Source organism: Dermacentor albipictus, unplaced genomic scaffold (genome assembly GCF_038994185.2).
Source record: "Dermacentor albipictus isolate Rhodes 1998 colony unplaced genomic scaffold, USDA_Dalb.pri_finalv2 scaffold_11, whole genome shotgun sequence".
Taxonomy (NCBI): domain Eukaryota; kingdom Metazoa; phylum Arthropoda; class Arachnida; order Ixodida; family Ixodidae; genus Dermacentor; species Dermacentor albipictus.
In genome coordinates, this window is record NW_027225565.1 from 1,572,903 (window position 1) to 1,716,640 (window position 143,738).

The 143,738-nt window shown below is 46.2% G+C and overlaps 1 protein-coding gene and 1 long non-coding RNA gene across 2 annotated transcripts; one reads left to right on the top strand and one right to left on the bottom strand.

Annotated features, from left to right (window-relative positions):
- The first annotated feature begins 42,524 nt into the window (after positions 1-42,524).
- LOC139051397 (uncharacterized) lies at positions 42,525-108,673 on the top strand. Its single transcript, XM_070528413.1, has 2 exons — positions 42,525-42,817; positions 108,417-108,673. Exons 1-2 carry the CDS (start codon positions 42,538-42,540, stop codon positions 108,536-108,538), a joined length of 402 nt encoding a protein of 133 aa, XP_070384514.1. The 5' UTR covers positions 42,525-42,537; the 3' UTR covers positions 108,539-108,673.
- LOC139051317 (uncharacterized) lies at positions 46,892-53,418 on the bottom strand. The gene is made up of 3 exons (XR_011509326.1): positions 53,277-53,418; positions 52,048-52,160; positions 46,892-47,588 (listed from the first exon to the last, which is right to left on the bottom strand). It is a non-coding gene; the product is annotated as an uncharacterized lncRNA (long non-coding RNA).
- Positions 108,674-143,738: the final 35,065 nt, after the last annotated feature.

Sequence of the window (143,738 nt, forward strand, 5' to 3'; positions counted from 1 at the left end):
GGCCTCAGTTCTCGTTAATGTCACTACCGTCCGTTTATTATTTTCTTTCTCTCTCTATCATAGAGAAATACAGATTTTTGTTACTACCTCAGGATTAGATGGAAATGTGGCATTACGCAAGTGGGTGGTTTAACACCAATGCTAAATTTTTAAGGAATATGAAATCCGACCGCCGTTTAGAAAGCACCAAGAAACTGCCAAAACAGAGATTGTGTGGCCGAGTATGACCCTGTTGTACGACATTTTACTCTATTTTCACATCGGGCTTTAACAAATCACGCATTTGCACAGCACTATGCGCTGATGGTGCTCTACAAAAAATAAAGAATTAAATACTTAACTGTAATAATTTTGGTACTAAGCATTTAGAACAATGCGTCAAAACATAGGAACCGATTATGGGATTGTATACAAGCCATAGTAAGGCGTTACAAAAGGCGTAACATAAGACAGACGCAAGCATGCTTAGAATATTTCTATTGATCCAGACGAATATGCTTGCTGTATATTACATCATGTAAACTGATGCATAACTATCCACATATCTTACAGCGCGTGGTATTGGACAATATACAGCTCGCTGTCTGAACATTTTTGTCATCGCTGTGCCGTCAGTATAAACTTTCGCGCACCTGGCGTCAGTCGGTGCCTCAGCGTACTCGCCATGGTGTGACGTGGTTTATGAGAAACATCGTTGAGGCGCGGCCTTGGCATTCCGTGAACGCAGAGCGTCGTAGTTGTATGAACGTGTTAGCAATATGAATATATATATATATATATATAAATATATATATATATATATATATATATACTGTTGTCGCTGTTGTTGTTTACCGAATTACCGCAAGCGATCAGAACGCGAACTCGCAAAGAGGGGCAGTCTGCATTGTACAACTCAGCTTGGGCGACCTTCGAGCCGTCGTTCCGAGAAAAAGAAATCGCGACTTCAGCTCGCAAGGCGACTGTGTCAAACATCTTTGGTTACCAGCGCGACCATCTACATCAAGAGTACTCGTAAAAAAAGAAACAGAAAAGATTGACATTGCCACAAAGGACACTGCTGACGACGCCGGGAGGGCTCGAACCTCCAACCTTTCGGTTAACCGCCGAACGCGCTAGCCGATTGCGCCACGGAGGCAGACGCTCAAGGTCGGACATGAATCATACTCAAACAAAGCGCAAGACTGACATTTAGAGAGCGACGTGCGCTTTGTTTTTGCAGTTGCGCCTTCGTTCTTTGGTTCCCATTGATTAAACGTGACATATCCGCTCTCTCCGCCCTCGACATGCATTGGCGCAGGAGGAGACCTAGAGGAACATCCAGGTGGCAAGCACGTCAAGGAGGATAGGAGTGGGGGGGGGGGGGGGGAGAAAGAACCAAGCCCTCCCGTAACTGGATCCGTAGGATGTATACCGTGACGACAGCTAAAGCTACTGCCTGCATACATGACGTGGGAAGTAACGACTCGCTTGTTTTTCCAACGACATTTTTCAATGTCTTGAACAGTTTCTTTTTAATTTGAAAGCATGCCCTTAGCCATAATACAAAAGATGTTAAAGATACACCAAGAGATTCGACACCTGCAAGAAATCGAGGAGTGAACGATGATGTAGTCCATGGATCCAACCTTCAAGGTCGTGTCGGTGGCCAGGCCGAAGGCCTGGTGCCCGGATGTGGTGGAGACGGCTTAGATGAAGTCCTGGCCACGTTCATAATAGGTGCGTCACTGTCACATTTCGGATTTCTGTGTTGCAAAATGGGCACGATCAGCAGTATGGAACATGGTACTGTTGTGGCCAGAGAGCGGTCACAGACGGGGTGAGCGCGACCCCGACACATAGCCTCCTTAACGTAACCTCCTCTCGGCGGGTTAACCCACCAGGGAGGTCTGGCCCACACGGACGTATGAGAGCTCGTGTGGTACGTCGGAGGTTTTCCTTTTCCCGGATCAGTCATCCACAGCTGTCTTCAGGAAAACGTGTAAGTCGGTATGTTGTAATCTGTGGGTGGGTTGCCATATCTGCTTCAAGGAGACCCGGCAGGGCTGCTCGAGGCATCCACTGGACGCGTATGAGGATATCCGTAGTGGCAGCAAGACGGTGAATGCTATCTGAGAATAGAGTGGACCGAGATACCCAACGTATGTCGTCGATGGATTGAGTAGAGTCTGTGCGAATGATCAGTTTAGAGTATCGAGCATCTTGAACAGTAGGTAGCAACGCGGCCAAACCGTCTTGTATGGCAGCTTGCTCGGCAAGGTAGGATGGTGGTGCAGGATTGGCAACATACGAGCACGTCTGGCCTGCCTCCGGTATCAATGCACACACGAGAGCTGTGTGAATCATGGTGCCATTAACACTGGCGTCAGTGTATGCTACAAGAGTCGCATCGTCTTGATTGTCATCTTCGCGATGAAGGCGGGAAACATGGGCATTCGCCTGACGAGGAACCGGGCTATACAGACGACCAAGAGGCTTATTGCCAATTAATTGTACCCTTTTCCACGGAGCTACATCGGGTCCCGTAGATGCTGCATTGTCTATTTCGTGTCCCATGTACCGGGCCAGTGAAGCAGCCGAGCAATAAATATGATCGCTTTAGGGCGCGCACGCATCGACGTTGGTGTAAGAGTTCGTCAATAGTGCTGAGTTGGGACTTGGCCTGTAGGGTTGGCAACGGTGTGAGACGTGGTAGTCCCGTTATGGCCCGCATGGCTTTGTTATTATTTGCCTCAAGGCGAGCCCATTGTGCTTTCGTGAGATGATCAAACTGGGCTCTGTAGACGAGTCGTGGTTGCAATACAGAACGGACAAGAAGGCGAGCCATGTTTCTGCTCACTCCGCCACATTTCTTCGCAATCCGACGTATCAAATGTGTCGTTTCTGCGGCCTGTTGCTTTGCATTCTTGAACCATGGTCCCGCAGATCCGGAGGAATTCATTTCAAGGCCGAGTAGACGGAGAGTTAAAGCTTCGTGTAATGGCTGCTGATCCAGAGTTAACTGAAGAGGCCGGAGTGCCAGTGGACGGCGCCCATACTTGTTCGCTACTGACATGTACGTCGTCTTGTCCTTTGGAAATGTCAAGGCCTATCTGAGCACACCAGTTGTGCTTCATGTTTAGGGCCTCTTGGAGCACTTGTTCTTGGTGGCAGAGTTCAGGATTAACTGACCAGACAGTGATGTCATCTGCGTACATTATGTCCTGTGCGTTATATATCGTGGCTGGCTTCCAAGCTAGTGGAAAGAGAGCAATATTGAAAAGGACTGGTGCAAGCAGAGATCCTCGTGGGACACCCCGATGTGCGACGAACTGACCTGCTGCTTGCCAAGCCAGGCGAATGGAGAAGATGCGAGCGCACAGGAAGGCTTCGACGAATCTGCAGACACGGCCTGGGAACTGAAGCCAATGGAGAATTCCGACAATTGCTTCGGGACTCATATGGTCGTAAGCTTTACGAATATCCATTACCAGAATCGTGCGAATTCTTCGGGAGCTGCCTCCGATAAGAACCATAGAAGATAGGTACGCAAGGCCATACTCTGCGCCTAAATGAGCACGGAACACGATTTGGCCTGGATGATACCATGAGTACCGCTCGATACACCATGTAATACGTGTCGCGAGCATACGCTCGATCAGCTTGCCTAACGTTGAGGTTAGTGCTATTGGGCGCATATGAGCGATATTATCTTGAGGTTTTCCAGGTTTGGGAACAGGGACAATTTCTGCATGTCGCCAAGAATCGGGAATAACTCCTGTAGCCCAAACTTCGTTTATGTCCCTCAACAGCACTTCGAGAACCTTGCCTTCCGTGTTTTGATAAAGTTCATACGGTATGCCATCTGGTCCTGGTGCCTTGCATGGCTTTGAGAGGTCTATTGCCGCTAAAAATTCCGCCATAGTGAAGGCAGCTTTTTATACCCTCGATGTCGGAGAGCGTAGGCGGCGTGCCTGCGTCCGCGGGAAGGCAGTTTTCAACAACGAAGGGAGGCGGTGCTGCGTCCAAAGCCGGAAAAATGTGTGGGCGACAGTTGCTGCGAATACTGCTGGTGTCTGGCCCGATGCTAACAGGGCGCAGGCTGCGGGCTCTGGAGGGCGCCGACCACGTTCCATTACTCGGAAAGTGCGCCAAATGGAGGCATTGGACGACGAAGGTCCGAGAGAAGAGCACCAGTCCATCCAGCGGCCACGTTCTAAGCGGTGTTCATGGCGCCGGGCTACTGCAGTAAGGCGTTGGGCCTCTAAGCGAAGGGTATTTTATGCAGGGCCACGTTCTGATGCAAGTTCTGCTTGGCGGCGCGACGCCCAGAGGCGCAGAAGTTGCAAATCAGGAGCGGTTCGTGATTCATCAACCCACGACGTACGTGTCGCTTCAACTAATGCCGCCTTAAGACGATAGGATGGGTCCAGCATGAAATTGGATACATTGCATTCTGATACTGCCCTGTGTCGATCCCAGTCCACCACTCGACATAGTCGGCGGAGGAGGCCTGTTCCGCCCGAAGATAAGCCAAGATGAATCGGATGATGGTCGCTACCCCAGCCGTCGGGTTCACATGAGCATGAGACGGTTGTCCTTCCTAGCCACCAAGATAAGTCCGGTGAGTGTGGCGGCGCCCGAGGGTGGTCACGCCGATGAGTAGGCATTGACACATCATTAAGCAGAGTGAATTGGGCGTCCATAAATGTGTCCACCACACATGTACCACGCGCACTGTAAATAGCGTATCCCTATGTTATGTGGGGCGTGTTAAAATCTCCTGCGACCATAATGGGGCAACCAGAATATTTTTGTCGTAGGTGCGCCAGCCAGCCGAGACACAACCGAGCCGTACGACCGCTGTAGGGGCGGGCATAGTACGAAACGATGACAACGTTTGTACGTTGGAGACGAACCAATAAGGCTACGACTTCTTGCCATGGAGTACACCACCGTGAAATATCAACGCGAGTCTGATGGAGAGTGCAGCTTACATACGCTGCACCCTTTCCTGGAGGGACAACGGGCGTAGCACTCCTACGATCCAACATTGAAGGCGATGAGTATGCCACAAATCCTGGAATGGGTGGCAATCTGTTGGATTCTTGAAGCAGTAGAGCCCAAACACGCAGCTTCCCATATCTGAGACGCTGACGCAGTTCTCCGACCTTCCCCGCGATGCCGCGGCTGTTCCACTGTAAGATGCCTTCTGGCACACTTAAAGACGTAGCAGCCATCAGAGATTAAGATTGGCCAGTAGAACCGAGGTGAGATGCTGAAGCTGTTGCGCAACGAAGCGCAGGAGTTCTTGGGGTGAAAAAGCTTTCGACACAGATGCCGGGTTAGCGATATGAGCAGGACTAGTCGTCGACGGCGAATGCGATGGCCGCTCTCCGTCATAACGAAGCGGGAGCACTGTACGGCATTCCTTGAGACGTTGGATTTCCTCTTGCATGTTGGCCAGGCGAGCGTCGATTTCGAACTCTTCGTCTGCGAAAGGAAGCGGCGTGTCTTCTATTGGGGTTGATGCCGCTGCGGTCGTGAAGTGGATGACCTAACAGCTGCGCTATAGGTACGAGTGGCAGCATCACTTGTCGCTGTACATGCTATTGTCATCTGCCTAGCGTCCTCTTCTAGCGAGGCCAGAACGGCGTGACAGTTGTACACAGGGACTTCTTTCATTGATGGATCTCGAGTGGTCCTTGCTGGCTGTCGAGAATGGCGTTGTCGGGCCTTCTTAGTGGCCTTTAACTTCCTAGGACACGTCGTGGAAGTGATGTCATGATCGTTTGTTTGGCATAGGTGGCATCTAAAAGATGCTGATCATAGAGTTTCATATTAGTATACCTAGAGGCAAATCTGGCGCTGCGATCGTTCAACCATCATGGGAATGATGGGAAGTACAGGCTTCGGATTGGCATTCTATTGACTGGCGAACTAGTCTACAAGTATTTTTTTTGGCAGTTTTGGTTTCGCTCCAAACGCAATTGCTATAACCTGCAGTGGGACAGTGCAGTGCAAAGCTCTCTGCCTTTGTTATGTTGCTCGGCGTGGCGATAGCGCGCTGGGCCAGCGACTGGGACGATGCTTGTGTCGCAGCGTGGCGTCGAAGCCGTGACGAGAAAGGTGCGGCATCGTAAACGTTGAAATAACATGTTTTGAGTATTTGGACCTTGGTTTGTTAAGTGTGTTAGGTTGGCACTGTAGCGTTACGTGCTTTGTGAAACTTCAGAATAGAACAAAGAAGGCACTACTGATATAAGACATACACAGTTGTACTTCTAGTGGCTTGAAAATCAAATTTTATTGAGGGCTTCATTATGCATTGCTCGTTTACGTGCTCATTGAAATGCGTGGTTTAGGACTTTGAGAACACAAACTTACTTGTGGTAGGAAAGGTAGCTGCTTCCTAGCTGTAGTATAGTGTCGCACAATGGGTACCCGCAAAGCCACGCTGTAACGCTTCGGAAGCGGTACGCCAATATAAAATATGATGAAGCATACTCGTAGGAGGCCACTAGCGTCCTAGCTAGCACTGTAGCAGATGTGCTTAAAAGTACTTGAAGACGTTCAGCAATCGCGACAGCCGAAGCAACCTTTCGAAAGAGCGAGAGAGTTCGCAAGTGCCTGTCGTCTGCGAGAAAAGCCTCACGTTTGCAGCGAGCAGGCGTCGTAGCAGACGACACTTGTAGCATTCCTCTCAAGGCTCAACGCTTTGTCACAATACAGCATTTTTATTTCCAGAAATACTTGATGAGTATTTTTATATAAGTACTTGCACGGTTGTTTTACTGCTGCACAAATTAATAAATAATTATTCTTTGACGTTAAACTGGGAACAGAATCGCACAAGTATGCATACCCTGGTGTGTCCTGGTGACAAACCATAGCGAACCATGCTTCCATCTCAAAGTCATACAAAGGTTATGTAGCGTGTTGTACATTACATAACATACTGCAGAAATAGAATGAGATTTTACGCGATAATATTTGAGTATAGCTTTGTTTACTGCGCCAGAAGCAAACGCCACTAGTCTAAAGACCTAACTCAATCCGAAGCCTGTACTTCCCATCATTCCCATGTAGGTTGAGGCCACGCTCATGAGAACCCCCGTAGACACTAGCGCCACATTTCCCTCTAGGGTATCTATTTAGAAACTCTATGATGCTGATGGTTGAGGCTCCATGGTGTTGTCTCTGGGTGGGTAGGGGCAGGATGATTTCATGTGTCCCTGTCCAAAGCGAGAGTAGCAGTACACAGTGGAAGGCTTGAACGAACGCGGGCGCAGTACGAAGCCGTAATACAGGATACGTTAAGGTGGGGAATTAGGACCTTGAAGCGTGATTAGGCACGTACGACCGCTGCCTAGGTAGCGAAAAGCCACGACCTTGTGTGTCAGGCACGATAGTTCCAGCTGGAGCCTCTCGGGTTCTTCGTCAAGGTTAACATGATTAACCACGTAACGTCTTATACCGGTACCACTGGAGAGGTACGCCTGGACTGGAAGGACACATTCTTCCGAGACTTGTACTTGTTGCCGTTCTTCGAGTTTATAAACTAGTGCCATAGCAGACACCCATACTGAGACCGTATTAGGGGTATGTGTAGAGCAAAACCTTGAAATCGGGAAGTGTCGAGGCAGGCGTCCAGGGCCGCTTGAATGATACTGTTTTGCAGAGTGGACATGTCATATCTATCTCGAAGCTCCGGACGTGCCTGTCGGTCATGGGGGCAGGCCTTGTGATGAGCGAAGACTTTTCGGGGCTGCTGGAGCTACATTTTGATCCGATAGAAGGCCAGTAGCTTCCTTTGTTCTCTTGGCCGAGGTGTGCGCCACGACAGCAGGGCTGTTCTGATCCATGTTGGTGGTATCCATACTCAGGGTACCGCCTTCGCACGTTGCACTTGTCCCCACGAAGGAGACGCTCCTGACTTGGATGGCAGTTGCATCGGTAACGTTCCGCTATTTCGACGCAGCGGACAGCAGCTTGGATGCTCCGCGCCGACGCGGCGAGGGCCACGGGGGCACTCGCACTCGCGAAGCCGCGCAAGAACTCGAGTTGGACGACGCAGCAGGAGGGTGTAGATGACGACGGACCTTGTAGATAACCCGCCGTGGTTGCTCAGTGGCTATGGTGTTGGGCTGCTGAGCACGAGGTCGCCGGATCGAATCTCGGCCATGGCTGCCGCATTTCGATAGGGACGAAATGCGAAAACACCCGTGTACTTAGACTTAGGTGCACGTTAAAGAACCCCAGGTGGTCAAAATTTCCGGAGTCCTCCACTACGGCGTGCCTCATATTCAGAAAGTGGTTTTGGCACGTAAAACCCCATAATTTAATTATTTTTTAACCTAGTAGATAGGCGCCAGTAGTAATTTCGAACCGCCAAAGCGGTCAATAAGCAACAGAGTTCCAGTAGCGGGTAAAAAAAACCAGCAAGCGGGACAAAAATCCGGAGCTACGGAAAAACACGTCCGAGCGGAACGAGAGCTAGAAACGCCCCCCGAACAATTTTATTATTCCACGTTCCCACGTCACCTCGCTGCCATTACCACCAAGACCGCAGGAGGACGAAATGCGATCGAGGGAAATTAAAAAAGCGCCAAGAAAAAACATGCCCTGGAAGGACGTGCCGCAGTGTCTGCTTCCTATCGCCACCGAAGCAAACGTCACGCGTGCACGCTACAGCAGACAGTTGGTTGAGGTCACACAATTACAGATACATTTACAAATAGAACACCTCATTCGAACGAAACTTTACATTCTTTAATCTTTTTCCGGAAACAGAGTGTTGGACCTGAAGCTTTATAAAACATTCGCTGAGGAAAAGTTATATTGCAGGAGATTTCGCCCGAAATATCATCGGGAAAAAGCGCCGGAGTAAACTAGTAAAGTGTTTCCTTTGAGAGCGCCGCATGCCTGTAGAAGTTGCTCACAAAACGCAATCAGGATGCGTTGCTGACGACAAGGCTACGAAAATTAACTAAGTGGCGTAATGAACACTCCCGCTCGAAGCGTATTTGCGTAGCAATCTACAGAAATAAAGAAGTCGTTAGTTGCAAGTTACTAACAGGTCACATATTTGTATGTGACAATCAGAATGGCCAGCATCACTGAAATTACATATTTGTCTTTAAAAGAAAAGGAAATTCAAATAGCATGTATTATAGGTAGGGGTAGGTGGCGATTCCAATTACTCGGTAAAATCAGAAACACGCTCTCCAGAAAAAAAAGAAAGAAATTGCGGTTGGAATTTATTCGAAAGACTACCAATCCCTCAACTATGATCATATGACCATGCGCTATGTACATCTGCGGGAAAAAGTGCGAGGCGCTGAAGCGTTCGTTGTGATAACAAAGTAATCGCGCTACCTTCTGGTCAACTCAGTTGTCTGAATGTTAAGGGAGCTGATGAAAACGTTACACACGAAGCGATCTTCAGCACGTTAGAGGCAGTAGGACTTGACGGCATGATCTACTTCTGGAATATTAGCTGCCTACAAAGGAGATCCTTTTTCACACTTACTGAGGATGGCGTAACCTCCCAGCATTACGTTAACCATGGGGTCCCCCAGGTTTGAGTACAGAGGCCAACGCTCTCCAATTTAACACTCGTTGGACTCACCGCCAATCTTCCATCCACCGTACCACCCTCCATCTATGCATACGACATCTGTAATTGGACGTCGGGTGTGACGCGACTTGAGCATCGGCGCCGCTTCAGAAGGCAGGCAATTTACCCCATCATCGGGCCTTCGAAATTAAGGACTTCAAATATCATGTGAACTGAAAGTGTGCAGTGCACAGGCGCCATTCACCAGGAAACCAATGTCTTTATAAGTGATACCCGTCGGCGGACCGCTGATCTCGGACAGAACAAGTCACAGATTTTTGGGGGTCGTCATTGGCATGAATATCTCCTGGACCCCTCACGTGAACTATGTGAGAAAATACCTGACAGTAATTTGGCATATGTTACTGTCAGGGTTTACATGTATTACTGTCGGCAGCCAAATACCTAGTCATGGAACCTCTTTACTTCCACAACGAGAGCATGTGCCTCCTTATCGATCTGGGATTAGTTGCCTTCTGGAGAGGACAAAGTCGTTAAATTAGAAAACTGCAGCAAAACCCATCTCACGATGACTGTCGACAGCAATGCGTTAGCATTGAATCAATATAGCAACACAACGTATTGCCACCATCAAAACCACTTATGTATGAGCCGTGCACTGCAGTGGGACTTCTTTTATGCGAAGCATATTACGAGGGCTCAACCCAGCTCCTCAGGCGCGGCGGTGACCATGAAATCACGTGACACCGTGACGTCACGACAGAGGAGAACCGGCGCTCCAACTCCCGCCGTCGCTCGCGGCGTCGCGCCCCGCATCGGACGCGGTGCGCGTCGAGCAACGCAGCGTTCGGCGCGACAACGAAATGTGCGCCTGAGCAAGCGCCGCACGCCTGAGCCGACGCCGACGACACCGGCTTTTCTGCGACACGAGCTCCTTAACGCTGTCGCGTTAAAATAAAGGCTAGTATGCTTCGCATCCTGGGCTTAACCTTAGCTAAGCCACAGCCATTTTTTTCACGCTTCCATAAGATCACTCGGCGCCATCTAGCGCCACAGCCGCTAAGCCTGCGTGTGAACGCTGAACTGCGTGGCGTACCGGTGTGCGGAAACGCTGAGAAAAGCGCAATGCAGCAACTGGGCTCTGGTATTGTGCTTCTTTCTGTCTGAACATGCTGGCCATATAATGACATTGTCGCGAAGTCCACGCATGGCATCGGAGAAAAGAGGTGTGGCTCGCCGGTGCCTCGAACGCTGAGTATTGTTCCCTCGCTCGCTGCACACTCAGTGGCATATACTCACGTAATTGAAGCATGGCACATAGCCATATGCGTTCATCGTTCATCAGGCCCGGGAGGGCCCGCCCCCCCCCCCTCTGAAGTCATGTGGCATAACCCCCCCCCCCCCACGCCACCACTCCTCACACATTCCTAAAGCGCCGCCAGATCAATGTTGAGACTTGGCAGCTGTTCATCGGTCAGCATTATGCTGCCTTTTTCATTCCTTTTAGATTGCGGTAGCTATCGGCATCACTTGTAATGTGAAGGACAGTTTTCTCATAGATTCCGCACCCGCGCGATTAACTCGAGATCCGTTCAGTTTTCACCATCTATTCAACCGTCATGCACATAGCTGTTGCTTTTGTTAGTTCAACCTTCTTTGTTTAGGCTGATCCTGGGACCAGGAGAGGGGATGCGGCTGTTACTCAGCTGGCCTATACTCTCATGGAACGAGTAGCGGCCGGAGAAAACGCCAATTACGTTTAACTTTTGCCTTTGCTTCATTATTTCCTTGAATTACGGCTCGCCATGACGCTGGCAGATGCCCGGAACCATATACACGTGATATGGGTTAGATAAGGTGGGAAATAAAATAATGTGAAAGAGCGTCCATCATGAAACCCTGCAATAACCCTTAAACCCATAAGCAAGATGACTGTCACCCGTTACCTCGTCTGTTTTTCCCTAATTGTATAGCACTTTTCGTGCAAAATTGGCAACTGGAAACAAAAATCGCAATGTGAGAAATTAAGCGATCTACTAAGGGAGAGAGCCAAGGCAACAACCAAACTGCAAGCAAAAGCGAATAATAAAAAAGTTAACCGTTCTTTATGTGAATATTTATGGATCAAAATCTTTTTATTTAAAAAGGAAGTAGAGAAAATGCCGCCGGAAGTGAAGAGCAATTACTTGTTTTGAATGACGCTTCTACAGTTATAGGTCTTACCGCCTCACGTAGCCCCTTTTCTGCTGCAGTTATGTGGGTGTTTTCCTAACCTTTCGCGGTGAGCGCAGTACGTCTAGAATTGCAGAGTCCTGCGCTCTACGCGGTTTTATGGGACTGGCGGCCGCACAGCGTTACGCGATTCGCGGAACTATCATACGTGATCCACAAGGCGAAAATAACTGATACGTACACTCTAAACGCAAATGAGCTGAAAAGGGCATATTAAGGGATGTCATCTCCCTTGAGACTACGTGCCTGAAAACCGTGCTCCCTTACAGTGGTGCAGAAATGTTCAGCGTCCTCCATTTCGCTCCCTCGCAAAATGGGGATGAAAGCAGGAGAAAGAACCTCAATTCTACATCCTTATTAAGAGGGAGTTTCGAAGATAGAGGCCTCCCTTTAGCGTAAACGGAGTTCTCTGTTTCTTATTTTATGCGTTATTTTATTTTAGTACACACATCTGTGAGAAGGAGACGAGAAAGGAGAGATATATTGTCCATGTGGTTGCTTTTCTTTCTTTTAATTCTGCAAATTTATACATTTCCAGAGTGCAAGCCAGCTTATTTAGGGCGATATAAAAGACGATTTGTTCCTCTCGTTGATCACAATGTCCTGTCGCGTTGCCAGAACCACCGGTCGGCACCTGACGACCTGACTTGGGAAGCGCGACCATGCAAAACTTCGACGGCTTCGGCCGTAGAATGTCGTCGCTTCTGTTTGTTTTCCCATCAACTAAAAGTGAAACTGAAGGCAAAGCCCTTGAAGCGCCACTGTCGTCGGCGCCGGCACCTGTTTTGCTCTTCGTAGTTCTGCGCGTGTGTCTATGTGCGTTCTTACGAGAGAATTACGGCGGCCGTCGGGGAGTGTTGAGTGTAATATGTGGAACCTCACAAGAATACCTGCCCCCTGCGAAGCACGGCGGTGATCGGCCACCGCGTAGCCATCGCCTTGTGAAGTATGTACTACGCAATACACTTTTGTGGTTCGCGCGGCCATGCTCGGGCATTCCCTACTACGCCACGATATGAAAGCGGCTATTGAAACCTCGCCCACAGTCCTCACAAAATCGGAGCGCGTACGGTGTGGACTGCTCTCGAAACGGCGCGTTTCGGATCACCGCTTGCCCAGTTGCCTCATGTTTCACGCGGCCTTATATATTCAGCTGCGGTGGTGAGTACCGCGCGGACCCATTGCGTAATGCACATAATGCTCACACCTTTTATGTTGCGGTGTTGAGACCCGTCGGTCCGTTGAAGAAAACTCAAGGAGCTAGTGCCGCACGAAAAAGAGACATTGCTTTGTTTCTTTCAATTTCTCCCGTTTTACATGCCGGAACCACGATCTGATTACGAGGCACGCCGCATGAAGTTGGGGACTTCGGATTAATATTGATCTCCTGGGGTTCTTTACCGTGCACAGCCACGGCACGCGGGCGTTCTTGCACGCCACCGCATCGAAGTGCGGCCGCCGTGGCCAGGATTTGATCCTGCGACCTCGTGCTTAATACTAAGCACAACGCCAAGGACACATAGCAACCACGGCGGGTCAAATAGTGTTGTATTTTCGTCATAAGGTGTGTTTGATAACCATTCCCTAAGTGTCGATATAGGTTGTGACAGCGATTTGTGTTACAGCAACATTATTTCTAAGGCGGTAAATTACTGTTATGCAGCATGAACAATGCAAACAGCCAGCCTATTTCTGTGTTAAATGGAGGCATGCAGTGTGTGCATGCAATTATGTTCATTTTATCAGTCTTGTGAAATCAGCTTAAAACTGCATGCATGCATTTTCACTGAGAAATCTGTACCAGCACTTCCTTGTACCAAATTGTCTATGCACAGAAGTTTGTGCATTAGAAATAAATTTCAGGCAGTTACAGCATACAATTTCTTTTTCTTAATTAATAAAGGGAAAATCGGACATCCACCCTTTCATAGCAATTGCTACAAAGGAAGCCCATACGGGTTCCTCGAAAGAAAAGCCTCAGAGTTGAAGAAAAATTCGTCCTGGTCCGAGACTCGAACCCGGGACCACCGCCTTTCCGGGGCAGCCGCTCTACCATCTGAGCTAACCAGGCGGCTAGCAGATGGCGGGGCGAAGTTGAATTTGTCGACAACACACGAAGCAAAGGCAAGTGTTTGACGTAGTAGTTCAGCAGAACTAAAGTCTGCAGAACATGTCTAAAGTGAGCTCCATCATCAGGGCAGTTAGGGCTCCCAAAAACACAAGTGCCAAAAATCTGGAGGCTCTTGGTATTCACAACACATATGAAGAACATGCCACAGCAGAGGTCACGCCTCAGACAGAACGTCTGAATTCGACAAAACAAGAACAGGCCCTATTGCAAAAGCTGGGATATCCCCTGAGAGCGCAGTATGGCTGGGAAAAAAAAGTTTCGCTACCCAGACAAACAAGAGAGAAAATTCTAGTTTCGCCAATCCCAAAGAATATGAGCACGGAACACCACCAAAGCAGGAAAGCCCAATCAAAGGCTTTACTAAAGAAGTATGAAAGAAATCCAGACATATACTACACAAATGCGTGTAGAGTGGCAGCAGACAAATTCACAATAGTGGCCTTCAATCGGTTCACAGTGATAACAACCTCCATTCGTAACCCTTCAACCTGTACCATGGATGCAGCAGCCATAGCACTGGCCTTTCGAGGTGCAGACAGAGAGACAGACAAAGAACTTTAATGACAAGGTCCTGAGAAGCTTTGCCCTAGGGCAGAGCTGCGGGCTGCTCCCACGTGGGGACTGTTAGGCCGAGCCTAACTGCCGCATCGTGGGCTCTCTGGACAGGCTAAGTTTGACGTGCATATTCTGAACGTTAAGAGACAGGAAGATAGCGGTATGGATTCGAGAGAAAACGAGGACAGCCGATATTCTAATTGTCATTAAGTAAAATAAGTGGAGCTGGGCAGGTCATGTAGTGGGTAGCCTAAGTTTGACGTGCATATTCTGAGCTCCGGATGGCAGAGCTCCCCCCCCAAAAAAACAATCTGCATTGGCTATGGTGTACCTCTAAGGCAGCATGCTGTTCGTTAATGACGGGTACCGTCCCACGCAAAACTCACAGAATTGCACCAGGTGGTAATTTAGTGCCCGGTGCATTCTGGACTCGAGGGAAATGAGAGGGCAGACCGACTTCTCGGGCAATAAACATCCAAGCACTAGTCGGTCCTTTCAAGGAACCCCCCTTTAACCCACGTGACACCTTCGAAAACCAGGAAAAAGAGAGACAAAAATACAGGCGTCCGCACCCCAACCTTATGGGAGAACAGGCCAGGGATTAGTGCTGTGTACAGACTAACACATATCTACGCCTACAAATACTCAGTAAGATACACTCTGCATTCTATGAAAGTATGTGTTCTTGGTGCGGTGAGCTGCCAACTCTTGCCCACGTAACATGAATGTATAAACTACAGTCTCCAAATTCCAATTCGCCCCTTACGACGCAAGTGCCAAGTAATAGACAATGGAATGTTTGGCTTGCTAGTGAAGATGCAGAGAGCCAGAGAGCTCTTCTTGATCAAGCCTAGCAAACCACAGAGACCAGTGGAGCCCTGGGCTGAGGGACGCACCGACCGCCCAAACCACTAAGAGAAATAAAGTTTATACTGCTACTACTTGCCCTTAGTGCTATCAGCCATCAAGTTTACGTGCAATTACATATGAGCCACATGTCACTTGATTCACTCAGTTTCCATCCAGAAAATGCACTCTTTGTTGGAGGGCATGCATGATTGATTGTTTATGTGCAACATTTTTTTGCCACAGAAGGGCATGTAATATGGAAACCGACGTAAACATTTATACACTCTGCAGCAACTTGTTCTGAATTGAACTTTTAAAAATAAAGAGCAGTTTCAATAAATGACAACATGAGTTTGTTTTTTTATCTAGCTAAGTAGTGTGCTACCGTCTGGGTTTTTTTTATTCCACGTGGTAGAGGTGTGTGGCTGTCATTGTATCGCTTTTAAGCTTCTGCAATAAGTGTGCTTCTGGCACCTGCGACAAATTCTCTAAGCAAGTATGTTTCAGGTAATTGTGAATTCTATTCAAACGTGACACACATAGTGCTGTATTTGTCTTGGAAAATTTATTCAGGCAAACAGCTTTTATAGCTTCAGTAAATTATTCATTGTGGCAAATTCAGCTGACCCTTTTCAAGACTAACCATTAATTTTACAGCAGTGGCTTTGTATAATTCTAGTATTCAGTGTGTATACTGCTTCTTTTCAGGTATGTTAACATCATACAAGTCTGCATTCCTAAGAACTTAAACAGCCAGAGGCCACATTGCAAAGACGGGGATCTGAGTATCAAGAAAAAAAAATCGATAATGAAGGTAGCAATAAGTACTCACAAGCAAATGTTTTTGTCAGAGGGATGCAAGAATAATACAGCCCATGCAGGGGCTGCATGAAAGCCAGATAATAGCCACAAAAAACAAAGCCTACTCATATGTCACAGCCATTTTAATCAAAAATACATTTAACTCCAGTGCACGCATAATGAAGCCTTGCTACTTATGTCAATTTACTAGCATTACCACCCAGTACTGCTGTGCTCCTGAATGGTGGCTCACGTTTGCAGGCAGCAATAGGTGCAGCGACATCCATCATTCGTGCATCACTCATTTTGGACAATACACACCTTGCTGCAAGGAAATGGAGCCACAGTATAGCTTTCTAATAATTCTTGGCAATTAGTTTGAGAGAGGCATTTCCAACCACACCAGACTAGACCGGCATTGCCTTGCAGCATGCTCGACACCGAGAAGGTAACTTCTTGCCCCCAAACCCAAAATTTCTGTTTACCTGGCGTAAGATGATGTGCAGACAATCCTCACCTGCCCCCTGCCTTCCTTGCCCCCCCCCCCCCCAACACATGCACAAAAATATTCCTGGCTACGGCACTGGTCCTTGTTACAAGAAATAGAAGTACAGATCCTTGCTCTCATTGTTCGCCAATCTGGAACACGATAAAATTGGCTAGGCAAAGTAAAGAAGACACCAATGTCAACCTTCCAGCTGATATGAAGGATTGCTTCAAAATATGGAGGGGCATGTACCGAAGTAGCCAGTAATGCTGTTTGGTCTGCACTCCAGCCACGTATTATTTATCAGGCTCAGTTTTACTGGCTCTCACCGAAGCAGAAGGACCAGATTGAGATCATTATTCAGAATGGGATGAGGGCAATAGCTGCTCTCCCTCTGTTCACTCAAGAACATGCCCAGGTGAACACCAAGGCAGCGTTGCTGATTCAATGGGAATGAGCATGTGAATTAAAGAGGTTGCATATTGCACTCACTTCTGATTGCTTGAGTGCAAGAACAGACTTAAGGCTATGGCACGGCTGTACACTGATGTTCCTTTGGACCAATTTATTTTGTACAGACGCTGCTATTACAGGAGATGGAAGCATAGTATGAGTACTACCATCTTTATAAAAATAAAAAATATACAATGGATGTCTGCAACTCTACTTGAGCTTCATACCATACATGAAAAGAGTCTGCAGAGCAGGGCTGGTACGCGATAGTCACACATGACACCAATGAGGCAGCCTCATTTTTATCAAACATCGCCCAAATACAGACACACACCAATTCCTTGAGTGTCATTTAAAGGCTGAAGCAAGACAGTAAAGCAATATAGTTTTGTCAGAGGATACACAAGCTTCACAACTACTCACTTTTAATGCTTGCTTACACTAGCTACAGGGACACATCTCTGGCCTTTTCAATGCCATGGCAGATAACAAAGCACACAACAACATCAACGACATGTATCTACCTGCACCTCTTGTGCCAGGCTCACTTACCGTCTTTCTACCCCGGAAAGTTTGCTCTGATGCGACACATGCTTTTACACTCAAATTCGACAGCCTTTGCTGCATCACTTTTGCCAGCACTGTCAAGGACACAGTATTCTTAACTGCCATTTATCATCAGGAAATACGTAATTTTAATAATGTGAGAGCAGGCATTTTGACTCACTTATTATGAATGGAAATAAATGTCACTGCTGCCTGAATGAAGAGATTAATTTTCTGCAGTTGTAGAGATTCAGTGTAGCTTCATGCAATACTGTTTCACAGCAAGTTTGTACAAAGGATCATTACAGGCAGAGAATTATACGCTTAATTGTGCTTTTCACTTGCTCTGAATGTGACCTTAAACAAAGCATTGTGTGTAAAAAGGGCAAATGTTCTTTGAAATGGAGCATCTATCAGCAAGTAGAATTTTGCCTTTTGAGACTTCTTAGCATCCATGGTGGAGAGATTAAATTGCCAGTGTATCTCTATAAGTCATGCCTCTAAAGATGCACTTGGCGTTTAGGAAGGTAAATTTTTTTGACCAGGGAGGGACATACAGAAAAAACTTTAGTGAGAGAAGCATGTGCAAGGTTGCCAGCCTGGACTCGGGCCACCCGGGCATTATGTGCGGTGAGGCATAGCCTTTCCACCGCTGCCCGGGCCCACTGGATAGCCCATAGTTGGTTGTGTAGTTCCGAGCCAGTCGGAGCGCTTAGCCGTCGCTCCTCGAGAAGGCCTGGTTCTATCTTGTCCTCTACATATACTGATCTGATCTGTGTGCACTTCCATAAGATGTGTGCCATGTCTGCGTGTTCGTGCTTGCAGAGCTTGCAGCTCGTGTCTGAGTATTGTGTTGAATTTAATCTGTTTAAATGTACTGGGTTTTGGAACGTTCTGATTTGCAACCTTCTCCAATCTGTTTCTTGAGACCTGTCGAGTTGTTTGCGGTGTTGTGGGTATGTTTCTCTTTGTTTCGTATAGTGTGTCAGTATGTCGTGGTACCTGACCAGTCTGTCCCTGTTGTCTCGTATTGCTACTTTGTTGTCGTCGCCTCCCCGCAGTCCTTCCTCTTCCCCTGGGGGCTGCGGGGTGTTGGGCTGTAACTGTCCGAGCTGTAGTGAGTTAGTTCTCGCGTGGCTCGATGGGCCTTCTCGTGAGAATGGGAGGGCTATTCATGGTTACTTCTCCCTTATGTGCCGGGATCCATTTGAGGTATTTGGGTCATGTCAGAGAAACACAAATGTATTGTTTCAAAATGGTACAGTGTTACTCTGCTGTTAGAAAGGTGATTCAGAAGAGCTCTCTAACTCCATTGACTAAATTTTCAGAGGTGATTGCAGTGGGTGATTTCCCTGTTACTCTGGTATTACTAGTCTGGTGCTTACGGTCGGTGATATACAGAGCATACCAGTCTTGGAGCTCAACTTTCAAGAGCCAAGAGGCATGTCATGGGTGATCAAATCATGCATTTTCTCAGTCAGATGGAATTGTCACATTAAAACTGTGTACAAGCATTTCATCATCAGTACAGCTCTGAAAAGGTGGTAGTTTTGTGTAGTATAGCCTCCAGAATGCCTGACCAGTGCCGTTCTTTGTTGAGCCGACCATTCAGGCCTCCCCACTAGCTAAATTGTGGACACCACAGGTAGTATCTCCTCCATGCTGGGTTACGAGTTTATTAGGCTTTTTTTTAACAATTAATTTATTCTTTATTTTTGCTGTCATTTTGATGGCCTGTCTATGCTTCTTGTTTTCAAAGGCTATATCATTTTCATTATTGTGGCCTTGAATGTTTAAAACTGTAATATCCCATATAATCCACCGCGATTACTCGTAAGAGAGAAATCAATATAGAACAAACAGTAGATGTGGGCAAATGTATATGCATTAATTGACTTGAACATTCACCTGCGAAGGCCTAAAGTCAGGTTGCTCAATGGATCGAATAATCTCAGTTGGAGAGCAGCACTGAGTGTGTTGATATGCCTCTCACTCATCCAGTATACGTAAATGCATGCCTAACCAAGACACTTTCAGACTTTAGTAAAATAATTAAGTTAATATGTTGTGTAACGCTGTTCAGTTGAGACTGTGAATGGAACTGTTATTAAAATGAGCAAGCTAGAGACAACTATTGCAGTGTTTAATGCAGTGTTTATAATTCGTGGTAAGTGCAGCATGATATTGCAAAAGAACATAAATAATGCTCATCTCAATGTTTCTATCTAAGCCTTTCATTTATCTCTTTGTCTCTTTGAAATTAAGCAGCAGGGCATAACACAAGCATTGCTGCTTACGTTTATAATGGAGACATCAGTGGGTTTCATACAGAGCCAACTCCTGTCCCTTATGCACATATGTTTTGCACATATGCAATATGTACGGTACTGTACATATATGCCGCGCGCATCATTCGTCTACACGCTAATAGGAAGTTCGTTTATAGTTGTGTGCGAGAAAAATACTAAACATCATTTCATCGGCATGTCGTCGGCGAGCAATATATATCTCATGAGAGCCTCTCAACTGTACGTGCCAATTCGACCGAGTCATACATACATACGGCGCGATTCGGCATACACGAACCTATATTCAGGGCCAGTATATCACATATGGATTCCTTTCTCGGGGTTACCATTGTTATTATTACCTACCGTGCATATAAACGACCTATCGGTGATAGCGTGCGCGCAGCACCGTAAGGACGGCACCTCGATCCGGCCTGCCTGCTCTATCGTCGACGACGTCGCAGGAAAAAAAAGAAATATATATATATATATATATATTGGCTTTAAGCATAACCGTCGGAATAAAGTGATCGCAATCGCACCTACTGCGTAACACAATAAGAAAAACAAAGCGAAGGCCAATTAACAGAGCTGCGATACGGAAGCGGCCGACGTTTCACGTACCGTCAACACGCTAACTGAATTGTTGACAAAACATGATTTTACGACTAGCGCTGGCCACACAGGAAGCGTTGTCGGCCGCATATGCCAAACTCGGTCCGAAGACGCTCGGGGCGGGCAAGCAATTACTCGGGCCCGGGCCGGGCTTGGACCTAGGAGCGTCTAGCCGGGGAACATTTACTGGCGACAGCCGGGAAGTCAGCGAGTCGCTGAAAGTTCTTGCGCGAGCGGAACGCAAGCGAAATTCGAATATGTTCATTTCGACTACATATTTACAATATCCACCGTCTACAATCGGGCAGCGCGAAGCATTGGGCCTCGCAACAGCTACGCAGTTAATCTAAGAACCCTCGCGCTAATCACAGGTCATATATCGAACCCCGCGTCGTAATAATGGGCTATTTTCCCATGCCCTTCACCTGCGGGCTTCCCTCACGCAGCGAGCATACCATCCAAAAGTCAATCTATTATTGCCCGGCCGGCATCACGCACGGCGGACGTGAGGCGGCACACAACGACGGAAGCTTTGCCCAAGCCGGATTAGCAAACGGCGAGAAACTGCCGTATTGCAATAAGTCGTGGTTATCAGCGCGTGAAATGACAAGGAATAGCTCGATCATAACCTCGCTTATCCATACCGGCCTAGTCGCTGCGGTCGTGGATATGACACATAGCGTTACAGAAAGGTGTTCACAAAGCATTAACAGCCCTGCTCGTGTATTTAATAAAATTTTCTACTCATCGGACCTTTGCGCTAGCTGTTACCAAAACTAAGATAAATCCTAAGCAATTCGCCCGCCTTGCAGTCTTGCTGACATAATGTGACTGGTGAAACTTATTCTAATGCATGCACATAAATCGTATTCACATGTGCATATGTTGATTGTTTACTTCAGCATGAAAAAAAAAGGATGCTCCCTCTGTATAATTTCACATAATTACATTTTCCTTCCTTTCTTTCCTTTTCTTTTACTGTTGTGGTGGGTTGAGTACAATGTACAAACAAAATATTTATGTCACATTTGCACTACTCCATCACTTAGGAACAGCAAATCAGGACAGATATACCAATTTTCTTATTATTTTTTAAATTTGTATTCATTATGAGACAGATCACACTTAGCTTGCTTGCTTTTTAACAAGCTCTTGGTCAACGACGACACGTATGTTTGGGACTCTGAAGTAAACTGTGCAGTGCATCTGTCTCGGCATTCTTTGGAATGACAAGCCAAAGCTTCATCTTCTGCAAGTGTGGAAACTGACAGTTTATGCAACCACACACCCATAACACTTCTACAAACCTGTCATTCTTATACACAAATGGTTGAAGTGTGATGTCAAAATATATGTCACTTTCATCACTCATTGATTCATGCGCGACATCTCTTGTACTAATCAAGACTTGGCTAAACGATACCATCTCAAATAAAATTTTTCTTTCCACATCTGCTTACAATACTTTTTGTTGTGAATGATGCAACTGCATAGAAGGTGGCATGCTCAGAGCTTTAAAAAAATAATTTCTTGCCGTTCCAACTGGCGTTCGTTCATTCGTAGAGCACATTTTCATTTCACTTCAATGCTCAAGCAGAATGTTATCATAAGCACATACTACTGTCCTCCAGATGTAAATTAAGCATCTTCAAGCGAGTTTCAAAACATTCTAAATGAAGTGCATATGCTATTTTGGCCTTCTACTCTGATTATTTATGGCAATTTTAATTTCTCCGTTATTAACTGGACAACAGAATCTGTCGCAGCTGCTCATGCTCAATAGCACGTTTTCCTTCATTCCTGTCTACACTTCCCATTACCTCAACTCATTACTCTCCCAACCTGTTCATCATGTACATTGGCCAATATTCTAGATCTCATCAGAGGTAGACAAATTAACATTCAAATATGCAAAGCCATCAAAATCGCGCTGGGCCTACCATCTACGGCTTCGACTACGAGACTTCTCAAGATGGGCGTACACAACCCTTGGCAAGAATTAGCAAGCTCATAAAGCCAGTCAGTTAGAATGACTAAACCTCACGCCCACCGGGAGATGAGTGCTGCAACGGCCGAGCTGCGGTGAAACCTTTATAAGCCACCATGGACCGAAAAGGAAGAATTCCTCCAAACATCCGCAAATCCCTGCGCAAAGCACCAATCACACGCAACATGCACCTCACGTACAACAAGACAAGTAGACAAACCCGAGTGGATGCCCTACGGCAAAGACACAAGCAAGATCCGGACGCCAGATACGTCGACGCAGCCAAATACCCGCAATGAAATGCTTACGCCCTGAACGTCGTAGATTCTCAGGGTAGAGAGCTAGCGTCTGCCGCAGTCCATGCACAAAACCCTGAGACTGCAGAAGAGACTGCAATCACCCTAGCAACTACCACGTGCAAGGACGCAGCTATCGTTTTTTCTGATTCTGAAGCAGCTGTCAGGAACTACGCTAAGGGTCACGTGTCGACAGAAGCACTAAAGATATTGAAGCACAACAGCACTCTGATCGCCTACACCTGCGTGACCTGGGTTCCTGGGCATGACGGGCTGGAGGGGAACGAAGCAGCACATGCCGCGGCCTGAGGCCACACCTGCTGGCCCAACCCTTCCTACTCTCAAGATGCCCGGTCTGCGTCAGCAGGAGCAGAGACCGAACCCGTCACCTACTTAGCGATCCTTGAACATCACAGGGTGGAATGCAGGGTGTAGCCACCACCTCACCCAAACCTCACCAAAGAAGAAAGTACCACACTCGGAAGACTACAGAGTAACACTTACACCCACGGAATACTCATGCACAGACTATACCCAATGCTACAAGGATACCAGTGCCCAATGTGCGACTTACCAGACACCTTGGCGCACCTGATTCTCAAGTGTCCATGGCATCTAAATACAGATGCATCGCCTTCACCGAAAGAATATAACGCCAGACAAGAAAGTGAAGACCTCATTGAAACGTGGGAGGCCAAGCTCGTCTCCGAGGGCCTGGAACAACAATGACACCTCGTCGCCAGGGCCAAGGAGGCAGCAAAGGCCAGAGGGTTCCTGGAATGAGGAGACCTCCCACCGAGAGTAGAACTGGGATTTAACCCGGATACTGTTTCAAAAATAAATGTTTATTTCTCCTCCTCATCTCGACGAGCGATCCTCTAATCTGTTCCGGCATTACTCACCTGCACAGGCTGTCTGATCATGTAGTTATAGTAGGTCTGCTTAACTTATCTTTAACAAAAAAGAAAACATGGCATGGCAAAGATGCATATTATGTGACTAAGAATGCCAGATGCTACTAAAATCCACACGTCAGCAAGTTTACAGCTATGATTTATTATGAATAACAGTGATTATGGCACGTAATAAACCCCTATTCACAGCCTGACATAATCCTAATTCTGGTGGTGACGCAGTTCCCGAGTTATAGTGTGTGCAGTCATTAAATGACATGTTTTGTTGAGTGTCCACCTGCGAAGAGATCACTGCATGCCCTGACTTCTCCATGCAATCTGACATGTCTCAAATTGTTATTAATGAGTCGGGCATTTTTACCTTACTAAACAGATAAAAAAATTCATCTACATCAGGTCACAGCAAATTTAATAACAAGCTACTCAAGAATGTGTCACAGTGTCTCGACATACCCCCCTGGGTCCATTCCTAAGACTAGTGAGTGGCTAAAGTCATCCCATTCTATAAATCCAGCGAGTGTTTCTCACCCCTTAACTACCAATGAAGATCAACCAGCCCAATTTGCAAACTTATGGAACACATTATTATTTCACAAGTCATCGACTATTTCGAAGATCCCAGTTGAACATGCAACTACCAGCACAGGTTTTCATTTACATTACGACTTAACATCAAACCACCACATTTACTCCATCTTTGCAGCAGTTGGTCACTCTCTTGGCATCATCAAATGAAACCTAAAGCACGCTCTTGTCAACATACATAAACTTGCTTACACTACACTAATCCACACAAAGCTCAAATACGCATCCCTAATATAGTACTCTGGCAGGTATACATTGTTGACGAGATTGCATTTGTTCGAAACTGGGCTGCTCACCTTCATATTTTCGAACTATTCATCTTACACTTGCGTGTCGTCATTAAAAGTACGTACCGATTTACAAGCCCTATCCCTTCGCCACAAATCAGTGCGTCTTTGCCTGCTTGACAAACTTTATAATCATACTTCCCTTCACAATCATTTCTTTCGGTCACCACCTGTCGTCTTTTCATGCCGGGATCACCACCTCAAATTCAAGTGCTCACCATGTCACATGTTACAATATGCATGCTCTTTTACACCCTGCATCGTCACTGAATGGAACTGCTTTCCCTCTGATATTGCCACAGAATCTTACACTAAAATTTTACGACGTGCTACGCACTGTTAATTAGTTGCCTTTCTTATTACATTCTTGTTTAGTTATTTTTGTGAGTTACTAATAAATACCTGTATTAATACAGCAGTTCATGTGGGCATGCATATTTTCAACATTTGATTGTGCTGTGTGCATAACTTTCGTTTTGCAATTCTTATGATTTCTTACACTCTGTTTCTTAGTAGCTAAGAAATGTTAGCATACTTTTGTTCTGTACTTTGTCCTAGTATTTATTGTAACTATTACTTTGTAATCTCATTTATGTTTGTACTCCTCCCTCCCTTGTTATGTAATGTGCTCAACTGAATGCCTTAAGGGCACCATTGAGCACTGAAGCATTGCTACTTTGATGTAGCAGTGTTGTGAGGCATTTTGCCACCCCAGGTAAAGTTAACTACTGCTCTCCTCTCCACTCTAGTACCAAATTCAGGCGCATCATACAAATAATTTTAAGGCACATTGTAAGGCATTGGCAACTAGTATGGCAAGAAAGTTGGTGCATGGGTTTCCAGGCATCACGTCATTGTTATTTCAAAAGTCATTCATCCATAGTGCATTTGAAATTGGATATTTTACGGAATCCAACATTGTCCTTTGCCCATTGGTGAAATGTAGATGTTAAAGTGGGGTGAGGAACGACTAGGTGCGATGCGCCCATCTAGAGCTGCCAAACCTAAGTGGCCACCTGTTTCGCCTACAATACAAAATACCTCTGCTTGGTTGTGTTGCTGGTCAGATATATACATACAAAATAACAGAAGGTGCTGCTGTGCCAATATATTCACAAAAGTCTTACATGATTTTACAGGTGCCATCTATTAGCATTAAAACATGGCCTGCACAACAAGCACAGTATCTTCAGTGGAAATTGTAGTGTTATATCTTGCATACAGAAATGTAGAAACGTGTAAACAAGGCACCGTGCTGAAATTTGTCTTGTGAATTCCTACTGTGCCAACTGTGCAGATTGATGACGTATAGTTCGATGTGGGAGTTGGCCCAATCCACATGTACACAAAGGAAAATGATTCACCTCTTAAATATGTGAAATGACGCCTAGGTAGGCACAATAAATTTTCAGCTCTGTATGCTTCAGTGTTATGCTATAAGAAAACGTTTTTTTTAGTGTGTTGCTGATTCACAATTATATACCAACTATGCATGTAGAAGAAGAATCTGCAATCTTTTAGGCTGTGTGTTAAAATAACATGTATACAAACCAAGGGAAAACATTGGGAAGGCGGGAGACGGAAATTCAAGAGGATGAGCAAAACGAGAACATGGTGAAAGCAGGAGCCAACATTTCAACAAGTGGGCTTGTCTTCTACAAGACGACATATGCTTTCCTCATCACAGTTACAGATATTAAGAATTAGTTCGGTTGATGCCCAGCCTGATACTGCGTAATTATACTGACATATATGCACACAATTGTTTGTCCTTTTTCTGTGGATTGCATTTCACCTACTAACAACTGAAAGATATCAGTCAATGCGAGATGAAAATAGTGTTGTACAGGCGCTCCCAGAATAATTCGGAACGCCACACATGCGGCCGCTCGCCGGCGGAGCGCACCCGTGGAAGAAGTAGTACCATGGTCTGCGCGTGCGCGGTCTCCCTAGCAAGCAAGGTTGGCTCCCTAGTGCATCTAGTTTGTGTTGCCTTGCTCCAGAGCGGTAGCCCTAGGTGCCTCTTAACGTTTTGTCAAGGGGGGCTGGGCCGGTGGTGTCTGTGACAAGCAGTGTCTGCGCATGCACTCGAGTTGGAGCGTGAGCGCTCGTGTCTGCATGTTCGCGTGCTTGGCCCTTTTTGTTTCATTTTTCGTGTGGGCTGTATTTGTCATTCGCTAAAAATATTTATGGTAGGTTACCGTGACTGGCGCTGCCAAAGGGCGGCGCTTTCGTCTGATGCAACCGTGATGATATCGGCGGCTCGATTGATAAAGGGATACGAGCATATTTAAACAACGACAGTTACGCGAATTCCGCCCTGTTCCAATCGAGGCAACATGCCGAAAAGAGTGCCGATGAATGTGCGGAGAAATATAGTTAAGCTCAGTTCCCAAGGTATACCTCAACGTGAGATATGCCGCCTCACAGGAAAGTCTATAAGTGCGGTCATCCGAATAATCCAAGCCTACAGGGATGAAGATGGCCGACTCAAAGATGCAGCACGATGGGGACGACACCGATGCACATCGGAAGAGTCCGATCTTCTTATTGTTGCTGCAGCCGTTGCTGATCCTTTCCAGAGCGCCCGCCAGATCAAGACAGCCCTCAACCTGCAAGCCAGTGAGGAAACAATTAGAAGGCGCATGCGAGAGGCTGGTCTTCGTGGATTTGTCGCGGCACAAAAGCCACACCTTACGGAGCACCAAAAACGCCAGCGCCTTGAGTTTTGCAGGGCATATGAGCGCTGGACGACTGAAGAATGGAAGGAAGTAATATTTTCAGATGAATCGACATTTTCATCTAGATAGGACCAAGAGCGCCGCGTATGGAGACGATATAACTGCTGGTATTTTCATTTTCTTTCTGATCTTTTAAGCACAAATTCTTCGGACGCGCAAAAGGTATTTCATCTGAAAACACCATTATCTATTCCCTTCTTTTCGTGCAGATACAAGCCTGGGTATGTTTGGGGAGCAATTAGCAAAGAGGGCCTCGGTCCGCTAATCCGACTGTCCCGATCGTTCATAGCTGAAGCTTACTGTGACATTATGGACTACCACATATTGCCATACGCGCTGGACGGGCGATTTAAAGATGGCTGCTACTTCTTCCAGCAAGACCTGAGCCCGGTGCACACCGCCAGAGCTGTGGCAAAACTTCTTCAAGAACGTGGGGTTCGTGTTCTTGACTGGCCTCCGAAAGGTGCAGACTTCAATGTTATGGATAACGTGGGGGGCATGATGAAAGAAAGCTTATCCAAGCTGAATCTGGGAGGGGCCAGTGCCGACGAGCTCTGGCTCGCCATAACGCGCGAGTGGAAGCGCCTTGGTGAGAGAAGGGACTTCGTCGATGCGCTCTACGAGTCAATTGCAAGCTGCGCTTCGCGTGGACGGCGCATTCGGGAGATATTGATAGCCGAACACGCCAATCGCTTTAGACGAAACAGTTACGTTTCCATTCTTTTTTTTTACTGTGGAAAAAATAAACCCCGTGTTCTTCCCACTATTTAGATTTACTATGTTCTTCTTACTGCTTTTCTGCATTCAGCTCACACAGCCTACCCTGGATTATCATTGTACATTTCCTCTGAGCAAAAAAAAATTAAAAAAATTAGTATCTTCGCCAACAAACGCCGACTCGCGATCAATACGTAAGGATACTCGCTACCAGTAGTCAAGATTCAGTGATTTATTGGCGCACAATATATACGAACCACGTAACGGGGTGCGTCAATAAATGAGCAGGGTCGTGAAGAGTTCATTAGAGTGACCTTTGCATGAAGTGACTAAATTGGCCTTGATTGACATAAATTGGCCTTGATGAATGTGCCGCGTTATATCATTTTGTGAACTCTTTTATTGCCACTATCGCAGACACACCCGTTAAGAGGGGTCATGTAATAGTGGAAGTTGTCCTCGTATTGCGAAGCTAGTAGTAACACGGGTAGGGAGATATTTTACTAAGAGCTAATACTTCGCAGGACAGGCTAACACGGTGGAAAAATAAGGCAGCGTTGCCGTTGTAGCCAAGCCGCCCCACTAGCACGTAATCACTCAAAGCATTGCTATCTCCCAGACGGGATGCAGACCGTGGCGAGAATGCGCTGCAAGGAATGCAGGTGCCTTTATTTGTAGATAACGGTGCATGCATGCTGTGTTACAGACATTCATTCGCCCAGCCCCCATTGCACAACGCTAAAGGGCACCTAGCGCTACCTTCTTGGAGCAAGGCAACGCCAATCTAGATGCACTAGGGAGCGAAACTTGCTCGCTAGGGAGACCGCGCATGCGCAAATCTTGCCTGTATTTATCCGCCGGCGCGCTCCGCCGACGAGCAGCTGCGCGTCCAGCGTTCCGAATTATTCTGGGAGCACCTGTACTTTGCGGAAGGTATATATATATATATATATATATATATATATATATATATATATATATATATATATAGCACCAGTGATTATGTTACGACCTTTGACAAGTCATGTGACGCGCTTGACACACCATGCTCACTCTAGGTTGTTGTGCTTTAAGTGGCAAATGTTTTTTTGGGCACAGGTTTGACCAATAAAGAGTTAATGCTTTGAAGTGATGTTGCCAGTGCGTTGTTCTACACTGTCACGACAACGCGACAATGCTCTGAAGTATATTTATTGATTTGACAGCAAGAATTCCATAGACATTCTCTGTGGCATGAAGGAAGGAGATGCATGCGGATTCTGCGACCCGTCTAACGACCTCTCCATCGTCACCGCCTCAACTCTTTCACCTAGATGATGCCACCCTCCTTTTAACAAGAAAGGAGCACCTCCGGCGCCGCACACGTGCTCTCATACCTCCGTGTGCGGTAAACCTTCCCCGCGGTCTTACCCGTGCAGAGGAAGTTGCGCTTCGGAGGATTCGGGTCGGGGTTGCCCTCACTCCTGCCGTGACTAGGAAGTGGCCGCACTTTCGCCCGCTATATCCTCGTCCTGAGTGTCCGCTCTGCAAGTCGCCAAATGTTGAAGCCGACATCCACCACCTGCTGTGGGTTTGCCCTGCACTGAAACCGACGAGGCTCCGGCACCTCGCAGCAGCGGGACTCTCGCCGCATAATCTGAGCCATTACACTGCTTGGACGCAGGGACCGCATTATCGATCCCTCTTGGACTTCATTAGGTCAGCAAATCTATTTTCATTCATTTAATCATCCTTATTCACCCCCATCCCATACCCTTGTATGCCCTGAGGCCTTTATCCTCGCATTAAAAAAAAAGGAGATGCAGATTTGAATCATTATCATAATTATATATACATATTACTACTGTATTAACCATTAATATATGTCGTTGTACTGTGCGGTAGTACAATACATAGTATACCGATCAGCACAGTCAGTCCTCAAAGTTACCCGGGCCTGGAGAGAGTCCGTCCTCTCTTCCATTTTCTGAGCAACGGCTCGGCCCCGCCTTTGCAGGTCAACTGTAACACTGCGGCAACCATTCGACAAGCACTAAAGGTGATTTTATTTCCAGTAGTGCCTTGTGAGGGGAAATTCCAACTATCCAATTTTTGGAATAATGACTTAAATAAATAACAACTCGGTTTACAACCTCTGTGTGAGCAGCGTGATCATGAATGCCTTAAATTGTTGCATAATCTAATTAACACCCCACGCTACTCATTAAAGAACAACTATCTGTGTCCTGATAAATTGAAACCTACTAGGAATAGCCACAAACTTAGCCTTTCACCATTTCAACCGCATATTAACCTATTTAAGTATAGCTTCTTTCCTCATACAATTGAAAAATGGAACTTAATTACTCCCAAGTGAAACTTGGTCAATGCCTTTAGAGAAATTTTTGTTAAGTTAACTTGATTCATGCTGTGTTTTTTATATTGATTGTATCTTTTATTTTAAAGGTATCATGTTTCTTAAGTTGCTAAAGTTGATTTATGCAGAAGAATGTTTTGTTATATGCAGTGTACAAACCCACTCCTGTGATAGCCCAATTGGGCTGCAGTATGTGAAAATAAAAATAAATAAATGAATAAGTGATTAATCAGCTGATAGGGAATGAGCAAAAACAGGGCAACAGCTATATTGTCCTACTTCTGCATGCATTTCCCCAAGGCATTGCACATCACCACCCTTAATTGCTCGACTAATTAAGATTCTTGACACAGCTAGCATACTGTTTCATGAGTCAGTTGTGTGTGAACCTACCTGTTCGTGAATTATTGAAGGTTCACCTTCGTTTCTTAGTTTACAAATTAATTTTAATTCGTTTATTTTTGCATTACGAGTACAGTGCGCTACCATGCATGCATGTATTTTGTACACTTTTGCAGTAAGCCGGTGTGAAACCATGAAGTATATTCTTGTGGTGCCCTGTGGTTTTGGGTCCTTTCGGCTCCTCTTACCACAGGTACCACTAGCCGTTACCACCAGTGGTGCGGCCGTTATGTCGATACCGCCGAAGTGCTTTATTGAGCGATATGTGTGAACATGACACGTGCGGCTTGCCCGTAAATCCGTGGGCGTGCCGCGTCAACAGAAACACGCCGCTTTTCTTTTTCTGGTGAAAATGGGGCACACCGTCGAATAAACAAAGCTTTTCACAACACGTTTACAAACGGACAAACACGAAAGAATCACCAATCTGACTCATCATTGACATGTCTAATTGACCAACGATTTGGCGGCTGTCCATTGTATTTGTTAAGTTGTTAATTATGCTGTTTCTCACTGGTCACCCAAGCGAGACTGTACTAGTAATCATGCAAGCCGTTCGTTTTCTTGCATTTCGTGACTCGTCCGGCTCCTTTTGCTGACGAGAAGCAGCCTAATACTCGCTCCATCCCCAGCAGCAATACTCTAGAGAACGAAATATTGTCCCTCTATTTAAACCCCATTCAACCAGGTTCAGTGCCCTGAATATTGAGCCACAATATGTAAGGAATATCGTTTAAAGGCCGCAGGCCAGCTGACAATGGACATAAATCGGAGGGGCCAAAGAAACTAGACTAAAACATTGTTTGCCGTGAGTATTTTCTAAACAGCATGTGCCTTATATCTTAAATAAATAAATAAATATAAAGAAATCTAGACTGAAATAAATAAATATAAAGAAATCTAGACGGACATATGTTAGAACTTTGTTTCGTTCCGTCCATATTTAAGCTCTTCTAGGTGGCGCCACAACAGCTCATCGAAATGCACCCGGCGCGAATTCGAATCCACGGCGTGATTTGAGCGCGGGAAGCTGCTGTGTGCCGCTATGCCGGGGTAGGCTAGACAGCTCAAAATTTTCTGTTTGTACTTACGAGGCAGCAGTATTTGAGAGAAAATAATAATACTTTGATGCTCTTCTCACGCCTACAAGCGAGGGCAGCGTGATTAACAACACAGCGTAATGCGCAACGGTGAACGCCAACGAACTCCACCACCAACTTGGACGAAGCATTTTGGTAAGCTTATATTTTATTTCTTGTTTGCAAAGTTTGTCGCAGGCAAACAATTTTTTTCTTTATTTCTAAAAGGATCGCATTTGACTTCGCTATCGTGAGTCTCGCGTCGTGAACAACGCCTTCTGCGATATCCAGAACGTATTCATGTACGTGCTCAGTGCGCATGCATGATGTGACGATACTACTGATATGGAATAAGCAGAACTGTGTAACCTCTATGTCGTACAGGGGGGAAAAGGCGCGAAGATAATATTTCAGTTAAATAAAAACGACACGTCTCGTTTTTACTCGTCCTTTTGTTTTAGTTACTGTATATTTTGTTAATGTATCGTCATATGGTTTACCAGCCATGCCCGGACTTGGTGCTCTCGTGCTCGCGTTCAAATGTCCTTGTTTGCTGAGGGGGCACTGTGAGGAGCGCCAGACCTTACGCCAGACAGGGCACGATTCCCCCGGTTATTCAGTCCCTGGCCAAAAACTTATTTCTGGTATAGGAAAAATTTTCACAGCTCTTCACTATACCCACCGTGGTTGATTATAGTGGCTGTGGTGCTGGGCTGCTAAGCGCGAGGTCGTAAGATCGAATCCCGGCCACGGCGGCCGCATTTTGATGGGGCCGGAATGCGGAAAGACCCGTATACTTTGATTTAGGTGCACGTTAAAGAACCCGAGGTGGTCAAAATTATTTCGGATTATTTCCCCCCACTATGGCGTGCCTCATAATCAGATCGTGGTTTTAAAAGGTAAAACTCCATGATTTATTTTGTTTACATCCGCACTATGTGTCTTGATATGTTCTCCCTTGTTTAAGCGTGTTGGTACAAGCCTTTACCTTAGCTTTAGCTTTAAGATTTGATCATGTTCTCTCGGTACGTAATGCATTTATATACAACAACCGCAGATAGAAGCTGCGACTGTTTGAGATCGTAGCGCCTTTCCTCTAAGTTGTAGTGATTAGATGTCATTGGAAATGGCTAAGGTTGGAAATGCTTTTTTTCATCCTTCACATTCTAGAATACAAATTTATACTAGGGTAATTAAAACTTGCAAAATACAGTGTGAAACTTAATACTAAACTTTATTTATTCAAAGAAAGTAAATGATAATTTCAATATCCCTCTATAATAGCATCATCATGCACTGTGGACACTGAACCGGTTCGAAGGCACAAATTGACTGAATGGATTCTTGTCTTGCTTTAGCATAACTCAGTTTCAGCATGAAAGAAAATGTACAGGTGACAGGAGGATGAGCGCTAACTTTCAACTGGTGTTATTCCATGACCCTACTGCACATTATATGCGCCACTCATAGCACACATAAGAAAAAAATTGAAACAACAACCTTACTAGAAGCATATGGCTGCAGTTCATTGAAAATGTGCCGACCAACTTAGAAAGTAAAGTTCCTTGTCTGATAAAGATAGGAGGGTGTACTCACGCACATCCTAATGTATTTGGCAATGGCATTAGCGTCAATAATCTCGCGCATCACTTGAGTGCGACTGCATCCTATGATGACACATTCTTTAAAAAAACTAGTTTGCATCCACAAGTCTTGCAATGCATGGCAAGGGACCTACTTCGTTAACTTTTATGAAGGTTGTAACTATGCTTGCCCAAGCAATCATTGATACCCCTTCCCGTCTGTCTAATGTAGATGCCTTGCACGACAAGGGAAACTTGTATACCACAGCTCAAGTGCAATCAGCATGCCCGTTCATGTCTTTTTTCCAACCAGTGTGTCAAAACTTGTGTAAAATATTGGCAAACATGCAATGACCAGTACGTCACTTGACATTTATTCTACGATACTCTGCTATCTCAACAACTGCAGGTTGCCAAGAATTCAAAATTACCAGAGGACACTACTCGAATGGTGTTCACTGTACCTTGATGAGTGTTGTTCATGGCAGCCCCTGCAAGTATTTCTCGTTCAGCGTGCACGAACATGTTTCATTAGCTAAATTTTTAAATTTACCTAATCGATGAGAAGCGAAAAAGTTTTGGATGGTGGTTACAAATGGCCGGTAACAGCATTTAAAACAGCCTAGGATTTGTGAAGACTTCCTTTAACGAGAAAAAGCCCGTGAAATAACTAAAAGGTGCAAATAAACTGTCCTGACCATGACGTCGCTTCAGCGCACCAAATATTGCATCAAACTCTCCGCAAACTTTGCCAAATAGGGGCACTGGGAATGAGCAGCTGCAGTTTTTTCTCGACATGTCAGTAGTTTTTGGCGTGCAAGTACAGTCCCTACCAAGCACGAAGTAGCGCAATCGTGGTAACCGTTCACTTTGTGAACCTTTACAAGACTGTGCCCCAGGTTTGCACATTGGTAATATATGCAGTATGCTGATGGCAATGTTTCCGTCTGAGACTACTTACATTACTGATGCGGGGCGCATTGTCACGTGAATTACTAAAGAAAAATTTGCGTGTTTTGTATTTTTTTTGTCGGAAAAAAAAAGACCACACTTGACCTAGGTCATTGTAACACTGTTATCGGTCATTTCTCGGCGTATTCCACAATCTTTGCATTGGCACCGTGTTAGATAAGTAAGAAAATAAACATTCGTTACAATTACATATTAATTGCTTGTTCACCATGGGAAAAAAAAGAAACTTCAGTAGCACTAACATAAGCCTATCAAAATAGAGGGGGCGATGTTCAGGGAAAGCACTCATTTATTTTTTTCTTGGCCACAGTTAGTTGTCACATCCAGTATGTAATTTAACGGTGGTTTTCGAGAAACATGTACAGGTTTCCTTCTTAGCTACATGCTAAAGTAGGGTGGGTGAAAATTTTTCCTGTCGTGAATTTTACTTGCCTTGCATGCTTCCGCAGAACTGATCTGCCATAATAAAATAGTGCTCTGTAAAGTAAACTAAGCAACACCTTTTCTTCATATGCCTGTATTTCACTCATTGACCTTTACCAAGCTACTCATGTAAACATGTATTTACTGCTCCAAAACGGGCAATTCATGCTCCAGTGTGTCAAATTTGCTGCTCTCAGAGCTGCTCCAAAACTTCTTTGACTGCTTCCATCCCTGCATGAGTGGCCCATATAATGTTTAATGAAATTATGACTGGCATCCCAGAAACTTCAACATGTTAGCATCCGTCTGCCAGAGTGCCTGCATCTCAACATTTTGGTTATAACTGATCACTTTATTTGCTGCAGGACTGAAGCTGCCTCGATATCTACAATACATTGGATACTACGTGCAGGATAATGAATGGCTACCTAAACGCTGCTTGAAGCGGCAAGCTCTACAGTATCACTTATGTTCCTTTCCATGGGTTGGCAAGAGGAACCGTGGCACGCAGCTCCACAGGCACCTGTGCTCTTCACTACCTTCGGAGAAGATGCATTGGTATTCTGTACATATATTTGACTGTGGGTTCCAGCTGCATCTCTTGCACTGTCATTTGATGTGCAGGCAGAGGAGTTGCCTATTGGGCGCAAGTGTTGGTTAAAGATACGAAAAGGAACGTGCTTCTTTGAACACTGATGACCCTGTCCTCCACTTATTTCTTCTCATTTTCTTGTTACCTTATTTTTGCTGGTTATATAAAGGTCGCAGGCAATTAAACCAAGAAAAGCATTGGTGTAATTAGCTGTGGTTAAAATTGAAATGTAGAAAATATTGAGAGAAAGTAATGAAAGCAGACGAAAAGACCTTGTCTCTGGTGGTGGCTGAACCCAGAACCTTTGCAGTACACACGTGATGCGCTACCAATTGTGCTAACTTGGGTATTTATGTGTGGTATACTTGGCCCTGGGAGTGTTAGCCAGCGCCATTTAGAGCCGTGGTGGGAAGATGTGGAACATCCTTTTTTGCATGATGGTGTCGTGTAACACCTGAACTGAAGTGATCAGGCATGTGGTTAATAAACCCATGCATGCTACCTTGAGGCATCAAGGCTATGAGGTTTCAGACCCCCGCAAGAATGAATGAGAAGGAAAATGGGTTTCATTTTTTAAAAATCACGTCCATATAAAGCCAACAGACTTTTCTTTGATAAAGGTGATTATTCTGCCATTTCACAGGAATTATTCGCTCATTTATCTGTTTTTGATTATCTTTGTGAGAATTTTGATGTTGTACGAATGTAGTCTCTTTTTAAAACAAGTTACAGAGCTGACGGAAAAGTATGTACCGAGTGTCCATTCAGTTGGGCTGAAAAACTAAGAAACCATGGGTGAAGCCTAGTATCCTGAGGTTAATAAGGAAAAGAAGAGTATATAACGCATTCAAAAGAACACAAAGCAGTTATCAGTTTAAGAAGCAGGTCAAAGTAACTAATGAATACAAAACTAAAGTTCACATTGGAAAGGGTCAGTATTCAATCAACTTAATGATAATATGAAAACAAATCCAAAGCTTTTTTTTGGAAATACGTAAAAGGATGCGGATCTGACTCAACGGGAGTAAATGAAATTGTTCACCATCATAAGGTCCTATCCGACGATACAGCTAAGGTAGCTTGCTTTAATGATTTTTTTATTCTGCATTGCTTGCCCGAAACAACCTTTGGAAAATTTCTTGTGAGAGCTGAGCCATTAATGCAACCTGTCGAATTCAGTGTTGGTGGTATCGAATCATTGTTACAAAGTATAGATGAAACTAATGCCCCCAGCCCAGATGGTATTTCTCCCCGCATATTGAAGTGCTGTACCTGGCCAATCGCATCTTACCTCTACCTAATCTACACTAGATCTCTTTCTACTGGAGTGCTGCCGGATGATTGGAAAATGGCACATGTAGTTACGGTTCATAAGGGTGGTCCAAAAAAATATGTAAACAATTATAGGCCTATCTCTTAAACATCCATTTCCTGTAAAATAATAGAGCATATTTTGTACAAAGAAATAATGTTACATTTATTACAACATAGATTATTACTTGATAATCAACATGGTTTCCGCAAGGGATTGTCCTGTACAACACAGCTAATTGAATTCTATCACGACTCAGTGGCTCAGGTGGATGAGAACCGGCAAAGTCATTGTGTCTTCTTAGATTTTCGAAAGGCGATTGTCATGGTTTGTCAGTCATTGCTCCTTCAAAAACTTTATGAGGCAAATGTTAAGGAGTGTGTAACTGTATTGCCAATTACTTGTCGCAGCATCGGCAATGCATAATACTGAACGGGTGCTACTCCTCCTTGTGTCGAGGTCACATCGAGAGTTCCTCAAGGGTCTTTTTTTAGGGCCGCTTTTGTTCTTAGTTTATATTAACAATATTCCTGCCGGGATATCTTGGCGTTTACGCTGGTTTGCCGACGACTGTATAGTGTATAGAAACATAAGAAATAAACAGGACTTCATCGATGTGCAGGTTGATCTTACTAACATTCTCTTATGGTGTGAGAATTGAAAATCTAACTAAATAAAAAAAATGTGTTCATCTGTTTTTCGCGAAAAAAAGAAAATTATAGAAACGCGTTATTTTTTGAACACTGATATTATTGACCAGCAATATATGTATAAATATTTGGGTGTGATGTTTTCAAGTGATTGTTCTTGGAACGCACATGCGAGTAATGTAGTTGCAAATGCTGCCAGTGCGCTAAATTTTATTCAGCGAAATTTAAAATCTTCAACTTTTGCCCTAAAGAATATTGCTTATATTTCATGCGTTCGTCCGATCTTGGAGTATGCGTGTTGTGTTTGGGACCCTCATCAGAAAACCTTGATCGACCAAACCGAGAGAATACAAAACAGAGCGGGAAGGTTCGTTCGTGGGTGATACAAGCGGGAGGACAGCTGCACTGCAATGAAAAGTGAGCTCGGATGGAAAGCGCTCTCGTCTCGCCGATGGAAACTGCGACTAAAATTGCTATTTAGCATATATAATAACAAAACCGGAAATAATAGAGACACTTATTTTAAACCACCGCAGCATGTATCTAAGAGAACAGATCACGACTTTAAAATTCGAGAATACCAAACTAGAGCGAACCTTTATGCTATCATTTTTTGCCCAAACTGCAACGGAGTGGAATCGATTATCTTGTGACCAAGTGTGCTGTGCGAATGAAGATGTGTTTTTTTCGAAGTTCTAACCCCCCTGCTTGCACGCCCCCGGGCAGTGCAGGATAAATAATAAAGGCACTGAAGCCAAGAAAAGCATAGGGGTAACAAACAGTGGTTGAAACTGAATAGTTGAATTCGCTCTGCGGCCATCTATCAAATTTCACCGCAATGCATTATCGTAACTCAATGGGCAGCCCGTTTAAAAATTATAATTCAGAAGACTGCCGGAATTTCGACAAATGATCAGTTAGCAAGAATGAGAGTGCACGCCTTTCTAATATTCTGCGTATATATTTATGGCTCTTATTCGTATTTTCTGCTGTGTTATATCAGTGTATCAACGTTTCGCACGCTGCGTCGACAGCCCTGAACCACATGAGCAAGTGTGTTCGAGGGCCCCTACTGCACTACAGTTGTCGCAGACGCACGCACGCACGCACGCACGCACGCACGCACACACACACACACGCACGCACACACGCGCGCACACACGCACACACACACATACACGCACACACATACACACGCACACACACACACGCACACGCACGCACACAAACACACACACACACACACACACACGCACGCACACGCACACACAGACACACACAAAAATAAGAAGTACTGTTTTGACCATTTCGAGTAAAATTTCAAATTTACGACAGTTGATCTTGCTATGTAAGTCTTCTCTTTTGCATGCTGTCAAATGGATGCTTGCTCAGCCATTGATGAATTTAAAATTATTTCAAGACGATTTCTATATAAATTTTAGTATATGACGTCCGTCTTCATTTTTTTTATTCGCCGAATATTTCCTTGCCTTCTTTCTTTTTATGTAATCTAGCAAAATGACAAGTTTAGCCTTGTTAGAGCCGGCTGTCCTAAATTCCCAAATACATCACTCATCAAGATTAACAAAAAGACAGAAAGCAAGAAGAAATCAACCAGCACTAACGCATACACGCACTTAGACACAAGCGCGCAGTTTGTGTTTCTATGAGAACACGTATATGAGCACACTGTATATGGGCACGAGCACCGAAACCATGGTACAGAAGGTGAGACAGCGCACCTATAGTCACACAGGAGAAAGGAGTCCACACAGGAACTTTAGGTATGCATATAAGTATAGAACATCCATTTTTGCGCATCTACCCCATCTCAGAAAGGACAACACAGTCGTCACATCAATACGTTAATCAAGAAGTACAATGCAGAACAGACAAAAACACGTAATGCCACTCATAGGTAATCCATCAGGCTAATGTCCAATAGAAACATCGCGAACGGTGGTCAGGGTGCGCCTCTGCCTATCAGGGCATTATTACGATCGAAGAACTTTGCTGTCAAAAGAAGTTAATACTGAATGAATTATATGTTAATATGATTAATTCAAGCGTCTGGGTTATCACAGAAGCCACAATGTGGGTACATTCTTCTTTTGATGCGACACAAGGACTGAGAAGTGTGAGTTGTATACGTGTAGGAGGACAGAGGAACGTGCCGAACGTTCGGTTCACTGGGAGAAAAACAAGAGAAGCTACAAGAGGCTGCGCGCTGTGTCGAAAAGTACACCAGAGAGAGGGGACTGGTATGTTCCACAGAAAAATCCTAATTACTGAGAGTAGGTAGACACCCCAGCCAAGCAACGCTGGAAGTAACGCTTGATGGCCTGGAAAAGAATATGATCAGAATCCTGGGCATGTGGCTACAGGGCAGCAGAAAATGCAGCCACACCATCAGCCTGCTGAGCAAAGTGACGGAGCAGGTGGGCCGGATGATCAACAGGGTCTCCCAAAAAAGATACGGCATGAAAGAGGAAGACACACTCAAACTCGTCGGCAGCCTGGTCGTCAGCCGAGTCATCTACTCGCTACCGTACCACGCGATGACCAAAGGAGAGAGGGAACAGGTGGATACGATAATCAGGAAAGCATACAAGACGGCTCTCCATCTGCCAAAAAACACTTCAAACGAAAAACTGCTCCAACTGGGCATCAGCAACACTTTCAGCGAACTGGCGGAAGCCCTGCTTGAAACGCAAAAAGCCAGACTAAAAAGCACCCCTGCAGGGAGAGCGCTCCTTACTAGGCTGGGACGGGACACGAGTGGACACGTAGATAGATACGCAGACGTGCCAGACTGCTCAAGAAAAACAATAAGCGTTAGGCCAGTATCTAAGAACATGGACCCTAACCACCACGAGAGCAGAAGGCAGGCGCGAGCCGAATGCGTGGAAAAGACACTCGCGCTACTAGAGAACACAGTGTACACGGATGCTGCCACGTACCCGCGAGAAGGGAAGCACACGGCCACGGCGGTGGTGGTGGACGGTGACGGGAATCTGATCACATGTGCGACGGCAAAGGTAGCCGACACTGCGGAGGCCGAAGAAATTGCCGTGGCGCTGGCGGCAGTAGAAAGATATAGGACAGGCAGGCCTCTAAACATCTTAACAGACTCGAAGGAAGCGTGCAGAAATTACACGAGGGGCAGGATTAGCAAAGCCGCCCTCAGAATTCTTGGCGGAGCCTACTTCGCCGAGGGGAACATTACGCACAAGTTAATCTGGATTCCGGCCCACGCAGGCATAGAGGGTAACGGAAGGGCAGACAGCCTAGCTCGAGAGACCACGTTCCGAGCAGAGCAGTCGCGCGCCCCGGAGTATCACCCACACGCTTGTGAGGGAGGATACACAGAAATCTTAAACTTATACAGAGGGACGAGAGCCAAATATCCCCCACCGCACAAAGCTCTAACGCAGGAGGAAGCAACGAGTTGGCGCAGATTGCAGACAAACTCCTTCCCAAATTTATACATCCTAAACAAAATGTACCCAACACAATACAGAGACACCTGCACATGGTGCTGGGCCACACCCACGCTATACCATGTCACATGGGAATGTAAACACAATAAATCATTCCACCAACACAATAACCCGAGTGCGCAGCAGTGGGAGAGTCGGCTTATCAGCTGCGAGCTCACGGCCCAAAGGGCCTTAGTGCAGCACGCTAGTGAGGTAGCTAGGCTCAGCGGAGCCCTGGAATAGGGGCCCACCCTTGCTGGAAGAGGCTCCAAGTCGCCGGCGCCCAAGACGACCGAGACCTCGAGACGCTAAATCCTTGAAGGAACCAAAATAAAGTTTCTCTCTCTCTCTAGCTCGGTGAAAGCGGCAGTAAAGGGTCTACTGTGTAAAGGAGTAACGAGGTTGCCTGTTCATCGTATGTTCACCGATAAACATTCTTGGCGACTGATGTAGTAAATGTGGCTGGTGACAAGGTACTTAATGCGTGCGTCACAGTAGCTAGTCACTCTCTTCATTTCCTGCGATACCCACGTGGCTTAGTAGTAACTGAAAACAGACCTCATAGCAACTGTGTAAGCAATGACAAATGCTTTCATATTTGCGTAGATGGTGGAAGCATCTACAAGAAAATGAAATTCCCTTATCACTTCTAGGGTTTCTTTAAACTCAGAATGAACCATTCACTGTCGACTGTGGTCCCTCTCGGTGGTAGACATTGTGGCTCTATGTATAATTCCGAACAACTCTGATATTGTAGACAATATCCGTGACTTCTGTCTTTGATATGCAAGGATATGGAAATCCGCACTTGGGTCGTTGTTTCGTTGCTTTCCTGTCAGAACAAAACGTCTTCTACTCGTTTCATCTGAATCTCGGCTAAAGCCCCGCAGTGGGCATGAGCCATCAGTAAAGGGAAAGCAAACACACAAATATGGGCTTTCCACCGTTGTTTCGTCGCACATATAAGCGATTGAAGAGAACATTCCACACCACCGCTTCTTTCATGCGAAAGCATTAAAAACAGCAATAAAGATTATCACGGTGGCAGGAAAAATCACCAACGTGAACTAAATAAAGAATAATTAAAGTGTATTAGGGTGGAGTAAGGTAGAGTAAGGTGGTTCATGATTGTATTGCGCTTAGTGTTACATAAGGAACAAGACGCGGACGTACGTAGCGCATATTAGGAAAATAAAAAAAAATATTATTATATTTGGAGTACATCGGGCTGATACATCCCTTGCGCTACGTACGTCCGCGTCTTGTCCCTTAGGTTCGTCAGTGAACGTCCACCAACGAGCCCCGTTCATTGCTTTAGAATAAGGTGGCTTAACGTGGATAAACGTGGATTGAGGTGGATTAAGGTGGATTGAGGTGAATTAAAGTTGGTAAAAATTAGAGTAAGCTGTAATAAGGTAGATATTTATTCTTAAGTAACTCAGAGAATTCATAATGAATTCGCATTCAAATCACGTAGGGATAATTAAGTGACTGTCAAGTTTTGTTCTACAGCCCGCTTCTTGGCCGATCCGTACTTGTTGTGGGTGCTTCCCAATGTCTGGGATAGTCATCATTACCATCGTCCGCATTGGCATCGCCGTTCGCAACGGAACAGGCTGCAGTCTGTCTGCGACACCAGGCTTGGCATGCCGCCGCCTTACGATAGCGTTGACACTGCGAGCACGGGATACGCGTCCTTGAGGCGAACACGTCGGCGACGATTGATCTTCACCCTGCCAGAGGACAACACCGCAGAACCTTGGAGCGAGCCCACGGCGCGGCATGGCCAGCCCAGCAGTGACCCACTGTTCACCGCCGCCGAAGTCGCCAGCGACAGCGGGAAACGCAGCGGCGCTAACGCGACGTACCTGGCCGAAATGGCGTCGGCGGCCGGCATGAAGCGCCAGCGCATCCCTGAAGACTACCGTGAGTGAGAGAGAAACGTTGACATAAGCTGCTTCCGAAGTCTGCCTCCCCGGTGTACTGCCTTCTCTGCAGGAGGCAGTACGCCGCTTAATACACGAGAACACTTGAAAAGGACACTGACGAAGAATATTAGGCTAATCTGTAGTATAGTAGGCTTCTGAAGTAGGAAAGCGGCTTCTCGCACCGTGAGAAGACGCTTGGAAAACCAAAAAAGAAGCAAAAAAGAAAAAAAGAAGGAGAGATCTAGGAGTGGCGATGCCGGCATAAAGTCCACACCAGAGATAACCATGACATCATTAATTTCGACAACATCTAGTTGAGTTTATGTAATTATTTATCATTAAAGACCGACATTGCAATTTAAAAAAAAATGAAAGAAGTCGCAGTTTAAGGCTTTCCCTGAAAGGCAAAGCCTTGATTGAAATGGCAACTTATTAGAAAGCTATACAAAGCATACCCTTTTCCGCAAGCAGGATAGCCGAAAGTGGACGTGGAGGAGCCCGAAAGGCGATACTAGTAATGAAATAGACTTCATACTCTGTGCTAACCCTGGCATCATACAAGATGTGGACGTGCTCGGCAAGGTGCGCTGCAGTGACCATAGGATGGTAAGAACTCGAATTAGCCTGGACTTGAGGAGGGAACGGAAGAACCTGGTACATAAGAAGGCGATCAGTGAGTTAGCGGTAAGAGGGAAAGTAGGGAAGTCCCGGAGCAAGCTGTAGAACAGATATTCGGCTTTAATTCAGGAAAAGTACCTTACTGTCGAAGCAATGAATGACAATCTCATGGGCATCATTAAGGAGTGTGCAATACAAGTTGGTGGCGACTTCGTTAGACAGGATACCATTAAGCTATCGCAGGAGACGAAAGATCTGAATAAGAAACGCCAATGTGCGAAAGCCTCTAACCCTACAGCTAGAATAGAACTTGCAGAACATTCCAAGTTAATCAACAAGCGTAAGACAGCTGACATAAGGAAGTTTATTATGGATAGAATTGAACGTGCTCTCAGGAACGGAGGAAGCCTAAAAGCAGTGAAGAAGAAACTAGGAATAGGCAGGAATCAGATGTATCCCTTAAAAGACAAAGCCGGCAATATAATTACTGGTATGGGTGTGAATGTTCAAGTGGCTGAGCAGTTCTATAGAGATTTATACAGTACCAGTGGCACTCACGACGATATTGGAAGAGAGAATAGTCTAGAGGAATTTGAAATCCCACAAGTAACGTCAGAAGAAGTAAAGAAAGCCTTGGGAGCTATGCAAAGGGGGAAGGCAGCTGGGTAGGATCAGGTAACAGGATATTTGTTGAAGGATGGTGGGCATATTGTTCTAGAAAAACTGGCCACCCTGTATATGCAATGCCTCATGACCTCGAGCGTACCGGAAACTTGAAAGAACGCCAACATAATCTTAATCCTTTACAAAGGAGACGCCAAAGACTTGAAAAATTATAGACCGATCAGCTTACTGTCCGCTGCCTACAAAGTATTTACTAAGGTAATCTCAAATAGAATCAGGGACACCTTAGACTTCTGTCAACCAAACGACAAGGCAGGATTCCGTAAAGACTACTCAACAATAGACCATGTTCACACTATCAATCAGGTGATAGAGAAATGTGCGGAATATAACCAACCCTTATAATAGCTTTCATTGATTACGAGAAAGTGTTTGATTCAGACGAAAGCTCAGCAGTCGTCGATGCATTACTGAATAAGGGTGTAGATGAACCATATGTAAAAATACTGGAAGATATCTATAGCGGCTCCACAGTCCCCGTAGTCCTCCATGAAGAAGCAACAAAATCCCAATAAAGAAAGGCGTCAGGCAGAGTGATACGATCTCTCCAATGCTATTCACAGCGTGTTTACACGAGGTATTCAGAGACCTGGATTGGGAAGAATCGGGGATAATAGTTAATGGAGAATACCTTAGTAACTTGCGATTCGCTGATGATATTGCCTTCCTTAGTAACTCAGAGGACCAATTGCAATGAATGCTCACTGACCTGGAGAGACAAAGCAGAAGGGTGGCTCTAAAAATTATTCTGCAGAAAACTAAAGTAATGTTTAACAATCTCGGAAGAGAACAGCAGTTTACGTATAGGTAACGAGACACTGTAAGTGGTATAAGGGGATACATCTACTTAGGGCAAGTAGCGGTGGCGTAGCCAGAAATTTTGATAGGGGGGGGGGGGGGAGGGCTCACGTTAGAGCTTGACCTCTTCACACAATTTGTCGAGGGATAAAATACATGAATAATAACTGCGTTGCAATTGCCCAAGATGCTGCAAACACATTCATGAACGCTACGCACTGTCAAGACAAGTAACATATGTATTTTTTCATAAAAGAATGTACCCTTATGTCCTAAAAATTGTGCCAAAAATAACTGATATCAATCCTTCCATGTTTTTGTCTATTTATTAAGAAAAAGAATATCGCACGAACTTTAGAACTATATCAGTGCGAAACCAGCAAAGCAGTGCATGCCGCTGATATGATAAATGTAAAGGCCGTGAAATAAACAAGTTGAGGACAAATATGTTAATGATACTTTGTCATTCGAAAGCCTTGTTTACATTTTTGTACATATGCAACGGCCAGGGAAAAATCTCAGTGAGGCTGTCTTTCATTCCAATGTACTGCGCAAGAGCAGCTGTCATCGGCTGCATAGTGTAATTGCACCGAAATCGTAGTGGCAACAGAGATCACATATAAGAAGCCGCAGTTCTGCAAAATATACATTAGAAATTCGAAGTACAATGGAATACACAAATGCCAAGATAAATATTGCTAAAAAGCAAAAAAAGTGTCTCTGGAAACAAAGTTCACTGAATGTATCCACAAACCTCACAACAAGATATTTAAATATACGTAAGTAACCAATAAATCAACGTATCTAAGAAAAAGTGACAATATACAGGGTGTTCCAGCTAATTTTAGCCAGAGTTTAAAAATATGCCGATACACTCTAGGACGGCGTGACCAAAGGCATGTTGCTCAGTTTTGTACGTAGTGCGTCACGCCATATTTTGTATTTTGCTTTATTAGATATTTAGTCAAGATTGATAAGCCAACTTCTGAAGTAACGAAGTTAGGAAAGAAAGTCCATTTAGAAAATTGCAGAGCGGTTTGCAAAGCGTCCGAATAAACAGTTTCTGTCTTTCTGTATATATATACATATTACGTATTAGTGTATTTGAGCTTACTGATGATGCCCGCGAACTACAAAACTAGTGACATGCCCGCTTGCGCGTGGTGATTTCACTGCTCCCCAACGTTCATCGCACATACAGCCATAGGCGCGCTACGACTTAAAAGGTGACAGGGCAACCACGTAGGCGTTGGCTGTGCTGTTTACGCCAGCGATGTGCTCCCCTCACAAAATTTGTTATAGCGATAAGCAGACGCAGCGGTTATCGCTTGTGCTGCCGGAAGCAACAGGCCCGTCATTTCGCGATAGCTGTAAGCAAATTGAACATCCCTGAATAAAAAACTCAGTTTTCAGAAGGCTGCAAATGGTGGAATAAGAGTAGCGTTAATGACCAGACACAGCCTTTCACCTAATTTACGTTTATTTTTCATGCGCTTTCACAGCAAGCACTCGAGCAGGTCACCTTCTGCAGCGATACAACACTAGGACCTTCTGAGAGCGCTTGCTGTCGCTGCCTTGAGCACCGTCGGTGAAATGCTGTGGCAGACTTCAGTTATCTTCTCCTGTAAGGCTTCTGGAGTCGTAGTTTCCGTCGTGTATACGTGATCCTTAATATAGCCCCAGAAGAAAAAGTCAAGAGGGTTGAGGCCGGATGACATTGCCGGCCACAGCACAGGCCCGTTTGTCCCTAACCATTGCCCTGGGAAAGTATCATCAAGGATTGCTCGTGCTTGAATGTCGTGCTTGACTGGCCCCCTCGTGCTGACACCACATTGCGTCAAGCTGGGCTGGTGGCATGTTGCAGCGGAAGTCTTCAACCTGCCCTTTGAGGAACTGACATACCTCTTGCCGGTCAGAGTGATGGTAAAAACATTGGGCCAATGACTGTGCTGTCATATATTCCGCACCACACTGTAAAATAATTTACACCCCTAAGGGTTTTTTTCGGTGTCTATAACTAACCCCCTAGCACCCTTGAAAAAGCTGGGTTTTATAGGGAATTACACCCTTATGATGGTTATTCTATATTCCAATAACACCCTATCCCTTGAGGGTGTTTTGAACAACATATTACCCTTCGACCCATGGGGTGTAAGGGTGTGATCAGGAATATATTACCCCTTCACCTATCGGGTGTAATGAGCAATATAATAGCCCTTGAAGTACGGCATGTGGAAGCGGGTACATATGCACTTCATTGTTTGTTTCTAAGTCTACAGTTAGGCTAGCACACAGAAATGTTATGTATGGTGTGCATACAATAGGTAATGTGTTTACAAACGCACTGCATAGCAACTTTGAGAGAAAACACATTATCACTTGTGAGTGTTCTGCGTGAAATGGCCCCATTTATCACAGATACAGAGTGACTGCATGGAGGGTCATTTATTCTAGCCTCCTGTACAATATTTTGAGCTTGCACTATGCCTTGTGGTGACAAGTCTTGCGGCCGTTCTACATTGAAGAACAGTCTCATTCAAACCAAAGTTCCAGGGCACAGGCGAGGATGATGATGCCTTTTTGTAGCTCCATTCCGATGTCCTAAGGCGAGCCATCATAGATGAAGCCATTTCTTCATTGATCACTGTAGCCATCTGCTTCTTTTCTACCTGCAAAATGATTTGTGGCAATTTAATGTCAGGAAAAGTACACGAAACATGACTAGCAACGCTTCCCTGCATCATTCACTTTAATATTTCAAGATCACATGAAGAGCAGGTTAAAGAAAACAAGCACAGATAGTGCTTACTTCCAGGAAATCGTTATTTCGAAAGAATAAGGCATTTAATCTGCCACATCATGAATGTAGGAGAGACAGGCTACACAACTATATGAGGGCAATTCAGAAATTATTGCCTCCAAGCCCACTACTTTGCCAATATTACAGCAAACATTTTGAACTTTTTATCATTGATGCACTTATGCTTAAGCTATCGAATGTCACTTGCCTCGCCTTCATATCTCTTCTCGTTCCAGAATAATCGAGCAATTCATGGCATCCAGTGGTGACGTCCAGTTGAAACAACAGGCTGTAATTGAATTTCTGACTGTGGAAGGTTGTGCGCATATCAACATTCATGGCCATTTGACTGCAGTTTACAGGAATGCCTGTGTTGACGTCAGCACTGTGCAGAGGTGGGCAAGGACTGTGAAAGACCAAAATCCTACCACATCAAATCTCCAGGATCAGCACGGAAACGGATGACCCACAATGGCTTCTGATGAGGGTCATGAACATCAGCAGATGAGTTGACTCGGTGCAATCGCAGGATCAAGCAACACCAGATTGCAACACTCACCATTTCCATTGCCTCAGCGAAACACATCATTAAAGACCTGCGTTACAAGAAGACCTGCGCTTGTTGGGTGTCACGGTAACTGACGACTGACATGAAAAAGTCGAAGCATAGCCAACAAGTTCAATTCTTGTAACCCAGGAGGTTTTTAATTATGTGGTTCACTGAACCAATGGAAATAGCGAGTGTTGCTGCAATCTGGTGTTGCTTGATCCTACGATTCACTCGATTCAACTCGTCTGCCTGATGTTGATGATCCTCATAAGAAGCCATTGTGGGCTGTCCAGTTCGGTGCTGATCCTGGACATTTGATGCGGCTGGATTTTGATGTTTCTCAGTACTTGCCCACCTACGCACAGTGCTGATTTCAACACAGGCATCCCCGTAAACTGCTTTCAGATGGCAATGAATGTTGAAGGGCGCAGAACCATCCGCAGTGAGAAATTCAATTACAGCCCACTGTTTCAACCGGACATCACCACTGGATGCCATGCATTGCTCGATTACTTTGGAACGTGAAGAGATAGGAAGATAGGGCAAGTGACATTCTATAGCTTAAACATCAGTGCATTAATGATAAAGAGTCAAAATGCTTTCAGTACTACTGGTAAAGTAGTGGGTTGTGCATCAGTGCACAACGCACTTTTGTGCCTCAGTGCATAAAAGTACATTTTGTTAAAAAAGTAAGTGGAACAACAATGCATTTTTCCGGCAAGTTTGATGGTGCATATCTCCAAACTGATGCCATTCTGGAAATCAATTCCAAGTAGATACACCTTGTAATCTCACTGGCTATGATTCGTAAATTACAATATGTGCCCCAGATATGTGGTGGCGCTGGCAAATACTCCCAGCGTTCTACTAGGAAGCATAAATACCCAAGAAAGTGATGGGGAAACGGCGCCCGCAGTAGCTCAATTGGTAAAGCATCTAACGCGTAATGCAAAGACGTGGGTTCGTTCCCCACCTGCAGCAAGCTGTTTTTTCATCCACTTTCATTTCCATTAATTTATCATGTCTTTATTTCACTTGTTAATCACAAGTAATTTACCCTAACTTGTCCTTGGTGTCAGTGTTTGCTGGCTTCTTAGGATATGATTAATAAACATCGGGTTTCTTGGTTAAGCCCCTTTCTTTTCGGTTATATTAGCTATAATGTAATTAATTCGAAAGATAATAATTTTTTTTAATTAGTTTAATATGTTTCAATTTCTTGTGCTAGATATATCTGCGTGTTTGAATATTCCTGCTCAAGGACTAGAATTATGCTATATGCAACAGGACTATATTTAAAAATTCCGCAAGACTGAAAATCATCACCCTGCATAAAAACAGTGTGAATTTAAAAACAAGCTTCAGTGAACCTTATTGAATCAGCAAATGGCCAGTGTAACTAGTCTGATCATCATGGAAATCTTTTGTAGCTTATAAGCATAGTGAATTTCAATTCCACATTTAGGAGTGCAAATTTTTCTAGAAGTCAGCTTTTTCTTTTTAACAGCTAGCATCCCTGCCAGTTTGCTTAAACATAATGTTGCATGACTTCAACAGTACTGCACAATCACTTTTTTCTGCTCACAGTGTCGAGTGATGTGTCTTTAGCAGCTGAGATAATTAATGTTCATGCAGATAAACATCAGAAAACATTGCAATAACTGCCAAGAAAATGCAATCATGCGTTTTGTTTACAAAAGAGCATGTGCTCTACCTTCTGCCAGGTTTGTTTTCCGTGTCAGGCTAGAACGGAACTTGCACAAGAGGCAGCTTTTGCATCCGTGAAGATATTTTATGAGGTTATGGTGGTGTCGAAACATGACATCAACCATAACACTTTAAACTATTTTATGAAACAGGTATTTGTACAAAGATAGGAAAGGCACCAATTTTGAATTTATCACATTTGGTTTAGAGTACCATAGTTTAAATGGCTCAACTAGTACAGGTACGCAAACGGGCTAGTTGGTATTGGTCGATGACGTTAGACAATGTGAACTCGACAAAGGATGGAGAAAGAGGCGATAGCATTTGTTCCATTTCTCGCCACTTTTGACGTCCCTTGTACAAGTCTGCGCTGTCTGTCGAACATCATGGATCAACTAGTACAGCCTGAAAAAAATATGTCATGAAAGAAAACTTGACTTTCAACCTCGACAATTCTGCCTGTTAGGTATTATGGTTTCTTTAGAACTTATTTCTTTATACAAAGTCAGACCCATCAAGTAAAGCTTGCTGAGAAAGAAATGAAGAACAACGTCAACACCTCTCAAGGCACATGCATCAAAGGAGTCAGAGCATCATACACATTACCTTTAGGTGCAAGAGTATTCTCTTTCTTAGGCAAACTGCATTTCTAGTTTCTTAAAGCCTATATATTTATTTGCCACAGCTATGGGAAAATCACAAGGTGGAAAAGATGTGTTGGTGCAATTTCAACTATTATGTACGACAGCAAAAGGTAAAGCACAGGAAGTCTCACTGCTCCTCTGTCTAAATGACATTCAGTTTCATTTGTCATGTCCACTCCTACCCTTATGGCAGCAGAAACAGGAAGACAGCAGCGTGGTTCAGAAAGTAGATGAAGGAGCTGATATCCTAGCTGACATAAAGAGTAAAAAAAGGGAGCTGGTCAGGCCATGTAGTGCAGATGTGAGACATCATTAACTAGTGCGAAAAAGACAACGGACGACAGCTAGAAGCACACAGGACAGAACTCTAGGCTTCAACTGAAATTTTGGCTACACAGAAACATAGGATTCAGGGGATGCGACCTCAACGCATGGAAGCAACATTTATCTTTCCTTTTCCCTGCCTGACACAGGAGGTATTGGAGCCAATCGATGGGAAGGTTCATTTCGAGATACGAACACTCTTTTTTGGCGAGAGCCAGGGAAGTGGTGCTTACACACCTATCACCCGCTTTTCGATGCAAAGTGCTTCGAATATTTTGATGTCGACCTGCACCTAGAGCCGCCTGGGCAGATGAGTGCTTTGAAACTGCTCAGTGCATGAGCACTTACAGCAATGATTGGCCAGATGGCCACCAGCCATGACAGCTGCCCTATCTTTGTTCCCCCAAGCGGTCGTTTAAACGCCGACCTGTTTGGCTTGAGGACACATAGGGCAGCTTTGAGTGCCTTGGTGGCTGGTGGCCACATGGCCAATCATCGCCATACGTGCTCATGCACCGAGCAGTTTCAAAGCAATCGTGTGCTCAAGCAACTCCAGAAGCAGGTACATAGGGAAATATATGAACCACTTTGCATCAAAAAAGTGGGGAATAGGTGTGTAAGCACCCGTCTCTGGCTCTTACCAAGAATGTTCGTAAGTGAAATTAACCTGTTCATAAATTTGTTCCGATAGCTCCTGTGTTGTTTCTGTCCGTCGACATTCTGTGCATTCCATGTTTCTGTGTAGCAAAAATTTCAGTTGAAGTCTAGACTTCTTTCTTATGTGCCTCTTGATGTTGTCTTTTTCACGCTAGTTATTGATGTCTCAAGTCTGCAATGAGCACCAACTAGCCCAAGTGCCTTCTTCAACCATGTAATGCATAGGGCAGATAACCGGTGGCACATTCGAGTTACAGAATGGATGCCAAGAGAAGAGAAGGGTAGTCAAGGACGGTAGAGAAGTAGACTACGATGAAGTCAAAAAATTTTGCAGGCTTCACTTCGAATCAGCTAGCGCAAGACAGGGGTAATTGGAGCTCACTGGGGGAGGTCTTCATCCGCCGGTGAAAAAAACATGTAGGCCAATTGTGATGAAAAAAGTATACCTGTCGGGTCAGACGTCTTCACTGTCTTTTCAGCAACGTGTAGGCCCAAGACAGCCAGTCGGTTCCCATGCAATTGCTTCATGCTGACTGCAATTGCTTCATGCTGACTGCAACTGCATGGGCACAAGAAAACAACCCACCATTAATACCATTCGAGATTGACGACTCAATAAAAGAACCTCTCAAAACTGCAAATACAATTAAGCATTTACCAGCTTAATAAATACATATATAAAGGCCAAGAATAGTTACAATAACCATACACTTTATAACTAGACATTAAAATAAGGTAGTGAAGCGTACAATAACCGTAGGACGCTAAGTGCAATTCATTTCAGAAATACTGTTGACAACTGACAGGACGCCTTAGGCAGGGTTCAGTCACACAACAAGAAAACAAATAGTAGTAATAATAAGCACGCCTGCGTGAAACCAAGAAACGAGTACAAGAACGAGAAAAAAATTTATTAGGCTCGGTGTGCTTATTTATACAAAAAGATAAATTTACAAACAAATAGCGCAAGCACGCATTCATCCGCAACAGCACGACAGCTTCTATAACAAACGAGCACAACTTAAAGCGATTGATAAGTACATAGCCGGGACGGTCGTGGTTCTTTTGTTTTGCATTAGTTCTAGTCATGAAACCACAAGCATTGCAGGCTGCCTGCGCCATTACCTACCACGGCACCTCCGACAAAAAAAAATAAATAATAACAATTGAGTGAAAGTACACAAGCGACATTTAATACGATTGTCACACTGCACACTTTTGGCCACGATCGATCCTGACTGGAATCGAATTTCTGGACGCGTTTGGCCTCGTTGCACAATCGGTGGACGGGAGCCAATCGCGGTCGAAAATTTCGATCCAGAACGCGCTCAATCGTGCTCGAAAGTGGCCGTGTGACACCGGTATAAATCTGCGCCCATCTTTGACAACAGAAAGAACCAATTAGTCAAACCAAAGTATTATTTCCCTGCCTGCGCCGAATACTGACGCGTAGCAGTACTTAATTCTCTACAACTCTAGTTGAGGACACGTGAACAATGAAACATTCATTTTTTTTTTCTTTTTCACATTCGGTGCCCATAGGCTACGCCTGGAGTACATATACTACACTCGCATCCAACACATCTTGCGCTGTCCTTTAAATAAATTACGCGAAAATTACTACCACAATGACGCACCATAAAAAACGCGACGCTGAACGTGGCTACGTACGTACCTTTTATATGAGCAGTTCATGCGCCTTGCAAAAGGCCCTCGGTTTGAAGGCGGAGCGCTGTCACGATCTGTACTCTGGGCACGCCGTTTCGTTTACGTAGTGGATGGACCATGTTGACGATGCATTCCGCCGAAAAACAAAATGTCCACTTCATCACTGTTCAGGCTGAATGGAAGATGTTTTCTCCTTCGCCACGAATGACGGCCGTCGTAGGCGTAGTAAACACACTGTCACAAAGAAACACCGATGTCGTAGGCCGCTGGTGCCCTTCTTTCTCACGCATAATCGCGTCGCCTTCATTCCGGACGCTCACTTCGCGTCGATGAGTACAAAAGTACACGAAAACAACGAGGTGGTACAACCTAAACGCAGCAAAAAACAATCTAATTACTCACAACTTCAAGAATGTCACGGAGAACACACACATGTGCTCCCGGCGGCCCGCCGCGAGACGCAGGAAATGACGTAGCGGCGATAGCGGCGACACCCGTCGGGGGAAGTTATTTCAATTTCGGTTTCGTTTTCAAGGCATAAAAACAAATATTCTTTTAAACTATGTGTGTGTATTACTTTCAAAGCTATTTATTTTACGCTACCTCTAAGCCATTTTCTGTGTTTACGGGTAGTTTCACTGGAAATTTATTTCCAGAAACATGGGCTGATATCAAATCAAATGGGCCAAAGGTGGGCTGGTAACTGCGTGTAAGTGAATTTATTTGTCGATGCTTTCTTTTTTGTTTGTTTGCTTGGACGTTCATTTGTAAAGAGACGTGGCCCTTCCTGATTGTATAAGATACAGAGGTACTTGCGAGTCTGTCTTTTCTTTTATGCACAGAGAAACAGAGAGAGAAAAAAAGCTTTAATTGGCATTCTCAAGAAGTTCACAATGCTCATATTTCTGAACTGGAGTGCTCACTCAAATTTTAAATAGCTTGGATTAACGGCAGATATAAAAGTACTTGCATAATAGCTTTCTAAACGTATAGGCGACACCACGAAATTTCACATGTGCAGAATTACACGAAAACCATAAGTTTCCAAGTACGAAAAGTCTTTCTTTGCCTGCTGTCGTGAAAGTGCAACCGAAGCGAATCCAGATCTCGGGGATTTTTTTTCTTTGTTTTTATGAGCGGGTGAGCGAGTGGGGCCTATGACCGCTCAAAAGAAAGAACAAATATAACAACGATTCCCCTCTGGTGGACAGCACCGTGAGTTGTCGTTGTCATAATCTGATGTCGGTCTTTGTCTTACTGCAGTTGCTTATAATAGCAGTTTGACGGGTAATGAGGAAGATATATTCAAAATCGAGGTATTTTGTGCATGCGGTAGACAAGTCATTTTCGACCCAACTACGCTCGCACTCATACTACCACGAGCAGAGCAATTTAGTATTGTTCCCATTCAATAGCTGTGCCTATACCATCTCCGAACCCCTTTGCTCGGCGAGGGTGCAGCTGTGGTAAAGGCTATTGAATGACAACAACAATTTCCTGGCAAAGTGTGGGAACTGTGATGACATTTCGTCTGGGTGTTGGCTTTAAGCATTCTCTTGTCTCCCCTTAGTACGATACTGTCTCTCCTCTGCGCTGTTGCATGTGAGTACAAAAAAGTAAGTGCTGCACCTTCTGCACTACTTTTGCGGTGGGTGGGGGTGGGCAGAAGGGGGCTAACGCGTAATTAGTCTTCCAGAGGGCATTGTGTCGATGGCCAGGGTGTTTCAGTGGGCATTGTGGCGGCCAAAGAGGTCCAAAGAGTATTGTAGCGATGCCCACGAAGTTCTCGCTAAAAGGACTCGCACACGCCTTCCCCGCGTCCCTCTCATGTTCATTATGCACGCCCTCAAACCACCCACCGACGCGGCTGGCAAGCTAGTGACAGCAGCAGCAGCAGAATTGGAAAATGTGAGGGAGGAGGCATAGAAAGCTTCGCTTTAAAATCTGGCAGAGCGCCCCTGTGCACGCTGTAACCTGCAATCTAGAGCTCTGGTGTTTTGACAAAATTCAATTTCATTCTGCAAAGTATTTCTTTCCCGTATTCAGCATGTGCACCTGTCCTACCCGTCTCGCGAGGGGAGACGGGCGAGTCTCGCGCAGGTCTACATATGCCAAGACATCGCGAACGTACTTGGCAGGTGGGCAGTAGCGCGCACACTTGAAAAATGCCTCACCACTGTTCCGTGAACAAAGATTGGTCTGCAAATGCCCCGCCAATTTCTGGAATCTCGTTATATCTACAATGATTGGCTTGATATCCTATTCATGCATGCAATAATACTGTCTCCAATTTGGGAGGGGAAATATTTCAGTAAATACCGTCGTTAGTCGGTGTTGTAAATACTTTATGCATCGCAAGTTGTACGTTGGTTCTCTATACTTTCTAAGATTATTCTCCCTTTCTTTTTGAGCACTCCGTTCAGGCAGCTGTTTGTAAGCAAGAAGAACGTTCCTTTACTATACAACTACAAACTTAATAGTTTCTTTTTGTACAGCCAGCTTCGTAAATTGACGCAGACGCGAAGCCATGAGCGTTTTGCACGGCTCTTTCTGCAGATGCTGCTTGAGCAAAGCATTGTGGTGGGTGAGAAGGCTCAAGTTTGCCAACGAACCTACCTTGTTTATAAACTTGAGAGAAGCAGAACGAATTGGGGTTATTGATTCGGCGAAAGAAGGTCAGGTGGGGTCAAAGCTTCTCGAATCGGCGTATCTTTTGTCCGCGTATGGTTCGTCGCACCCTTTTCTGCCTGTTTTGTCATGCTTGAAAGAAACCTAGACGACCGCACTGCTTTAGAGCAATTGTGGCGCGTCCAGCTGCATGCTGTCACGTGGCCTATTCATTTTGCTAGATTCCTGGCGTCCCAAAAGCAAGAGCTGCACTAGTTCTGCCTTGCTGAAAACATTTTGAACATTTTTCTTTTGGTTAAGTATTCAATACTAGAAAAAGTAGGTGCGCGCTTTTGGATTCCGCGGAATTTGTGCGTGACGACATTTAGGAACTGTGTGCTACCTAGAACACTGTGACATAACAGATAGTATGCTTCAGCAACAGGTTTTTCCCAGGACATATTTAAAATGGCTTATCAAAACAGACAGTGAAACGGAGGGGGACTCTCTTCAGGAGTTTTGTCGGCTTTGAAAGCCCGACATGTCTCGGGGGGGACGGGCTTGGGGTAAGGCAGGGCCCATTTCTGGATCCGCCACTGGTTTTTAGTGCAGTGGGACACGCCGTCTCTTCGTGCAATTGTATGTTTGTGAATGTGATAAAAACAAACAAAAACACCCTTGCACCCACCCCAAATATTCTTAGTCAGTGCACCCTTTCGGTGGGTAAAAGGGTGTTATGGCATCTAGAACTGCCCTATGCTTCGCAAAAAGTCATGATGATGGGATGTTTCTTGAATGAAAACACCCTTCAAGGGTGTTATGATTCGCAATTCTCACCATCAAGGGTGTAAATTATTTTACTGTGCAAACGTTAAAAAGCCACTGGTGTTGGTGCACGATAGTCTGTTTATCGCTGTCTGGAATTACCACCTACCACCAGAACCACGTCCATCAGTCGCTTTACACAGCACAGGAGATAACGGTTGCTAGCTTAAATCGAGCAGCCAACGCTTGCGTCGCTGCTCTGTCGCTTTTTAATTAGCAGCTAGTGCACCTATGGCTGCTTGTGCGGGGAAAGCTTGGGAGCAGTGCAAACACGACACGCAAGCGAGCATGTCACGTTATGTTTTCTCGTATTTCGCGGGAATCCGCAGTGAGCTGAAGAACACTAATAATTAATAGATAGAAAGACAGAAACTGTTTATTAGGACGCTTTGCAAAGTGCTCTGAAACTTTCTAATTGGAACTTTTTCCTAGCTTCGTTCCTTCATAAGGTAATTAATCTTGGCTAATTATCTAAACAAAGAAAATAGAAAAATAGAGACACAATGCATACAAAAGTGAGCAACATGCATTTGGTCGCGTCGTCTTAGAGTGCATCGGCATATCTTTAAACTCTGGCTAAAGTTAGCTAAAGCACCCTGTGTAATGCCTCAAATAAGGCACATAAACATGTTGCATAATCACAGATTCACATATCACAGAATCTTAAGGCCCGCACCATCCCCCCTCCCTCAACTCCCCCAATTCATCGCGCGCGACGGAAGGCGGCGCGCTTCCTTCCCGCTTTTCTCCGTTGCGCACACAAGACTGGCCCACCATCGTCGGCTCCTCCCTCCACCCCCACCCCCCGCTACGCTTTCCTTCACACATACAGCATGTGGCGCGCGCTGACGATGTTATCACCCTTGTACTTCATACGGAACATGACGGCGACGACAGGAATGCGCCTTGAGTGTTTACCTAATTTCTATCGCAATAATATAGTAAGAGTATGTGGCAAAGTGAAGAGTCCCGTGACCCATTACTTTCACCGAACTATCAGCATGCGACAATTCGCTGCGCGGCAATAATGTCTTTTTGTGTAGGTGGGGGGGGGGGAGGCACCGAAATGTAGAATCGTAAAGGAAAGCATCTTGGCCACAATCGAATGCCTACTTGGGGCACCTAAGGTAGCTATCTAAGGAATATCCAAGAAAACGTGAGACGATTGGCCCACAGAGAACCATATGCATGCTGCTCGTTATCCTACACTGGCGAGATAAGACTTTCCGTAGACGTTGCGATAACATCGAAACGATGGTGATGCCCTCAAGCGAACGCGTTGCAATCTGTCCAGTCCTCACAATGGTGACGGCGAGCGACCATTGCTTCTTTTTCTCGTCTGCTAGCCAGAAAGCGTCCAAAACTCTCCGAGGCCAAAATCTGCTCGGCCAGAGAAAAACGAACGCGCACCGCAGTGCGCCGTGCGCTTGTCAGGGCAACACATGAAAAACGCATGACTTCTGGCTGGCTCCGGTAGCCCGAGGGTAGCGAGAACAGAAAATTGGAGAGGCTCAATGTATCCTCGCGAATAAAATTCAAAGTAGAAAAAATAAATAAGAAAGCAGTTACCTTCGCTGGCTTTAGTGTCTTGACATGCATGGATGCTTTGGCGCAGGTGCAAGGGATGTTGATATTGTTTTCTGTGACATGACGGCAAATATGAACCATCACAACGCTTCGTCTCATCGGATCTCGCTGCGTGCTTTGCCAACTTGTGTGATAGTGTATTGATTTGGCTTGTTTCGTTGTATGGTCCGATGTACGACTTGCAGTAAATGCAGTAAATGCAGCTTTGGCATCAAACGTTAATACGCGCAAACAACCCACAAAGATCCGGAAATGAAAATGTAAAGCACGACTTTGGAAATGTCAATGCACCTTTCGCATCAAAAAATCACGTGATTTTTATACCTCGAAAGTTTCTTAAATGAAATCCATGCGCTCCGTAGATTCTGCGGCCTCTGCGAGATGCCGCGGCGGGCCCGCTCGCCATCAAAGCGGCCTTGAAACTTTGTGCTCCGACGGGCACCTTTGCGTTATGTGACTCCAGGTGCATGGGCGTCGCCAAGAAATCTAGCCCGAGTTCACAACCTTCGCGCCGAAATGTATTTTCGGGCGCGAAATATACATACTACAGAAAATCCAGAATGATTTTCGGTGCCATGGGTTGTTTTGGTTGGCGGTGCATCACAGCACGAAAAAAATTGGGGGGGGGAGGGGCTGAAGCCCCATAAGACCTCCCCTTCCCCCCTCGCAACGTCCATGGCAAGTAGTGACTGCGGATCCGGATCATGAGACTGAAATAATCAGAATAAGAATGGGCTGGGGTGCGTTTGGCAGGCATTCTCAGCTCATGAACAGCAGGTTGTCATTATCCCCCAAGAGAAAAGTGTATAACAGCTGTGTCTTACCAGTACTGACGTACGGGACAGAAACATGGAGGCTTACGAAAAGTGTTCCACTTAAATTGAGGACGACGCAACGAGCTATGGAAAAAAGAATAATGGGTGTAACGTTAAGGGATAAGAAAAGAGCAGGTTGGGTGAGGGAACAAAGGCGAGTTAACGACATCTTAGTTGAAACCAAGAAAAAGAAATGGCCATGGGCCGGACATGTAATGGGGAGGGAAGATAACCGATGGTCATTAAAGGTTACGGACTGGATTCCAAGAGAAGGGTAGCGTAGCAGGGGGCGGCATAAAGTTAGGTGGGTGGATGAGATTAAGAAGTTCGCAGGGACAACATGGCCACTATTAGCACATGACTGGGTTAGTTGAAGTATGGGAGAGGCCTTTGCCCTGCAGTGGGCGTAGACAGGCTGATGATGATGATGATGACGACGACGACGACGATGATGATGATGATACAAAGCAATGTTAGAAGTTTTATCGGCAGTATGAATTACAGTAAACATTCTCTCGCTAAATAAATTAAGAAGCATGGTGCCATGTGCGCACAAGCAAACATAAACACATATGATTCAACGACCGCGGACACTCGCAGTCAAAACGCTGGCGAGATCAAGAGTGGCAACAGCTGCTAGAAAATTCCACTTCATGCTGCCTTTGGCTTCAGTGCGAACTAGGCATGCGAGAGCACAGCACACTCGAATTCATCAGCCACCAGCCTCCTAACCCACCGCATATTACTTCCAAGACACTACGCGTGCAGCTGAGGCCGGAGTATAGAAGCGAAACTCCAATAGAAGCGCATACGTCCTGCAATGGCGACTTGATGATGATGATGATTTATTGGCATCCCCCTTGAACCGGGGCGGTGACAAATTGTCACCCAGCCTACTTAATTTAATCAGGTGTGCTATACACGTTTCTCATTCTAGCATTTTATTGCAATAGCAATATATGTACACTCCAGACGCATTTGTGCCGTCGCCGCTGCCGTGACATTCTGTATAGAGTCCAAGGGCGATAATACCGTCTCCGCGCGTCGCATGCTGTATGTGCGAGTGGAAGCGCACGCGGGAAGCTGATGATCGCGGCTGAATCTGGCGCTTGCGAAGAAGAAAGCGGAGAGCGATCGCGTTGTCTTTTTTTTTTTATTAATTCGAAAGCATGTCCTTAGGCATAATACAAAAGATGCTAAAAATACACGAACAGATTCGACTCGTGCAAAAAATTTAGGAGTGAACGATGATGGGGTCCATGAATCCAACGTTCAAGGTCGGGTGGGCGGCCAGGCCGAAGGCCTGTTGCCCGGAGTTGGCGGAGACGGCTTAGATGAAGTCCTGGGCACGTCCATAATAGGTGTGTCACTGTCACATTTTGGATTCCTGTGTTGCGAAATGGACACGTTGAGCCGTAAGGACCATGGTACTGTTGTGGCCAGAGAGCGATCACAGACGGGGTGAGCGCGACCACGACACCTAGCCTCCTTAACGTAACCTCCTCTCGGCGGGTTAACCCACCAGGGAGGTCTGACCTACACGGAGGTGTGAGAGCTCGCGTGGTACGTCGGAGGCTTTCCTTTTCTCCGATCAGTCATCCACAGGCGTCTTCAGGAGAATGTGGAAGTGGGTATGTTGTAATCTGTGGTTGGGTTGCCATATTTGCTTCAAGGAGACCCGGCAGGGCTGCTCGAGGCACCCACTGGACGCGTATGAGGATATTCGTAGTGGCAGCAAGACGGTGAATGCTATCTGAGAATAGAGTGGACCGAGACACCCTACGTATGTCGTGGATGGCTTGAGTCGAGTCTGTGCGAATGATGAGTTGAGAGTATCGAGCATCTTGAACAGTAGGTAGCAACGCGGCCAAGCCGTCTCGTATGGCAGCAAGCTCGGCAAGGTAGGCCGGTGGTGCAGGATCGGCAACATACGAGCACGTTTGGCCTGCCTCAGGTATCAATGGACACACGAGAGCTGTGTGAATCATGGTGCCATTAACACTGGCATCAGTGTATTCTACAAGAGTCGCCTCGCTTTGATTGCCATCGGCGCGATGAAGGCGGGAATCATAGGCATTCTCCTGACGAGGAACCGGGCTATACAGACGACCAAGAGGCTTATTGTCACTTAATTGTACCCTTTTCCACGGAGCTACATCGGGTCTCGTAGATGCTGGATTGTCTATTTCGTGTCCCATGTACCGGGCCAGTGAAGCAGCCGAGCCGAAATATGATGGCTTTAGGGCACGCGCGCATCGACGTTGGTGTACGAGTTCGTCAATAGTGTTGAGTTGGGACTCGGCCTGTAGGGTCGGCAACGGAGTGAGACGTGTTGTCCCGTTATGGCCCGCATAGCTTCGTTCTTAATGGCCTCAAGGCGAGCCCATTGTGCCTTCGTGAGATGATGAAACTGGGCTCTGTAGACGAGTCGTGGTTGCAACACAGAACGGACAAGAAGGCGAGCCATGTTGGTGCTCGCTCCGCCAGATTTCTTCGCAATCCGACGTATCAACTGTATTGTTGCTGCGGCCTGCTGCTTTGCATTCTTGACCCATGGTCCCGTAGATCCGGAGGAATGCATTTCAAGGCCGAGTACACGGAGACTTGAAGCCTCGTGCAAGGGTTGCTGATCCAGAGTTAACTGAAGAGGCCGGAGTGCCAGTAGACGGCGCCCATACTTGTTCGCTACTGACATGTACGTCGTCTTGTTCTTGGAAATGTCAAGGCCTATCTGAGCACACCAGTTGTGCGTCATGTTTAGGGCCTCTTGGAGCGCTTGTTCTTGTTGGCAGATTTCAGGATCAACTGACCAGACAGTGATGTCATCTGCGTACATTATGTACTGTGCGTTATGTATCGTGGCTAGCTTCCAGGCTAGTGGAAGGAGAGCAATATTAAATAGGACTGGTGCGAGCACAGATCCTTGTGGGACACCCCGATGTGCGATGAACTGCCCTGCTGCTTGGCCAGCCAGGCGAATGGAGAAGGTGCGAGCGCACAGGAAGGCTTCGACGAATGTGCAGACACGGCTAGGGAACTGAAGCCAATGGAGAATTTCGACAATTGCTTCGTGACTCACATGATCGAACGCTTTACGAATATCCATTGCCAGAATCGTGCGAATTCTTCGGGAGCGGCCTCCGATGAGAACCATAGAAGATAGGTGCGCAAGGCCATCCTCTGCACCTAGATGAGCATGGAAACCGATTTGGCCAGGATGATACCATGAGTACCGCTCGAGCCACCATGTAGTACGCATCACGAGCATACGCTCCATCAGCTTGCCTAACGTTGAGGTTAGTGCTATTGGGCACATATGAGCGATATTATCTTGAGGTTTTCCGGGTTTGGGAATGGGGACCATTTCTGCATGCCGCCAAGAATCGGGAATGACTTCTGTAGCCCAAGCTTCGTTTATGGCCCCCAACAGCACTTCGAAAACCTTGCCTTCCGTGTTTTTATAGAGTTCTTACGGTATGACATCCGGTCCTGGTGCCTTGCATGGCTTCGACAGGTCGATTGCCCCAAAAATTTCCGCCATAGTGAAAGCAGCTTGTATACCATCGATGTCAGAAAGCGTAGGCGGCGTGCCTGCGTCCGCGGGGAGGAAGTTTTGAACAACGAAGGGAGGCGGTGCTGTGTCCAAAGCCGGAAAAAAGGTGTGGGCGACAGTTTCTGCGAATACTGCTGGTGTCTGGCCCGATGCTAACAGGGCGCAGGCTGCGGGCTCTGGAGGGCGCCGTTCACGTTCCATTACTGGGAAGGTGCGCCAAATGGAGGCATTGGACGATGAAGGTCCGAGAGAAGAGCACCAGTTCATCCAGCGGCCACGTTCTAAGCGGTGTTTATGGCGCCGAGCTACTGCAGTAAGGCGTTGGGCCTCTAAGCGAAGGGTATTTGGTGCAGGGTCACGTTCTGATGCAAGTTCTGCTTGGCGGCGGGACGCCCAGAGACGCAGAAGTTGCAAATCAGGAGCGGTTCGCGATTCATCAACCCACGACGTACGTGTCGCCTCAACTAATGCCGCCTTAAGACAAAGGGACGGGTCCACCATGAAGTTGGATACATTGCTTTCTGATACCGCCCTGTATCGATGCCAGTCCACCACTCGACATAGTCGGCGGAGGTGGCCTGTTCCGCCCGAAGGTAAGCCAAGGTGAATCGGATGATAGTCGCTACCCCAGCAGTCGGGTTCACATGACTACGAGACAGTAGTCCTTCCAAGCCACCAAGATAAGTCCGGTGAGTGTGGCGGCACGCGAGGGTGGTCTCGCCGACGAGTAGGCACTGGCTCGTCGGCGAGTGAATTGTAAGTAGAGTGAATTGGGCGTCCATGTATGTGTCCTGCACACATGTACCACGCGCACTGGAAATAGCGTATCCCCATTTATTTATTTATTTTTATTTATTTGAGTACCCTAAGGGCCCGTTAGGGAATTACATAGGGGGGGACGAAAAAGTTCAAGCATGATTGAAATCTGTACAATGTAAATATATGAAGGCATTAGGAACCATAAAAAACATCTAGCAGAAACAAACAAAAAAAGAAAGAAAGCAAGAAAATGGTAACGAAATTTATTCAATGTTTAGTAGCGTGAAACACGCATAAGAACCTAAAATGGGATGCGAACAATCAGTACCCATCAGAACACGAGGTTAAGGATAAACATTTAGGTAAACAGCCTACACAGACACATATCTGATGAAACGGAATGAATTTTACACAATGCCTAGCACTTGAAAACACTGTTTATATAAATATTCAAGAAAACGTGGGTTCTGACAGGTTGACACACTCTAAAAAGGTTAGCAGTGCTGCATGAAATGATGATGATTCCGTAAGTGAGACAATGTTTGCAGGTAGCGAGTTCCATTCGGCAATAGATAAAACTAGAGGCGAATTTTGATAAGCGTTAGTCCTGGCAAATATAGGTTTTACTTTATGAACATGGTCTGTGCGGGTAGAGATGTGGGGAGCGGGAAGAATATGGGCTCGAGCGAATGCAATGTTGCTGTGGTAAAGGCTATGGAAGAAGGTCAACCATGATAATTTCTTGCGCATGTCAAGTGAAGGGAGATTAAGTGATTTCATTAAGGCGGACACACTTTGATTGCGAAAGCATGAAGTTAAGATGAACCGCGCAGCTTTATTTTGGACTGATTCGAGTAGGTTCGTGAGATTAGAGTGATAGGGGTGCCAAATTATTGACGCATATTTTAAAGAATGCCTGATAAAAGAACTGTATGCGCGAAGTCTGGTATCTGTGTTAGCAAGGTGTAAGTGACGTTTCAGGTAACCAAGTTTTTTGCATACTTTTGAGGTGATGTGTTCAATGTGACCATTCCAGCTTAAATTGGAGGTAAACAGGACACCCAAGTACTTGATTGAAGATACTGAGTCAACAGTAATACCGCGTATTGTATATTGCTCAGAGGTAGGTCGAGTTATCGAAGCAAATTTTACGTGTTTAGTTTTGACTATGTTAATTTCCATCTGCCATGTGTCACACCAGTCAGTTAGTTTTGTTAAATCAGACTGCAACACAGAGATGTCGGCAGGGCAGCTTATTTCATTATACAAGACGCAGTCGTCTGCGAAGAGACGTATTTGTGAGGTAATATTAGTTGCGATGTCATTTATGTATATTAAATATAGCAGTGGCCCAAGGACGGATCCTTGAGGAATTCCCGAAGTGACGTGAGTGCGGTTAGAAAAGCAGTTCTTCAGACTGATTACTTGAAATCGGTTCGTTAGGAACACCTCAATCCATCGCGTCGTGTTATAGTCAAGCTGTAGGTTTCAACTTTCAGTTTTAGTCGATTATGAGGTACTCGGTCGAAAGCTTTAGAAAAGTCAATAAAAATGGCGTCTGTACTAATCAATCTGTGCAAAGAAATGTGAATATCTGTTACAAGTTCATAAAGTTGCGTCTGACATGAGCGATTTTGGCGAAAGCCATGTTGGTTATTGAGGAGCAGGTTATTGTCGTTAAGATAGGCTATAATGTGAGAGTATAGGATGTGTTCCGGTAATTTGCAGCAGATAGATGTCAGTGATATAGGTCTGTAATTATTAGGGTCTGCTGTATCACCAGATTTAAATACTGGTATCACTAACGCCGATTTCCAATCTTCCGGTAGGCACCCTGTATCGAGTGATTGCTGAAATATTAGAGATAATAAAACTGAAGAGTAGTGCGAGGTTAATTTTAGAAGTTTAGCACTTATACCGTCAGGACCTGGGCTGGTTTTATGAGGAAGCCTGTCAATGGCACGAGAAACACCATGTTCCGTTATTATGATGGATGAAAAAGGGAATCGACTAGATGGTTGTTCAAGTATGTGAGTGTTATCAAGTGGCAGTTCGTTAGTAAAAACTGCAGAGAAGCATCTGTTAAATAGCTCAGTGCTATCTTTTGTGTTGAGCACTGCTCCATTTTCGGAAAGTAGTAAGGGAGCAGGGTGATCTGCTTTTGGGTTTACTACTTGCCAAAACTTTTTGGGATCAGTTTTTATCATATTGAGAAGGGTGCAATTAAAAAACTTGTGTTTAGCTTCGACAATTGTTGTTTCTGTATGGCGTGATATGGTTTTGTAATTTTGCCAGTCTTCTGGAGCATCTGTTCGGGCAGCTTTTCTGAACGCTCTTTTTTTCCTGTTTATACACTTCTTCACTTCCCGGTTAAACCACGGATCGTTCTGCCTTGAGCTGATGGTCATTCTTGGTATGCATGTAGTTTCAACTTCTTTGAGTCTATCGCGGAACACGCTCCAGTTATCGTGTACCGTTCTGTTTTGAAAATTGTTTGCAAAGTCTGCTGTAAATGAGGCTAACATATCAATCATTCTGCCAGTGTCGGCGCGTGCGTAGTTGAGAATGTATTTTTTCGCTGTATATTTCCTGGCAGGTTTCAATGCAAAGGAACATTGCACCACCCTGTGATCACTTAATGGTTCAAGCACATGTGTCGCAGCAAGGTCTGGATGATTTGTTAAAATGATATCTAGTATGTGATCACCCCGAGTTGGTTCGCGCACGACTTGAGTTAAGTGATGAAAATAAAAGGTTTGTAGAAAATGAAGACACTCAGATCTGTTGCAATTTTCCTTTAAGGAAGAGGTTGACCACTCGATACCTGGGTAATTAAAATCACCCCCTAATATTAGTATGCATTTTGGAAACTGGGATAAGACCTGTTGTAAAACATCATTGAAAAATTGAACAAATTCCAAACGGCTATCGGGTGGACGATAGCATGCAACAATAACACATTGCCCATGTCCAATACGTGCAGAGACCCACACTATTTCAAGAGGAGAGTCGATTATCACTAGAGACGGTTGATAGTCATCTTTAATGACCACAATAACTCCACCTCCTCGGAAGCCTTCCCGGTCCTTTCGAAAGATTACAAAAGATGGGTCAAGTGCAAGTTCGCTATTAGTGATGTCACTGGAAAGCCACGTTTCCGTACCTATTACGATATCTGTGGTGCAAGAATGTATGAGCGTTTTCAGTGCATCAATTTTATAAAAAAGGCTACGGAAATTTGCCAAGAGCAACGAGACGGCATGTACGGGCGTAAGCTTACGCCTCTCAGTTGTTTTTCGTCAATTACTGGAAGGTTGGTTCTTTGCAACAACCTGTACAACATTATTAGTGACTGAATCGAACCGGTAAACAGAATCTTTAAAATGTAGAGACATATAACGATTAGAAAAACGTTTGTTTCCCTCACGATTGCTCTTAGCAAACTCGCGCAACTTCCTACGAGCCAACTGTACCTTAGGCGAAAAGTCTTCTTCTATCCACACTTTAGGGGACTCGATATTTTTCAGTTTATGGACATTTTGTAGGACTTCTGTTTTAGATTTAAAGTTGAGGAATTTAATTATAATAGGACGGTGAAAACCGTGACGGCGCTGACCAATACGGTGAGCACGCTCAATGTCTCCAACGTTGACCTTCAAGTGAGTGGAACAAAATTTCTTCACAATGGCTTCGGATTCGGCGTATCCTTCATGGCCCGCTTCGGGTATACCTTTGATTATAAGGTTGTTGCGCCTCATTCTGTTACTTATGTCGTCCACAACATCGACGAGTTCTTCATTTGCTTTAGATATGTTTGTCTTAACTTTCTGAACAGAATTTTTGACAGCGTCAAAGTGCTTTTTGATTTCCGGTACGCTCCTTATCTTTTTTTCAATGCCGGTGACCCGGGTATTTAAGCTTGCAATTTGGTCGTTAACTTGTTTTAAATCCGATGAAATTTCTTCACGAAACTCTTTCAGAAAGGTCAGTACGTCCTCAATCTTGGGCCCGGGATTACTCTTCACGTCTCCAGCTCGAAGCAAGAGCAGTGCGAGACAAATGCACAGCAATGTCAGTGAGGGTCTGGGGCTAATCGCGCGAATAAAGCACGAGCTGTCATGTAAAAGTTCAATCCCAGTGTGACTGCGGCATGCAAACAAACCAATGCGTGCGCGGTATGTGCGCAGATCCACACCCATTTGAACATCAAAAAAGGCACATACACGGGGGATCAACGGCCAAAACAAAAATCACGTAGGGCTAAACGAACAACTCAAAATTATGGCCTACCTATGACAGGAAAACGCACAACTCAGTACATGAAGCTAAACATTTCGACAGAATTGCCTGTCTGGTTGGGAAATTGATTAGAACTTGGGACTGACTCCAACCAAATAACTGAATTTTATTAGCCCGACGTTTCGGAGCCCATTCGGCTCCTTCTTCAGGGGGTTGTTCTTCGGGGGGTGGCGGTGTGCCGCTTTTAAAGCGTCTTTTTTGAAGAAAGGAGGGGGGGAACACGGGAGGTGGGGAGACACTCCACAGACGGAAAGGTGGGGGGGAACAAAAGGAAAGGGGGGTTTGTGTTGTTGACCGCTTCCAAGGTGCTGGGATGACCGGTGCTGGGTGGAGTGCTTACGAGGGTGCCCTTGAAGGGCCGCGGGGGGGGGGGAGGTTACAGGGTCGCGCCGACGTTCTGTGTTGGTGAAACGAGCGGGAGTCTATCTGGCTGTGCGTCCTTTTCTTCTTTTCGTCATGTCGCCAAGGCCATGGACATAGACCGAGGGTAGGTTGCCCTTCACACGGTTTATGTTATTCTCCATATTCTGAATGTGCCATGACTCCAGTAGTAGTCTCTTTCGCCAGTTCGTTTCTGTTTGAAGGATTTCAGTTTCCTTGAAAGCAATTTTGTGGTCGGCGACTTCAGAGTGTTCAGCGACGGCGCTGCGAATACGGTTGAATGTCCTGACGTCGTTCTCGTGTTGTCTGATCCTTTCTTTTAGATTTTTGGTTTCCCCGATGTACGACGCCGGACAGTCAGCACAACTGATTTTGTAGACGACGCCTTGAGCTTTTTCTTTTGGTGGACGATCTTTTGGTTTAGGGAGGAGGATATTGAAAGTGTTTGTTGGTTTGTGCGCCACTTTGAGGCCTTCTTTTTTTAATATTCGGCTGAGCGCTTCGCTGGTACCTCTGATGTACGGGATGGACACTCGCTTCTGGGGTTGGGGAGAAGTAAACGGCTGAAGGTCCCGCATTTTGCTTCTTCTTTTTTGTTGTCTGGTTGTCTTTCGAATGAAGTCATCTGTGTAGCCATTCCTCTTAAGTTCGTTGAGAACCGTTCTCTTTTCTTTCTTTAGATCCGATTCCGATGAGGAATGAGTTTCGGCTCGTTTGAATAAAGAATTTACAACAGACGCCTTGTGGTTTGCCGGATGGTCGGATTGGAAATGAAGATAGCGGCCTGTGTGGGTTGGTTTTCGGTAGACTGAAAATTTTAGAATGCCGTCTTTTCGTGTAACTTGTACATCTAAGAATGGGAGTGATCCGTTCTGTTCGCGCTCATATGTGAACTGTATATCCGGGTCTATGGAGTTTAAGTGTTTCTGCAAGTTTTCGACTTGGCTCGTCTTCACGATGCAAAAACAATCATCCACGTACCTGAGGAAGACTTTTGGTTTCGGGAAAAAAGTATTTAAAGCTCTCTCCTCGATGCTCTCCATAGTCAAGTTAGCCACGGCAACGGAAATTGAGGCCCCCATAGGAGTTCCTTTAACCTGTTTGTAGTAGCTGCCTCGGAAGGTGAAATAGGTATTGGACAGGCACAGTTCGAGAAGGCGGCAGATCTCGTCTACACTCAAAGGGGTTCTCTCACTGAGCGTATCGTCACGTTCCAGTGCATCTCTAGTTGCGGAAACAGCCAACTTAATGGGTACTCTTGTGAACAGAGAGATTACATCAAAAGAGACCAGACATTCATCATCTTCGATACGGATTTTTGATGTGAGTTTGATGAAATTCTCGGAGTCGCGCACGTGCGATGCTGTCCTTCCGGTGAGTGGTGATATGATCTGATGCAAGTAAGTGGATAGTGATCGTAGTGGGGAACACGAAAAGTCTACGATTGGTCGTAAGGGGATTCCGGGTTTATGGAGTTTTGGCAAGCCGTAGAAAGCTGGAGCGGATCCGTTCCTACAGATTAATTTTAGGTAGAGATTTCGAGAATTTGGGTGGCTGCGGAATATTTCAATCAGCGTCTTGTTCAGCAACGACTGAGTTCTCGTAGTGGGGTCCTTCTTTAGTCTCTCGTAATCTTGGCTGTCAAGTAGGGCGGACGCCTTATCCTCGTAGTCCTTTATGTTCAAAACAACGGTTGAGTTCCCCTTGTCCGCCGGTAGGATCACAATGTTGGTATCTTCTTTCAGCGTTCTCACTGCTTTTATTTCGTCGGAAGTTAAGTTGCGTTCTCTTCTGCGGTTGTTATTGGACCTTATTATGCCGATTGCTTTCAGTCTGACCTGTTCCCGCACTTTGGGGTCTAGTTGCTGGATGCCGCTCTCAAGGGCGGCGATCATCTTGGGGAGGGGTGGGTTAACTGTCGTAACATTGAATTTTTGACCTTTTGCCAGGATTGAAGTTTCCTCGCTTGTGAGCTTTCTCGATGATAAATTGGTTACTGTGTGCTTGTTTAACACTCCTGTTTTCTCGTTTTCGTTGATTAGGGAAGAGAATTTCTTCTTCTGCGTTTGACTGTGTTTCATTTCCTCTGAGGACGCTACGGCCTTTGCAAACGATTCAATTGATGAAAAGAGATGGGGTACCTTGTGTTCAAGTTGTCTTCTGGCGAAGAACGCGTCGACTTCTTTCTTCCGGATCAACATGTGGCACTCATGTATCCGTGCTGTCACCAATATTTGCTGGGCCTTGTCGATGATGTCCCGGCCTTCTGGTGTGTTGATTGGTTGGCGTAGCTGGAGACTTCGTGGCACGACGTTCTTGTCTTTGCATTTCCGGGTGAAGTCTAGGTGTGTCTTGAAGGTGGACATTCCTTTCACTGCTTTTATATAGTTCTTTGCAAGTTGCACTGCCTCTAGCCCGAAGTCTGCACGTAAAGACTTGAAGCTAAACATTTCGACAGAATTGCCTGTCTGGTTGGCAAATTGATTAGAACTTGGGACTGACTCCAACCAAATAACTGAATTTTATTAGCCCGACGTTTCGGAGCCCATTCGGCTCCTTCTTCAGGGGGTTGTTCTTCGGGGGGTGGCGGTGTGCCGCTTTTAAAGCGTCTTTTTTGAAGAAAGGAGGGGGGGAACACGGGAGGTGGGGAGACACTCCACAGACGGAAAGGTGGGGGGGAACAAAAGGAAAGGGGGGTTTGTGTTGTTGACCGCTTCCAAGGTGCTGGGATGACCGGTGCTGGGTGGAGTGCTTAGGAGGGTGCCATTGAAGGGCCGCGGGGGGGGGGAGGTTACAGGGTCGCGCCGACGTTCTGTGTTGGTGAAACGTGCGGGAGTCTATCTGGCTGTGCGTCCTTTTCTTCTTTTCGTCATGTCGCCAAGGCCATGGACATAGACCGAGGGTAGGTTGCCCTTCACACTGTTTATGTTATTCTCCGTATTCTGAATGTGCCATGACTCCAGTAGTAGTCTCTTTCGCCAGTTCGTTTCTGTTTGAAGGATTTCAGTTTCCTTGAAAGCAATTTTGTGGTCGGCGACTTCAGAGTGTTCAGCGACGGCGCTGCGAATACGGTTGAATGTCCTGACGTCGTTCTCGTGTTGTCTGATCCTTTCTTTTAGATTTTTGGTTTCCCCGATGTACGACGCCGGACAGTCAGCACAACTGATTTTGTAGACGACGCCTTGAGCTTTTTCTTTTGGTGGACGATCTTTTGGTTTAGGGAGGAGGATATTGAAAGTGTTTGTTGGTTTGTGCGCCACTTTGAGGCCTTCTTTTTTTAATATTCGGCTGAGCGCTTCGCTGGTACCTCTGATGTACGGGATGGACACTCGCTTCTGGGGTTGGGGAGAAGTAAACGGCTGAAGGTCCCGCATTTTGCTTCTTCTTTTTTGTTGTCTGGTTGTCTTTCGAATGAAGTCATCTGTGTAGCCATTCCTCTTAAGTTCGTTGAGAACCGTTCTCTTTTCTTTCTTTAGATCCGATTCCGATGAGGAATGAGTTTCGGCTCGTTTGAATAAAGAATTTACAACAGACGCCTTGTGGTTTGCCGGATGGTCGGATTGGAAATGAAGATAGCGGCCTGTGTGGGTTGGTTTTCGGTAGACTGAAAATTTTAGAATGCCGTCTTTTCGTGTAACTTGTACATCTAAGAATGGGAGTGATCCGTTCTGTTCGCGCTCATATGTGAACTGTATATCCGGGTCTATGGAGTTTAAGTGTTTCTGCAAGTTTTCGACTTGGCTCGTCTTCACGATGCAAAAACAATCATCCACGTACCTGAGGAAGACTTTTGGTTTCGGGAAAAAAGTATTTAAAGCTCTCTCCTCGATGCTCTCCATAGTCAAGTTAGCCATGGCAACGGAAATTGAGGCCCCCATAGGAGTTCCTTTAACCTGTTTGTAGTAGCTGCCTCGGAAGGTGAAATAGGTATTGGACAGGCACAGTTCGAGAAGGCGGCAGATCTCGTCTACACTCAAAGGGGTAGATCTGCCGCCTTCTCGAACTGTGCCTGTCCAATACCTATTTCACCTTCCGAGGCAGCTACTACAAACAGGTTAAAGGAACTCCTATGGGGGCCTCAATTTCCGTTGCCATGGCTAACTTGACTATGGAGAGCATCGAGGAGAGAGCTTTAAATACTTTTTTCCCGAAACCAAAAGTCTTCCTCAGGTACGTGGATGATTGTTTTTGCATCGTGAAGACGAGCCAAGTCGAAAACTTGCAGAAACACTTAAACTCCATAGACCCGGATATACAGTTCACATATGAGCGCGAACAGAACGGATCACTCCCATTCTTAGATGTACAAGTTACACGAAAAGACGGCATTCTAAAATTTTCAGTCTACCGAAAACCAACCCACACAGGCCGCTATCTTCATTTCCAATCCGACCATCCGGCAAACCACAAGGCGTCTGTTGTAAATTCTTTATTCAAACGAGCCGAAACTCATTCCTCATCGGAATCGGATCTAAAGAAAGAAAAGAGAACGGTTCTCAACGAACTTAAGAGGAATGGCTACACAGATGACTTCATTCGAAAGACAACCAGACAACAAAAAAGAAGAAGCAAAATGCGGGACCTTCAGCCGTTTACTTCTCCCCAACCCCAGAAGCGAGTGTCCATCCCGTACATCAGAGGTACCAGCGAAGCGCTCAGCCGAATATTAAAAAAAGAAGGCCTCAAAGTGGCGCACAAACCAACAAACACTTTCAATATCCTCCTCCCTAAACCAAAAGATCGTCCACCAAAAGAAAAAGCTCAAGGCGTCGTCTACAAAATCAGTTGTGCTGACTGTCCGGCGTCGTACATCGGGGAAACCAAAAATCTAAAAGAAAGGATCAGACAACACGAGAACGACGTCAGGACATTCAACCGTATTCGCAGCGCCGTCGCTGAACACTCTGAAGTCGCCGACCACAAAATTGCTTTCAAGGAAACTGAAATCCTTCAAACAGAAACGAACTGGCGAAAGAGACTACTACTGGAGTCATGGCACATTCAGAATACGGAGAATAACATAAACCGTGTGAAGGGCAACCTACCCTCGGTCTATGTCCATGGCCTTGGCGACATGACGAAAAGAAGAAAAGGATGCACAGCCAGATAGACTCCCGCTCGTTTCACCAACACAGAACGTCGGCGCGACCCTGTAACCTCCCCCCCCCGCGGCCCTTCAAGCGCACCCTCGTAAGCACTCCACCCAGCACTGGTCATCCCAGCACCTTGGAAGCGGTCAACAACACAAACCCCCCTTTCCTTTTGTTCCCCCCCACCTTTCCGTCTGTGGAGTGTCTCCCCACCTCCCGTGTTCCCCCCCTCCTTTCTTCAAAAAAGACGCTTTAAAAGCGGCACACCGCCACCCCCCGAAGAACAACCCCCTGAAGAAGGAGCCGAATGGGCTCCGAAACGTCGGGCTAATAAAATTCAGTTATTTGGTTGGAGTCAGTCCCAAGTTCTAACTCAGTACATGCTGCTTGTGACCGCGAATCCCAACGAGTTGCTGCAGTGCTGGTCCTTTTATAGGTCCAGGTGGCGCTGCTTCCGATACCGGCGACGCAGACTCAGTGAAGTTCGCTGTGGAACCAAGATAATCTTCAGGTGATGCAGAGCTTCGGTTTCTGATGATGGACGGCCAGGCAGCACATGGCGGAGACACGAGTCAACCTATGACATGAAAACGCACAACTCAGTACACGCTGCTTGTGGCCGCGAATCCCCATGTGGTGTGGGGCGCGTTAAAATCTCCTGCTACCATAATGGGGCAACCAGGATTTTTCTGTCGTAGGTGCGCCAGCCAGCCGAGACACAACCGAGCCGCACGACCGCTGTAGGGGCGGGCATAATATGAAACGACGATAACGTCCGTGCGTTGGAGACGCACCAATACGGCCACGACTTCTTGCCACAGAGTACACCACCGTGAAAGATCAATGCGAGTCTGATGAAGAGTGTATCTTACATAAGCTGCAGCCTTTCCTGGAGGGACATCGGGCGTAGCACTCCTACGGTCCAGCATTGAAGGCGATGAGTATGCCACAAATCCAGAAATGGGTGGCAGGCCGTTGGATTCTTGAAGCAGTAGAGCCCAAACACGCAGCTTCCCTTATCTTAGACGCTGACGCAGCTCTCCGACCTTCCCCGCGATGCCGCGACAGTTCCACTGTAAGATGCCTTCTGGCACACTTGAAGACATCGCAGCCATCATAGATTAAGATTGTCGAGTAGAACCGAGGTGAGATGCTGGAGCTGTTGCGCAACGAAGCGCAGGAGTTCTTGGTGTGGAAGAGGCTTCGACACAGATGCCGGGTTAGCCATATGAGCAGGACTAGACGTCGACGGCGAATGCGGCGGGCGCGCTCCGTCATGACGACGCCGGAGCACTGTACGGCGTTCCTTGAGACGTTGGATTTCCTTTTCAAGGTTGGCCAGGCGAGCGTCGATCTCGATTTCTTCGTCTGCCAAAGGAAGTGGCGTGTCTTCTATTGGCTTTGATGCCGTTGCGGTCGTGAAGTGGATGACCTAACAGCTGCGCTATAGGTACGAGTGGCAGCATCACTTGTCGCTGTACTTGCTATTGTCATCTGGCTAGCGTCCTCTTCCAGCGAGGCCAGAACGGCGTAACGGTTGTACACAGGGATTTGTTTCATTGATGAATCTCGAGGGGTCTTTGCTGGCTGTCGAGAATGGCGTTGTCGAGCCTTCTTAGTGGCCTTCAACTTCGTAGGACACGTCGTGGAAGTGATGTCATGATCGTTTGTTTGGCATAAGCCGCATCTAAGCGATGCTGATGGTTCAGGCTCCATGGTGTCGTCCTTAGGTGGGTAGGGGCAGGATGATTTCATGTGTCCCTGTCTAAAGCAAGAGTAGCAGTACACAACGGAAGGCTTGAACGGGCGCGGGCGCAGTACGCAGCCGTAATACAGGATACGTTCAGGTGGGGAATTAGAACCTTGAAGCGTGATTAGGCACGTACGACCGCTGCCTAGGTAGCGAGCAGCCACGACCTTGTGTGTGGGACATGATAGTTCCTGCAGGAGCCTCTCGGTTTCTTCGTCAAGGTCAACGCCATTAACCACGTGGCGTCTTAAATCGGTACCACTGGCGAGGTATGCCTGGACTGGAAGGACACACTCTTCCGAGACTTGTATTTGTTGCAGTTCTTCGAGTTTATAAACTAGTGCCATAGCAGGCACCCATACTGAGACAGTATTAGTGGGTTTGTGTAGAGCAAAACCTTGAAATCGGGAAGTCTCGAGGCAGGCGTCCAGGGCCGCTCTAATGATACGGTTGTGCAGAGTGGACATGTCATATCTAGCACGAGGCTTGATAACCACTTTGTACCACGATGTCGTTGGCGACTCCGGAGACGTGCGTGTCGGTCGTGCGGGCAGGCCTTGTGATGAGCGAGGTTTTTTCGGGGCTGCTGGAGTTACATTTTCATCCGATGGAAGGCCAGTAGCTTCCTTCGTTCTCTTGGCTGAAGTGTGCGCCACGACAGCAGGGCTGTTCTGCTCCATGTTGGTGGTATCCATGCTCAGGGTACCGTCTTTGCACGTTGCGCTTGTCCCCACGAAGGAGACGTTCCTGGCTTAGATGGCAGTTGCATCGGGAACGCTCCGCTCTTTCGATGTAGCGGACAGCAGCTTGGATGCTCCGCGCCGACGCAGCGAGTGCCGTGGGGGCACTCGCACTCGCGAAGCCGCGCAAGAACTGGAGTTGGACGACGTAGCAGGAGGGTGTAGATGACGACGGACCTTGTAGATAGGCGCCAGTAGTAATTACGAACCGCCAAGGCGGTCCATAAACAACAGAGTTCCAGTAGCGGGGAAAAGAAACCAGCAAACGGGGCGAAAATCCGGAGCTACGGAAATACACGTCCGATCGGAACGAGCGCTGGAAACGCCCCCGTTACGCGTCGTCTTCCGTTTCATGAAATGCCGTGGGGGATGGGAGCGAAAGGGGGTGGCGTTGTGCACCGGCTGCAACTGCGTATTTCGCACCGGGCGCAGGGGAGCTGGCAATAACGGCTCTATGTCGCGCGCCAGATATTAAGGAACACGGGAAGGCACCGGGAGAGGGAGGGGGGGGGCAGGCTTCAATTACGCGATGTGTGTATTTTGCACGGCAGCGCGAGGTTGCATGCGCCGTATCTTGAAAGGGATCTGCACACGGTTCGTATACCTGTGTGCGAGCTGTGTTGACACCACTCTTGTTTTGAAGCGATAGAACGCACGAGGGTCACTTTGCTCGCTGCTGCTGCCGCGCTTGCTCACACCAGTGCTTTGACAGCGAGTGTCCGCGCTCATTGAGTGTGATGTGTTCATGTTCGCTTGTGCGCGCTGACACCATGCTTGTTAATTCAGTTAGTAAGAGAGTGCTTGCAAGTTTATACGGCTGATAAAACAGCTATCCTAACTTCGTATAGCTGTCTACTAATTTGCTATCGCAACCGATGCTTCGCCTTTCCGGTGAAACTGCCACTGTTTTTTTTTTGTATACATCTCCTTAATCTTTATTCTTAATCTTTACTAGCGCTGTCCAGTCCCTTTCTTTTGCTTGTGCTCGCGTCTGTACTTGCTGGAACCCCCTATACGTTCAACATGCACCTACTGGCCCAGCAAACCACACTCCTGAATCTTTCTGTTTCTTCCTCAAAACTTTTGTACCTTGTACCGCTGCCTATGCATTTAGCGGATGAGCTCGTATCAATCACTTCCCTGCTTTTTTTCGACCAATGGTGTAAACGTCTCTTGCTGATCTCGACGGCTGACCGGTTGATGCTTCTTTCCGCTTTAAACCCAAGCGCTTCTGGAAGGTATACGTTACCTACGGGTCTCACCGGATCAATCCCTAGGCATTACATAAGGATTTGCAGAGTGGTCTCCGGATATTTTGCATCAGCATACACATTCCTAATCTTGTTGCGAATATTTTCTCCGGTATGTTTTTGTCCTTAGGCGACCAGCTCGAGCCTCAGTTAACAAGGCACTGCCCTTTCTGTTTTCGTACAGACTTTCCCTTCTAATTTCTTTCCTCCCATTCTTGTAAATCTCCATGGTCTTTTTTGTTTCCGTTGTTTGCATCCCTTTCGCGGTCTCTGTTTCTCTCACTTTCTGACAACTCCTGATTGTCTATATGCACTTTCAATTACCCTATACTTAATTGCCAACTTTCTTGACCTCTTCTATTTAAGTCCACACTTTTCAGGTACAGATACTTGTGCACTTTAGCCGCCCATTTATTTTGATGCATGTTCCTGAATCTTTCTTCAAAACAGGCCCAAACCATGTCACCCTGCACTGCCTATCTTGTGGAATTGCCGTGGGCTTTCAAAGCCAACCGTTCTACCGATCTTTTGTTAAGTTCCAACCCCGATAAGATATCCGATTGGCATTTACAGACTGGCATTTACGAACGTTAGCGCTGACACCATTACCCCTTTCCAAATTCAACGCACCACCTCCTATTTATTGTGGCCCCCGAGTGTTCTGTGTTTCATTAATGCTGCATTCCGCTTTCCCTTTATTTTCCAATTCTATTGGCAGTGAGGCACAGCAGCGCCATCCACATTTAGCAGGACCAACTTCTCGGTGAAAAAAAAAAGCAATGTTTGCCGTCCGAGGCATGTTGCGCCAAGGCTTCAGCTCACATCATACTGCTGCATACGCAGAGCGCACAACAGTATTAGCGATGCCTAATTAAGTGAGTAAGTGAAAATATTTTTAACAACATTGCGTCACCATCCAACGCGTCTTACCCATATATATTTATAGCCTTTATGCTACAACTGGAGGCATTACATCGGTGAGCCTTGAAAGTTTTTGCGAGAATTGAGAGCAATGGGTTCACCCAGATTTCGAACTAAGTACCACATACACGTGTCCTTAGCGCCAAAACACACCTGTTATTTGGTTGTCAAGATAAAATGAACATTACAACAAAATAATCCACAAAACCACGCTTTCATCTTCACTAACATATCAGGCGGGTCACTTGTAGTTTTTCTCTGGTACTGAAGACTTAGCTCAAACATATTATTTAGTGAAAATAGTTAAAAAGAATGTTACCAAGAAAATCTTACAGGGTAATACTATATTGTAGCGCATCAGCCGGACGCCAGGGTGGAACAGACAATGTTTATTGATGCCGTGCCCATTTTATAGGATGATGAACATGTGATCTGCCGACTGCTGCTTGCGTGGCCGATAAGCGATTATCATGAAAATGCAGCGTGGCACGCGATATCAGTATACAACACATATATATTGTTATTACTTTTTGTGGCTACCCATAAGAGCGTTTTGAGGGCATTACAGTGTTAACACTGTAATGCCCGAAAGGTAATACAATCTCGGTATTTCTCAGCACGCATCACACATATTGCATGCATAGTTTTTGTTAACTGGTGCTTTTCCCCGCAAAATGTAGTCGCGCTTCAGTCGCACGACCATAATTGATGTCACTGCTCGTTGGTTTGGAACCGCATTTCAGCCTTGCCTTCGCGGCCACGTGAATCGGCCTTGTCGAAGACGCGCGCAACCCTGCCCTCCCTCGTCCTTGCGCGTGCAAAATATCGGCGCTCATCTTTCTCGCCTCCCCTTGTATGCGCGAGAAGGCGCCACCACACCAAGCCACCATCCTTGTCGGCTCGTCCTCGCATGCTTTCATCCGCACCTACAGCGCACAGCTTTAACGAAACCTCACGGTGACGCCGATGGCGCAAATTCGCCTGGAGTGTCCACGTAATTTCTACCCCAGTAAACAGGAAGAAGGAACAATTAATGGAAGGGTTTTTTTTTTCATGACTGAGAAGTTTGGATGCACGGGTGTCAGTGCGCCTTCAGTAGTTTTAGGTCTGGACAGTGTCAAGTTCTTAAAAGAAAAGGTTTTGCACAAGATGGTAACAATAGATGATAGCCGAAGCTTGCAAGCGCGTTTCAACACACACCTTCTTTGACGTAACCGACATGGAGGACCTCGGGCTCGAATCTCAATATAAATGCCCACATGCGGGATGGTAACATCATTCCTGCGAACGTCCGTTCCCCGCACCGTCCAAGCTTTCAAAACGCGTGTCTCAGCTTTAACAGCGCTACTAGCGGAAACATGGCCATATTAGTAAATCACTGTAGCTATGTGGGAAAGCCTGCTCACGGGCTTTCGCATATAGTCTATTGCAACGTGTCTTTGAGGCACATGTTTACAATGCAATGCAATACAACACACTAAAATACAATTTTATTTCCGGAAAAAAGAAGAAGGACCCTGTAGGTATAAGCCCTCTTAGTGCACTGCAATTGGCGATAGCAACAAACATGAGACATTTCAGTAAACGTAGAAACACCTATCTATTTATTTATTTACACAGTATCTACATCGCCATAAAGACATTACGTACGAGGAAACAAAACACAACCAGTAAAACAAAAATGCTTTTGCGCAGTTATACTTAAAAACGGAAGAACTACAATAGCTTTTAGAGAAAGACATACAATTAAGGTGAAACAAACAGATTTTCAAGATACATGACACTTACAGTTGTTTTACAACCGTCACAGCACTGAATAGAATAGTTCGTTATTTGACACATTTACCATATCATTTTATAAACTGTTCCATTGTCTAATTGATTCGAGAAAAAAAGACCAGATAGCAAGGAGAAAAAGAACTTAACAAAATCCCTTGACTGAAACCATACTTACGTGCATCAAAATAAGTAAAAGTAACGTGGCGATATCTCACTCAAATGAAATGATTTATTTACGTAAAGAGAAAATAAATTATAATTTTTTGTTGTGTAGTTCTTGAAATATCAATTCCAGTTCTGTTGCCTTAATTCAAAAGAGTAGGCAGTGCATTTGACAATTGTTTTCGTTTTTGCAGTTACCGTTTTGCAAATTTCTTTATGTCGAATGGCAAATGACGTCGCCTTATGTTGAAATGCGGCAAGGCTAATCAGGAATCTGCGATTTTTCCTGAATTGTCTTTTTAAAGCCATGGTTAGTCTGTACTGGTACAGGCCAAATATGGGCAGCACATGTGCCTGTGGGAATCGGTTAGATGTAATGCAGTCGTTCTAAACATTAAACAGTGTTCTTATACATTTTTTCTGTAAATATGTTTTACATGTTTGTGATTGTCGTAGTACCCCACACTTTATAAGGCAGTAATAAAGGTACGAGTAGAATGGAGAATGGTAAATAAGAGTATTTAGCCTGAATGTGAGTCATGTGGTATTACACCAACGTGTCGTGCCGATGACTTGGGCCAATTTTCGGAAGCATGATTGATGTGGTCATCCCGAGTAATATTTTGCGGAAAAGTTACCCCGAATATTTTAATACTATCAACCAACTCTGTAGATGTCGCTCCATATAGGGGGTTAAGAATGCTATGTACTTGTTTATTTTTTGGTCTGTATAATATACCTTTCGTCTTGTTTACGTCTATTTCTGAACTACTTACGTCAGACCGTTTCTGCAGTTGAGAGAGAATCAAGCTGCCCTTATGTTGAAGTTCGTAATTGCAGTCTTTACCATAGAAATAATGACGCATCATCAGCGTGTATAACATATTTCACTTTGGTGTGGGTGTTTACTAAATCGTTCATCTATTCCATTAAAAGGAAGAGGTCCGAGAATACTAACCTGTGGTACGCCTTTCACAATAAGCTTCAAGTTAGGGCCGTAAGTTTGAATTTGTATGATCTGTTTTTCATATCCAGCTTTTCTGGACACGTACCAACTAGCGCCCCAAGCGGCTCCGGCACGAAGCTAGCGCGTTTTCAATGGAACAAGCGGGTTTTTCGCGAATAACAAAAGCTGCAGGTCGATTATCAAAAAACGCAGGTGACAGACGTGTTCTGGAAGACAATCCACACGAGCCAAATGCAGTGATCACTCTATGGCACGTAAAAATTTTGTTCCCACAGCACTTAAAGTTTTAGCAATGGAAGCCTATGGAAACGACGAAAATTTGTGCTCGATTTTTGAGGCAAGAACGATGACTGTAATAAAACTATCCCGTCTATCGTAATACGCAGTGCAGCGTATGTAGTCCGGAGACTCAGCTTTCGATTGATGCATCTCTCGACTCTCCACACATGGCGTAAGACTGTTCCCGAAAGCGATTTTTGTAACACTGTCGTGAAAATTGCCGTGGTATCTACAAAAACATGAGCGTACCCCTCGGCGAAGCCTCGGTAGCCGTGGCCGAGTGGTAGAATAGCGAGCACCTTTCGTCCCGCATCACGGGCGGCCGTGGTTCGATTCCCCCTTCGCAGCGTTTTTTTTTTTTTTAAGCAGCATAGGACCTAGTTTTGAAGTCTCTCACTAGATGGCAGAATCACAAAACCCAAGATTTGCTTTCGGTTTTGGTTTTTCAGCAGCGCATTTTTTGAAAGCCGCATAGGGCTTATAGTCTCCTACCAAATGGCATAAACACAAAACTCAAGAATTGCTTTCGGTTCTGGTTTTCCAGTGGTGCTCCTGAAATATTATGCTTTCTGTTTTTCCTTCAGAAAACGTAGCAGTATCGTGTTCATTTGTTAAGTCATCGCTTTTATGGAGGTTTTATTCATTGGACAACATAACTAGAAGCTTGCGCATGGCTTTGTGTTATGAAAAAAAAAAAACTTTCGTGCTGGTAGCGTGGGACCTGCAAGAACAAGATGGCTATTCTTATTGCGTTCTTCTGGAAGGTCCGTTTTCTTCGACTTTCGGCTGTCCTCAATGGCACACACTCCGAGCGAATGACGTCCAGCTGTGCCACAATGTTACCCGGTGGCCAGTGCCATTCCTATGCAACATTCGTGTGGAACAAAGGGTCTGCTAGGCTGAGTCGCTGCCCGAACGTTAATTATTTCTAAATATTCATCCAAATAAGAAATGTACCAACTAGGAGATGTGCAGCGTCTGGATTAGTAGCTACTGTTAATGTGTTCCCTACAGCCAAGTGGTATCAATCCGTAGGTGTGGCCGTAAAAAACCATTTGAATAAATGTCCTTCGTTCGGTGCATTTGCTTTTATTGCGCAGCATTCTTTGTCGAGTACCCCAGCAATTTGGTAGCAAGATCGTGCAATATCGTACCTGTAACGCCAAAAGCTTGACGCATTTCCCATATAAATATATAGGTCTTCATAAAAAGGGTTGGGGTGACCAACTTGAAATTGGAAGTGGCATCAGCATAAATTTGGGCCAAGGTGAATTTAGCAGTGATATGGGAGTGGCCCTACCTAAATTTGGGGTGAAATGGTAGTGAGCCAAGCTGAATTTGAGGCTGATATGGGGGTGGCCCAACCTAAATTTGAGGTGATATAGGGGTGGGTAAGCCTAAGTTTGGGGGAATATGGGGGTGGGCCAGCCGGGATTTGGGGATGATATGGGGGTGGGAGAACCTAAATTTGGGGGTAATATGGGGGGTGGGCCACCCTAACCATGGGCGTGATATGGGGCTGGGCCAAGCTGAATCGAGGGGGGGGGGGGGTAGGGGGCTAACCCAAATTTGGGAGTGATTTGCGGTGGGCCATCCTAAATTTGAGGTGATAGACGGGTGGGCCAGGCTAAGTTTGGGGCTGATATGGAAGTGGGCCAACCTGGATTTGAGGATGATATGGGGGTGGGCCAACCTAAATTTGAAGGTAACATGGGGACGCGCTAACCTAACCATGGGGGTGATGTTTGGCTGGGCCAAGCTGAATTGGGGGGGGGAGGTGATGGGTGGACTAACCTATATTGGGGTATGATTTGCGGTGGGCCATCCTAAATTTGAGGTGATCGAGGGTGGGCCAGCATTAGTTTGGGGCTGATATGGGGGTGGGTCAACCTCGATTTGCAGGTGGTGTTGGAGTGGGCCAATATAAATTTGGCGGTGTTGTGGAGGCGGGCCAATCTGTATTTGGAGGTGATATGGGGTTGGTCCTACCTAAATGTGGGGGCAACTCGGGGTCGGTCAATCTGAACTTGGGGGCGATATGGGGGTGGGCCAACCTAAATTTTGGGGTGCTTCGACTGGAATTTTGGGGGACGATTTATGGAAATTCGTGGGTGGACCAACTTGAAAATTAGGGGTGGCCCAATTGAAATTGGGGATGGGCCAACTCCAAGTTTAAGGCTGGGCGAAAAAAAATCGGGCGTGGCCGACTTAAAATTGGGGGGTGGGCCAATTTTAATTTGAGGGTGTGCCAACTTGAAATTTGGGGGTGGGCCTATCTAATGTTTGGGGGTGGGCCAATCGAAATTTGGGGGGCCTGTTTACGAATAGTTAGACAACACCAGTGGTGTTTCTGCATCTTTTTCATCATCGCAAAGTATGTATATTAATAATTGTTACCTGATACTCCTCAAGGTGAGCTACCACTCGAGCCTTCCCAGCCCACTGGGCTGATAATGTCACAGAAGTACTCTCATCGTGACAACTGCGACGTCCAATGCGGAGATCACATGAGCAAATCGCAGACTGAGCTGACCATTTTCACACCAATGTCATTGCTAACACTACTCGCTCGTGCTAGAGGCAACACAAGCTGACAACTATCATAATTCAACTTTCACTCGCACGCTAGTCGACACGCTCTCAGCGCACTATTTCGCCAATCATTGGATAGAGCCTTGCTGGATGTTTTACTGTCATGTTGCGTCGTTTTTCACGTAGGCCATCTCCCGAAAAGAGAATAGATTTTTGAGATTGACGAGGCAAGCTAGTGTATAACTCATACGAAGCAAATGTATGAATGGTTATAGTAATTTTTCAAAAATGAATGTAAGTAAATAAGATTTCAGATGGTATTGTTTCGACCGGGCATGACAACGAGTTTTTCCCGCCTGTCACAGTGCTTTGACCGAAAACCTAATCATTTAGTTCAAACGTGTTGCCCAATACTACATGTGCTAAATGTAGATAAGTGCGGTGCGTGGTCACAGCTTCAAAGCCAGTCTATTTTGTGTACGGTTGTTGATATTGTAGTAATGTGGAGTTTTCTTCTTTATAAGAGCACAAAAAGAAAAATATAACAGATGGTAGCTCAGCGCAAAGTAAATTGGAAGATCTGAAACCAGCAATTATTTTTAATTTGTGGATTGGTCTTCTCCGCCGGTAGATCGCTGTCGCACTACTTCAAAGAATTTTGTTTGTGTGCAACTGCAGCAAAAACGAAAATACTACCATTTCATTGCCAGGACCTTTATGTCCTCCACACACACAAGAAGGACACCAGATAATTGGCAATATCAGTTTATAAACTGACATTGTTTTGCTAATTTCAGTGTAGCGTGGTGCCTGCGGACGGAGTATTTTCTTAGTATCAGTCCAGTGTTAGCAGTGAGAAGCAGTTCGGTCTACCATTCTCATGAGGGCATACTAGCCATTGTAGCGCTTTACTGTAGGACAAATTAAGTGCTAAAAACTTGGTGTGCCTTGTCGTTTCCGCAGGTCGTCCATCCATTCTGTTATGGTGACGATCAACATTGTGTCCGTCAGGCCTCCTCCTCATTTTTAGCTTCACCATCGCTAGAGTGGACAGAGAAAGGAAGCTTTCTTCACAATCAGCCCCAGCGGGATTTCACCACTCGTAACTGCTGCAATTTGCATTCAGTGACTGGGCATGCTAAGCACATCCTTAGTTTCACAATGACTAGAGTACGCAGAAAAAGTAGAGCTTTGGTCGCTATCAATTCTACGAACCCCTGTCAATGCAGATATAAGTAGGTGCAGAGGCTGAGTATGCTAACCTCTCCGCTACCACCTGCTTCCACCACCTTAGATTTTCCAGGCATACCTGCTTCTTGTTTTTATCGCAGACGCATGCAGGATAAACGCGGATAACTAAAAAATCTCAGCGCCCTTCCACTCTGTGAAGAAACATGACCTGCAAAGCTGTGTATGTGGGTCCCTTAATGGTGAACTGCACCTCCACCGTATGTCGGCCCCGCATTGCACTGTCTTCGGGATCGGCCCACGTATGGGGATAGCTGAACGCCTGCTTCATCTCCGCCGCGGGTCTCCCCGGCATGGCGTTACATTCGGGATCAGCCCACATATGGGGAGCGCTGAACGCATGCTTCACCACCGCTGCGGGTCAGGCCGGTATTACGCTACCTTCAGGATTTGGCTCTACACGCGGACGCGATAGTGGAGAAAGTAGCCCTTAAGAGGAAGCTTTAGCTCTGGTGGTCCTATCTAAATAAATGTAAAAGGAGAATTCGTTTTTCTCGACAGCCACTGCATCTAATTTGACAAGGTTTGTGGCATTTAAAACAAGAACTTAAAATGTTGTGTCTGTTGGTTTCGAATTCTTGAATTAGGCCATCATTTGTTTATTCAAAATTGTCCAAAATTGCAAATTTTAAGAAAACGAAACCATCAAGTTTACAACTCTCTTTCGGCAAAGAAAACTGATATCAAAATTATGTACATTGCATCTAACAGCACCTCTAAAGCAGACAAAATTTATATATTACGCATGAATCTTAAAAAATTTAGTAATATGGAAATACAGCTTTCCTACAACCCTTGTTCGCAACGTAACGACTTCACGAAAGATATAAACCGGCATATTGGAATTGTCTAATGGATGCTGTTTACAGAACTGCGATATCAGTTCTTGATCTGGAGTTAATAATTTGTAAACTTCGTGCTTGTGTACTTTTCGCACTTTCGAATTGTTGAATATCTTTTACCAAAATTCAGGCCCTAAATAGAAATTCCGCTTCCAATAGTCACTAGAATTTACCTTTCTCTCCCGAATCCAACAAATTTCATCAAAATCGGGCCAGGGGTTATCTAAGAAAAGCGTTTCGGCTTTTTACATCTATTTGAATAGGCCGAGTCGGAGTAGGGCCCGTGTTAAAGCTTCCTCTTAACGACTTCGCTGTAAAAAAAAGAATAAAAGAATAAAAGAAAACAAAAACGCTGCATCCATCAATATCGCCGGCTCAGATTTCGTCATGATGGCACCGTCCCCATCGGCACGGCTCCGTGAGCAGGTACCAAGCTGTTCACTTTCGTTATCTTCCTTCCCTCGGCGGCCGCGCATTGTCTTGATGCCAGGGGCGCGCTAAATCTGCACCATCATTCCGTCATGCATCGCTTCTGCGACCAAGCAAGCTTTCGGCGGCACATGTACACTGCCGCATTGACACCAAAACTTTAAACTGCTTGCTTTCGAGAAAACAGCATGAATAAAAATGGAAGGCGACTATAAGGCCACGGGGAATATGTTCTCGGGGCCATACTATTGATGACAGCATCCCGAAAGGCTAGATGTGGTCAGGTTGACTTTACAGGTTTGGAAGGAATGACAGACGGTCTAGCTGCTTCATTATCACATAAACAGCGCTTGAAATTGTTAGCGCAGTTTGTGTGTAGTTCCTCCTTTGTGTCCCGTCGTGAACTGCTGTTCTTTCTGTGGCTTTACAGATGTTCCTTTCCTGCTTCAGTTACGCCTTCCAAGAGCGTTTACTTGGAAAATTTTTGTTTGCATGACTCTTACAGAAGCATGTTTTTTCGATTGGCTGCATAATCTCGAGGACGGGCTCCAAACTTCTCATTTTCTTTAGCCACGTAAGAACCATTACTGAAAATTTAATTAACGTAGCTTTGTTAATTACGCAAACAACTTCTCAACTTACTCCGCATCTAGAGACTACCAATCTGATCACTCGAATGATAAAATGATGTTAACATTGTTTGTATCGTTTCAATAGTTTTGTTTAGTGCAGTTAAAAGCAGCCGGCATATTTATGCTGTTGTAGACTTCTTATAAAGTAAGTGTGAAAGCTTGGACAGGTTATCTTGACACAAATGAACTTCATGAGCTTAAGCACATGTGCCCAACGTTGCACGACTGCCTTTACAACCGATTCTTATATATTATACAAGAAGCACCTCAGCGCTACGGTACATCCCACAAGGTGTGCGAGAACATTGTGTGCGCTCCCGATTAAGTGCCTGAGCGTTGGTGGCATCAGGCTCGGTTTCCTGGCATCATAAGGAATAAAAACTGCTGCCTGGAGGAAAGCATTGGGTACATTTTCAATACTTTGTAACATATGGATCAGCACGGATGTGCACGTTAGAACGAAAAGTACTGAAATATTAAGATGAGGCTTACGCTGGATGTATTTTAGCTGTCTAATGTTAAGATCTAAAGAATAAATACTGTGATTTTGTGACAAATAATGCTGACATTAAATATGAGCTTCGACACAGTACCCGTGGTGGAACTGGCCCCTGGACTATTGGGATACATTGAACCACGATACGCTGGTTTGATAGTTCGCGCTTGAATTTCCTGTATGTCGGCGCCGCTGTGCAGTGTTGGAGGCCCTTTTTAAACGACAAGCACTATTTTTCAGCTAATATTGAAAGCAACTGTATTCCTTTTTTAGGCGGGGGGGGGGAGGCTTTTTTTTAGCGTCTAACCACAGTTCCAAAGTTATCAGTTAGCTCAAGATGCGCCTGCATGTGTTTCTAATATCCAGTATGTTGTCACGGATTCAATAGCGAAAGAGCGTTATCTTATCAGATTGCGCGCGTGAAGCGAATACTGGCCTACATTCGCCGTCACATTTGAGGACCCGAGATTGCGCTGCAATGTACGAGCATTTCAGTCTGACGAACTGACGCTTTGAACCATAGATCGGAATCAGAGGAAGCACTTTGCGCGCAGCCATCGTTGCGCTTTGAGCGTTTTCTTTTCCAGCGCAAGCTCACCTTATAATGAGATATATTCGTGACTCACTCTTTGGAAGTGTTTTGTTCTTGACATCCCTACAATGTGAGAGTATAGAGGCGCTCCATCTTCATTGAGTGAATACTTGGAAACGGACTAGGCCTTTTCTTGCGTCTGCGTTTACACACTTACCGCATCAATTTATATTTTATAAGCTAATTTAGGAGGCTGGAAAACGCAGCAACCTTTTATTAACAGGACGTTTTAATAACACAGAAAATATAAATGCTTATTAGTCGGCTTTCACCTCATGGTAAGGAATTTCAATAAAGATATCTTTATGATAATTAAAAGCCTATCCTCTTGACAACGTTTAATCTGAGTTCCTCTTTGCAAGCTGATACAGACTTGCAGGTGGTTCGTATCGGGGGCCCTCAACATATGTCTAACCGTCAAACAAAGAGTTATTCCGAATGTTTAATTTCAGGAAGGCGTGTTACCCTCCTGTCTTTCATTCCCGTTCGCAAACACGCATAAGACGAAAGTGCTGCATGAAGAGCGTCGTTAGTCAAAACCAACGAACTAGCGTAACTCACCTCGCTTATATCGCTGTCATTTAGGCTTATATAAAAAATATATATATATTATATCGACGCATCACGAATCCAAAAAGAGCTGTCCGTGACCAGCCCAGCTAGGTTTCTTTCATTTCGTACTTCGTAGTAGCGGCTAATAGTAGCTCACAAAGCAGAGCACCGAGTGTGGATATTGCAGAGAAGGTGTTCTATATACTGTCTCGTCACCCACCGAAAATTGCCCGCCGTGCTACTGGCCATTCCTAGAAAATTGTATATGTGACGACCAGCCATTTGCAACACCGCAACTTCGTTTTGCGATTGGAGAGTCCAGGTGAGAGAGAGGGTGGTTATGTAGATAAAGACACGCTATTTTCTGCAGTAACATAGGAATGCATGAATGAATGCCTTCATTTATTGAGAAAAAAGAAGAGCAAGCATCAGTGGAAGCACGTCTCAGCAGATTGGGAAAGAAGTGGGGGACAAAGAGGAAAAGCTGGAGGTCGGGTGGCAGGCAAAGTCGCAGTTTAGGGGCGAGAGAATATAAGCAAGAGTTGGTGAAACCAGTTGAATTCTAGTGTAGATCTGTGTTGTGGCGAGTAAATGATTGGAGTCACCACCAAGCATCCGTCATTTGCGGTAGTATAAGCACCCGCCGTTATTGGTAACAAACGTTTACTGAAAACCAATCTTCGCAATTAATTATTCATCAGCCATACCTCGCCACGTATTTGTTAGTGGCAGGGTCAGTGGATTTCAACTACGCTGTCGCGACAAGTTACGACCATAACGTGACGCTTGCGGTTACGGTTGCCATACTCGTGACTCTTACTATTGCGCGAATACTATAAACATGGGTTTACTGCACAAGTTAGTGAACAGACATTTTAGAACCGCGTTTCTCACCTTACATACGCTCAACACAAGCACCATTGCAGTATGTTACAATGCGCGTCCCTTCAAGACAGAGACAAAAACAAAAGAACGCGTTAGAAGACAGGGTACCGACTTGGGCCTCGTGCCAAACATATCCAAGCCAACAATATTTATTTTATTGCAATACCCTAAAGGCCCAATGCGGGCGTTACGTAGGGGGGGATTCATCAAAGAAAACTTAACAATATACAACACAGAATATGAACGGCTGAAGACAGGAATAAACAAGTTAATAAGCCAGGTACAAGTTGACAGGGAAAAAAAATGGCTAGGAACAGGTACTGAAAAAATGCACATGTAGCAAATCCCACAAAACAAAACGAAAATCGCACCTTAAGAAGTTACAAAACATGTCATCTAATATTCCACGGAACGTTACGGCCCACACGCACACAATGAAAAAAAAAAACGAAAAAAATGCACATCATTCTACAGTGGAATTTTCTAAGCAAGAGCTGTTTGAAATGATGATGTTCCAGCGATAGCCGCAATGCTAGAAGGAAGCGAATTCCACTCTTCAATAGCCAGGACCAAAAGTGAGTATTTGTATCGTTCTGTCCGAGCGAAAATGGGTTAGTCTTCTTCATGTGATCTACACAAGCCGGTGTGTGCGGCACCGGGAGAAGATGTGAACTTGCGGATGACGTGTTGCTGTGGTAGAGAGTATGGAAAAAAGATAAACGGCTGTGCTTTCTGCGCATGACCAGAGGTGGGAGACGGACCGATATTTTCAGTATTGTTACACTTTGATACCGAGAGTAATGCTATGTTCACACTACGGTCGTAACGCGCGTAACAGCTCTTTTGGCGTATCGAACGTAACGGCTGTAAAAAACGTTACGGCAGTTAAGCCGGCACCTTTGTTCACATTTACTGCTGCTTAAATTACGGCTTTTACAACAGGCCAATCAAATTTGGAGCTGCAGAATCGACGTCACCAGCGGTCCAATATGGCTCCTGCCAACATGCGAGCGCTGGCCGAGATCGAAGAAATTGACGCTCAAAACAAACTTATAGTCATGTATTCAATCGCCCAAAGACGACGACGGCGACGCAGAAGTGTTTGGGTGCGGCAAGTATTTCTCGACAGGGCCGTGGACGGCGATTTTCACAACATTTTCGCCAAGCTCCGAGTTGGTGACGCTGCGATGTTTCATAACATCATGCGCATGTCACCCCAGCAGTTCCGCTTCCTTGAAAACCTAATGAGACCACTCATCGAAGTTAGGAGCTCGCATCTGCGGCCATCGATTTCTTCGGCGGATAAACCAGATGAACTGAAAACAGTCTCGCAAGGCGCACGGCAAAAATTTTCACGAGCACAGCCAATCGTGCGCACGGAATGACGGAATGGCACTTCCCGCGCCCGGAGCTGTCTGCAGACGGGAGGACGAAAGTGTCGTCACCGGTTGTTGAAAGCCGAAAGCTTATCGGTCATTGGCTGTGTCGCAACGGCCGTAACATAACAGTCGTAAATGTTGCCGACCCTTTAACACTCTCACCCACGATTTTTGCGAGAATTGCGCACGTTGGTACCTTTACGTTCGCAGTCTGAACTAGACGCATACGCTTGTTGCGCTTCCGCTTACGTATGTTACGAAAAATCGGCGCCTTACGAACGTAGTCTGAACATAGCATAACGGAAACGGATGAATCGAGCAGCCTTGTTTTGTATAGATTTCAACATGTTAACAAGATAGGTATAATGACGGTTTCAGATCACGGGTGCGTATTCTATCACAGGCCTGATTAGCATGTTGAATGCGTGTAGTTTTGTGTCCTGGTTGACTTGGTGTAGTCGGCGTCTAAGAAGACCAAGTTTTTTTAAGTGTTTGGTAGTAATCAGTTCAATATGAGTGCTCCAGGATAAATACGAGCTAAAATTTACACCGAGGTATTTTACCGACGCTGAAGTTTCAATGATAGTATTATTAAATGTGTGGGCATTAGGAATCGCCTTAGCAGCGGAAGTAAACTTGAGATGTATAGTTGTGTCTGCGTTAATTACCATCTGCCCTACCGCACCAATGAGTTAGCTCATCAAGATCAGTCTGGAGAGCAATAATGTTAACAATCATGCCGTCGTTTCTATGCAAAGAGGTTATGTATTTAAACTTCTGGAGTGACAGTCCAATCCGCCAGCTACGGGAGCGCTTGAAGCCTCCGGCGGCCATATCGTTAGAGGAAAAGGAGCACGGCTACAGTACGTGGTGTTAAGAATGGCGAGCTGCGAAACAAGATTGCCACACAGTTACGACAGGGCGACACGACGCGCACCTCCCCCTCTCCGTCGCTGCAGCTGGGAGGCGTTCGAAGAAGCGGCCTTTGCGCTGAAATCCGCCGCCTTCCACCCGCCCCATCGACATTGTGACGGAACTAGTTCGGCGTGTGTGAACAATGATTCCGGAGTTCCCCAACGCGGAGCTGATTTGACACGCATGGACAAGCTGCCGTGGGGACGACGTATTTTGGTGCGTCTCACGCTTCGGCGTGGCGCAAAACAACGAGCGACCCTCGATCGGCACAGATAATTCCCGGAACGGCACCCCGCCAACGCCGTCGTTTGGGCATCGGAATGTGTGTGCCTTTGTGTCTGTAAACTGATCTGCAGAGCAGCGGCGAGTTGGTGATGAGTAAACGAACAGTCGCCGCGTCGTATGACCGGCGGATCGAGTGTATAAAAACTGTGGTTGTGCGAATGCTGAGGACTCTTCTCTTGAGCAGTCATGTTAGACTGAGTCACTTCTCTCATGCAGTCATGTTGGACTGATACTCTTTTTCTCAAGCAGTCATGTTAGACTGATTTAATTTCTGTAAATAAACGCTTTTCCTCGTTCTCGATGAGAAACAGTTCTTCACTTCATCAACGATCTCAGCGTAAATAAGTTGGACGACGGCATGGGCGAGCTACCTTCGAATTCATGCCGTACTCCAATCTTGGCAAAGGACCACGGACGATGGGATTGAGCCCCCAATCCTGACAACTGGCTGACAGCGGTGGGATGGACTTTGCGACATGGTGCTGTATCTGCGGTGAGTGCTTGGTTCTTGCTTTGACTCTCTAGGCTTCATTTCGTGGTTGTTCTGTTTAGAGCAGTAGGGAAGCTAGATTGTTGTGTGTTAGCTAGGTTGTGTTTTCCTAGCTAGATTTAGAGAGCAGAATCAAGGCAGTAAAGCAGCAGTCATGGAGTTAAGGACACTGCTGAGAGACGAGTTGTTGATTGTTGGTGAGGAACTGGGCCTAGATGTACGCAAGAAAATTCTCAAATCGGAATTATTGGAGCTAATTTCCAATCAGGCCAGTGAGCAAGATATTGAAATGGGATTGGAACTTCTCAAAAAGAGAGAGAAACGGGAAAGAGAAAGAGAAGAACGGGACAGAGAAAAACGAGAGAGAGAGGAACGCGATAAAGATCGCGAGTTAAGAAAAATGCAACTTGAACTTGAAAACAGACGTTTGGAGTTGTCTCAAGGAAGTGAAGGCGCTCTGGGTCGATCAAGTGAGGCAGAATCGTACCGCATGGACAGGCTATTAAAGCCATTTGAGGTCGGGACCGACATAGGCTTGTTCCTAAGCAATTTTGAAAGGACTTGCGAGAAGATGAACTTCGGCCCGAGTACATGGCCACAGCGGTTGCTGTCTATGTTGCCGTGTGAGGCGGCGGAAGTAATCGCCAGATTGAGTGTGCAGGATGCATATGATTATGCAAAAGTTAAGGCTAGTCTCCTGAAGAAATACCGCCTTTCAGCCGAAGCTTTTCGGCAAAGGTTTAGGAGCACAGGCAAGAAAGATAGCGAGGGCTATCCGGAGTTTGCATATAGCTTAAAGGCCAACCTAGTCGAGTGGCTTAAAAGCGCGGAAGCGTACGACAGCAGAGACATGATCATTGAATGCATGTGTCTAGAGCAGTTTTACAAAACCATCCCCCAAGCTATGAAACTGTGGGTGCAAGACAGAGGTAATGTAAACACTGTGGAAAGGGCGGCTGAATTAGCCGAAGAGTACGCAACCCGTAGAAAGTTGAACGCCGAGGAGGGAAACTGGGACGGTCGAAATGGACCGCGGAAACCATTTCCGTTCAAAAAGGGTGCGCAAACTAGACGATCCGAGCCTGTAGACATGGCGGAAAAGCCCGCAGAAAAGAGCGAGGAGAAACTTAACGGAGAAACCGCACAAAAAGAACAGAAAAGAAAATTCGGATCTTTTAGACCAATTCGCTGTTACAAATGCCACAAACTGCGACATATAGCTGTAAACTGCGAGAAGTCTAGCATAGTTTTTTCCTACGTAGAGGAAAAAGATGAGAATATGGAACTTTTAAGTCCATATCTCCACGACCTGCAAGTTAATGGAAAACCATGCCGAGTGCTAAGAGACAGTGCCGCCACGCTGGACATTGTCCATCCGTCTTACGTGATGGTAGATGACTTCACCGGAGAAGTAGCATGGATAAAACAGGTTGTAGAAGAACACAGCGTGTGTCTGCCCATGGCCAAAGTCAAAATCAGTGGACCATTCGGGGAACTAGAGACTGAGGCTGCAGTTTCCAAATTTTTGTCACTGCAGTATCCCTACATCTTTTCGAATCGTTAGAATCAGTTACTGCGTGACAGAGGGCTAAACTGGGAGAGGGCATAGTACAGGCATTGACCCGAGGCCAAGCTCGTAAGATCGCGGCGCTTTCGGTTGAAAATGCTCAAGCTCCTCCAGCGGAAGCAGAAAAGGGGATAGCTTCAATACCCGAATCCGAGCTAGGCCCGAGGGACAAAAGAACAGTTGAGGAGAGCCTGCCAGCTGACCAGCTCAATGAGAGCGTAGCACTAGAGTGTCAGAGTTCTAGCCTGCAGGAAGAGCAAGCAGACGCGCTCACAAGCGAGACAGGGTCGTTATTATCACCGGCCTCAAAGAACTTTGATCAACTCTTACGCGTGGATAGAGAGTCACTGGTAGCTGAGCAAAAGAATGATGAGAGCTTAGCTAAATTACGTGACACAGCTAAAGAAGGCATTGCTAGGCGCAACGTAACGATACATGAGAGAGGAGGATTGTTGTATCGGCATTACAGAGATCGAAAGGGTAGGATTTTAGATCAGTTAGTCATACCTACTAAGTATAGGGAGGACCTTTTGAGTCCTTGTCATGGAAATGGGTGGTCCGGCCACCTAGGCATAAACAAATCAAAGGAAAGATTGCTTATGGAATACTACTGGCCTGGCTGTTTCAAAGATGTAGAAAACTTTGTAAGATCATGCGACGCCTGCCAGCGTTCTGGTAAACCAGGAGAGACATGGAAAGCTCCACTGAAGGTAGTCCCCTTAATAACAGAGCCTTTCAGACGACTTGTAATAGACACGGTAGGGCCTCTTCCAAAAACAAAATCAGGCTACAGGTACTTGTTTACCATGCTGTGTCCGGCTACCAAGTTTCCAGAAGCAATCCCTTTGAAAGAGCTCAGCTCCACCGAAGTAGTAGACGCGCTTTTGACAGTGTTTGCACGAGTTGGGTTTCCAGCCGAAATTCAGGCAGATCAAGGGTCAGTATTCACGAGCGCACTGACTTCCACATTCTTGCAAAAGTGCGGGGTAAAGTTAATACACAGTTCTGTCTATCACCCTCAGTCAAACAGTGTAGAGAGGTGGCATTCGGTGCTTAAGCGAGTTTTGCGTGCGCTCTGTTACGAGCACAAGGAGGACTGGGAGAACTGTCTGCCGGCAACTTTGTTTGCTTTGCGAACGGTTCCACATGAGGCGACAGGGTTCTCACCAGCAGAACTAGTGTATGGGAGGACACTCCGGTCTCCACTGAGAATGTTAAGAGAAATGTGGGAGGAAAGAGGGGAGAGTCCAACCGTGGTTGAATACGTGCTAAATTTACTGGAACAGCTAAGCGCAACCCAAGAACTAGTCGGAAAGAACATGGCACTAGCTCAAAAGAACGCCAAATTCTATTACGACAAGAATGCGAGGCTTCGTACGTTTAACGCCGGAGACCAGGTAATGATCCTCAAACCTTCAAGAAAGAACAAGCTTGAAGTTCACTGGGACGGGCCCGTTAAAGTGTTGCACAAACTTTCAGATACTAACTATGCTTTGAGAATGCCCGGTCGCAGGAAGGAAGTGAGGATATACCACTGTAATTTGATGAAGCCGTATGTAGAGCGGAGCGGAGTCGTTAACTATACCGTCAAAGAGCCGGATGGCACTAGTACCAAGTTTGACGAATATAGGGCGACCTCCAACTCTGAAATCGGCCTAGAAGAAGTAGTAGAACACTCGGTAAGCTCGCACGCTCTAAAACCCGAGCAGCTAGATGAGCTAAAAGGAGTGTTAGGGGAATATCTCGACAGATTCAGCGATCGGCCGGGTAGAACCGAACTGATAACGCATGAAATTGAGCTGACCTCTACCGAACCAGTAAGATCAAAACCTTAGAGGGTGTCTCCAAGACAGAGAGAGATTATGGAGGCAGAGATACAGCGCATGCTAGAGTTGGGAGTTATTGAGCCCGCTGAGAGTGACTACACGTCACCGCTAATACTCGTAGAAACCTCTAACAAGGACCCTCGTCCGTGTGTTGACTACAGGAAGTTAAATGCGATCACTAGGGATCAGCTGTACCCGATACCCAACATTGAGGAACGAATTGAAAGAGTTAGCGCTGCTAAATACATTTCAACTATAGATCTCGTGCGGGGGTACTGGCAAGTTCCCCTTTCAGAAAGTGCCAGCCGCTATGCCGCATTCATCTCGCCTGTAGGCACTTTTCGCCCTCTCGCACTCAGCTTCGGGCTGAAGAACGTGCCGTTTAGCTTCTCTAAGTTAATGGATATTGTCCTAAAGGACTTGCAGGAGTTCGCCTTACCTTATCTTGATGATGTGGCCATTTTTTCGGACAGCTGGGAACAACACGTATCGCACCTCAAACAGGTGTTCTCACGGTTGAGGGAAGCCGGCTTAACGATGAAAGCGGAAAAGTGTAGGTTTGGTTGTTCGCAGGTTACTTATCTGGGCCATGTTGTCGGTCAGGGCACGAGACGGCCGGCTGAGCTGAAAATAGCGACGATTGGAGATTTTTCTCAGCCGCGCACGAAAACGGACCTTCGTTCATTTTTGGGACTTGTGGGGTACTATCAACGGTACATTCCGAATTACTCGCAATTGGCAAGTCCATTAACAGACGCCCTCCGAAAGGGAGCACCGAGTAACGTACACTGGGATAAGGACAAAGAGAACGCTTTCCAAAGTTTGAAAACGCTATTGGTTTCTCGCCCTGTGCTTCGCGCGCCAGACTACACAAAGGAATTCAAAGTTCAATGCGACGCAAGCGACAGAGGTATGGGCGTGGTACTTAGTCAGGTCGGCGACGATAACGAGGAGCATCCTATCCTCTACGCCAGCCGTAAACTAAATGTAAGAGAGGAAGCCTACAGCGCTTCAGAGAAGGAATGCGCTTGTTTAGTTTGGGCCGCCCAGAAGTTGTCGTGTTACTTGTACGGAGCGAAGTTCATCTTCGAGACCGACCACTGTCCTCTGACGTGGCTCAATCAAATGTCACACAAAAACGGCCGCTTGCTCCGATGGAGCCAAGAGTACAACTTCTCCGTTAGATATAAGAAGGGAAAGTTGCATAGCAATGCGGATGGTTTGAGCAGGCTAATTTGAATTCTGCGTTTGAGGGTCCCGCCTAAATTTTAGGGTTACTAGTGTTAGCTTTTCTTTAGGCGAAGAAAATCCCCTCTCATTCAGCAGAATTTCCTCCAATAATTGCTGAATTTGTCAGCAGGAATTTGCTTCAGAAATTGGCATAGTGAAATGTAGCATTTTTTTTTTGTTTCTGCACTTATGTTGTTGTTATTTTGAAGCCTAGCGAGTCTAAAGTGAGAGCCAATGCACGTCATCTCGGCGCAGAGCCGTGTTGTGGGGTTCATTTTGCAGTTGCCTGTCCTTGTTGGATGTTTTGGGGCGGTGACATCAATGCACAAGTGGTCGCTGCGAGCCAAGACATCAATCCCCCCCTGACCAGCACCCGTTCTCTTCCTGCCTAGCGGTTGTCAGCGCTAGACAGTCGAGACTTTCCGGGCCATGGAGGCGCTGTTAAGAATGGCGAGCTGCGAAACAAGATTGCCACACAGTTACGACAGGGCGACACGACGCGCACCTCCCCCTCTCCGTCGCTGCAGCTGGGAGGCGTTCGAAGAAGCGGCCTTTGCGCTGGAATCCGCCGCCTTCCACCCGCCCCATCGACATTGTGACGGAACTAGTTCGGCGTGTGTGAACAATGATTCCGGAGTTCCCCAACGCGGAGCTGATTTGACACGCATGGACAAGCTGCCGTGGGGACGACGTATTTTGGTGCGTCTCACGCTTCGGCGTGGCGCAAAACAACGAGCGACCCTCGATCGGCACAGATAATTCCCGGAACGGCACCCCGCCAACGCCGTCGTTTGGGCATCGGAATGTGTGTGCCTTTGTGTCTGTAAACTGATCTGCAGAGCAGCGGCGAGTTGGTGATGAGTAAACGAACAGTCGCCGCGTCGTATGACCGGCGGATCGAGTGTATAAAAACTGTGGTTGTGCGAATGCTGAGGACTCTTCTCTTGAGCAGTCATGTTAGACTGAGTCACTTCTCTTATGCAGTCATGTTGGACTGATACTCTTTTTCTCAAGCAGTCATGTTAGACTGATTTAATTTCTGTAAATAAACCCTTTTCCTCGTTCTCGATGAGAAACAGTTCTTCACTTCATCAACGATCTCAGCGTAAATAAGTTGGACGACTGCATGGGCCAGCTACCTTCGAATTCATGCCGTACTCCAATCTTGGCAAAGGACCACGGACGATGGGATTGAGCCCCCAATCCTGACAGTGGCTGCAAGCACGCGCGACGCAACTGTGCTTGCGGTTCTGCGATGAAAAATGAAATGAGACCCCTTTAGGAAGTATATGAGTCCGGCATTGTGTGTCGCTGTTGTCAAAAAAAAAAAGAATGTCATGGTGGTGGGTGCCTTGTGCTCTGTGTACAATATGTTGCGAGAACTGAAAAACAGTCGTTTCCTGTTTTCTTCATTCAGTAACCTGCCGCGTGCATCGGCACTGTGATGCCCTTTCGTCGATACGTGGTGCCGGGCCGTATTGGCAAAACATGACCTTGATATATAGTATCCTTATGCCATTTCTTTAAAAAAATCACTATTTTTGTTAATGAGCGTTTTTGCTTTAAACCTAGAAAACAAGAAAAATATTCAACGGTAGGTCTCATTTTTGTCCGGCGTTTCAGTTCTAGCTGAAAAGAGTTGGTGAAAGCAAATTTACAATAAAGCTAAGGCGACCTACCATCTGCACGAAGCCGCAAGCCTACATGCGCTCCAATGAGGGTAACCTGCCAAAGTTAATCTCATGCGTCAATGGCGGCTCAAGCAATCTTTACTTTTTTTTCGTTTCTGCATCCGTTCTTCCTGCGTCTGCAGCAAAAACGAGAAGTGGGAAGGCAGATAAACGGAAATTGGTGGAGGCAGGTGGTAGCGTAATGGTTAGAGTGCCCATCTCCCAAATGCAGGATGCTGTATTTGGGAGATGGGCTCGAATCCCGGTGGTTTGTTTGGGAAGACAGCTTTCTGTGCACTCTGGTGACTGCGACGCTCAGAATTAGGCGGCAGCCTGACGACAACGGTCGCCGTCAACGTAACAGAATAAGCGGGCGTGCAAGGTCCCACTTAAAGCCGAAAGTACATTCAGAGGACATACGTTATACTCTTGTCGGCAAAAAAAAAGGATCAGTAACGAGCGGTGTTGTTGAGCGACGCTGTAGACCGATAATGTCACCATAGACAGGACCATGCTCCAATCCCGGTGCTCAGCCGAAATATACGTCGACAGCATTTCAACTAGCGTGTTATTGATACTTCATTAAGGTCGTTGCATGTTTGTGTTGTGTCTTGCAGGAGCGATTAGTATAGGAGATGACACTGGAGAGAAGGCGTTGAGCGAAGTCCGCGAAAAGTAATTGAGGATAGCCATATTGAACGTCGACGCCGTGTTGAAGAAAGCCTGCGACTTCAGTTGCTCACCCGACAGAAAGGCTTGAGTGGTAGCATACCGCTGGGCGTATTTGGTAACCACAGCGATAGACACACACTTTGCGGAAGTAAACAGAGGAAAGGCACGTAGTAAGTTGGCCGCCCTTTTCAAGCTCTGGTATAGCTTGAAAAATGAATGTGGCGAAGTATGGCGTACCAAATAGTATATGCCAATCCAAATGAATCAGCGTGGTCATACTTGCGCGACATGCCATGGTGGCCTGCCACCAGGACATCATGAAGTTGCAGCGATGACAGTTTTCATTGGGTACTTGAGGATAAAAACGAGCACATCAGAGACGTCCGAGGTATGTTTCTACGGTATAAGAACACATCGCTCTCGCCCCCCCCCCTCCCCCCCCCGAATAACTAAATCAGGAATGTAAGCTTACGAATAGGGGCATCATAAGATCGAGCACTAGGGCGCTTGTTGATCTTGTTCAGGATGACGTCTGCGTTTCATTCAGCGTTTATTTCTGCGAAAATGAGCTGGAGTTACGTTTATTTGCATCACAATGGCGGGCGTAATCAGGCAAACATTGACAGCATTTCATTAGAGGGTGCCTGACTACTCTGTGGAGATTACGTTTAACAATGACAACAAACACAGAAAGCTTTGCTTACATCGATTCGCGCATACGTGGGATACGCATAATTTTGTGACTATCAATTTAGATGCTTCAGAATGGCGCTCATTAGCCCAACATTTCCATCCACAGTGAGCAAAAGCGGCTGTCGTATCCACAGTAGAATTGATTTAAATGGCTTTAATCCCATGGACATATCGCCGCCAACTTCCGTGGGGATGGAGTCGTCAAAATTGAATACAGGAGACAGGGAAATCAGGAGGTTGATGAACGACAAGAAGGCGGAAGCTTGCACAAGACCTCAGGGATATAAAATGACTTTTTGAGCAGCTTAGTCAGGGGGCCATGCAATGGTTTCCACGTCTATTAAAAATCCTCCAAAATATTAACAGAGGCCAACAAAAATGCGCGAATTTTGGGAAAAGTGAAACCGCTGGAAATTTCACGACAGCCTTAGCCTAAATATAAAAGATGACTTAAAAATAAGAAACCATAACGGTGACAAGGTGGCCAAATTCTGGCACAAATAAATCGGCTGTTGAAGCAGTTCAGCTGAAACGCAATGATGCGAAATAAGGCGAGAATGTCGGCAAGTGTTGAAGAAAGGTCAAGTAGGTCCTGTGGCCGACGCCAGCGCTCGGCAGCTGTCAAACGACTGCACGTATTAGCGAGATGCCTGGTCGTCAGTAATTACAGTATGATTCGGGTCTGAAATATTGGTCGCGGATTCCATCACATTGAATACAGTGCATTCTACGGTGTCATTCTTGAGCAGATGGTACCCATTCTCTCGCAATGAGGATGGGAACAAATTGTCTCACGTGCCAGCTGTCCCCTTCCTCCTACTGGCAACATTCCTTTCCCTCCGTAGTTGCTTAGCTTTTATTGGGTTCGGCTGCTAATCACGAGGTCTCAGGATCGAATCCCAACCACGGCAGCCGTATTTCAATGGGTTTGAAATGCGAAAACCCGCATACTTAGGGTTAGGCGCACGTTTAAAATCCCAAGTGGTCTAAATTATTCCCGAATCGTCCACTACGGCGTGCCTCATAATGAAATCGTGGTTTTGGCAAGTAAATCCTCATAATGCGTTATGTAACATTCGATAAGGCTGCCCTGGGCAGCCGCACAACTCTTGAATACAATTAAGTGTCAGGAGTTGCGCGCGAGGTCTTTGAATATGTCATCATCATCATCAGCCTGGTCACGCCCACTGCAGGGCAAAGACCTCTCCCATACTTCTCCAACAACCCCGGTCATCTACTAATTGTGGCCCTGTCGTCCCTGCAAACTTCTTAATCTCATCCGCCCACCTAACTTTCTGCCGCCCCCTGCTACGTTTCCCTTCCCTTGGAATCCAGTCCGTGTATAATAGCTGTGTTTTACCAGTACTCACCTACGGGGCAGAAACTTGGAGGCTTACGAAAAGGATTCTACTTAAATTATGGACGAGGCAACGAGCTATTGAAAGAACAATGATGGGTGTAACGTTAAGGGATAAGAAAAGAGCAGATTGGGTGAGGGAACAAACGCGAGGTAATGACATAATAGTTGAAATCAAGAAAACGAAATTGGCATGGGCAGGACATGTAATGTGAAGGGAAGATAACAAATGGTCATTAAGGGTTGAATATGTGGATAGCCTTTATGGCGCTCGATAGCTGCTGGTCTACATTGCGGCTATATAATAAAGGCGGAACGGCAACATGGTAGCGAATGTGGAGAACATACAAATCCCGCATATATTACTGCACAATAATTTTAAATAGCGTTCTTGCTTCACGCACGTGGATAACCGACATAGGAGGCTACTTTGGAAGCTAACTGCAAGTACTGTATATGTCGTACGCAAGGGTGTACCTGGCCTGGTGGCAAGTAAATGTGACGTAATATTGCGAGCAGCTTCGGCCATAGCATGCTAACGGATGACGACATGAAGTGACTAGCGCAAGAGAGGACAGGGGACACTAAAGACGCTACAAGGACAAGCGCCCAGTTGGAAGTTTGCGCTTATCCTTGTCGCCTCTTTAGTGTCCCGTGTCCACTCTTGCGCTAGTCACTTTAGCATGAAATACCAACTAGCCCCCTCTCGCACCCTGCGACGACACAGGGACAGTTTGCTCAGCTCTTGTTTCGTGACTTTTGTGTCAAGGTGAAAAACCAACATATCCATGTATATGTCTTAATAAGCACATCTAGACTTGGAGCTGCGGCGATAGCCCATGAGTGCGCATTGCAAAGTCGCTAGTGAAATAATTGTGTGCACCTTAACGAATTCGATAAGGGAAAATCAAAATCCATCCACGACGGCGTCTCTAGTAGGCGCTGTGCGATGTTCGGACGTTAACAATGTATGCCGATTGAAGAAAGGCTGCCCCGGAGTGCTTCTGACGGTTAGGCTAGCTTCTTTACTCCGTAGAACGAAAAAAAAAGAAAAAAAAAGAACCGCATCAAAAGCCCAGAATCAACAATTGCTCGTCGCGAGTAAACGCTGGGTGACGAGTAATTTCCAGGCGACGAGCGAATACGCTTGATCAAGAACACTGATAACGCCGGCGGGACAAGCATTGTGGCGAAGTTCAATGCGCAGGGATAGCTTTTACTTTTTTATTTTTGTTTGGTTGACGTCATCACGCGTAACCGCGGGAAGTTTGAAAAGTTTAAGGTGAGTACGCCACGTGGTGGCATTCACGGGAACTAAACCCTTGTGTCCAGAAAAGCTGGATACGTTATGTATTTTAACTTCTGGAGTGACAGTCCAATCCGCCACCTACGGGAGCGCTTGAAGCCGCCGGCGGCCATATTGTTAGAGGAAAAGGAGCACGGTTACAGTACGTGGCTGCAAGCACGCGCGACGCAACTGTGCTTGCGGTTCTGCGATGAAAAATGAAATGAGACCCCTTTAGGAAGTATATCAGTCCGGTATTGTGTGTCGCTGTTGTCAAAAAAAAAGAATGTCATGGTGGTGGGTGCCTTGTGTTCTGTGTACAATATGTTGCGAGAACTGAAAAACAGTCGTTTCCTGTTTTCTTCATTCAGTAACCTGCCGCGTGCATCGGCATTGTGATGCCCTTTCGTCGATACGTGGTGCCGGGCCGTATTGGCAAAACATGACCTTGAAATATAGTATCCTTACGCCATTTCTTTAAAAAATCACTATTTGTGTTAATGAGCGTTTTTGATTTAAACCTAGAAAACAAGAAAAATATTCAATGGTAGGTCTCATTTTTGTCCGGCGTTTCAGTTCTAGCTGAAAAGAGTTGGTGAAAGCAAATTTACAATAATGCTAAGGCAACCCACCATCTGCACGAAGCCGCAAGCCTACATGCGCTCCAATGAGGGTAGCCTGCCAAAGTTAAAGTCATGCGTCACTGGCGGCTCAAGCAATCTTTACTTCTTTTTTCGTTTCTGCATCCATTCTTCCTGCGTCTGCGGCAAAAACGAGAAGTGGGAAGGCAGATAAACGGAAATTGGTGGAGGCAGGTGGTAGCGTAATGGTTAGAGTGCCCATCTCCCAAATGCAAGATGCTGCATTTGGGAGATGGGCTCGAATCCCGGTGGTTTGTTTGGGAAGACAGCTTTCTGTGCCCTCTGGTGACTGCGACGCTCAGAATTAGGCGGCAACGTGACGACAACGGTCGCCGTCAACGTAACAGAATAAGCGGGCGTGCAAGGTCCCACTTAAAGCCGAAAGTACATTCAGAGGAGATACGCTATACTCTTGTCGGCAAAAAAAAAAAGTGATGAGTAACGAGCGGTGTTGCTGAGCGACGCTGTAGACCGATAATGTCACCATAGACAGGGCCATGCTCCAATCCCGGTGCTCAGCGGAAATATACGTCGACAGCATTTCAACTAGCGTGTTATTGATACTTCATTAAGGTCGTTGCGTGTTTGTGCTGTGTCTTGCAGGAGCGAGTAGTATAGGAGATGACATTGGAGAGAAGGCGGTGAGCGAAGTCCGCGAAAAGTAATTGAGGATAGCCATATTGAACGTCGACGCCGTGTTGAAGAAAGCCTGCGACTTCAGTTGCTCAGCCGACAGAAAGGCTTGAGTGGTAGCATACCGCTGGGCGTATTTGGTAACCACAGCGATAGACACACACTTTGCGGAAGTAAACAGAGGAAAGGCACGTAGTGAGTTGGCCGCCCTTTTCAAGCTCTGGTATAGCTTGAAAAATGAATGTGGAGAAGTATGACCCAGCAAACAGTATACGCCAATCCAAATGATTCAGCGTGGTCATACTTGCGCGACATGCCATGGTGGCCTGCCACCAGGACACCATGAAGTTGCAGCGATGACAGTTTTCATTGGGTACTTGAGAATAAAAGCGAGCACATCAGAGACGTCCGAGGGATGTTTCTACGGTATAAGAACACATCGCCTTCGCCCCCCCCCCCCCCCCAAATAACTAAATCACGAATATAAGCTTACAAATAGGGGCATCGTAAGATCGAGCACTAGGGCGCTTGTTGATCTTGTTCAGGATGACGCCAGCGTTTCATTCAGCGTTTATTTCTGAGAAAATGAGTCGGAGTTACGTTTATTTGCATCACAATGGCGGGCGTAATCAGGCAAACATTGACAGCATTTCATTAGAGGGTGCCTGACTACACTGTGGAAATTACGTTTAACAATGACAACAAACACAGAAAACTTTGCTTACATCGATTCGCACATACGTGGGATACGCATAATTTTGTGACTATCAATTTAGATGCTTCAGAATGGCGCTCATTAGCCCAACATTTCCATCCGCAGTGAGCAAAAGCGGCTGTCGTATCCACAGTACAATTGATTTAAATGGCTTTAATCCCATGGACACATAATCGCCAACTTCCGTGGGAATGGTGTCGTCAAAATTGAATGCAGGTGACAGGGAAATCAGGAGCTTGATGAGCGGCAAGAAGGCGGAAGCTTGCACAAGACCTCAGGGATATAAAATGACTTTTTGAGCAGCTTGGTCAGGGGGCCATGCAATGGTTTCCACGTCTATTAAAAATCCTCCAGAATATTAACAGAGGCCGACAAAAATGCGCGAATTTTGGGAAAGGTGAAACCGCTGGAAATTTCACGACAGCCTTAGCCTAAATATAAAAGATGACTTAAAAATAAGAAACCATAACCTTGACAGGGTGGCCAAATTCTGGCACAAATAAAACGGCTGTTGAAGCAGTTCAGCTGAAACGCTATGGTGCGAAATAAGGCGAGAATGTCGGCAAGTGTTGAAGAAAGGTCAAGTAGGTCCTGTGGACGACGCCAGCGCTCGGCAGCTGTCAAACGACTGCACGTATTAGCGAGATGCCTGGTCGCCAGTAATTACAGTATGATGCGGGTCTGAAATATTGGACGCGGACTCCATCACATTGAATAGAGTGCATTCTTGGACAGATGGTACCCATTCTATCGCAATGAGGATGGGAACAAATTGTCTCACGTGCCGGCTGTCACCTTCCTCCTACTGCCAACATTCCTTTCCCTCCGTAGTTGCTTAGCTTTTATTGGGTTCGGCTGATAATCACGAGGTCTCAGGATCGAATCCCAACCACGGCAGCCGTATTTCAATGGGTGTGAAATGCGAAAACACCGCATACTTAGGGTTAGGCGCACGTTAAAAATCCCAAGTGGTCTAAATTATTCCCGAATCGTCCACTACGGCGTGCCTCATAATGAAATCGTGGTTTTGGCAAGTAAATCCTCATAATGCGTTATGTAACATTCGTTAAGGATGTCCTGGGCAGTCGCACAACTCTTGAATACAATTAAGTGTCAGGAGTTGCGCGCGAGGTCTTTGGATATGTCATCATCATCATCATCAGCCTGGTTACGCCCACTGCAGGGCAAAGACCTCTCCCATACTTCTCCAACAACCCCGGTCATCTACTAATTGCGGCCCTGTCGTCCCTGCAAACTTCTTAATCTCATCCGCCCACCTAACTTTCTGCCGCCCCCTGCTACGCTTCCCTTCCCTTGGAATCCAGTCCGTGTATATTAGCTGTGTCTTACCAGTACTCACCTACAGGGCAGAAACTTGGAGGCTTACGAAAAGGATTCTACTTAAATTATGGACGAGGCAACGAGCTATTGAAAGAAGAATGATGGGTGTAACGTTAAGGGATAAGAAAAGAGCAGATTGGATGAGGGAACAAACGCGAGTTAATGACATCTTAGTTGAAATCAAGAAAAAGAAATTGGCATGGGCAGGGCATGTAATGAGGAGGGAAGATAACCAATGGTCATTAAGGGTTGAATATGTGGATAGCCTTTATGGCGTTCGATAGCTGCTAGTCTACATTGCGGCTATATAATAAAGGCGGAACGGCAACATGGTAGCGAATGTGGAGAACATACAAATCCCGCATATATTACTGCACAATAAATTTAAATAGTGTTCTTGCTTCACGCACGTGGATAACCGCCATAGGAGACTACTTTGGAAGCTAACTGCAAGTACTGTATATGTCGTACCCAAGGGTGTACCTGGCCTGGTGGCCAGTAAATGTGACGTAATATTGCGAGCAGCTTCGGCCATTGCATGCTAACGGATGACGACATGAAGTGACTAGCGCAAGAGTGGACAGGGGACACTAAACACGCTACAAGGACAAGCGCCCAGTTGGAAGTTTGCGCTTATCCTTGTCGCCTCTTTAGTGTCCCGGGTCCACTCTTGCGCTAGTCACTTTAGCATGAAATACCAACTAGCCCCCTCTCACACCCTGCGACGTCACAGGGACAGTTTGCTCAACTCTTGTTTCGTGACTTTTGTGTCATGGTGAAAAACCAACATATCCATGTATATGTCTTAATACCTAAGCACATGTAGATTTGCAGCTTCGGCGATAGCCCATGAGTGCGCATTGCAAAGTCACTAGTGAAATAATTGTGTGCACCTTAACGAATTCGATAAGGGAAAATCAAAATCCATCCACGACAGCGTCTCTAGTAGGTGCTGTGCGATGTTCCGACGTTAACAATGTATGCCGATTGAAGAAAGGTTGCCCCGAAGTGCTTCTGACGGTTAGGCTAGCTTCTTTACTCCGTAGAATGAAAAAAAAGAAAAAGAAAAGGAAAAGAGAAGAAAAAAAAGAACCGGATCAAAGGCCCAGAATCAACAATTGCTCGTCGCGAGTAAACGCTGGATGACGAGTAATTTCCAGGCGACGAGCGAATACGCTTGATCAAGAACACTGATAACGCCGGCGGGACAAGCATTGTGGCGAAGTTCAATGCGCAGGGATAGCTTTTACTTTTTTATTTTTGTTTGGTTGACGTCATCACGCGTCACCGCGGGAAGTTTGAAAAGTTCAAGGTGAGTACGCCACGTGGTGGCATTCACGCGAACTAAACCCTTGTGTCCAGAAAAGCTGGATACTTGTGCTGTTTAGGTAAGACGTGATCAACTTTAACGCGTGCCCTCTGATATCATAACTTTCAAGTTTCTTAAGCAGTATATTATGGTCAATGTTCTCATAAGCCTTGATAAAATCCACGTAAATACCGCGTGTGTAATACGCGTTTTCTGATGCGGTTTCACGCTTGTTACTTTTACATGACAACGTTTACCTGCATCTGAACATGTTATGTTTTACTGTCTATTAAATATGTGTATGTATGACGAGCGTAAATGAATGAATGAACAGTTGTTAGTGCGCAAGGTCCGTTTTCGTGTTAGTGTACCTGAGTGCATCACTTTTACAGTGCAACCATCTTCATGCTGTCAAGCCATACTAACTAGCCCCCGTCTAAGCACTTCTAAAGGTCAGTAATAAAGGGAAAAATCGACTTCGAATCCGACTTATTGATGAATTCGCCTTCGCCCTGCCATCTGCTAGACGCCTGGGTAGCTCAGATGGTAGAGCGGCTACCCCGGAAAGGCGGTGGTCCCGGGTTCGAGTCCCGGACCAGGACCAATTTTTCCTCAACTGCGAGGCTTTTCTTTCATGGAACTAGTATGGGTTTCCTTTGTAGCAATCGCTACGAATGGGTGGATGTCTTATTTTCCCTTTATTACTTACTTCTCTCCACCTTGCCGATTTCCGCAGAACTATTACGTCAAACTTCTAAAGGTCGTACGTTCGTGGTATTTGACGGGCGTACATGTGAGTGAGTGTGTAAGCGTTGGTATGAGCGTATATGTGAGCATATATGTGGGCGCATGGGCAATATACGATCTTTAAGCCGAGGCATCATGAGTGCGATCGCGACACACAATCGTTCTTTCCGTGCGGAATCAATCGCGCTGTTTGTGTCATGCCGGGCCCTGCAATCGGAGGTCAGCGCTGAGATCACATTTAGGCCAGCAGCAACATGTGAGGTGTCTTCAGGCCCGCATAATGTATTGCATTTTCATTTTTTAAAACGATTCCTGCAGGCATCTGCACTGGTCTAGGTTTGGGCGTTCGAAACGTCCTTTGTTTCCACTTGACTGAAAAAAAAACTGGCCCAAAATTTCTTGAACTTTTTCCTTACGCAGGTCGCCACCAGGCAACGTGCACACTGTGCCGTTTTCTGGACATGCTCGTGAGGTACTGCAACTGGGCCTGCGTCAGCCTTCTAGCACTTCTAGTGTGGCTCTGCTTCTGGTGGTTCAGCTGAAGCGGCACCGGGTGTGCTGCAGTGGTGCGGCCCGCTCGGCAGTCGAGCCGCTCCCAAAGAGCCGCGCCCCCGTAAACAACCTGTGCTGCGTCCTCCACCATGATCAATACAGAAAAATTGCGCCCCACGCTTGACTATCGCATTAAACTTTCTGAGGTGAAGCAACATACCGCGTGAGCGTTGCGAATTGCCTATAGCCGTGTCAGGTAAAGTGTAGCTTAATGTAGCGGCTGGGTACCGTTTAGGCCTGAACGTTCAGTTGTTAGTCTGCGTACAAGCGCCAAAGTCGAAAGAAAGGAGCCGATGCTACGCTTAGACTTGGTGCGCAAATAATCCTAATGGTTCCTTGCGAGTTCTGCACCGAAAATACTGACGCAAAAACCAGGCGTTCTTTAAGAGATGTGGCGCTTGACTGAAACCGACATGCGGTGTAATTTGAGCATGGGAACGCCTGCATTTTTTCGCGCATTAGTTTTCTCCACAGATCTGTAAAAATACTGTTTAACGATAGTTCTAGCTTTGTGGATAGTTTATTGTAACCTGCTAAACATTTCGTAGATGTTCCCTTAATGCCTGGCTTTGGAACGGCTTTGTCTCTTTGGAGGAGGAATTAATTTCGGAAGCTTGTCGAGGATAGCTCGCTAAAATTGTGTGGGGGAATCTGTAGGCTGTGTCCCCGTACAGTGGACAACCTCTCGTGATCACTTAGTCATGTTTCTTTACGCCTCGATAAGTGTCTTCGTGCGGATGTAAATTTGCTTCAGACTATTATAGGCTCAAGTAAACTGCGGCACTACTACACTATACGCATCCAAATATACCAGGGAATATAATTTTGCACGTTCCGCATCTCCGGAAAAATAGCTGTAGATGCAAACGCATGTAGCTTGCACTGCCACTCAAAAAGAGGTGTGCGTCTCCCTCCACTTGCCTCCGAGTCAAGTGAAGCTCAGTTGCGCCGCCATTTCGAAGCAGTCATCATAGCTCCCTTGGCCGAGGGGTTCGCGCTAATAAGTGAAAGCGTTTGTGTCAGTCTTTCAGATAATTCTTTAAGTGATTGCAAAAAGCAGGGTAATATAGGTTAATAAACGACTTGCTCCGCACGCACGCACACACATCCGCAAACTTCTTGCACGTGCCGCGGAGGGAGGAGCTCCTGCGGTCTAATATTGCAATCCTGCTTACTCACTGTATTCGTAGTGGGCCCGCCGTGGTCCCAGGAGACGGGCGCGAATTGCTATCCCTCCGTCTTGCTGCCAGAGTCCCCTTACGCCATTTCTGGACTCTACGTGTCGAACGCGGGGGGCGCCACAGCTGAACAACCGTGAAATCTCTGCAAGAAATTGCACACTTGTTAGCCGTATAACTCCTGGTGAGCACAGATTTTATTCAGAGGGATTATACGTACTATATGGCTGAACGAGTACGCTCAAGCACGACCACTCCGGCTCGAAACGAGAAACGTGCTGCGAAGTTATGCCTCCCTGAACACCGAACGAGAGGCTGAATTTAGCTCTGATTGCGTCATGCGTGGCGCGACAACGGCGCCATCTGTGTACCTCTGGACAACGCAAGCATGGTCGGGTATTCGCTTCTTTTCTCTGCGCAACAATACGAAAAAAGGCGCGTGGGTAATACGGTTGCAAAGATAAAGGCCATAATAGTATTACATGTCGTTACATTCGGTTGCAAACTTCCTTCTGTGCTGACTGAACTGAAACACGTTCTTGGCCAAGAAAGGTCGTACTAAAGACCCTGGCGTTATGAAGATAGGCTGCATTGATATGCAGACATTGGCAGCAAAAAAAAAAGGTCAGACATAGCTTAATTACCTAAATTGTGCTAATTAACTTTCTTATAATTCATTTTAGGGCACATGTATATGCGAAATTGTAGTCGACGAGCATCGAAATCACTTGTGCTCGTATCCAGCTTTTCTGGACACAAGGGTTTATTTCGCGTGAGTGCCACCACGTGGCGTACGGACCTTCAACTTTTCAAGCTTCCCGCGGTGACGCGTGATGACGTCAACCAAACAAAAATAAAAAAATAAAAGCCATCCCTGCGCATTGAACTTCGCCACAATGCTTGTCGCGCCGGCGTTATCAGTGTTCTTGATAAAGCGTATTCGCTTGTCGGCTGGAAATTACTCGTCATCCTAAGAGCGTTTAGTCGCGACGAGCAATGGTTGATTCTGGGCATTTGATGCGGTTCTTTCTTATTTTTTTTATTCTACTTTTCTTTTTTTTCACTCTACGGAGTAAAGAAGCTAGCCTAACCGTCAGAAGCGCTTCTGGGCAGCCTTTCTTCAGTCGGCACACATTGTTAACGTCCGAACATCGCACAGCGCCTAGTAGAGACGCCATCGTAGACGGATTTTGATTTTCCTCTATCGAATTCATTAAGGTGCACACAATTATTTCGCTAGCGACCTTGCAATGCGCACTCATTGGCTACCGCCGCAGCTGCAAATCTAGATGTGCTTAAGTATTAAGACATATACATGGATATCTTGGTTTTTCACTTTGACACAAAAGTCACCAAACAAGACTTGAGCAAACTGTCCCTGTGTCGTCGCAGGGTGTGAGAGCGGACTAGTTGGTATTCCATGCTAAAGTGACTAGCGCAAGAGTAGACACGGGACACTAAAGAGGCGACAAGGATAAGCGCAAACTTCCAACTGGGCGCTTGTCCTTGCAGCATCTTTAGTGTCCCCTGTCCACCCTTGCGCTAGTCACTTCAGTCTGCGTCGTCATCCATTAGCATGCTATGGCCGAAGCTGCTCGCAGTATTAGGTCACGTTTACTGGCCACCAGACCAGGTACACCCTTGGGTGCGACATAGATCGTACTTGCAGCTAGTTTCCAAAGTAGTCTCCTATGGCAGTTATCCACGTGCATGAAACAAGAACGCTATTTAAAATTATTGTGCAGTAATATATGCGGGATTTGTATATTCTCCACATCCTGTACTATGTTGCTGTTCCGCCTTTATTATATAGCCGCAATGTAGACTAGCAGCTATCGAACGCTATAAAGGCTATCCACATATTCAACCCCTAATGACCATCGGTTATCTTCCCTCCTCATTACGTGTCCTACCCATGCCCATTTCTTTTTCTTGATTGCAACTAAGATGTCATTAACTCGCGTTTGTTCTCTCACACAATCTGCTCTTTTCTTATCCCTTAACGTTACACCCATCATTCTTCTTTCAATAGCTCGTTGCGTCGTCCTCAATTTAAGTAGAATCCTTTTCGTAAGCCTCCAAGTTTCTGCCCCGTAGGTGAGTACTGGTAAGACACAGCTATTATACACGGACTGGATTCCAAGCGAAGGGAAGCGTAGCAGGGGGTGGCAGAAAGTTAGGTTGGCGGATGAAATTATGAAGTTTGCAGGGACGACATGGCCAGAATTAGTAGATGACCGGGGTTGTTAAAGTATGGGAGAGGCCTTTGCCCTGCAGTGGGCGTAACCAGGCTGATGATGATGATGATGATGATGATGATGATGACATATTCAAGGACCTCACGCGCAACTCCTGACACTTAATTGTATTCAAGAGTTGTGCGACTGCCCAGGACATCCTTAACGAATGTTACATAACACATTACGAGGCTTTACTTGCCAAAACCACGATTTTATTATGAGGCACGCCGTAGTGGAGGATTCGGGAATAATTTAGACCACTTGGAATTTTTAACGTGCGCCTAACCTGTACGCAGGTTTTCGCATTTCACGCCCTTTGAAATACGGCTGCCGTGGTTGGGATTCGAACCCGATACATCGTGATTAGCAGCTAAACCCAATACAAGCTAAGCAACTACGGAGGGGAAGGAATGTTGGCACTAGGAGGAAGGTGACAGCCGGCACGTGAGACAATTTGTTCCCATCCTCATTGCGCGAGAATGGGTACCAACTGTCCAAGAATGACACCGTAGAATGCACTGTATTCAATGTGACGGAGTCCGCGTCCAATATTTCAGACCCGAATCATACTGTAACTACTGACGACCAGGCATCTCGCTAATACGTGCAGTCGCTTGACAGCTGCCGAGCGCTGGCATCGGCCACAGGACCTACTTGACCATTGTTCAACACTTGCCGACATTCTCGCCTTATTTCGCACCATTGCGTTTCAGTTGAACTGCTTCAACGGCTGCTTTATTTGTGCCAGAATTTGGCGACCCTGTCAACGTTATGGTTTCTTACATTTAAGTCATCTTTTATATTTAGGCTAATGCTGTCCTGAAATTTCCAGCGGTTTCACCTTTCCCAAAGTGCCCGCATTTTTGTCGGCCTCTGTTCATATTTTGGAGGCTTTTTAATAGACGTGGAAACCATTGCGCGGCCCCTTGACCAAGCTGCCCAAAAAGTAATTTTATATCCCTGAGGTCTTCTGCAAGCTTCCGCCTTCTTGCCGTTCATCAACCTCCTGATTTCCCTGTCAACTGTATCCCATTTTGAGGACTCCAATCCCACGGAAGTTGGCAACGATATAATGTCTATGGGATTAAAGCCATGTAAATCAATTCTACTGTGGATACGACAGCCGCTTTTGCTCACTATGAATAGAAATACTGCGTTAATGAGCGCCATTCCTAAGCATTTAAATTGACAGCAAAAAATTATGCGGGTCCCATGTATGTGCGAATTGATGTAAGCAAAGCTTTCTGTTTTTGTTGTCATTGTCATACGTAATCTCCACAGAGTAGACAGGCACTTTCTAATGAAAGGCTGTCAATGTTTGCCTGATTACGCCTGCCATTGTGATGCAAATAAACGGATCTTCAACTCATTTTCTCAGAAATAAACGCTGAATAAAATGCTGACGTCATCCTAAACAAGATCAACAAGCGCCGTAGTGCTCGATCTTATGATGTCCCTATTCGTAAGCTTATATTCGCGATTTAAATTTTTTTTGGGGTGGGGGGGCGATCTGCTCTTGAACCCTAGAAATGTCCCTCGGACGTGTGTGATGTGCTCGTTTTTATTCTCAAGTGCCCAATGAAAACTCTCATCGCTGCAACTTCATGATGGGCTGGTGGCAGGCCACCATGGCGTGTCGAACAAGTATGACCACAATGATTCATATGGGTTCACATATACTATTTTGTGCGTCACACTTCGCCGCATTGATTTTTCAAACTATGGCACAGATCGAAAAGGGTGGCCAGCTCACCACGTCTCTTTCCTCTGTTTACTTTCGCAGAGTGTGTGTTTATCGCTGTGGGTACCAAATACGCCCAGCGGTATGCTACCACTCATGCCTTTCTGGCGGCTGAGCAAATGAAGTCGCAGGCTTCATTCAACATGGCGTCGACGTTCAATATGGCTATCCTCAATTATTTTTCGCGGACTTCGCTCACCGCCTTCTCTCCAGTGTCATCTCTTATACTACTTGCGCCTGCTAGACACAACACAAACACGCAGCTACCTTAAGAAAGTACCAATTACACGCTAGTTGACATGCTGTCTATGGATATTTCCGCTGAGCACCGGGATTGGACCGTGGTCCTGTCAATGGTGACATTATCCGTCTACAGCCTCGCTCATCACCACCGCTCGTTACTCGTCACGTTTTTTTTTTTTTTTGTCGACAAGAGCATAGTGTATTTCCTCTGAATGTGCTTTCGGCTTTAGGTGTGACCTTGCACGCACGCTTATTCTGTTACATTCACGGCGACCGTTGTCGCCAGGCTGCCGCCTCATTCTGAGCTTCGCAGTCACCAGAGAGCACAGAAAACTGTCTTCACAAACAAACCACCGGGATTCGAGCCCATCTCCTAAATGCACCATCTTGCATTTGGGAGATGGGCACGCTCACGACCTACTGGAACTCCAGACCTGCATAGATATCCGGCTCCTATGGGAGCAGCTTGCGCCCACTTTCGTTCAACCGACGGCCGTAGGTGGCGCTTTTATAACCTGTTCGTCTGCTACGCGGTGGGCGACTGTGCGGTGTTGTAATTATTACGGCAGCTGTGGTGTTGTGACGAACTGCTTGTCTAGTTGATGATTTTTGCTAACACAGTGACAGTGATGTCACAAGGCTTTGATCGGTCACTTGGCTTCAAAAGTTGACTGCCCGAACCTACAAAATGTTGGAGCGTGTAGTCCGCTGCTCTATGAAATAGCGTTAAATAGCCGCTCCTATTGCCTTTTTCAAGCATACTATTATAAATCACATTGCTTATAGAGTTCGTAAAGTACACAACAGTTTCATTGTATACGTTGTAAAATTCGTTTCTGCGCTCTTTAGAAACTTGAAGCCACCGTAATGTTCGACGACAGAACGATTACCACTCATTTTAACTCTTAAAAGTTGTCCGTGAATGCGTCGTGAGTTCAAAAAGTGAATTACGCACACAGCTTCACTGAGTACGTATCTTAAGCACCACCATTACGCTGCCGCCTTACCACGCAGGAAACCTAGCTTTACAGTTTGAAAAGAGTTCCGTGACGCGATTTAAGGCCTGCAGTGCAGCCCGTTTTAAAGCACTCAGGGATCATTTTTGCAAGCTTTATACTGAGCTAGACATCCAACGACATTAAAAATAAGAAATGCTCACGCACCTTTCCTTGAAACAGAGTCGATCAACCTATTGCACATATCGGGCGGAGGAAGCTTACTCGTGAATACTTTTACTATACTTTTACCAGATATCCTCCTTTCACTACGGCACACATCAGTAAATCCTAATGTCATCTACGACATTAGGCTGTCTGTAATCAACTAAAGAAGCTAGATTATCCTTTGAATCTTTTTAACAATTCTTCCAGTCTCTTAAGGAGGCTAGGAAAGGGAAATTTATGCCGTCGATCTAGCATTGCAACGGCCACCTATGCTCGTTGTTTACATTTCTTGCACCACTCATCCTCTTCTAGTTTCACTATTCAAACGCAAAGCATTCGCAAATATGTATTTTTTGTATATTTGTGAATTTATTAATTTACCGCCAATACAAGCGCTTTGTGCCTGCCGAAATGGCAAGACAAGCGCTGAACAGATCGCAGAAGCAGACGACAACGAACAGGTTATAACTAGCGCCACTCTGCTCGTACGTTCTTTCCCTAGCGGCAAAATGGGCGAACTAGACCAGGCGTGCTGGAGGAGGGAGATCTGTGCAGGTCTGTAGTTCAGTAGGTCGTGGGCACGCTAACCATTACGCTACCACCTGCCTCCACCAATTTCTGTTTATCTGCCTTCCCACTTCACGTTTTTGCCTCAGACGCAGGCAGAACGGATGCCGAACGAAAAAAAAAAGTAAAGATTGCTTTATCCGCTAGCTGACACATGACCTTACCTTTGACAGGTTATTGTCATTGGAGGGCATGTAGGCTTGCGGCTGCGTGCAGATTGTGGGACGCCTTAGCTTTATTGTAAATTTGCTTTCACCGACTCTTTTCAGCCAAAATTGAAATGCCTGACAAAAATGAGACCTACCGTTCAATACTTTTTTTCTTGTTTTCTAGGTTTAAAACAAAAACTCTCATTTACACGAATAGCGATTTTTTAAAGAAATGGCGTAAGGATACTATATTTCGAGGTCATGTCATTGTGTCAATACGGGCCCGCACCACGTATCGACGAAAGGGCATCACAGTGCCGATGCACGCGGCAGCTTACTGAATGAAGAAGACAGGAAACGACTGTTTTTCAGTTTTCGGAACACATTGTACACAGAACACAAGGCACCCACCACCATGACATTTTATTTGTGACAACAGCGACACACAGTGGCGGACTGATATACTTTCTAAAGAGGTTTCATTTTATTTTTTCATCGCAGAACCGCAAGCACAGGTTGCGTCGCGCGTATACCACAGCCACATACTGTGGCCGCGCTCCTTTTTTTCTAACAATGTGGTCCCCGGCGGCTTCACGCGCTCCCGTAGGTGGCGGATTGAACTGTCACTCCAGAAGTTTAAATAGATAACCTCTTTGCATATAAACGACGGCATGATTGTTAACATATTGTTGGCTTGGATATGTCGGCCACGAGGCCCAAGACCCTGTCTTCAAACGCGCTCTTATGTTTGCGCTCGCGTCTCTGTCTTGAACGGACGCGCACCCTAACTTGCTGCAGTGGTGCTTGCGTTGAGCGTATTTAAGGCGAAAAACGCGGTTCTGAAATGTGTGTTCACTAACTTGTGCAGTAAACCCATGTTTACAGTATTCCCGCAGTATAGTAGTAGTATAGTAAGAGTTACGAGTATGGCATTCGTAACCGCAAGCGTCATGTTATAGTCGTAACTTGTCGGGACAGCGCAGTTGTAATCCACAGACCCTGCCACTGAGGAATACGTGGCTAGGCATGGCTGATGAATAAGTAATTGCGAAGATTGGATTTCTGTAAAGGTTTGTTACCAAGAACGGTGGGAGCTTATACTGCCGCAAAGGACGGATGCTGGGTGGTGACTCCAATCATTTACTCGGCACATCACACATCTACACTGGAATTCAACTGGTTGCGCCAATCTTGCTTATATTCTCTCGCCCCTCAGCTGCGACTTCGCCTGCAACCCGGGCCTCAGCTTTTCCCCTTTGTCCCCCGCTTCTTTCCCAATCTGCTAAGACGTGCTTCCACTGATGCTTGCTCCTCTTTTCTCTCAATAAATGTAGGCATTCATTCATGCATTCCTTAATCACCCTGTCTCTCACTTGGACTCTCCCATCGCAAAACAAAGTTGCTGTGTTGCAACGGGCTGGGCGTCACATATACAATTTTCTAGGAATGGCCAGTAGCACGACGGGCAATTTTAGCCGGGTGACGATGCAGTATATAGGACACCTTCTCTGCCATATCCACACTAAGTGCTCTGCTCCGTTAGCTACTATTAGTCGCTACGACGAAGTACGAAATGAGAGAAACCTAGCTGGGCTGGTCGCGGGCAGCTCTTTTTGGATTCGTGATGCGTCGATTTGAAATATATATATTTCTTATCTAAGCCTAAATGACAGCGATATAGGCGAGGTGAGTTCGGTAGCTCGTTGGCCTGGACTAGCGACGCTCTTAACGCCGCACTTTCGTCTTATGCGTGTTTGCGAACGGGAATTTGTTTATTTTATTTATTTATTTATAGATACTGCGATCTGAAATCAGATCATAGCAGGGTGGGTATACATAGAAATGTACAAGCATGTAAACACATACAAATCCATCACATATGCAGGCATTTTAGGACATTGGTGAAGAATACATACAAGAAAAAAAACATACAACAGATAACGCACATGAATTCATAACATTTGCAAGCATTTTTCAAACATTCATAAGGAATTCTGGGTAACAATATGAGAATTAAGATTATTCCAGTCTGTTATTGTCCTAGGAAAACAAGAATATTTGAAACAGTTATTCCGTGCGTTGATGGGGGTTATCGATAAAGCATGCCTTCGTCTCGCGTTATAACCTGATGAGTAAGTAAAGAACTTGGAAGTGTTAACCTTATAATGGCCGTTTACAAGTTGAAAGAGGAACTTTAATCGACAGATACGATTGCGCACAGTCACCGGGGGTAAGCCACTGCGCCTTACGAGCTCACCAACAGACGCGTGGCCGTATGAATTAAAAACAAACCTAACTACCTTGTGCTGTACACGTTCCAGTTTTTTAATATTGGTTTAAGTGAATGGGTCTCAAATAATTACGGCATATTCCAACAACGGATGAATGTAGGAATTGTACGCCAGTAAACGAACACCAGACGTAGATGATTTCAGTGAGCGCCTCAAGAAAAACAGTTTACGCAAAGAATTCGCAACAACAGTATCTATGTGCTTCGTTCAGGAAAGCTCATTGGTTATCCATAGGCCCAAATATTTGTACTCTCTTACCTCTGATAGAGATACGTTGTCAACATTATATGTAAATTGAAGAAGTTCTTTCTTATGTGTGATTCTCATAAAAACAGTTTTTTCAAAATTAATAGACATTTGCCATTGTTCGCACCAAGCAGTGACCTTTGCCAGGTCATAATTTAGACGCACCTGATCATCAACAGAACATATCTTTTCATACAAAATGCAGTCATCTGCGTAAAGTTTCACGGAAACTGAAAGTTCTGCGACTATGTCATTTATAAATAATGGAAATAAAAGTGGTCCCAAAACTGATCCCTGGGGGACTCCAGACGCAACCTCTGTATTGTTAGCAGAAGTATTGTTTAAGGTGACAAATTGGTGTCTGTTAGTAGGATAGGCTCAGATCCATGTAAGTATCTGTTCATTTTTTATATAGTACCCTAACTTATGGATTAATTTGTTATGTGCTTTATGCTTTATGCGCTCAAATGCTTTACGAAAATCCATGAACACAATATCTGTTTGCTTCCCTTCATTAATTGTCTGTGCGAGATCGTGAACAGTCTCAACTAATTGAGCACATGTAGAAAAGCTATGCCTGAAACCATGTTGGACATCTGTAAGTACCTTGTGCTCTTATAAGAAACCTAATATATGTTTATGAATTATATGCTCTAAAATTTTGCATGATGTAGATGTAAGAGATACTGGTCGGTAATTGTCTATGTGTGTTTTTTTCCCGGATTTATGTAAAGGTTTGATTTCGGCCGTCCTCCAGTCATCCGGTAGGGAACCGTCGCGTAAAGATCTGGCGAACACGACATACAGGTACTTAGCACACCATTCCACATAATGCTTTAAAAACGCGTTTGGTATTTTATCCGGTCCTGGAGACTTTTTAGTATCAACGTTCAATAGAAAATAAAAGCGCCGCTCTCAGAAATGACAACGTCAGATATAACAGGAAGCGATATAGAAAAGTTGGGAAGGCAACCATTATCTTTGGTAAATACCGACTGGAAGAATTTGTTAAAAGCAGAACAAACGACAGTCTCATCACTTACACATTTGCCGTCTATCATGAACCCACTGGTAGAAGAAGATTTAGGTGTGATTTGGCGCCAGAATCTCTCGGGAGACGTTTTAATAAACGAAAGCAGGATCGTTCCGTAATATTTTTCTTTGTCGCAAATTATTTTCTGTTTTAGTTGTTCTGAAGTGCCTTCTACAATAGATTTTAAGGTTACATTTGTTCTTGCTTTCACTTTTACCCTTTTAAGCCTTCGCTGTAAGCGTTACGTCTCGCGAGAATACCTTGTCAAATGCTTTACGAAAATCCATGAACACAATATCTGTTTGCTTCCCTTCATTAATTGTCTGTGCGAGATCGTGAACAGCCTCAACTAATTGAGTACATGTAGAAAAGCTATGCCTGAAACCATGTTGGACATCTGTAAGTACCTTGTGCTCTTCTAAGAAACATAATATATGTTTACGAATTATATTCTCTAAAATTTTGCTATATATGCTCTAAAATAAAATACAGGAGGCCCAACACGCCTTCCTAAAATGAAACATTCAGAATAACCCTTTGTTTGGCGGTTGGACATATGTCGGGGTTCCCCGATACGAACCACCTGCAAGTGTGTATCACCTTGCAAAGGGGAACTCAGATCAAACATTGTCAAACGGATAGGCTTTTAATTATCACAATTATTTCTTTATTGAAATTCCTTACCATGAGGTGAAAGCCGACTAATAAGCATTTAAATTTTCTGTGTTATTAAAACATCGTGTTAAAAGGTTGCTTTGCTTTACATCCCCCCAAATTAAAAAGTAAGCTATGAAAAATAAATTGCTGCGGTAAATGTGCAAACGCAGACGCAAGAAAAGGCTATAGTCTGTTTCCCAGTATTCACTCAATGAAGATGGAGCACCTCTGTACTCTCACGTTGTAGTAATGTCAAGAACAAAACACTTCCGAAAGAGTCAGTCACGAATGTTACTCATTATAAGATGAGCTTGCGCTGAAAAAGAAAATAACACTCAAACATAACGATGGCTGCGCGGAAAGTGCTTCGTCTGATTTCGATCTACGGATCAAGGCGTCGGTTCGTCAGATTGGAATGCTCGTACATTGCTGCGCAATCTCGGGTCGTCAAATGTGATGGAGAATGTACGTCAGTATTCGATGCACGCAAGCAATCTGATAAGATAACGCTCTTTCGCTATTGAATCCGTGACAACATACTGGATATTAGAAACACATGCAGATGCACCTTGAGCTAACTGATAACTTTGAAACTGTGGTTAGACGCTAAAGAAAGCCCCCCCCCCCCCCCCCTAAAAAAACAATATAGTTGCTTTCAATATTATCTGAAACATAATGATTGTGGTTTGAAAAGGGCCCCCAACACTGCACAGCGACGCCGACATACGGGGAATTCAAGAGCGAACCAATTTCCAATTACTAGCATTTATCAAACCAGCATAACGTGGTTCAATGTAGCCCTGTAGTCCAGGGGCCAGTTCCACCGCGGGTACTGTGTCGGAGCTCAAGCTTCATGTCAATATTAATTGTCACAAAATCACAGTATTTTTTCTTTAGGTCTTATCATTAGATAGCTAAAATGCATCCAGCGAAACCCTCACCTTAATATTTCAGTACTTTTCGTTCTAACGTACATATCCGAGCTTATCCATAGGTTACAAAGTATTGACGATGTACGCAATGATTTCCTCCAGGAAGCTCTTTTTATTCCTTACTATGCCTGGAAACCGAGCCTGATGCCAACAATGCTCAGAAACCTAATCGGCAGCGCGCACAATGTTCTCGCACACCTTGTGGGATGTACCGTAGCGCTGAGGTGCTTCTTGTATATTGTATGAGAATCGGTTGCAAAGGCAGTCGTGCTAGGTTGGGCACATGTGCATGAAGGCTCATGAAGTTGATTTGTGCCAAGATAACCTGTCCAATCTTTCACACTTACTTTATAAGAAGTCTACAGCACCATCAACATGCCGGCTGCTTTTAACTTCACGAGACAAAACTATTGAAACGATACAAACAATGTTAACATCATTTTATCATTCGAGTGTTCAGATTGGTAATCTCTAGATGTGGAGTAAGTTGAGAAGTTGTTTGCGTAATTAACAAAGCTACGTTAATTAAATTTTCAGTAATGGTTCTTACGTGGCTAAAGAAAAAGAGCAGTTTGGAGCCCGTCCTCGAGATTATGCAGTCAAGCGAAAAACTTTCGACTAAACATGCTTCTGTAAGAGCCATGCGAAAAAAATTTTCCAAATAAACACACTTGGAAGGCGTAACTGACGCAGAAAAAGTACATCTGTAAAGCCACAGAAAGAACAGCAGTTCACGACGGGACCCAAAGAAGGAAACACACACAAACTGCGCTAACTTTAAGCGCTGTTCTTTAAGTGATAATAAAGCAACTAGCCCGTCAGACATTCCTTCCAAACCTGTGAAGTCAACCTGACCACATCTAGCCTTTTGTGATGCTGTCATCAATAGTATGGCCCCGTGATCCATAGAGTTTCTCACTATAACACCTAGAGGGTAATCTGGTGCCACCGTCTATGGGAGTTTCTTAAGGGGGTACCGTGCCGTCATGGGAATGATGGTATATGTGTCTGCGAGGCTCGTGTTGGCTGGTGTTGTAAGAGGCTTCGTCTAAAACGTGGCTATGGCTACGCAAATAACGCGTTCTCAAAGTTAAATCTTCATGAAATGTTTCCATTCACGCATATTACATCTTTACTCACCCCGGATGCATGACCAAGCGAAGAAAAGCAAGAACAGACGACGAACTGTTTCAAATCGAGCGCGAACCTGGTCGTCTGTCCTCCAACTTTAGCGGCCCGCTGATACTTTTTACGTAACATGTAGTCATACACACAATAACAAGTTCTCATAGTTAAACAAAACATGTTTTCGCGTAATAGTAAAACTAAAACAGCTTTTCACGTGCTGTTCTAGTAGAAAATGAATCATTGTGACAGACGGAACGGTACTTGCCAAGCGCGTCTTCAAGGTGTCCTGTCTCTACGAGAACGATGCCAATTCGAAGTCACAATATACCGGCATTCCCATGCATACCACAGCGCAGCAGCGCCAGATTTCCCTCTAGGTAATGTAGTGAGAAACTCTATGCCGTGAACATGTTGCCCATGGCCGCATAGTCGCGTTCCATTTTTATTCATGCTGCTTTCTCGAAGGCAAGCATTTTAAGGTTCTGGTGTGAATGCGGCAGCGTACGTGTGCCGCCGAAAGGTTGCTTGGTCGCAGAAGCGATGCATGACAGAATGATAGTGCAGATTTAGCGCGTCGCTGGCATCAAGGCAATGCCGGCCGCCAAGGGAAGGAAGATAACGAAAGTGAACAGCTTGGTAGCTGCTCACGTAGCCATGCCGATGGAGATGGTGCCATCATGACGAAATCTGAGGCGGCGATATTGACGGTTGCAGTGTTTTTTTTTTCTTTTATTCTTTTATTCTTTTTTTATAGCGAAGTCGTTAAGAGGAAGCTTTAACACGGGCCCTACTCCGACTCGGGCTATTCAAATAGATGTAAAGCGCCGAAACGCTTTTCTTAGATAACCCCTCCACCGATTTTAATGAAATTTGCTGGATTCGGGAGAGAAAGGTAAATTCGAGTGACTATTGGAAGCGCAGTTTCTATTTAGGGCCTAAATCTTTGTAAAAGATATTAAAAAATTCGAAAGTGCAAAAAGTACACAAGCGCGAAGTTAGCAAATTAATAACTCCGCATCAAGAACTAATATCGCTGTTCTGTAAACAGCATTCATTAGACAATTCAAAGCGGACAAATTCAATATGCCGATTTATATCTTGCGTGAAGTCGTTACGTTGTGAACAAGGGTTGTGGAAAAGCTGTATTTCCATATCACTAAATTTTTTGAGATTCATGCGTAATACATCAATTTTGTCTGCTTTTGATGTGCTGTTAGATTCAATGTACATAATTGTGACATCAGTTTTCATTGCCGAACTAGAGTTGTAAACTTGATGGTTTCGTCTTCCTTAAATTTGCGATTTTTCACTATATTGAATACACAAATGATGACCTAAATCAAGAATTCGAAACCAACAGACACAAGTTTTTGTTTTATATGCAACAAACCTTGTCAACTTAGATGCAGTGGCTGTCGAGAAAAACGGATTCAACTTTTACATTTATTTAGATAGCACCACCAGAGCTAAAGCTTCCTCTTAAGGGCTACTTTGCCCACTATCGCGTCCGCGTGTAGAGCCAAATCTCGAAGATAGCGTAATACCGGCCCTACCCGCAGCGGTGGTGACGCATGCGTTCAGCGCTCCCCATACGTGGGCTGATCCCGAATGTAACGCCATGCCGGGAAAACCCGCGGCGGAGATGAAGCAGGCGTTAAGCACTCCCCATACGTGGGCCGATCCCTTAGACAGTGCAATGAGGGGCCGACATACGGTGGAGGTGCACTTCGCCATTAAGGGGCCCACATACACAGCTTTGCAGGTCATGTTTCTTCACAGAGTGGAAGGGCAGTGAGATTTTTTAGTTATCCGCGTTTATCCTGCGTGCGTCTGCGATCGAAACAAGAAGCAGGTATGCCTGGAAAATCAGAGGTGGTGGAAGCAGGTGGTAGCGGAGAAGTTAGCATACCCAGCCCCTGCACGTACTTATATCTCCATTGGCATGGGTTCGTAGTAGTGATAGCGATCAAAGCTCTACTTTTTCGGCGTACTCTAGTCATTCTGAAACTAAGGATGTGGTTAGCATGCCCAGCCACTGAATGCAAATTGCAGCAGTTACGAGTGGTGGAATTTCGCTGGGGCTGATTGTGAAGAAAGCTTGCTTTCTCTGTCCACCCTCGCGATGGTGAAGCTAAAATTAGGAGGAAGCCTGACAGACACAACGTTGATGGTCACCATAACAGAATGGATGGACGACCTGTGGAAAGGACAAAGGACACCAAGTTTTTAGCACTTGTCCCAGAGTAAAGCGCTACAATGGCTAGTATGCCCTCATGGGGATGGTAGACCGAAGTGCTTCTCACTGCCAACACTGGACTGATAATAAGAAAATACTCTGTTCGTGGACACCACGTTACACTGAAATTAGCAAAAGAATGTCAGTTTATAAGCTGATATTGCCAATTATCTGGTGTCCTCCTTGTGTGTGTGGAGGGCATAAAGGTCCTGGCAATGAAATGGTAGTATCTTCGTTTTTGCTACAGTTGCACACAAACAAATTTTTGAAGTGATCGGACAGCGATCTACCGGCGGAGAGGACCAACCCACAAATTAAATATAATTGCTGGTTTCAGATCTTCCAATGTACTTTGCGCTTAGCTACCATCTGTTATATTTTTCTTTTTGTGCTCTTATAAAGAAGAAAACTCCACATTACTGCGGTATCAAGAACCCTACACAAAATAGACTCGCTTTGAAGCTGTGACCACGCACCGCACTTTTGTACATTTAGCACATGTAGTATTGGGGCATCACCTTTGAGCAATATGATTAGGTTTTCGGTCAAAGCACTGTGACAGGTGGGAAATCCTCGTTGTCATGCCCGGTCAAAATATTACCATCTGAAATCTTATTTACTTGTATTAATTTTTGAAAAATCACTATAACCGCTTATACATTTGCTTCGTATGAGTTATATACTAGCTTGCCTCGTCAATCTCAAAAATGTATTCTCTTTTCGGGAGACGGCCTTCGTGAAAAACGACGCATCAGGACAGTAAAACATTCAGCAAGGTTCTACCCAATGATGGGCGAAATTGTGCACTGAGAGCGTGTCGACTAGCGTGCGAGTGAAAGTTGAATTATGGTCGTTGTAAGCTTGTGTTGCCTCTAGCACGAGCGAGTAGTGTTAGCAATGACATTGGTGTGAAAATGGTCAGCTCGGTCTGCGATTTGTTCTTGTGATCTCCAGATTAAACGTGGCAGTTGTCACGGTGAGAGTACTTCTGTGACATTATTAGCCCAGTGGGCTGGGAAGGCTCGAGTGGTAGCTCACCTTGAGGAGTATTAAGTAACAATTATTATTATACGTACTTTTGCGATCATGAAAAAGATGAAGAAACACCACTGGTGTTGTTTAACTATTCGTAAACAGGCCCCCAAATTTCAATTGGCCCACCCCCAAACATTAAATGGGCTCACCCCCAAATTTAAAGTTGGCACACCCTCAAATTTAAATTGGCCCACCCCCAAATTTAAAGTCGGCCGCGCCCGATTTTCTTTTCGTCCAGCCTCAAACTTGGAGTTGGCCCAATCCCCAATTTCAATTGGGCCACCCCTAATTTTGAAGTAGGTCAAGCCAAGAATTTCCATAACTCGTCCCCCAAATTTCCAGTCGACGCACCCCAAAATTTAGTTTGGACCACCCCCAAATCGCCCCCAAATACAGATTGGCCCCACCTCCACAACACCACCAAATTTATATTAACGCGACAGCGTTAAGGAGCTCCTGTCGCAGAGAAGCCGGTTTCATCGGCATCGGTGTCGGCGGCGTTGGCCGTGAGCGATAAATCCCAGCAGGCACTTCATAAATAAAAAACAACTTGAAAGGTGGGCTGGGTGAGAATCGAACAAGGGTCTCCGGAGTGTGAGACAGAGACGCTACCACTGAGCCACGAGTTCGATGCTTCAAAGCGGTACAAAAGCGCCTCTAGTGAATGCAGTGTTGCCTTAGGAACGAGCTGTTTCTAAGGCTCAGGCGTGCGTCGCTTGCTCAGGCGCACATTTCGTTGCCGCCCCGAACGCTGCGTTGCTCGACGCTCACCGCGTCCGATGCTGGGCGCGTAGTCGCTGCGCCGTAGCGCATTGCCTTACACCCCTTGGCGGGTCGACGGGAACGCTGTCGCGTGCCACTCTTGAAGGCGAAGCTTAAGCGTCCTCCAATTTTTTTTGGCCCACTCCAATACCACCTGCAAATCGACGTTCACCTACCCCCATATCAGCCCAAAACTAACGCTGGCCCACCCCTCGATCACCTCAAATTTAGGATGGCCCACCGCAAATCATACCCCAATATAGGTTAGTCCACCCGTCACCCCCTTCCCTATTCAGCTTGGCCCAGCCGAACATCACCCCCATGGTTAGGTTAGCCCGTCCCCATGTTACCACCAAATTTAGGTTGGCCCACCCCCATATCATCCCCAAATCCAGGTTGGCGCACCCCCATATAAGCCCCAAACTTCGCCTGGCAAACCCTTCTATCACCTCAAATTTAGGATGGCCCACCGAAAATCACTCCCAAATTGAGGTTAGCCTCCCTTACCCCCCCCCCCCCCGATTCAGCTTGGCCCAGCCCCATATCACGCCCATGGTTAGGGTGGCCCACCCCCCATATCACCCCCAAATTTAGGTTCTCCCACCCCCATATCATCCCCAAATCCAGGCTGACCCACCCCCCATATTCCCCAAAACTTAGGCTCACCCACCCCTATATCACCTCAAATTTAGGTTGGGCCACCCCCATATCAGCCTCAAATTAAGCTTGGCTCACTACGATTTCACCCCAAATTAGGTAGGGCCACTCCATATTACTACAAAATTCAGGTTGGCCGATCTCTGTATCACGCCCAAATTTATGCTGATGCCACTTCCAATTTCAAGTTTGCCACCCCAACCCTTTTTATGAAGACCTACATATTTATATGGGAAATGCGTCATGCTTTTGGGGTTACAGACATGAACTTGCACGATTTTGCTACCAAATTGCTGGGGTACTCGCCAAAGAATGCTGCGCTATAAAAGAAAATGCACAGAACGAAGGACACCATATGTTGATCCTAAATGCTGACTGCTAGCCAAGCCAGCTTCTCTGTAGAGAGACCGGCGCAGACACAGCACGGGACAATCATTCAAATGGTTTTTTACGGCCACACCTATGGATTGATACCACTTAGCTGTAGGGAACACATTAACAGTAGCTATTAATCCAGACGCTGCACATCTCCTCCTAGTTGGTGCATTTTTTATTTGGATGAATATTTAGAAATAATTAACGTTCGGGCAGCGACTCAGCCTAGCATACCCTTTGTTCCACACGAATGTTGCATAGGATTGGCACTGGCCACCGGGTGGCATTGGGGCACAGGTGGACGTGATTCGCTCGGAGTGTGTGCCAATAAAGACAGCCGAGAGAGAGAGAGAGAGAAAAAACATTTATTAGAACCATCGAGGTGGTTGCTCTTGAGGTCGAGTGGGTGGTGTCCTCATTCCAGGACTCCACTGGCCATGGCTGCTCGACGTACTTGCTGGACGAGAGCTTCTTGTCCCGCCAGGGTATCGCCGGTCAGCTGTACCTCCCACCGCTCAAATTGCGTGCTAGGCGTCTTTAAGTGTTGAGGTTTGCCCCCGCACCCCCACGAGATGTGGAAGAGTGTAGGGCGTGTGTCGCCGCACCAGGGGCAGATGCCGCGATATGTATGTGGGAACATTTTACTGTATTTGTGTAGGTTAGGAAATGTGTTTGTCTGAATAAGTCGGAGAGCTGCGGCATCTTCAGTGCTGAGCTTTCTGTGAGGCGGAGGATAAATCCTGCGGTTGAGTCGCTGGATCTCGAGTCGGTCGCAGTAATTGGACGGCAGGGGCATGAAGGTAAATGGTGGGGATTGATGAGACGATTCGTCGTGCCCCGCTCGGTTGATTAGCGCTCGAGCTAGGGCGTTCGCCCTCTCGTTCCCCTCCAGACCCGCGTGGCCCGGCGTCCACGTGATTTGATGGTATTCTTGCAGCCTCGGGCCTAGAATCTGAGCCGCAAGAAGCGGTGTTCGTCCATTGGTAAAGTTACGGCAGGCCTGTTGCGAGTCGGTAACGACATGGACTTCCCTGCCTACCCTGTCTTCTTGCTTTATTACCAGTGCCGCGGCTATGGTCTCAGCCGCAGCTGGGGTCTCTGCCCTTACGGAGGCCGCGAGGGTCAAGGAGTTGTCTCTTCCGTTCACGGCGGCTACCGCAAAGAGGCCCCCTACAGGGTACGCAGCCACGTCCACGTACGTTACGTACGGGTCACCCTTGAATTGTCGGCGCTGTCTGTCGACGCGAGCCTTGCGTCGTCCTTCATGGAGTTCATGGCTCATGTGCTTCGGTATCGGGTTCGCCTTGATTTTGCCTCTGACCTCAGGCGGGAGTGATCGTTGCCCATCGAGGGCACGGATCTCCGTTGCCGTTCCGGTCCGGTGGAGGATGGCTCTGCCCGCCGCCGTCTTTTGCAGTCTGGTCTTTTGCGAAGCCATAACCGCGTCCGACAGCTCAGCGAAGGTATTGTGGATCCCGAGGGCCGCTAACTTCTCGTTTGAGGTGGTGACAGGGAGACCCAGGGCCGTTTTGTACGCGCCTCTGATGATGGCATCGACTTGTTCTTGGTCGCGTTTGTTTAGCGAGTGATAGTGATACGGCATGCTATACGTGATTCTGCTGATCACCAGAGCCTGGACGAGGCGAAGCGTGTCCTCTTCTCGCATGCCCTTGCGGCTTCTTGTAATTCGTTTTATAATCCGCGAGACCTGGTTGGTGGCAGACCTTAGGGTTTGGATGGTGTGGGAGGCTTTCAGGTTGCTCTGGATCCAAAAACCCAGAATCCTAATCTTATTGCCCTCCGTGATCTTCTGGCCCTCAAGATAGAGGTCGATAGGGCCGGGAGACTTGTAGATTCCTCCTCCGTGCACCCGGATCACCTCGGACTTTTCTGGCGCACAACGCATCCCGCTCGCTGCCGCAAATCTCTCCACGGCCGTCGCGGCCTCTTGAAGGGTCGCCTCTTTTCGCGCTAGGGAGCCCTTGGTGGCCCAGAGCGTGATGTCGTCTGCGTACAGGGCGTAACCTAGGTCGGGGATCTTCCGCAGCTCTTTGGTCAGCGCTAGCATCGCGACGTTGAATAGAATCGGGGAGATTATCGCCCCTTGCGGTGTTCCTTTGTTCGGCACGTCGATCGTATCCGATCGAGTCTGGCCAATTCCGATGGTTGCCGTCCGGCCCGTCAAGAACGATTTAACGTAATTAAAGATGTGCTCCCCGCAGCTGATGTCGTTCAGTCCCTTGAGAATGGCCTCGTGAGAGATGTTATCGAAGGCCCCTTTTAGGTCGAGTGCGAGCAGGAGATGTTCTCCCTTCGGGATGCCCTTAAGAACTTCTTCCCTTAGGATTAGGAACGCATCTTGCGCAGAAAGTCCCGGCCTGAAGCCAAGCATGGTGTGCGGGAAGAGGTCACCGTCCTCTATGTAATGTTGGAGGCGGGTTTCGATTACCCTCTCGTACAGCTTGCCGAGGCACGAAGTCAGCGAGATGGGACGCAGGGCGTCGATCGCGGGCTTCTTGCCGGGTTTGGGAATGGTCACGATTTCCGCGTGTTTCCACTCGTTCGGTACGTGGCCCTTGCTCCAGAGTTCCTCGTTTAGGTATTCGGTGAAGTCCTGGATGTGCATCGGGCTCAGGTTTCTAATCATGGCATTGGTGATTTTGTCAACTCCGGGAGCAGTGTTGCGCTGTGAGGCTCGTGCCGCGGCATACACCTCTTCCTCCGTGATGGGAGCGTCCAGTTCTGGTCTTGGTTCTCCTTCATATTTTAGGAGGCAGGGTTGTATGGCGTCGCTTCCAAGATATCTGGTTATTAGGGTGTCAATCAGATCCTGGTCGTTTCCGGGGAACTTGTGAGCGATTTCTAGGAGCGTCCGACTGGTTGTCGATTTCGCCTTGTCGGGCTCAATCAGGCAACGTAGGATGGCCCACGTCTGCGCCGTACTCAAGGTACCCTTGAGCGAGGTGCAAAACTGTACCCAATTTTGATGCGTCAGCTCGTTTGCGTAATTTCTGGCTTCGTCTGTTATTTTCTCGATTCGTAGACGTAGCTTCCGGTTTAACCGCTGTCGCTTCCACCGTTTGAGGAGGCCCCCACGGGCTTCCCACAGGTGTAAGAGCCGGCGGTCGACTTCGGGCGTCTCGACCGTGCGCTGGATGGTTTTAGTGGTTTGGATGTGGGCGTCCCGGAGGTGCTGCATCCATTCCGCTATGTCTGTTATACCGTTTTCGGGCGGGGGGTACTGCCTGAATGCCTCCCAGTCCGTAAGCCTAATTTCGCCAATTGTTCTCTTGAGTTTCGGCGTGGATACCGAGATGCTGAGGATGTAGTGATCGCTGCCCAATGTTTCGCCCAGGTGCGCCCATGAGTATTCCCTTACGTTTTTGACAAATGACAAGTCCGGAAACGTGTCTCGACTTACACTATTGCCAACTCGGGTTGGTTGGAGGAGATTGGTTATCAATTCGAGGCCCATTTGGTCAACCGCATCGAGGAGCGACCTCCCCTTTTGCGTGTCTTGCTGGTAGCCCCAAGTCGTGTGTCTAGCGTTCATGTCTCCCACCACAACCAGCTGGTTGCCGCCAGCGGCTCTCACGCTCTCGTAAATGATGTTGCGGAAGTCGTCTTTCTGAGCCCTCGGTGGACTGTACAAATTCAGGATGAAGGTGCTACGTCTACCCCTCTTCTGCGGGAGGACTTCCACTAGCACGTGATTAATGGCATGACGTTGATAATGTTGTCCCACGGCCGTCACCGTTTTGTGAACTAAAACCGCGACCTTCGGTGATCCCGCGTGTTTAATTACGTAGTAACCCCGCAGTCTGATCGGCTGGTTCCCGACCTGCTGAAGGCAGATGACGTCGGGGGGGTATAGGTGATTTTGGATGAAAAGTTGGAGTGAACTTGCCTTCTTGTTGAAAGAGCGACAATTCCACTGCCAGATCACGAGGTGTTCGGGCGCGCTGCGTGTGGGATTAGCCATTGCTGACGTTCATGGCACCGCCGTCACAGTTTTCGGCGTCCCTGACGTCGCCCGTGTTGTTCATGCGCCTGTACGCCTTCATGCGTGGGTTGCTGCTCTCGTCGTCGACCCGCTTGCGCGAGCCAAACTCAACCTTGCGTATTCTTCTTTCAAGGTCTTCATGGCTAAGTGTGTTCTCCTTGACTTTATTGTTTAATTCACCCATCTGGTAAAGCATCTGTTGTATTGTAGCATAAATGCCTTCGAGGGTGACTACACTTGACTGGCCTGCCGCTGCCGAGGCCGCACCGGGTAGCGATGAGGGCGTGGTGGTTCTTGAGGGGGCAGGAATGGAGATGGCGGGCTGGTGGCCTTTAGTGCCGCTTTGCTGCCCTGCCTGTGTGTTGTTGCTTGTTTTGCTTAGCAACGCTTCTAAGCGTTGCATGCGTTGGTTTAGGTCGTTAACCTGAGCCTTCAGTTTTTTATTTTCTTCCCTGATGCGCTACATTCTGGGGAGCATTTACTATTTTCACTGGTATTTTGAGCGGAGGAGGTACAAGACTGATTCCGGCTCACCTTGTTGTTGTTGGCTTGGTTCTTCTTGCCCGATTGGTTCTTCGGCTTCGACGTGGATGTCGAGGTAGAAGGCTGGCGCTGCCCTCGCTGCTCTCCTGGCTTTGGCCACTCCGAGCGGAGTCGGGACCTGGACCTGGACTGGGACTGGGACTGGGACTGGGACCGGGATCGGGATCGGGACCGGGACCGGGACCTTGACCTGGACTGGGCCCGGGACCTTGAGCGGCTCGCCGAGGATTCCGAGCTGAACCACCGCAGGCGGCTTCGTCTTGGCCTTCTTCCATCAATGTCGTCGTCTTCCTTCCTCCTTCCGGGCGGAGGATGCTTTTTGGTGGTAGTGTTGTGTTTTAGCTTTTGCTTGCACTCGCGAGACCCCGTGGCGTGAGCTTCGCCGCAGACGGCGCACTTGAGCGAGCACTCGTGGCCGTCCGTCGGGTCGTGCGTCCCGCAAGCGAGACAGATCTTGACGTTCGGGGTAGGACAAACGTCCGATCGGTGTCCCATGCGCTGGCACACATAGCAGATTTGTTTTGTGGGCTTGTAGGGGTGGCACTCGGTCTCCCCTCCGTAGTAGTAGACGTATCGTGGAACTACGTCAGAGCTGAACGTGATCACGGCCGTCTTGGTCTTGCCCAGCATGCGGGCCTGCACGATTTCAACGCCTTGGGTCCTCACCCTTAGGTGAGTCATAAGCTCCTCGGGCGGGGTATCCGGGTCGATTCCATGAATGACGCCCCGGGCCACTCCGTCTGGTGCCGCAACGTAAGAGTTGACTTCGTGAAGGTTGCCGCCCAGCCCAATCCGCGTGATCTTGCGTGCCATATCAGCGACCTCCTGATCGGGGGTGCTAACAATAATTATGTTGGAACCGGGTCTCAAGCGCACGATGAAATGCGAATCGTCAACTTTCCCTCCGCAGGCGGCCGAGACGGCTTTCGATATTTGGTGGTTGCTGAAACTCTTCACCTGAAGGCCTTTCTTGGGTCGAATGATGATTTTGAAGTCGCTACGTGGCAGTGGGGGCAGCCGTCGCCTCTTCTTAAAAGAAGGCTTCTTTGATGCCCCAGCGCCTGCAGCTGCGTAGGATGATGATGATAACGCGGTGGTGGAGGAGGGCGATAGCGGAGAGATCACCCTGCCTACCACACACACTTGCTCGCCTCTGGCGAGCTTCTTCTTCGTTCTTCGCTTGAGGTGTAAAGACCAATTGGAATAAGGACATTCCGATGGCGTCCCTTGCGAAAGGTCCTGTTCCATAGTGGCAGGGTCGTCATGGCGATCTTCCGAGATATCTTGGAAGTCCATGGCTGTAGTTTCTTGCGACGTAGGCCCGGCGCCAGCTCCAACAATAGCACCGGGGGCGGGTGGGGCTGTATCAACAGCTTCACCTCCACTCCCTCCGGTAGAAGTAGAAGCGGCCGGCTGGGATCCAGCAATGTGCGCCATAGTGAGTCTCGAGTAATCGTAGGAAGCGAGCGGCGGCAAACGCGGCGGAGCGCCTCGCCTACCTCCGCGCTGCTACGTACGGCGGCGTCAGGCTTAACATGGCTGCGCCACCCCGGAGAACTTCAAAGTCCAAGAGCGCAAAATAATATGCACTCACGGTCTTCAAACTTCTCAAGGGGGTTCCGGATGACTTCACGAAGGTCGTCCGACAAAGACTTCGGTCCTCCGATGTGAACTTCTTAAAAGAATAAGGAAAGTCGACAGAGCCCATGCGAAGCACGTCTACGCCGCTCGGCTCTTCTTCTTCTTCAAGACAGCCGAAAGTCGAAGAAAACGGACCTTCCAGAAGAACGCAATAAGAATAGCCATTTTGTTCTCCCACGTTCCACGCTACAAAGAACGAAAGTTTTTTTTTTATAACACAAAGCCATGCGCAAGCTTCTAGGTATGATGTCCAATGAATAAAATCTTCATAAACCCGATCACTTAACAAATGAACACAATACTACTACGTTTTATGAAGGAAAAATAGAAAGCATAATATTTCAAAAGCACCACTGGAAAACCAGAACCGAAAGAAAATCTTGAGTTTTGTGTTTCTGCCATTTGATAGGAGACTATAAAACTAAGTCCTATGCGGCTTTAAAAAAATGCACTGCTGAAAAACCGAAAGCTAATGTTGGGTTTTGTGATTCTGCCATCTAGTGAGAGAGTACAAAACTAGATCCTATGCGGCTTTAAAAAAAAGTGCGAAGCGGGAATCGAACCGCGGCCACCGTGACGCGGGACTAAAAGAGCTCGCTATTCTACCACTCGGCCACGGCTACCATGGTTGCGCTAAGCGGTACGCTCATGTTTTTATAGATAACACGTGAATTTTCACAACAGTGTTACAAAAATCGCTTTTGGGAACAGTCTTACGCCATATGTGGAGAGTCGATATAGGCATCAATCGAAAGCCGAGTCTCCGGACTACATACGCTGCACTGGGTACTACGATAGGCGGGATAGTTTTATTACAGTCATCGTTCTTGCCTCAATAATTGAACACAAATTTTCGTCGTTTTTATAGGCTTCCATTGCTAAAATTTTACCCGCTGTGGGAACAAAATTCTTACGTGCCATAGAGTGGTCACTGCATTTGGCTCGTGTGGATTGTCTTCCAGAACACGTTGGTCACCTGCCTTTTTCAATAATCGTCCAACAGCTTGTGTTATTCGCAAAAAACCCGCTCGGTCCATTGAAAACGTGCTAGCTTCGAGCCGGGCCCGCTTGGGGCGCTAGTTGGTACGTGTCCGGAAAAGCTGGATATGTTTGAAACTATAACACGAGAAAGACTGAAGAAGCCGTAAAAAATGAACGCAGCTTGAAATCAGTAAAAAAAGAAACCTGGCATAGGACAAACCATGATGTATGCACTGAAATATAAGAAGGATAATATCATAAGCAATCTCGAAGATATAGTAAAAGCAGCGGACGAATTCTAAGCTGACCCGTTTACAGTACCCAGAGGAGTCACGATACCTCACTTAGAAACAGTAATGAACACGATACAGAAACTCTCCTATAACTAGCGATGAGGTCAGAAGGGCCCTGCAAGACATGAAACGATGAAGAGCAGGAGGAGAAGGTGGAATAACAGTCGATTTAATCAAAGATGTAGGAGATATAATGCTTGGAAAACTTGCGGCTCTTTATACAAAGTGTCTATCGACTGCAAGGGTCCCAGAAAACTGGAAGAATACAGACATTATACTAATCCACAAAAAAGGAGACGTTCAAGAATTGAAAAATTATATGACCATTACCTTGCTCCCAGTATGATATAGAATATTTACCGAAATTATCTCCAATAGAATAAGGGCAACACTAGATTTTCGCAACCAAGGGAACAGGCTGGCTTCATGAAGAGATACCTTACAATGGATCACATCCATGTCATCAATCAGGTTATTGCGAAATCTGCAGAGTACAATAAGCCTCTCTATGTGGCTTATATAGATTACGGAAATGCATTTGATTCAGTAGAGATACCAGCAGTCATAGAGGCACTACGTAACAGGGACTACAGAACGCTTACGTAAAAAGCTTGAAAAATATTGCTACATGCGTGTGGTATTTGGTTGTTTGAACGAGGTGCGTGGGCGCCATCACTCCAGAAAAGATGAGGAAGAACGAACTGGGCTCGCGCTGTGTATCTAACCGGTCAGCGCTGCAACGATTGTTGTAAATATAATCTGTAAATGGTTTCTCGTCTTACTGTCTCGTCCTTCGCGTAAGAATATCTACAGAGGTTCTACAGCTACCTTAATTCTACACAAGAAAAGCAGGGACATACCTATAGAGAAAGGGGTAAGACAGGGAGACACAATTTCTCCAAAGCTATTCACTGCGTGCTTAGAAGAATTCAAGCTATTAAACTGGGAAGGAGTAAAGATCGACGGCAAATATCTCAGCAACCTTCGGTTTGCCGATGACATGGTTCTATTCAACAACAATGCAGACGAGTTACAGCAAATGATTGGAGACCTTAACATAGAGAGAGTAAGAGTGGGGTTTAATATTAATATGCAGAAGCTGAAGATAATGATAAATAGCCAGGCAAAGGAACAAGAAATCAGTACCGCCAGTCGACCACTAGAGACTGTGAAGGAGTACGTTTACCTAGGTCAATTAATCACAGGGAACCCTGACCATGAGAAGGAAATTCACAGAAGAATAAAAATTGGTTGGATCGCATACGGCAGACCTTGCCAGCTCCTGACTGGAAGCTTACCATTATTATTAAAAAGTAAGGTGTGCAATCAGTGCATTTTGCCAGTGCTGACGTATGGGGCAGAGACTTGTGGACAAGTTAAGGACCGCGCAAAGAGCGATCGAACGAAGATTGCTAGACATAACGTTAAGAAACAGAAAGAGAGCGGTTTGGATCAGAGAGCGAACGGGTTTAGACGATATTCTAATTGACATCAAGAGGAAAAAATGTAGCTGGGCAGGTCATCTAATGCGCCGGTTAGAGAACGTTTGGACCATTAGGGTTACAGAATGGGTACCAAGAGAAGGAAAGCGCAATCGAGGACGACAAAATACTAAGTGGAGCGATGAAATTAGGAAATTCGCGGGCGCTAGTTAGAATCGGTTGCCGCAGGGCAGGGGTCAATGGAGATCGCAGGTAGAGGCCTTCGTCCTGCAGTCGACATAAAACAGGATGATGATGATGATGATGATGATGATGATGATGTTGGAGATGGTGCCCCCCCCCACCCCCGAAAACAAATCGTGGGTACGTGCTTGGCAGTTACCAATGACCCCAAGTTGGCATCAAAGACTTATTGAAGAGGCCTGGAAGCGGGAAACGTCGACATGACAGATGACAGTGAAGAATGTCTCGAGAACCAGCGCCCCTGCTGTCTGCTTTCCTTTCCAGTGTATCAGCGACCAGGACCCAGACGTCTGCTAGCCGCAGAGTTAGTATGCACTTTTACCTGCATCGTGCGCTGTTCTGACGCTGTTGAGCGCCCGCGATGTCTTTTTATTGCGAAGTATTATGCGAGTCCGGCCCGTTTTCTCTCTCTAGTTATCTACGTTCAGCAGCAGGGCCTCGATGCGTTCTTTCCCCACTCGAAGAAGAGCGCATTGGGGTGGCCAAGCAAAAGGTGCGGTATACTCTAGCTTAACACGAACGCGACCCACGCGTGCCGCGGTTACGTTACATTGGCGACAGTTGGACGCCCTGCCATAGCCCTACATTCCTGTGTGGCTGGCGCGGCAATAGAGCATCTCCTATCGCATGCCGCAACAACAGGGTGCATCGCGCGCTAGCTTGGCTGACCAGCAGCCTGCTGTTCGCCTTCACTGAAGCGAGTGAGTTGCGTTTGTGCCTTCGACGAACAAACAAGCTCTCGCTCGCCGCGCGCTTGTCCGCTAGCACTGCGGCAACAACTGAACACTGCGATGCTGCAAGTTACGAATAAATCGCACGATAAAATTTTAGCGGTCTTCGCGTCTCCTGCAAGACGTGTCCGACTTCACCGGCTGCTGCCTGTCACGCTGGAAGCGAAGGAATCGTCGACCGATCAGACGACTATCGCCATGTGTAGTAATGGAGGATAATAAATGATGATAAAGCTTGGCACGGTCGGGCCATAAGGGTTCGGGGCTAAGTGGCTAAGTGTGCGTAAAGTTGCGCCCATACAGACCGGACTGCGGCCGTCATAAAGCTTCGTCCATTTCGCTCTCGCGGCATTGCAATCATGAATGGCTTGCCGCCGCATGTACTAAACCATGGCCGCCGCACCACGTTCTCCTTGGTGAGAAGTGCAGTATGCGGTTAGTGTTCGTTTCTAGCGCTGCGTCAGAAAGAATTTCGTTCGTCTACTTCGACGCCTCCAATGTAGACAACACCAAATATCTTGAAGATGATGCACCATATACCGGAGATGATCGCTCGAGAATATCATCTTTGAATACAATTTACCCTTCAACGTCACATTTGGGTTTCATGCGATTGCGGTTTATAGCACTCACAGTCAAACCGAGAAAGCGTTTGCCAAGCAGATCTTGATGGGTATGTATGTATGACTTAAACAATGAAGTAATTTAAATGAATCTGACATAGAGAAACATTAGATTGAAACATTTGATAAGAATTTTCCAATTGTGCCATTTTGAATACTCTTGTTGCACTGTGTCGATGTTATTGTCACTAAAGCATTGTGAATAATCGTAATAAACGTAAGTAGTTCTGCGGAAACCCGAAAGGTGGAGAGAAGTAATTATAAAGGGAAAATCAGACATCCACCCGTTCGTAGCAATTGCTACAAGGGAAACCCAAATGGGTTCCCCGAAAGAAAAGCCTCAGAGTTGAAGAAACAATCGTCCTGGTGCGGGACTCGAACCCGGGACCACCGCCGTTCTGGGGCAGCAAGTGGCAGGGCGAAATTGAATTTGTCGACAACACGAAGCAAAGGCAAGTGATTGACGTAAGTAGTTCTGCGGAAACCCGCAAGGTGGAGGGAAGTAATTAATAGAGGGAAAATCAGACATCCACCCGTTCGCAGCAATTGCTACAAAGGTAGTAAAATGGTTTCCTTTGTAGCAATTGCTACGAACACGTGGGTGTCTGATTTTCCCTTTATTAATCGTAATAAGCCTTACGAAATGGTATTGTGATATGAGTGTATTTCAAGGGATGGGTTGATTATTCCGCAAGTTAACAATGTCATTGTTAAACAATACCTCAGTGAACGCCACCCGGTTCCAATCAAGCAGCTCACGACGTCTTAATGCGGCAAACAGGATCTCCAACTTTGATGATTGAATATCCCAGCACCACTTCGGCACCCTCCGTGCAAGTGTGAACTGTTTTTTATCGAATGCCAGTGCGGAACACAACGGAGAGACTGAATTGCTTGCAAAGAGAAAAAATATAATCCTTATGAAATCGGGCGGTATCGCGCACTCAACGCATGAGTGGCAGCGCACCGCGATCGAGCAGGAGCGATCCGGCCGGCGCGGTGTGACGTGGCCTACGCCATCTCACGTCACGCGCAGGCCTTAGACCTCTCCATAGACGAGGCAACATGAAGTTTGCCCGCGCGGCACCAGCGCCGAATGCTCCCCGAGCGGACCGATGGAAGTTTCGAGGGTCGTCGCTGCGCTGGCGCGCGCCCGTGTTCTGTACGGCGGGAGCGCTCGTGCGAGTGGTTTCTGCGATCCCGAGTGCGACCTCATCAGCCAGGAAAGGTGGCACGCAATGCTGATGTGTTGTCGATTGCCACACCAGCTTCGAAAACTCGAAAGGTCTTACGCCGCCCGTGAAGATCTACAGATTTCCTGGGAAGTGCTACGAGAAGGACAGACGACAAGCATGGATAACTGCAGTGCGCGGCCGAGTCAAGTAAGTCTCATACTTTCGCATCCGCGTGTAATATCTTGAAACCGGAATAGTCATATGCCTGTTTTTAGTGCACGGCCGTTTGTTTAGTCGTGTTGCGGTGTTGAATTGCGGTGGCATCCGAAGTTTGTTAGCGGTAAATGCATGCGTGTTGCGCCGCTAAGTTCTACGACGCGTGCTCGATTCCCAGCCACGGCAGCCGCATTTCGATAGGGCCAAAATGCAAGAACGTGCTTGTTACCGTGTGCTTTGATTTTTGTGCACGTTATTGAACCCCCAGAGGTTAAAATTATTCCTGGGACTCCACATTACAGCGGGCCTCATAATGATTTCGTGGTTTTGGCATGGTTTTGGCACTTAGAACCCCCGAATTTATTTGATTGCACTGTGGCTTTCCTCGCGATCGGCATGGACGAGCTCAAGAGAATTATTTCCCTTTTCCAAACGCTGCAACTTAAATTACTAGTTGTGCAGGTAACGAAAGGGGCCGCGCGCTACTTTTGTGTGGTAGCAGACCGTATTTAATGCAAGCCGCGGTCGTCGCGTGCGTCGGGAAGCTGCAGATCGGAAAGCAGCCGCTCGAGACGCGCGCGTATTGTTTGTTGTTTGCCCATGCTTTCTAAGTATCTAAGTGTGCAAGTATCATAACTTGTAGTGGTACCACTCTTGTAGAATAATATGTGCACACAATCACAGGAACGTTACCTTTGCAAACATATTATTGGGAGTAATTTGATCCCCACAACAAATAGGCATACATACTGTTTCATTTAAATTGCGATGCAGATGGAAGCGGCGCCAAACAGACCAATGGCAATCACAACAGTCTTCTCAGCAGTCAGCACCGCCGGGACATGTGCTTTCGTACTGCAGCGACACAGCGCTTGAGCAGCAGCAAGACACGTGTGAAACAGACTCCAGAACATCCCTTTGTGAGGTGACGAAACCATCAAGAAGCAGCCCAATGGATCTGCAGTCAGCGAGCAGTATGACAACAGAAGTTCCCGCTGCCAGTTTGACTTATGTTGTAATTCAAATAAAAGTGGTTAATTTCTGAATATCGTGCGTACCTTTAACTCGACGTCGTCTACGATCTTGTCGGACACCTGCGACACGCACTTGGCTTTCACTCTCACATCACCGTCCACAATTTGTTCAACGCCGTACACATTCGGAAGCAGACGCTCCCCTATCATGAGGTGGCCGCCACGAAAATAACCTGTCGGCGTCGGCAACCTTCTAGAAACCGCACGGCAATCTTTGCATCGCTGTTGCGCAAGCAGGCGATCTGCCGCCGTCGAAAACGGAGCGCCGTGAGAACGAGCAGCGAAGAAAAGCGCGGACGGCACAACGTAAACAAAGCGGAGACTACGCCACGACGCGACCGCGCTGCTTGGCGTTTCCACATTGGGGCGCTGTCAGGAGGCGCCGTAGCGCCGCCTGGCCATGGTTTTCTCGTCTATAGAATTACAGTATACTAGAATAGGGGCAGTGTGTACAGAGGGCGGTGCGCGCCACGCACTGTCACTGTTGTGAAGCCGGGAGCGTAGACAGGTCCCGGATGTATGCGGCGGCGCTGCAGTCGCACGCGCTGTACGGACGCGTTTTCCGTGTGTTGCGGCCAGTTGCTCTGAAGGACTCTGAAGGTGCTTGCCCTGAAAGAATTCCTCGAGTTTCTGTCTCCTTGGGAGTCCCATGCAAAATGATTGCCATATTTTAGGCATGTTGGTCGACTGACTTGGAAAGTATATTTAGCGCCAACGAACAAGGAGAGAAGGGAGATGACACCACCAGGAAATGCCCGCCTACTTAACTTTGCTTGAGTTAAATAGGTGGGTGTTTCCTGAAAATCAAGTTGTTGAAGTAAGCGCATTGCATTCTCGTCTCCCTTCTGTGCTAGTTCGCTGGCGCTGTATATGCTTTCCGATGCAAAAGGACTTTGCGGCTTTTTGAGCCAGTAGATGGCAGATGGGCTCCGTGTGACATTGTGCAGCACTTTGACTCTGTTAGAATACTTGGAAGGAGAGGGTTTTAAATACCTCTTGACATCTTGACTAAACCAATATAAGTTGTAGAACTTCTTGTGAGGTAGTCGCGTGGATACAACGATCACCCAACGCCGTCTCAATTTTTGATTATTGTGAATTGCCTGTCTTCTTACAACTTGGCAAAGGCAATGCAAACAGGGAACACAGAGGTCAGTAAAGATTTGGTATCGCTACTTTACTCACCTGATAATTCTGATAAGGAAGGGGACGTTACGTAACTTGATGAGTTAGTTGAAGCTGGAAATTTAACGCTGGTAGAGCAGGGATAAACACTACTCCGGCAAGTGACGGGCTTATGTGGAGAAAAGGAGCGATGACCGCCTCATCCATTATATATGTTAGAGTATGTCCAGCAGAATTTTTTTACTCGCAACAAATGTGGGGACTGCCGCTCTCTTCTTTTGCAGAAATCTAGTGTCAGTAGCAGAGTCTCAAAATTCATAAATTTGTGAAATGGGAGGATTTCTGTATCCCTCCAAGTTGATCTTTAAGCACTAAAGAAAATTGAGGGAATATATTTACAACGTTCTTCAGCAAAGAGGAGCTTGGCAGCGAGAGCGCACTTGATGTCATGATTCTAGTAAAAGCTTTAAATTTAATTCGTTATGCCATAGTCTGCAGATTACATGCTGATGATTTCACATCATCAGTTGTGTGTTTTTATGTCCTAACAAGGCTGCACTTTTATGTTAGAGGTCTTAATCAGTGAAGAAAAACACGACGAAAAAAATTGCACTTGAAAGTTCGGTGGTGCAGCATATGTAAGCTGATCTTTGTCTTTTTTATCTGAATTCACAACTTTTTCTGGCGCATTCAAAAAGATAATTTTGCGAATATAATTAAGCATTGAATTAAGGAATTCGTTGTCGCATATTGTTCTGCTGTATGTCTCTATTGTTTGGAATGGAATGTACTCGCACTATTCTTCAGTGTTTTGGCATAATGTGTTTAGTTTTGCGGAGATCTCTTTTACTTGGCGTCTTTCCTGCCTGTGTTATTCCTTTCATAGAAATGTAGGGCCTCGGTGTGTCTCATACTCGCACATGAGGCTGACGTTCGGGCGCACTTAATGATGTAAATAAAAAAAGAATACGAATAAGCTGTGCAAATGTAGTTGCGGGGGGTTCGCGAAACAGAATGAAAGTACGAGGGACAAATGTTTATCGCGAAAGAAGATAAATGCGAAGCAGGTAAGCTCTTTGTCTTTGGTCAGGGTACGTACATATTGTTTTGCCTTCTACAAGAGCGGCTGAGGATCTACAGGCGCTTGACGTAGGGTCGCGGAAGCCGCGGCCGCTTTTTTATGAATGCGAACCGCACAAGAAAATGTGTGCACCTGGAATCCGAGTTGGTTATAATCAATTCGCTGTCCTTTACTACGGAGTTATTTCCAGCCGTGTTTTTCGTCCGAATAATTTCTGGTTACGTGGCAGCGCGGATCAAAACAATCTTAACAGCTTTATGCCACTACTGCGGTCTCTGCAAAACATTTGCTGTCAGGTTAGTAAATCCGTCTAATGGGCGTTCAGATGCCCTAGGAATGCACATATAATTCATCTTTTATATCAAGTAAGTTTCGGACATGCAGCTTAACATCCGCCGAGCAATTGCACGTCTATTCGGCTGCTACAGAAAATTATCAGAAGAATATTAACGCGCACCGCAAGCGCTGCGCCATCGGTTTTGTGCATGCAGCGCCATCTTCTGCTATCTACACGAAGCGCCTCAGCGGCGAGCGCTTCCTGAAGGCACTGCCCCTGTTCTAGCACACTGTAATAGAATAAAGAAGACCTCTCTAGGACAACGTTCTTAGCCATACTTCAGTTTCACAGCTCTGCTGGGCAGATGGCCGAAGTGGTGGTCACGCGAACCAGCGGCGCTGCGATTGCATCTTTCGTCACTTTTTGTTTCGTTTCTGATAGAAGTTGCTTCATTTCTGGTACATTTCCGGTTTCCATTTTGAGAAGTAGTTATTTCACAGTTGTCATATTTGAGCCTCTTTGCGAAAATTTGTCATATCTGATCTAGGTATTGTAAATGCGTTTCTGCTAATGAACTTGAAACTTGACTTCTGCTTTCACTTTTGGTTTTTTTCTTGGTTGCGCTGCATCGTCTGCCGTTATCCTTCTCCGTTTTGTAGGTGTCGTGTGATGTGTCGTGACTTGCTCTCTTGAAAAGCTTCTCGAAGAAGCGTTTCCGCGTCTCATGACAGCAAGAAGTTCCCTATGCCGTGCTGCTTTGCCACCGGCTGCACCAGCGGCCTGAGACACGATGCCGCTGGTCACCACATATTCGCACTGCCGCAAGGCGCTGGAGAGTTTAAATGTTGGGAACGCGTGCTACAACGAAAATACAAACGCCCCACAAACAAATCAAAACTGTGTAAACGCCACTTTGAAGACGACAACATTTTTAAATACTACAAGCATGTTGTGGGTAACAAAGAAATATTCTTTCCTTGCGGGAAATGGATGCTGCTTCCCGGCGCACTTCCTCGGCTCTTTCCTGGGCTGCCAGAGCACATCTCAAAGACAAAAAATGTGAAGCGAAAACGACGTCCACGAAAAGAACCAGCGCAAGTGCTGGTAAGTATATCGGGCGAAGCTTGTAGTGGCAGCGCTTCAACTTCG

Coding starts and splice junctions, on each gene's coding strand:
- LOC139051397 (XM_070528413.1), top strand. CDS start 42,538: ATGCCGCCGCCTTACGATAGCGTTGACACTGCGAGCACGGGATACGCG. Junction 42,818..108,416: donor GCGCATCCCTGAAGACTACC/GTGAGTGAGAGA, acceptor TTCCTTACGCAG/GTCGCCACCAGGCAACGTGC.